This window comes from Glandiceps talaboti, chromosome 2 (assembly GCF_964340395.1).
Source record: "Glandiceps talaboti chromosome 2, keGlaTala1.1, whole genome shotgun sequence".
In the NCBI taxonomy this organism is placed as follows: Eukaryota; Metazoa; Hemichordata; class Enteropneusta; family Spengelidae; genus Glandiceps; species Glandiceps talaboti.
Window position 1 is genome coordinate 33662338 of NC_135550.1, and position 144179 is coordinate 33806516.

The following is a 144179-nucleotide window of genomic DNA, read 5'->3' on the forward strand; positions in this document are numbered from 1 at the left end:
AACCTTGGCACTCCAGTGCTTTGACGAAGGTTAGCAGTGCAAAGCTTCAGCACGCTGAATGGTTAATAAAGCTTTGACCCCAACCTTCGTATGACCTTGACCAAGCTTCAACAAAGGTCATGCACAATCGCATGTGATATAGTGGTCTGAGGTACGGTACACAAATTGTATGTTAAGGGGTAAACCATTTGATTTCGGGGGGGGGGGGGGGCCTGGGACAGAAGCATTTTTAGAAAAAACAAAAAAATTGTCGTTGGCAAAAGCAGAAAGACAAATTTGCTGATCAATTTAAGACGAAAAAATTGTTTATGGAGTACGAGCTAAAAAATTTGTTGTGCTGCAAGTGCAACACCAAACTACAAATGTGAACTTTCCAGGTACAAGTGTTTCTGGCATCAGCGCCTGTGGCAGCAGCACCTTAACTTGTTAAAGTTTCTTTTTCGAAGGTTTATACTAACATAACTGTTGGCAAATGCTGAAACAAACCAAGTCAACCATCAAACCAAAGTATTAAGAATACTATATAGTGTCACGTTATGGAAACTGCATGAACATGATAAGATAAGTGATAAGACAACCGAAGAGGTTATATCAGGTAATACTAGTAACCTCATAATATCAAGGCTGTAATATTTTATAATATATCACCTGGGAATTCATTTTCATGTAAGAGATTTCATGTCGGGAACATTAGACTGAATTTTGTACTAGAACTGTGATTTTTTGAGAATTTAAATTTAATGTTAAAATAGCATCGGCTTACTATATTTGAATGCATTGGCGTAGTCAACTCATTAGTTGTAATTTCGGGGTCTTTCAGTCAATGGCATTTATTCATTTGCAAACAAGAGAACTGACATAGTGTCTACTGTCGCCGTGACAGGATATTTTAGCCTACTCACTCACCTTTTTAGTGGCTCATTTAACAATAAAGTAAACATATTTCATCTCAAATAAAATATACTAGTATTTATAGAATACCCATGCAAAACTTCAAAAAGGGCAGGCGTATCATGACATGCAGAGCCACAATATTTTTGTTCCATAATATGCTAATTGATTTGATTTGACATCATTTGCTCTGAGCACATGGAAGCACACTCCGAGTCATTGCATGTAAATAGCACTGTGTACCACTCAAAAGCTGATGTTCATATAAGTTACTTGCTAAATTTCGATGATAATGACGTAAAAGAAGGTTTATTAACCTGATTTTATTATTGGCAATAAAGTTGTAAAAGAATCATGAAGTTTCATGAGTCTCAGGGTTTTATTTAATGACTTAGTATCAGCAACTCATCTAAAAAAACTTGTATGTATGTATGGTTTCCCTTGCTATGGCGCAGCCACGTCATATGTACAACAAGCCTACGTAATGTTCATTAGAAGAATTTTGTAATGAATCATGTTATCAGAAGTATACAGTTTAGGAAACTAATAAATCAAATATTGCGATGTGTTCATGATATTCTATAATCTCATAACTAGGCAAAGCCCATAAGCTCGCACAGGGTAGATTCATTTGTGACCAGCTGCCTGGGCCAGGGTTCATACACTTAGAGTAAAAAAAAATTGAAGGGCTTTTGAGGGGTTTTTCGTCAGTTTTCAAGGGGTACTCGTATTGATTATGGTCATTTTCCAAGAGTGTTGACCATCAAAATTTATTTTATTGAATGACATCTAATTCTCTGACATGGACGAGAAGTAATTAACAACGGCTCTCACAATATGTCACAAAACATTTTAAAGAAAGTCAACACTCTATGCAGTTGTTGGTTTTAAAAAACAACAGCATCATTGCCATTAGATTAATATTGTTCATTTTCAATCAGCCAAACCATAGACCCTCCACCAATGTTGGTTTATGGCCAAATGGAAATGTCATCAGCCACAAACTTTAAACATTGAAAATATCAATTTGTTTGTCTATATATTTCTCTTAAGCTCTGCTTCATTGTCTTATTATTTTAGTACTATGAGTCAATACTGTGATACTAGACTTTACCTCCATCAAAATCTTTTAGTATCATGTTCACTCACTAGTGCATTTTTTTAGGTGCTAAAGTATGAATTTACATTGTAGGTCTCAGAAAGCTTATCCCTAGTAGGGATAAGCTTTCTGAGACCTACAATGTAAATTCATAACAGGGATTCTTAGACAAGTGAACAAATGTATGCAAATATACCTACATGTAGCAACATGACCATGCCCATAGCAATAGTGAAATGATTATGTATAATGCAAAGATAACAACAGGGTTGGATAGGCAACAGGAGAGTCATTCAGCAAATGAACCTCTATACCTAGCATGGATCAGCATGTGGGTAAACATTTTAAAAACTACAGTTGTGCTACAATGTCATTGGCGCTATTCTTTCTTTTAAGAACATGTCACCATTCACATGGAAGTAACTTGAAAGTATTTGAATATCAGTGTCTTCTGCAAAACTTATATTTTCCCCTTCTTTTACATTATAGAATTGCAATTGGATATATTCTTTGAAGTAAATAGTTAATGAACTTGTCTTGAGAAATTGTTAATGGCTTCACAGTTGCCAAGTATATCCCCACTTTCCCTGAAGTCAACGTCACCACCAGGTTCCTACAATGCATCCAGGGATGGATATGACATAGATGACTTTGTGAACCCACCAGCTGAAAGCTGTATCTGTCCTTATTGTCAGAAGGTACTGAGGTCACCACATACAATAGAATGTGGACACCGGTTCTGCCATGGGTGTCTTGATAAAATTAAGTAAGTATATATAACAGATTGAGAATCACAATATTAATTAACTCATTGTGATATACCTAGTACTTTCTTTGTTATCATTCTTGGATTTAATTAAACCAGCATGCCACCTCATTAGATGATAGACCCATTTCCCCCTATGGTCTATGATTAGATGGTAATCTGTCTAGTCAGGAAGTATTCTAATAAAAGTGTTCTATTTTTTCCCCTTTAGTGCATCTGATAAAGCAATCTGTCCTGTCGATGGTTGCAAAGAACCAATAGATAAAGATGAAATTGTTAAAGACCATGCTGCTAGAAGAGAAATTGAATCACTGTTAGTGTATTGTAATTCAAGAACGAATGGATGTAAAGTTACAGTCAAACTCAAGGATCTTAAGAAACATCAAAATGAATGTGACTATACATTAATTGATTGCATCCATAAAAAGAGAGGATGTGACACACTAATTGAAAGAAGACATTTGGTGGCACACTTAAGCACAGAATGTCTATATGCAGAGGTACAGTGCAAATACTGTGGAACATCAATGCCAAAAGAAGAGTTAAATGTAAGTTGTGATCATTTCATAGAACTCTGTGATGAACTCCCCATGTTGCATTTGATCTCCCATAATTCTTTTATTTATTTCTTGTTTTCACATGTATGGAAGAAAGAAACTGGCAGCATTTGGTTGGTCAATCACGTCACCTTTTGGAATGTGAATGAGCTAACGACCCAATATTTGCATATATTGCAACTTTATGTGAAATAGAAAACCAAGTATTCTGCAATGAGTCTATGAAAATTGTCTTGTGACGAAAGTGCCAGGGTGAATTATCAAAATCAAGTCAATGCCTGCCTATCACAAACACATTGTAGTATTTCCATATTGCCAATTTCTTTTGAATCATGTTTACAAGTAATATTGAAGAAAAATGAACAACAGTGGAGTCATGATGGGTGAATGGTTAGCGTGACCGGTTTAGAATCTACAGGTTGCAGGTTCGAGCCCTGTTGCTGCCTGCCTTCTGAGTGGCTAAAGTCCTTAGGCAAGATTTGAACCACGACTGTGCTTCAGTCAACCCAGCTGTATAATTGGGGACCTGGTAAGATGTAGGTTGCAATGTGAAGGCTTTAATCCTATGCGCTTAAAATGGCTGCAATGGATTGTATGCTCCCCGGGGAGTTGAGGAAGACTATAGGGCCGTTGTGCCGTTCTGATCTGAGCCAGGGGTAATAATTGTAAAGCGCTTTGAGCACAGTGTGGGAAAGCGCTATATAAGAACCCAACATTATTATTATTAATACACAAGCATTAGTTTTGGAGCTCATGTCACTTTTAATGAAGGCAGCCATATTTGTAGTTCAAAATCAATATTTACTGCATAACTCAAAAACTGTAATACACAGACACTCCATTTGACCCCAATAAACAATCACTGTAAACAACTTCGATCATGAGACACTATTCATAGACCACCAAAATTAAGCTATTGCTTACATATTGCAGATACTTTTGTAGCAATTATGTGTGGCTAATGTCTTTTAGATCATGTCTATAGATAATGCAGAACTTTTGGTACTCGTATAACATTTTACTGAATGGCAGCCTTATTTGTAGTGAACAATCATGATTTTTAGCACAACTGAACTGAGGTTCAGTAGTGCTATAGGGATCGCCCGGCGTCTGTCTGTCTGTCTGTCTGTCTGTCTGTCTGTCTGTCTGTCGGTGTGCTTGTGTGTGTGTGTGTGTGTGTGTGTGTGTGTGTGTGTGTGTGTGTGTGTGTGTGTGTGTGTGTGTGTGTGTGTGTGTGTGTGTGTGTAAACAACTTAAAGTCAAAAACCGATGAACCAATTTCCATGATATTTGGTGGGTCCATTACCTTGGGTGTCTAGTTGGGAAATTGTTCAAATGAAAATGATTGCATCAGAGATGTGCATTTTGCATTGAAATATGTCATTTGTTGTACTCCAAGATGCTTTCTGTGAGCCTGGAAATGAAAGTTTCATGTTTTATTGATGCAATGAAATCATTAAATCTTTTATGGTGTACTTCACATGTCATTGTCAATGGCGTAAAGATTAACATCTGTTTGAGGTTGCTTGGAAACCTGTTTTAGCGCAGCTGAATTAAATCTTAGACACTATGATTAAAACAGGTTCATTTAAATGCACAGTCCTTAGGCATTCCAAAAAACAGTTTGTACAAAGAATGAGAAGTCACACATTTTATGGGGAAAGTGTCATATCAAGACCTCTATGACCATACTGTGTTTGGCAGGTTAAATTTCCTGCATGATACATTGGTGGGTGTATTACCTTGGGTGTCTAGTTGGGAAATTGTTCAAATCAAAATGATCTTACCACCAGTGTGTGATTCAAAAAAATGTATGTGAATTGCCTAGCAACAAGACCACGTCCATAGAAACAGCCAATGTATATTGCGATGATAACAGGAATTGATAGACAAATGAATAAACATTCAAAAAATATATGCAAATATGCCTAGCAACACGCCCACACCCATAGCACCAGCCCAAGTGATCACATATATTGCAAAGGTAACAACACGGATTTATAAACAAATGAATAAACATTCAAAAACTGTATGCAAATGTGCCTAGCAACAAAACCTTGACCATAGCAACATTCAAATAATCACGTATATTGCAAAGATAACAATAGGGATTCATAGACAGGCAAATGAACATTGAGAAAATGTATGCAAATATGTCTAGCAACATGACCACACCCATACCAACAGACAAATGATTATATGTATTACAAGGATAACAGCAGTGTTGCTAACTCAAGTGGATATTCATTCAGCAAATGACCACCTATACCTAGCATGACTGACCATGTGGCTAAACATTTTTAAAACTGTAGAGTACAGTTGTGCTACAACGCCATTGGCGCTATTTTTAACTCATATTGCCAGGTTTAAACTTTCTTTGTAGACATTGACCTTTGACCTAGACCTGGAACTTCAGGTTCAGGTACTGAAATTCAGCAATTTCTTTCATTATCACAGACACTTTGTAGTATTTATTTGATGCTACAATTACTTTAAATCATGTCTCCATTCAGTCACATTAAAGGGGTGGGGGGGGGGGTCTATGTCTTCTATGAAGACTTGTTCTTATTACCTTAGCAACAGGATTAAGGTGCAGTGAACTACATGCTTTCAGTATACAGAAGAGTTGTGTGATAGTAGATGTAGCTCAACAAGAGCAGTGTTGATGGCTTCTGTTGGTTTTTATCAGAGAACCAGGTACCTTCTCAACAACCAAAACCAGTTCAAAGGCACTGAAACCTTTTGTTGGAGAAGCTGAAATTGTTATGTCTATTTAGGGCTCTTTGTTGATATTTTGCCAGAACAAAGTTTATTAGAACAATCACAAATATTATTGTCTGTATGTCAAATCTGCAGTTTCATTGGACATTTTCCAAATTTAGTTTTTGCAAATATTTAAATGTTTATATAAAACAATATTTATCAAGCTTCACTGGCTGCCTGTCAAGGCAAGAGTTGATTTTAAAGTAATTTTACTAGTTTTTAAGGCTTTGAATGGTAACGGACCCTTGTATATCCAGGATTCGTTCACACGTACCAACAATTCTCGTTACAATTTACGTAACGACTGTAGTCAAAATCTTGTACCTCGATCATATAATACACTAAATGACAAAGTGCTTATCGTTTGTGGCCCAAAGCTATGGAACTCAATTCCTGGAGAACTAAAGCTGATCACTGATATTGAACTTTTTAAAGGTGAACTTAAAACATATCTGTTTAAACAATATTATAAACTGTATTGATGTATTACCACGTGTCTTTTACTAAGTAGTCATTTTAGCCTTTTCGTAATTATTGTAAACAATTTGTTGTTTTTAGCTTTATTATATTGTTTTACCATGCTTTTAAATCTATTTTATGTACAGCGCATTTGAATATTAATAAATAGAAAAAAAATAAACTTTAAACTTTAAACTTTAAACAGTGTTTAATTTAAAAAAATCATACATAGAAATAATGTTATTTTATTGTATTTTATCTTTTATATCCCACAGCAACACATAAAGACCTGTGATATGGCTCCAGTGTCGTGTCCCAATGAATGTGGTAATGACAATATGAAAAGAGGAGAGGTAAGGCTGCTAGGTAAAGTAATAGTAAAAGGGTGTTTACAAGTATTTAATTAAAATAAAAGGTGCTGTGAATATGATATTAGTTTTGTCAATTGAAGGCATACAATTACAAAAAGTAATGTTACTATATATCAGCATGAGATATTTTTTTAAGCACAACTCAACTAAGGTTCAGTAGTGCTATAGGCAAGGTCAAATGTGTGTGTGTATGTGTGTGTGTGTGTGTGTGGGTGGGTGCGTGTGCGTGTGCGTGCGTGTGTGCGTGCGTGCGAGTGTGCGTGTGTGTGAGAACCACTCAAAGTTAAAAACTCCCAGACCAATTGTCCTCATATTTGATGGGGACTTTACTTAGGGTGTGTAGATGAAATTTGGTTCATATGAAAGTGATCAGATCAGTGAAATATGTGTGTGAGGATGTTATTTTGAGGTCTATTTTAGAGGGGATTTACTTATCGTGATGACATTAGAAACCAGTACACTCAGTTACCAATTTTGCCAGATAGACAGGGAATTCAGTCGTTAGTTAACAAGACATGCAGTCACTTTGAAAACAGTTTTAATGGAGTCGCCACATGAGTCAAGTTACAAGTGCAATTCTTCTGTCTTGAGAGAAACCATTTCATGTAGAGGTTGTACACAATTGAGTGATCAGTATGTTTATTTATTTTCAAAATTCATTTTCATAATTTTCATTTTCCAGTATCAAATGAATAACAAAATCCACCTTCAATTTGGCATTTATATTTTTTTAATCAAAACCCATACACCATGAAGCAGCCACCCTCCAAAATTATTTTTATTTGATAAAAAGATGTTTATGCAATCATTGATATGCATATTACTTGTGAGTTTTGATAAAAAAATAAAACTTCAAAACTATGTGGTAGATCTACATACTAAAAGGAATACCTTCTTTACAAAACAACAGCATGGATTTCAATGTCAGTTGTGCACAACTGTGTATGCTCTGTGTCTAAGGAAGGTGTATGGATATATCTTCATAACTAAGCACTTGCATTTAGTTTGCGCAACTTATTCGTCAGTTATTCGCCCCAGAAATTCCATACAGTATTGATTTGTGTTTGTTGTTAGTGAAATATTTTTTTTTGTGGGTCATTTTACATTTTGAATAATATTTTTGATGTTATGTAACCTTAGACAATGGAGGATTCTATGATGTAACTTTCAAGTATGTTATATTTATATTACAATAATTGTACAGTACCATTCACTTTCAAATGAATAGGATGTTGTCTTAAAAGGAGACATCAAACTTCTGCAAGTACATGGAAGTTTTTTCAGATGCATATGCCAGGATTGATACACAGATCTAGGCTTGATTCAGATTTTTGAACATGTTCATAAACTTAATAAACTAATATCTGTAGCATAAATATAAGCAATTACTATTCTAATTACTTTTATTATATCAATATAAAATTAAATTGAATTGCACTAATACTTTATACATATACATGTAATAATACCCGGCTTTATCAGTGTAGAACATTTCTACTAAATATTTGAGTGAACTTGGCATATTAAATGTGAAATTTGTTTTTCTTGTACCTTCTCAGCTTGAACATCATCTACAAAAATGTCCCTTACAACAGGATGTTTGTAGTTTCAGTGAATATGGATGTGAATTTAGGGTAAGTTGAGGAGGCTGACATAAGATGCAAAAATGGCAAAAAGAATTCTTGATTTGGTATTTTTGAATAATTGTTTATTATATCTACCCCATTTTTTGGCTTGTTCAACAGAAATTTGGAAGCAATTTCATAGAAAGTTGCCGCCTTAATTTCAATTTTCAAAATATCTTAAATAAACATATGTAAAAAGTTGACAGATATAGAAGGAAAGTTCTTAGGACAGCTTTGATGTGTCTTTTAATTTAAAGTATGTATGTATGTACCAGGATAATGTGGTTTAATGAATCATAATGTCCAACTGAGTAATTCTTCAATAATCAAACAATTGCAAATTGAAAGCAGTAGGTTTTCCCGATTACATAGTGGTGGTTAGATGATAGAAAGTTTTGGATCTTGTTTACCATCTCTTTCCCAACAAACTGCCATCGTCTCTAAAGTAAAGTAAAGGTATGAGGTACTTGTACTTCCAATGTATTGTCTTTCTTTTCTGCTGGACATCAGCATACTTTATGTCAGTGTGCCACAGTAGCTGTAACTTTGCAGTTGTTTTATCATTTTTCTTTCATATGACAACTTTTTCATTCCTCTATGTGTTATGTAATCTCATGCCCAATGATCAAGTTCCACTCAGAAAATCTCTGCTTTTAATGTTATTGTATCACAAAATAAATTATCAAGTTTTTACGTAGACTTTAAATTTTAAAACAGAAATCGCACATATTTGAGTCTGAGATGGAGTGTCGGGAAGTATTCATCGGTGTCATTGTTTTGTTTCGTGCAATAGCATTTACCTTCCTATGCTGATAGGTGGCTCACTTCTCATAGCATAAATAGGCTAAAGTATTCATCGGTGTCATTCCGTTGTTTCTAACAATAGCATTTACCTTCCTATGCTGATAGGTGGCGCACTTCTCATAGCATAAATAGGCTAAATTTAAGCCTATACATCGATACCTTTCTTCATGCTGTGTCGACAACAGCACTAACACTGTTGTTGAGCATACTTCAGTATGTCAGACACTAAAAAGTCAAAGATGAAGTCTAGCAAGTCAGTCTTCTGCAACTGTAACTCGGCTGGGAGACCAGTGCAAGTCTTCTAACAGTTCTGGTATTGTCGATTTCCAAATGAGTAATACAGCCAACAGAATCTCAGTTAGCAGCATGCTGGACAATTATACAACTGACAGTCAATTGGCTCAGTTCTTCTCGCAAACACAGTTGGTCTCGCAGCTATGAGGTGTGCCGAATACTGTCATTCAGCCCACACCTGTATTTGCAGTGTGCCCTCTCAGCCAATTTGACGCACACAATTTCATTGCCTAGGATTTATTCCAAACATTTGAAAATCCCAGCTTGTACCAACACAAGTTCTAACTCACTTGGGCAGAACTTACAACACAACTTTCATGACAGTATAGCTGCCACAAGAAGAACTTCAGACCATTGTAAACTTTGGAAGCCAACTGCTAAGCAGGGGAAATGTATTTCTAAGACAACTTGCAAGAATGTTAGGTTTGATTTCCTAAAGATCAATGTCAATTGCAGCCAGCGACTACAGACACCTACAGAGACAGTTAATTCACAACCTAGTGCATCATGGGAAGGTCAGGTCAGTCTATCTCAAACTGCCAAAACAGACCTCATATGGTGGATTCAACAGGCACCAGGGTACAACGGCAGGCCTCTACACTCTCCACAACCAGACTTGATTATTCAGTCAGATACCTCTCTACAGGATGGGGAGCAGTGAGTGGCCAGGAAACTGCACAAGGTAGGTGGTCAATAAAAGAAAAAGCCCTGCATTTCAATGTACTAGAACTGAAAGCAGCATTCTTAGCCATCCAATCGTTTGTTTAAGATCACAGAGGCTTGGTAATCAAGCTCCAGCTAGACTATACGTCCGGGGTAGCATATCATCTGAACATCTCCCTCTCAGTGGAACACTTACCAGGAATTGCCAACCTGTTAGCAGACCATCAGTCCAGAAGTTTTCTAGACAACCATGATTATCAGCTAAACCCTGTAATTTTCAGACAAATATTCCACAAGTGTTACTGGCCAGAAATCGACCTGTTTGCCAGTCGTAATTCAACTCAACTGTGCCTCAGTACATTTCTTGGAAAATGGCTCCACAAGAAACAGCAATCAATGTTTTCTCCATAGCTTGGGAAATGAAAAGCTGTTCATGTTCCTTTTTCATCTCAAGAAGGAAGTCACGGACAAGACAAGGACACTGTTAATTACTCCAGTGTGGAAAAACATCACCCTGGTACCCATTTCTTCTCCAACTTTCATGCCAGAATCCAGTATTGCTTCCAACTCGGTGCAATCTGTTGATAGAACTGCACACATGGGCAAGCCACCCAAGTTCGATCTAAACCCTCTAGCCATGTGGCAGCTGTCAGGACATTGTACAGAGAGCAGGGACTTTCGCAACAGGCTACATACATTCTCATTAGAGTGTGTCCCAGATCATCCAAGTTGTATGACTGCAAGTGGGATAGATTTGTTAGCTGGTGTCTACGATGGAATTCAGATCCACTTTCATGCCATGTAGAGGAATTTATAAATTTCATACAGAACTGTTCACAGTACACAAGCTGGCATACAGTACAGTTAATGGTTACAGGTCTGCCATTTTGTCGGTGCATCTAAAGGTTAGTAATGAATCACTCTTTAGTGTCAAGCCTCTTTAAGGGCTTTTTCAGGGTGCGTCCACCATTGCCACATTATCCTACTACATGGAACGTTACTGTTGTTTTCAAGTTTTTGCATCCCTGTTCTTGCCTGAACATGATAAAGTAATGAATTTACACTAAAGACTGCAATGCTAGTCACATAGACTTCCTCAGATAGAGACAAACTCTGAGTTATTTCATTAAGTTTTGCAGTCTCACGAGAGATGAGTGTATTATACCAAATTTAACGAAGACATCTTCAGTTGCCAAGCCTTCATGAGTAGTGAAATGCCCTAGATTTGAAGTAAAAACTTTGGATGTGAAATATTATGTTGATAACCTAAATGAATTATATAAAAAAATGGCGTAACAAAGTTACAAACTTAATCAGACAACTGAAACGCAACTTTTACAATAGTATGTTAGAAAAAACTATTATAAATCTTGACTTCTGGAAATATTTTAAACACCTTGTTCCTCAAACTAAAACTTATCACCAATGGTGGATGTAAAATATTTTAATCACCTTTTTCCTCAAACTAAAACTCCCAACCCAACTTTTATCACAATGGTGGTTATGAAATACCTGATAACAAAGAAATTGCCAATGCTTTCAACAATTTCTTTGTAAATGTCACTTCTGAGATTATCAAACTGAATAGTAATATATTCAGCAATTCTGGTAAACTAATACCACCTTTAAATGAATTGGGTGTATGTATATGTATGCTGATGATACAGCAGCACAGGTAATAAGTCCTGACACACAACTTATTGAGACCAATTTGAATAATGTCATGAATTCTATTGTGAATTGGTGTGATGTCAACAAAATGTGTATAAATTCCCAAAAGACCAAAGTTATGCTCATTTGATCTTCACAGAGAAAGTTAAGACAAGGTAAAGGCATTAAAATTATGTGTGGACATGACCAACTGAAATGCATGTCACAAGATACACTATTGGGCATAACCATTGATGACCTCCTTAATTGGGAAAAACAGATTAGCTCTTTGACTAGGAAGGTATCTTTTAAGCTTTTAAGCTTTTTTCAAACGGATAAAACCATTTTTAACGATGAAAAGTAGATTGACTTTTTATAATAGTTTTATCTTACCACATTTCGATTATTGTTCAACCGTATGGGGCAATTGCTCTACTGTTCTTTTAAATCGGATAGAAAGACCGCAAAAATATAGTGCAAGAACTCTGACAGACTCTGCTTATAATACACCGAGTGCACCTCTTTTAAATCATTTGAAGTGGCTTACTTTTAGCCAAAAAGTTGCTTATAATCAGTCAGTTTTAATGTATAAAGTATTAAATAATTTAGCGCCAGACTATCTAAATATATTCAAACCTGTTGAGAGTGTACATAGTTATCGTACGAGATCAACATCTAGGAATGATTTGTACATACCTAAACATTCTCCACAGATTTTTAAGAAAAGTTTTGTTTTTAATGGAGTTAAAATCTGGAATAGTCTCCTGAAGGACCTTAGAACATCAACTAGTTTGAATTCTTTTAAAATGAAATGTAAATCTCACTTTTTAAATCAAATGTAATTTTTTTTCTGTTGTGCTACACTCGTGTGTCAGTCATTATTATTAATATTATTATTTTATTTTACCCACTTAGTAATTTGTCATCATTTATTTTTTTGTATATGTTAATGTAAATAATGTAAATTTCCCTTACTCGACATTGTGTTAGAAGAGCCTTTGGCTCAACAAATTATCGAGTTTAAATAAAGTCAAACAAACAAACAAACAAAACAAACATAGTTTATATTGAGAGAACTATAAAAGTTAAGAGACTCTGTTGTTGCATCTGGAGGTAAGCTACAAGAAGTGGTGAGTTATTGTGTTATTGAAACTCTGTAGTTATATGTGTATTTATAGTTTATTATAAGTTCCAGAGAGCTCAACCCTTCTTGGTATACATTGTAATTGTAACCATAAGTTGGTTTATACTGCTCACATTGCACTCCTTAGATGGTGCTTCTAGCATATATTAACTTTTCATAGTTAATACCAAAATTGGCATTAATATGCATATTGAAAGCAGAGCTTACTTGTGTATCGCTGGAACCTCTCCTTGCTTCTCAGAAAGGTATTGATGTTTAGGCCTATATTTAGCCTATTTATGCTATGAGAAGTGAGCCACCTACATTGTATCAGCATAGGAAGGTAAATGCTATTGAAAGAAACAATGAAATGACACCCTTCGAATACTTTTAGTTTTTCATCCCAAAGGTAGGCAAAATTAAAGATTTTTGGTATTACTTTATCCTTTTTGTTGACATTTATGATACAGACTGAAAAAGAAACTCTAGATAGATGAATTGTATTGTAGTAACTTTGGTTGTCACTCAAAAATGGCTTTTAATTACAGCTACTATGTCTTCTGTGTCTCGACAGATATAATTACCCTTTATTGTGTTTGCATGAAAATGACAGTGTAGACTTTAATTCTGTTTACAGGGTACTTGCTTTAAGGTCCAGGATCATATGTCACATTCAGCTGGGGAACATTTGATTATGGTGAAAAATAGCCATTCTAAACTGGAATTCAAGTATGCCCAACTGGAAAGACGTTATACAGAAATGGAGAATCAGAAGGGTATAGTTGAAAATAGATTCAAACAGCAATCAGAAGAACTTGATCAAACCAAACAGAAAGTTGCATATCTGGAAGAGAAAGTAACAAAGTTGGAGACTCAAAGTAACAAATTAGATGAAAAAGTCAGAGACTCTCATGTAAGTACCTTTTTCCCCCCAAATTAATGATTAAGATTTGCATTTTTCATCATTTTGCCTTTTGCCAAATACAGCAGAGAGTATAGTTTTTTCTCCAAAGTTGAGAAATGTTTACTGTGTAAAGATGGTTTGAATGACTGAACATAACTACAGTTTATGCATTGAAAAGACATAGATGCTTTGCTTACATAGAACATCTGAACTTGTATATTGATATGATTTGTAAGGTAAAGCTAATACAGTAAGACACCAGTAGAAGAAAAGAAGGTAGCAAATATAAGACTGAGGTACATAATTCACATGTTGGTATTGCATTTACCTATTTCTCTGTCTTTACTTCTCTAGAAAATTGTGGCTGTGCAGAATGATAAAATGATGAGAATGGAGCATGATATGACTAAGACAGCAAGGAAAGATGATATTGAGGAATGTAAGAAGCTACACTTGGCTGTGCAGGAAACTTGTCGCAGAGTAGAACAGAGAGTTGAAAGATTGGAATATGAGCAACCAGCTGAAAGATCATCGAGTGGTGGTGCTCATACAGCTGATATTGGTAAGATTTACTGTGATTTTATGGCTCATAGTGGCTACCCATGCTTTCTCAATATAAACCCCAAAGTCAAAATATAGTTGTATTCAAATTGCATAAACTGAATTGTGAAAGTTTGTAATCAGCATTTGTAATGACTTTATGAACAAATATTTTCCTATACTATTAACATTGCAATTTAGTTTTTTTTAACCAACTTTTTTAGTTCAATCTAAAAGCTCTTCCTTACAATTATGCAATCTACTAAGCAAGCAGTAGATCATTGAGTACATTAATAGGAAAGTGATTTATACACCAGTTTTTTTTTTTACTTCTTTGAGAAAACCAAATATGGATATTTCTTTGTCGGCAATTGCATGCTTTTATTCTTTGTGTATCACTATTTCAGAGGAGATCAGAAAAACACTGTCTCAGATTGGTACTCAATTAGGCATGCATGATGTAAGACTGGCAGAGCAAGATCTACGTTTCCAGGTTCTTGAAACAGCTTGCTATGATGGTGTGTTGATTTGGAAGATCAAAGACTTTGCCAGACGTAAACATGAAGCTGTGATTGGAAAGACTCTGTCTCTGTACAGTCAGCCATTCTATACCAGCAAATATGGATATAAGATGTGTGCCAGAGTCTATCTGAATGGTGATGGCATGGGTAAAGGAACCCACATGTCACTCTTCTTTGTAGTCATGAGGGGTGACTATGATCAACTGTTGACATGGCCTTATAGACAGAAGGTAAGTAGAGAGCAAATGATCACAGCACTGAAGATACTCTATCAGATAAAGATATATGTGTCTGAACATTTTTAGTCCAGAACGGGCACTGCCTGGAGGGGATTTATGCGTTGGGTTCCATCTGTGCATCCGTCCATGTGTCTGCGCATGCATTGACCCTCATATGGCATGCAAAAACTGATTGCAACCAAACGTGGCGTAAAGGTAACATACTATGTGAGACATATACATGTCACTTTATATTTTTGGTCGAATCAAATATGGCCGGATGGCAGCCATATTTGTTGTTTCCACAATATGCGTGATAACTTTGGGTGTATAATACATAGCGGCGATTCCCATTCAAGTGCCTACACCCATATTTTGAAATATGAGCTTTCTTTTAAGACCGTAACCTTTGACTTTGAAAGACTTCTTCAAGGTTAAATGGCCAAATTTGAGTTATATTGATAGCTTTTTGAATCAAACATTTCAAGTGATGATGATGTATTAATCCTGTCATGGTTTATACTATATGAGGCATATACACGTCACTTAATTTCTTGACCTTCACCTGATATTGAAAAATGGTGGCTATGTTTGTGATAAACAAATTCATTTTGTCTGTTACCTCCAAAAGTTTGATGCATATGGACACTCTTCAAGTGCCTACCCCTCACATTATCAACGATGACCTGTCATTGACTTTTGATCTTGATAAACATTTTCAAGGTGAAATGACCAAAATTTTTCCTCCTATGTAACTAAAGAAGTTGAATAAACAAAGACTCCATTTAAATGTTTATACCCCCAAAGGTCAGCTTTCTTTTCATATCTTGACATTTGCCTTTGATCTCCATATTCAAGGTCAAATAGCAAATTGGTCAATAAATTATGAAGCCTTGTATCTAGAGACACCATTCATATTTGCACAATAACTGTGACTTTGTCTTGAAATGAAGGCCTGTTATATTTGAACATTGATAGTAAATAGAAGGTACATTTATGGACCTCATGAAAGAAAATTGCTACTTGTTTAGATTTGAGAAGTTCAATAAATGTGGCCTTTTGATGAAATATCAAGCACCAATAACATATACATACTTTCTTTTTTATTCAGGTAACGCTTGTCCTCATGGATCAAGACACGGGGCGCCGTAATTTGTCTGATACCTTCAGACCAGACCCAACCAGCAGCAGCTTCAAAAGACCAACCTCTGACATGAACATTGCATCTGGTTGTCCACTGTTTGTGTCACAGTCTGTACTGGAAACACCAACATATGTAAAAAATGATACACTTTTCATAAAAGTAATTGTGGATACTTCAGACCTCTATGGACCATGAAGGGGGTGGAGTGTTTTCATGCAAGACATTCCACCCCCAAGCAAATCTGATATTGTGTAGTTGTGAAACCAAATCCCCAAGCTAAGCTATATTGCAATCAGCAATGCTGTAAACTGGAATATCAGTCACCCTGCATGTTCCATGTTCACAGTTCAACCCACTGATGAGACCACATTATAGCAATACATTATTATATTACTATCTCATACTTATAATGTTCAACTATTCCTACAAAAGAAAAGAAATGAAAATCAAGATGTATGCTATGTTAGCAAAAGTTGTTACCGAAACATCAATGTTAGGTTTATTTATGCTATACACTCACTGTTGCAGTTTTCGGACAAGGTAATGTTATTCAACGATTACTATTGTATAAATGTTACAAAAATGTAACACTCGTTACTGTTGTTCAGACATTTTCCTTGGGGTCTCTTTCAACAGGGTTTAAAGTCAGAAGTAGTTTTGTGTATGATGTAGTCCCCGAATTTATAACCCTACCTCGAGGACATGAATGCCCATGCCGATTTACATATTTGTCTTGTAAATTATGATTTTCGCCACACCTTTTGATTTAAATACAGGGCAACAACATTGATGTTATGATATTTTAATCATCTTTACTCTAAATTTAATTTATTTGTAAAGAAATTATCATGAACACTGTCCTACTTCCTAATTCAGTCCAGGGGTTTGATCACAGTTCATGGCACAACTTGGCAGTCTGTGTCTTGGACGTACCAGCATGGGCACTAGCCAATATCTGAGACACTTCTTTACACCTGATACCTTCCATGTTTCGTCTAAAAACACCCCAGATTTCATGAAAAATGTCATCTTGTTTGAACTGAGCACTGGGAGAAAACTATTAATGAGATTAAGTATTACCTGATATTTCATATGAATGTGTGAGGGCATAATAATATGATAGTGCTCGAGCAAATGGCGACCATTGCGAGACGAGTTAATTTCTGTCCAAAAGCAGAGTCTGTCCGAAAACTGCGATAGTGAGTGTACACCCCTTGGTTTCCAAGTGTTGATCACAAAATTCTGACCAAAATTTTAGGTTGCTGGCTACAGGAAAAGTTTGCTATATATTGATATTCAGTGTAATGAGAAAGTGGCTGTATATTTTGTAGGAATGTTAACCATTATGTGTGCAGTTCTAGCCATATATAACAAGTGTTTACTATTTAAAATACACACATTTCCCCAAAGTTTATCAATTATTTATAGTCGCAAACTCTTTTGAAATAGTCATACATGTGAGATTTGTGATCAACACTTTTGCTTCCAATATCGAGATTTGCTGAGGGTTGTACTGGTAGTTACTGAACTTTGGAACTGCCTCCCTTTGGTAAAATGTCTATTATACTGTGTGAAGTATTGAATGTCACCATGTGTATCTGTCAGTCATGGATTGTTTGCAGTGTGACCAGTGCATATCTTGAGGACAAGCTGAATGGCATAGAGATTTGGTCATTTGTGAATCTTGTTTTCTCTAATCTATTAAATGATAGTATGCTTTCAAAGACTTAATACTACAAACATTGAATCAAGTAATTACCATTTGTGATTATAGATAAATATAGTAAACAGTTTCTGAAAGTGACAGAGACATTTTTCGCACAACTGAACTGATAAGGTTCAGTAGTGCTATAGGCATACAAAGTGTTTGTCTGTCTGTCTGTCTGTCTGTCTGTCTGTCTGTCTGTCTGTCTGTCTGTCTGTCTGTCTGTCTGTCTGTCTGTGTAAACAACTTAAAGTAAAAAAACACTGAACCGATTACCATGATATTTGGTGGGTATAGTACCCTAGGCGTCTAGTTGGGAAATTGTTCAAATCAAAATGATCACATCACCAGTGTGTGATTTGGGCAAAAAAAATGTCATTTTTGGTCAAAAAACTTTAAACTCTCAAACCACTGGGCAGATCGGCCTGAAATTTGGTGGGTATTTTCTTGGCGATATAATAGTTTGAGAAATGTTCATGACACGATGATCCCATCAGTGATATGCAAATTAGGGCTAAAAATGTGTTTTTTGGTCAAAAGTCTATAATTCCAAAAGTACTTGGTTGATTTGGCTGAAATTTCACAGGGATGTTTGTTTGAAATTGTTCAAAGCAAAATAATCACATCACAGATGTATGATTTGGGTCAAAAAATATGTTTGTTCAAAAAACTTAAACTCAAAAACTACTGGGCAGATTGGCCTGAAATATGTTGGGAACATTCTAAGGGGTGTGTAGATTAAGATTTGTTCATGACATGATGATTCCATCAGTAATATGCAAATTAGGGCTAAAATGTGTCTTATTGGTAAAAAATCTTCAATTGCAAAACAATTGAGCAGACTTGGCTGAAATTTAATGGGGATGCATTTTTAGGCAGGGTGTATAAATGAAGAAATATTAAATTAAGCATATAATGATCTCATCAATGATATGCAAATTTGGTGTAAAAATGTGAATTTTTGTCAAAAACATGTATCTCAAAAAGAACTTGGGCCTAATAAAAAAAAGTGTGGTTCCAATTATGCTCAATTTTAGAATAGGTGGGGTAGGTAGATATTTTATTTTATTATATTTATTTTTTCATGTGTGAGTGTCTAGTTCAGGTTTTCCATTGTTTTCCAAATGGTCTCTGTGTTGTTATTTATTTCTTACTATCAGATATACAGCCATTACAGATTGGAAGAACAGTTTTATATTGTTTTTTTAAGTTGATGTCAGTTTCCGCATCCACTATTTCTTGTGGCACTTCACACAATTTTTGCAATTTTATTATTTTGTTCTTGAATATGTAAAAAAAAGTTTAGGGTTGGCAGTGATAAACTATTTTATGTCTACGTCTTGGTCAATGAGACAAATTTAGTGAGATGTTTCTAGAAGTGTTATTCGGCACACTTTGACACAATTGGCCCTAGCAACCATGACCACACCCGGAGCAATAACCAAATGCCATATATTTTGCCAAAAATATATGAAATTTTCATGCTTTTACTGCCACTGACAGTGACAGTTGAGTGGAGTTCAAGGGTTAGGTTGATTCTCTTTTGTCATTTGCTGTCTCTTGTCTGTAATTCATAGTCCATAATTTTTTTTAATTTTTTTTTTTATCTTCTCTGAAACTGGCCGTTTGATTGATTTTATATTTGGTGTTCCTGTCCCTTGGGAAGTCTATTCAGATTTGTTCATGCCAAGTTGATATGAGTCATGTCCTATTTTACTGAATTTTTAAAAATATTTCTGGTCAATGATATTCTCAGCTTGATATCTTTAATTCTGTTTTTTGCTGATTTTTAGGTAATTTGTGATCGGGTAAATCAATTCTATGGTAAAGGGCAATTATAGTAGTGAACAATTTATACCACCAATAGAATGATTTAATTTCTTTTGAAGCTAAAAGCTAATGATGATGGAAGATATATGTTTTGTAAGGAGATTTTTGACTGGGTTTATAAGTTATGTTTACCTGGAAACCACAAACACTTCACCACTATGGTGGTTATTGTTAATTGTAGCATAGTTGAACTGTTTCTAGACAATGTTCAAAAATACAACATCATTGATTCACCGTGTCCATCTCCAGTGTACTGCAGAGCTATTTCGACTGCAATGTTAATTGTTTAGTTTGAAATGTTCAAGTTTTTGTATTTTTGACTATTCATGATGAGTACTAGAATATATAATTTTTATGTGACAGGTATTAATACAAAGTCCTATTTTGTTAGAGTTGAATCGTCTTGAAGCTGTCATTGTTCCATATAAATGAATATGTTCTGCAAGTAAAACACCAACCAACCAACCAACCACACTTTTTAAAGTCAAAGGTAATGGGTAATATGCAATATTCATTTACATCAACCTGGCAAAGAAATTAAAAAATACCAGTCGTTTAAACATCAAAATAGAAAAAAGAAACTTACACTTGAATATTCAAAGAGATGCAAAGCTTAGACAAAAGCACTTCTTTCAAACTGTGTTGCTATGCCAGATGAAGATATGCTGGCTCCGTATTGTTGAATTTGTTGAGTCATACAGATTGTAAGAGTGAAAATAACAAGAGAGAAATAGGTAGGAATGGGCTGCCATGGGGTATGGACTAGAGTCTGTGAGCACATGTTATAAATGAAGTCATGTCTCATTTACTAGAGTACATACCCCTGTCTTATTTGCCCTGGTATTGCAGGTGAAACATAGAAAAACTGCTTGCTGTGCTGTTACCTTTAGAATGGTTTGTGTCTACATGTCTGCCTTGGCTAGTTCATCTTTATTCCCAAATTCTTATTATCATAATGCTCAGTAGAATCAGTTTCTTACAATTCCACATTTCTGAAATTTTATCATGGAAGGAAAGTACCCACTCCAATTATTTCCAACTTATCTTTTTTAACTATGACTACTTTTGATTATTAGCACAACTGAATACTGAAATTCAGTAGTGCTATAGGCATGGTGCAGTGTCTGTGCGTGCATGTGTGCATGCGTGTGTGTGCATGTGTCTGTGTTTGTGTGTGTGCATGCATGCACGCACCCGCATGCGTGTGTGTGTGTGTCGACGACTTAAACCTCAGACCACTATAGTGGTCTGAGCTTAAACTTAAAAAAAATGCCAGTCCAATTGTCTTGGTATCTGATGGGGACATTGCTTGTGGTGTCTAGTTGGAAAATTGTTCAAATCAAAAAGTATTGCAGCACAATGTGTGATTTGCATATCAAAAATATAAATTTGGGTAAAAAAAACTCATCGGTCTAAACTGTGGTGGGAATATTCTAAGAGGTGTTTAGATTAGGAATTGTTGATAACATTATGGTCCCATCAGTTATATGCAAATTAGGGCTAAAAATGTGTCATTTTGGTCAGAAATTCCAAAACTACTTGGGCTGATATTTATGGAACATTCTTAGTGGTGTTTAGATTAAGAATTGATCATGACATGATGATCACACCAGTGATATGCAAATTAGATCAAAATCTCAAGTTTGGTCAAAAACTTATGTCTTGAAAACTACTTAGTTGAAACTTGGTGGAATGTTTCTAGAGGTGTTATTAAGCAGTTATTGTTCAAAAACATTTTGACACAACTGGCCCTAGAAACCATGACTGCACCCTTAGCAGCAGGGAAATGATGCATATTACAATAGATAAGCAAGTGAGTAAAGATTCAAAAATTGTATGGAAATATGCCTAGCAACAAGATCACAACCATAGCAATATCCAAATGATGGTTTATATTGTAAAGATGATAAGTGGAAAGGGTAAGCAAGTGAATAAAGATTCCACAAATGTATGCAAATATACCTAGCAACAAGACCAAGCCCATAGCAAGAGCCAAATACAATTGTGCTACAAAGCCATTGGTGCTAATTTCTTTAGATACATAGATAGTTTAAATATTCCTTACAAACACTGAATTCTTGAAATATGCTGTGTTTATGCTACCAAATACACAATTTTCAAAGTAATTCTACAGAATTTACTCCTTTGATGTACATCAAAGGTATCAATGTCTTTGTGCCCATATCTTATCTATTCCCAATGAAGACACAAAATCTCGTCTTAAAGTATCTATCAAAATCTTGTATATATATGTATCTGTGTTTATGTATCATTGTACTCTCGCTTCTATGCTATTTCTAGATTTACTCTTGCATTTCTTGTGCATGCCAAAGCTATGCACCCAAATAAACAAGTGTAAACTTCTTTTCTCGGTCTTCTTGTTTCATAAAGTTTCTGTAGTGCAGAACTTTATCACAAGACTTAAAAAAACAAACATTAAAACCAGCACAGCCTTAATAGTGACCAGTTTAAGTGATTCAACCAGCACAGCCTTAGTGACCAGTTTAAGTGATTCAACTCAATAAAAATCAACAAAAACATAAACAGAATTTGAAACCACAAAAAAAAGAAGAAAAAAAGAGGCAAATTGCAAGATTGACTTCAAATTCTACCTTTTAATGAAGTACATAAAATACCTCAGCATGTATTATAATTTTTTGTATATTACTTTAGTTTGAAGATCAGTAACCATGATAAATCTATTTCTAAAGACTAAAATGTAAGAACTTATACTGTTTAATAATATTAGTTTACTAGAGATGGTATACTCTGGTAACTATTCTAAATAACTGTTGAGAACAATTTGTGTTGAGGAACATAAAAACCATTAGGCAAAAATAAAAGTAAGGTTTGTTTCTGATAACATGACTTGAGGAAATAGGGTAGGTAGGTCAGAGTTTTATTTTATATAAAAAACAATTTTTTGTTGAGAAATTACTTAGACCCCAAAGCAAGATACTTGTTGGTCGCAATACTTGTGATAAGCAAATTAGGTCTAGAATGTGTCTTTTTGGTCAAAAATCTTTAATTCCAAAACTATAGAGCAGATTGGGCTGAAATTTAATGGCAATGCATCTGGGGATGTGTAGGTGAAGGTGTATTCACAATGTGATGATCCCATTAGCAATATGCAAATCAAGTAAAAAATCTCAAATTTTGGTGAAAAACATCTTGAAACTGCGTGATGAATGGGGTTGAAACTGGGGATGTTTGTAGAGGTATTTTGCTGCTACGGTTGAAAATGATCACACACAATTGGCCCTAGCAACCATGACCATGCCCTTAGCAACAGTGAAATGATGTATGTTACAAAGATAACAGGGATGGGTAGGTAAGTGAATAAAGATTTTAAAAAATGTATGCAAATATCCCTAGCAACAGGACCACACCCATGGTGACAGCTAAATGATGGTTGATAGTGCAAATATGACAAGTGGAAAGGTAGGGGGCAAGTTATTAAGATTCCAAAAATGTATGCAATATGTTCCAACATAATTGGCCATAGCAATTATGACCATGCCCTTAGCAACAGTGAAATGATGTATATTAGAAAGATAACAGGGATGGGTAGGTAAGTGAATAAAGATTTAAAAAATGTTGGCAAATATCCATAGCAACAGACATACAGTTGTGGTATGCCATTGGCGCTATTTTTTTTATTTGGCCTTACTTTGTCTTCTTTCAAATACATATACTCTATAAAATAAACCCTCAAATTAAAGATTAAAAAGTAAAGAATATATATATATATATAAAGCCCCCACCCCACCAAAAAATTTAAAACTTTGACCGTTTTGTCAAAAAAAAAAAAAAATGATAAGAATCACAAAACTTTAAAAAAAAAAAAGAAAAAAAGAAGTGATCTTTGTTTCGATTGCATTAAAAATGTATCCCAACCCCAAAAAAAACTATAAAAAGAAAAAAATCAAAAAAAAATCAAAAAAAAAAGAAATGTAAAAAAAGAAAGAAAAGAATTTGGATAGTATTGTTAGAGTTGTTAGAAAAATCAATACGATGACATGTAAGTAATTTTGTGCAATTTTAAAAGATTATTTGTAGTGTAGTCAAATGATATGTGCACAAACATTTGTGGTGTAGTCAAATGATATGTACACAAACATAAAGCCTAGAATGATTAAATGAATGTTTTTCTCCACATGAATTTGTTGTTTATAGTTTGCATTGTTGTAAAGGAAAACACGTACAGTTTATACAAATCAAGAGAAATCTTGTAAAATGGTGCTAAAATAGGAAAAGGCCAGTAAAGTGTTATTCATAGAATGCTATCTTTATTTCTACAAGCAGTAAGCCCAGATATTTGCTCATTATTACACTGTAGGGCTGTATTTATTGCTGTGTTTCTGTAGTGAGTTGGCCAAACCATAAAACCACTCTAGATTTTCCTTAGCAGTGATGGAAATGAAGGAAGAGATTAGTATCGTAGTTGTTTTTATAGTTGTGTTTTTATCTGACAAATTGGAATCATTTACACTGGTTTATAATTAGTATGTGGAAATTTATGATAGAAGTGTGATATTGATTAACAATGGTAAATATAGAATGTGAAGTGAATTACAAATGACGTTAATATTTGGTATACTGACACTTTTAGTGCACGCAACTGTCAGTGAGCATACATTTTGTCTATACACAAATCTGGTGAAATTCATTGCATTAATTAATTAAATAGATGATGGAATTTCTTTTTTTCTTTTGTCTTGCAGCAAATAAAAGGTTTACCATAGTAACAATTCTTGATTTATGTATTTATTTGCATGATGTAGACGTTATATGTGGAGCAGACACAAAAGCATATTTTTTTCATGAATATGCACAAATTGAGTTAAATTTTCTAGAAAAATAGTAAGATATTAACAAATCAATCAAAAAATCAATCATGGTCAATTATGTAAAATTCATGTCATCCTAATTTCAACTCCTCATACTCTTCCATAATCACAGTTTGCTGATCTTTTGCAACATAATTTACTTGTGCATGTGTGAAAATACTGAGCGCACTGATAGTAGACCTTCATTCAAAATATGTAACGAAGTAAGGAGATGAGACTCATCTTCAAAATGGGTATGACAAGCTTTATCAGCCAATAATACTTTCCCTGGTTTTATTTTGGTTGACTGCATTGTCTAACTGCGAAAAATCACATTCCATAGAGTGACTGGATAATAAACATTATTGTGTATTTGTTCATCTCACTTTGCATCTGATCAAATAGTTTACTATCATGTCTGCTAAACCTAAGATTCAAATGATAAATTGTTTGATGTCCACAATAATCAATTATATCATATCATTTCACATGTTGCACTACAATTTTTAATGCAATAATGTTTGTCATTTTGAGTTCATGTGTGGTCATTCCACATAATGAATTCAGTAATGTATTCAGGTGTAAGTTTTCTTGTAGATTTATAAGTAAGAAATACGATTTTGAGCTGAATTGTAGATGTTACTGAAGTGTGAGATATACTATATCCCCATCAATATTCAAATAATTTCCCTGGGCTCCCCTGGTGACTTCCTATAAACCCTACCTAGTCCCTTCCCTAATGAACAGTTGCCACAGGGCGACTTCCAGCTGTAAATAATTCACTCGTAATTGACTAAATACAGACATTTTGTCAATTCTTCTCCTCTTATCTAAATCAAAACACCCCTAATGTTATACTAGTAATATATACCTGTTACACCAACAGTTTGGTTTATCTCATCTTCTGGGAGATTATCACACCGAATAAACACTCAACCATACACAGATTAGTATAGAAGAGAGCTCTCTTATTCTGACTTGTTAAGTACACATATAGTAACAACATGAAAGAAACATGGAGAGTAGTGGTTGAACTACAAGGCAAAAAGAAAAGCAAGGAATGGTCGATACCTAGCAAATTGAAAAGTGATATTGTAATGGAATTACTGTTGTTCACACTGAGATTTCAGATATTGTTGAAGATTTTAATAATTTCTTTGTTCATATTGGTGAAAACCTTGCAAAGAATACTTACTTGCCTACGGTAATTAAAGTATTTATTGATTACACGTAACAAAACCCTGGGGATTTGTTAAAGGTACAAATAAAATAAAATTGGGAAAAAAAAAAAAAAAAAAAAAAATCATAATAATAACACTTATAGGCTTTTCAAAAGTAACATTACATATCATAATAAAGACTACAAAACAAAACAAAACAACAACAATAACTATTCAACGAGTTGAAACATAATATTAATGAAAAAATAATAATGAAGGGTAATTAGACATTTCAAATTATATATTATGAGTATTTTGTAGGTGGTGCTCCCTTTTTATATTACTAAGTTTGATATATTTTCCAAGTGCGATAATTAGAGTTTTGTTGCTCATTATTTCTTTAAATTGTTGTTCTTCTGTCAAGTTTCTGTAATTATTAATATGTTTAGCAGCTTCACTAAAGAGGTCATGCCTGAGTAAATTATACAGGGGACACTGTAATATAAAGTGTTTTTCATCTTTTACAAGGGTTGAGTTGCATATTTTACATAATCTGCTTTTAGCTGGTATTTTGTGATGACGACCCTTTTCAATTTCAAGTTTGTGGTCACTTAGTCTGAATTTACAGATTATTGATCGCAATTCTGGGTTATTTAATTTTTCTAGATATGGTTCAAGCTTAAAATCTAATTTAATGAGTTTGTATGTTCTGAGTTTGCAGTTATTATTTCCATTTTCCTCTCTGTTATTTAAGCTGTTTTTCCACTGTGAGATGAAGCTTGCTTGTTGCTGATGTTCAATGTTGATTATTTGCTGTGTTTTTATTTTTTTACTGATTTCATTGACTTGTAATTGATTTATGTCACTATTAGGTAGGTACAAAGTTGTGGATTTGTACCAGGTTGTCTTTTTTTCTTTGTTGAAACTGAAAGCTTCTCGTAATATGTTGTTTTTTGTATTCATTACATGGACGAGATATTTTATCGCTTGTTTTTTCACAAATATATCTAATGGAAATCTTCCAAGTTCCCCATAAATCCCCATTTTAGTGGTTTTCTTTGATACTCCTAGTATAAACCGACAGAAGTTAACATTTACAGTTTCAATTGGTGAATCTTTGCAGCACTCATCACTCCATATGTCACACCCATATACAACTATTGGTCTTATTAGTTTATCAAATATATCTAGCATTAATAATGTAAATTCTGCTTTCCATAATGTAATTTGATGTTATGCTAACAAGCTAACAGTCTATTCTGGTCAAACAAAGATGTTAGTCATTGGTAGCACATGTAGATGCAAATCTCTCTCTGTCTCAATTCAAAGATATGAATACACATGTACTTATACACAGTAGGACACTACTTCTTTCGTTGGAGTTTGCCTGGATAATAATGTTTTATGGAAATATCACATTTAATACAGAAATAAAGAACAAAGTTAACCCTGAGGTTTATTTTACAGGTTTCTTTATTCTTTTGATGCTGTTACTATACGCTTGTTCTTCCTCATTTGTCACATGGTCTTGAAGTTTGGTGCTAAAATTTGGAATACATTCCCTTCATATTTAAGAGATACCTGTTGTCGGAGTAAGTTTAAAACAGACTTCAAGCAGTACCTCCTAAACCAATAATAGATTTCACCTTTTTATTAATATTTTTTTTACTCTTTATCATAACACATTATAAGTTTTGTATCATGGTCATTTTTAATAATCATTATTTGTTTGCTGTAAATTTGTATGTATTGTCTAATTTTCTTCATTGAATTAGGTCAGTCTCGAGTAGTTGTTTTGTCAACTATTTTTGACTTCATTTCCATGTCTGCTCATAGATATATTGTTGTTCACTCATTTCTTTTATAGTTTCAGTTGTATAATTTTTTATCTAGTGGAAAGAAAGCATTTTTATACATGTACAGCTGGAAGAGAGAAAACTAGCCAGGGAAAGAAGAAAGAAAGTTTTATATTACCACAAAAATCAATTGATCAATATCACACAAAAAATGAATTTTATTTCACCACAAATATTAATCAATCGATCGATCGATCGATCGACCGATCGACCGACCAATCAATCAATCAATCAATCAATCAATCAATCAATCAATCAATCAATCAATCAATCAATCAATCAATCAATCAATCAATCAATCAATCAATCAATCAATCAATCAATCAATCAATCAATCAATCAATCAATCAATCAATCAATCAATCAATCACATGCTCGCTGCCCCCTGTTGTAGAATGCTACCATTATGCTGAAGAGAATGACGTACATGTCACGTGCTAAAATCAAAACGGGGATTTCCCGTAGGTCACGTCACAGAACATGGGCCAATCATTTGAATGGACTAAAGTCACATGGTTCAAAGGGGGATCCCATGATACAATCCGTAGTAGTGAGTATGTTCTGATGACATATTGCATCATTCGATACGCTATGTGGATTAAATGTTAGAATCATATATCGGACACATTATTTTTCAATTGTTCAAGTCGGTACATTGTACTTCGTACCATGTAAGTTGTAACGGTACTTATCTCGGATTCAACCCAAGACCAGGTACAGTATTAACAGGAAATGTGTGACAGTGTGTATATACTTGCACAGCTGCACAGCTGGTCGAAAAATCGTCAGCGGCAAGACGGCAAATGTATTCAACACCCTATGTTGCTATATTGAGACATGACGAGTTTGTATTGAGACCATCTCCGTTTTGTCTTTTAATATATAGGTCTTTACATGTAATATATACGATATTATCTACTGGCGTTTCTAGTTACAGTCATTTTAGCCTGGAATCATGTACGGATTGGGATCCGTTTTGAATGTTTCTTTCCAATCACCAAACCTTCAAACAGAACTAGTGATCTGTTACACACAAGTAACGAGGATTCAATGTATTAAGCACGAGAAAGGCTAGTAATTGTGCGTTAGCAAGTTTGATGTGCGACCCCCCCCCCCACACACACACACAAATTACCATATTTGCAAGGGTTACCATACAGAAACGCAACTGCACGGATTTGTCCAAACAGTAAAAGAACATTTCAAATAGAGTAAATCAACTGTGTTTTAATTCCATGATGAGAGGGCGCTAATTAACTTCATTGTAATTTACAGGAAAAATGAGGCAAGGATGAAGACCATAATTGGGTGATCTTGGGTGTACATTTAAAGACTGAAATTAACATCATGGAAGGTGAATATAACATCAAATTTAAGGAACCATTGCAGGACAATTTTAGATGTCTTGCTTGTAATCTAGCTCTAAGAGAACCAAGACAGACGTTGTGTGGACACAGATTTTGTAAAGAGTGCCTTGACTCTAAGATTGGGTAAGTTTGATGATTGTGTATTTATAAAAAAAGTCTAGTACAGAAATTATTTGTTGGCATGTGTTTATCACAGGAAATACAGATAATGAGGTTGAGATTTTGAATTCTTCCAGAAATAATATATTAGAATGAATATGTCACTATAGTATAATTAACCACCATCTCATCAGTTTAGAGAGAGAATAGCAATGTGAGAATTAAGTTATGGACAAGAAGGATATATACCAACATTCTGTTTTTTTGTCAACAGAAATTATAACATTTCTTGAAAGATTTCACACGGCAAAGGTTCTTCATACCTAGCTGTAGTCTAGTTCATAGACAACACGTTACGATTACACTAAATTAGTACTTGGAGACAGCTAGCGCCACACACCAATTTATGTGTTTGAATGAAAGTATTTTAATTCAGCAATTGAGAAAAATGGTAACATATCATTTTCATTTCCACAGGTCAAGCAATGAGTTCAGATGTCCATATGAGCAATGCCAGCATAAACTGACAATTGACAAGATATATAAAGATTCATATGCCAAGAGAGAGATAGGTCAATTGAAAGTGATATGTAAATGCACTTGGGAAGGTACTTGGAGTTCCTATCATGACAGCCACTCCAAGGAGATATGTGAGCTCACCATCATCAAATGCAGTAATAAAAATTGTGAGAAAAATTTCCAAAGATGTGATCTCCATAACCACTTGGAAAATGAATGTCTTGGTAGACTGGTAACTTGCTGCCATTGTCAACAACAGTGTGCTTTCATCCAAAAACAGGTAAATGTATTAACAATTGACTTGCTGTCATACAGAGAAGTACATTAATCATTTTGTACATTTTGTTTAAAAAGTGAAACAGGCTTCAAACCACTTTGTGTCTTTGTATGTGATTGACAATTGGTTTATTTTGGGTGGTGATATGATAGAATGATAATAGAAGTGTTGATCACATGACCAATGCCAACAAGTTTTGTAATTGCTATTCAAACTGCCTTTAGAATTGATGTCATCTGGATTCCAACACCGTGTATCGAATCATCTCTAAGATAGCTTCAGATTCAAACCCAATGGATTGCCACTAGACTAGAATTGATGTATTATTATCCTTTTGTCCATTACGTAGTATGTAATGTGACTGTCATCATTGCAGTGTAACAGCTGATATGTAGGGACGATTGCACTATGTCACACAAACTCAATAAGTGAATTTCGTTCATTTAGGACGTGGATGTGGTTGTTATGTTCAGGTTGAAACCTTGGGTTGATTTATGTAGGCAAACTATTCCAATCCACATGGATTCCAGGCTAATTCTGAAGGTTACAAGTCCAATAGAGTGGCCATGTTTTAACTAAAGTTATAACAAGTTTCAATAAACAATGTACCACAACTCAGTCATGGCTCACATTTGTATTAGTCTGCAGACTTTTACCTCTTTATATGGTTTCAAACAAACCTTCAAGCACATCTACTAGTCCAGGAATTGTATAACTGTAATTGTAATTTTAATCGTGTTACGTTATATATTTTGAGTCATATGAGTACCTTTGCTGTGAATTTCTGTATATTAATATGTGAGGAGACAGGCCAAGACTAGCTGGAAGCTATTCCCTCTTCCCATTTACCCACTGTGATAGTTTATATTTATTTGAGTAAATAAACTGATTAATTATTATGACATAAAACTAACATTGATTTCATAGGAATAATATATATTTAATGTCCTATAGTAACAAGATATTTTAACATTGTCACAGAGATACCTGATAGTTTAAGTTTTGACATTGTCACAAAGACACTGTTTATAAATATTCATTAATTTATTTTAACACCTTTGTATCAGAGCCATCTAGCCCCCCCTGAAGTATTTGCTAAGGTAGTGATACTGGCTCTTCCTTTTATTGCTTAAAACCAGCAGGTCACCTCTCTATTGCCTGTGCTTTATTTTCTGAATACTATCAGCTCATTTTAGTTACATTGTGACCACTGTGTACATACATGCATTTGATTGGCATGAGATACATAGGCAGAGTAGCCTTACACATTTCTCCAGTGAAGTTTCCCAGTGAAGTTTACCTGCATACTCCTCAGAATTTCTCATTCTGATGATGTGTGTTGGAACTATTAAATCAAAAGCGTTTTGTCCTTTAATATGGTGGGCATTCCGTACAGCCAGTTAAATGTTCTCTGCCCCCTTACAAGAGGCATTTAGTTTATAGTTTCTAATAAAATAATGGATTAAATTTAATGCATCGACTGTTTGTGCCTAAGTTAGTGATAATTTTAACTAACTTATGAAGCACATGTTAATATTGGTGAATATTGGCTTATTCTACAGGAACATGAGAGTGAAGTATGCCAGAAAGTGCCAGTAAACTGTCCATATACTTGTAGTGAGGTCAAATTTCCTAAAGAGCAGGTTAGTTTTGTTGCTTTTCTGTCTGTATGATTGTTATAATAACCTTGACCTATGATTCTCTAGATTCAAATATCCAATATAACATTTCAAAGGTCTAGAAGTCAAACCTGCTTTACGTAATCATAACAGTAATTTTACCAACTGATTGAGATGCTGTCCCCACACTACAGTGGATACCAACATATTTCGTCTGTTAAATTTTCCACATCTTTCATGCCCCAACATCTAAGGACTCTTGGTCATGACAATTAAGACAGAAACTTGTGGGTGCGTTTACCAATTCAAATGGTATTCTGAAAATCAGAACATTAGGCATCTGGGGTTAAGAAAGCAGTTTTTTTCATTTGCTTCCCCAGTTAAAGGGATTTGTCAATAATCCTTAGTAATTAAGGTCAATTTTGGTAAAGTAACAACTTTTAACTATAGTCATCAAATACTGTGACTTGATCTGTTTAACTTTCTAAAGTCAACACAAAAGCTTACACTCTCATCCTTTTTTCTCACCAATACTACAGGGATGCATAGTTTGATTCTGATGGTTTGACCAATTTCATATCTAGCAGCTTTACCTTCACTTTCTATAACTTCTTGCATTGCAAATGGCAGTGGATATGGTTTAGATCTGATTGGGTCTGACTGTATCTGACTTTAGACTTTGCCAATTTCTCCTGTGCTAGCTCACATATATTCTCAAGTCTTTCTCTTACATCCAATATATGCTGATAGGTACTTTTGACCTGTGGATTGGTATGTTCATTAGTCCACAGTTCTCTCAATGTAGCCATGGGTCCACTAACTACATGCCCATATAGAAATTCAATTTGCATGGTGAAAACCTAGACCTTGCTTTTGGAGCCTCCCTGTAATATGCAAACAGTAATGCATCCAGATATCTATCCCAGTTTGATTGGCTTCTCCTTACACATATATTATATGAGCATACAATTGAAGCATTCACTAGACCATCGTATGCAGGGTTTTATGGAGTAGTTGTTTATTGTTTTAATAGACAATAACCTATCCACCTCCTGCCTCAAGTCAGAGATAGAGTGCCTAGATCAGACAAGATTTTTGAGGTATCCCTAGCCTGCTATAAATAGACACAAGAGCTTCTGCAACTACTTCAATTTGAATTTGTTTCAGAGCAATTACTGTTTCTGGGTAATGTGTTGCATAGTCTACTTCTTCTACAACTACTTCAATTTGAATTTGTTTCAGAGCAATTACTGTTTCTGGGTAATATGTTGCATAGTCTACAAGGCAGGGTTAAGTTAAACCCTAAACTTAAGATGTAACAAAAATCTGTAACTGGATCTAAGGGAGCAATCAAATCTACAGCTATTCTCTGAAACAGTGTATCGAATAATGGCATAATTACTACCTTAGGGTATTTACTTGCTTTCCCTTTTGGACCTGTTTTTTTGACAAATATGACAAGACCGACAATATGTACTGGTACCTCGTGACATCACCATCAATTTTACATGTAGGTCAATAGAATTCGGTAAGAACCATCTTATCATGTGTTTTCTTTGACCTCAAGTGACCTCCCATTATCCACTCGTGAGTCAAACTTAACACATTCTGACCAAACTTCATTGGTGCAATTAGTTGAGTGAACACCTGGCCATGGTCAATTCTTGGAGAATGAAATTCTCTATAAATCAGACCTCTCTTAATGACAAACTAAGCCACATAACACCGACCAGTGTGGACCTCCTTACCACTAGCAAAACTGAGATCTCCTGTATCAGTTTCAAAGTAACATCATTCTGCTGTTCCACCTGCAACCCTTGTGCAGTCACCGGTTCAGTCCCCATCCCAATAACAGGAACAACTAATTTCCGAACTGGCCTCTTCTCTGCAGTCTTCTGCGCTCTAGTCTGAACAGCTTAGCCATAAGTACAAGATGTAAAATGTTCTGAAGTTGTGGCGGTCAAATCCTTCTACAGAATTCCATTGAAAATTTTTGTATGCATGCCTATAAGTTTATTTATACACAATTTAAGTAAATATTCTGACTTTTCTTTATATATTAATGTTACAAGAAACTACCATCATTGAAAATAATATATTATGACATTCAGAATGTGTTCAACGTTTTGACTTAATTGTGTGCTTTGTGTGAACTTGTAATGTAGGTATTTTCATTTCTTGATTCCTTCAGCTCCAGCAACATCTACAAGACTGTCTACTGGCACCAACTCAGTGTGCCTTCAGAGAACTTGGCTGTACCTTTCAGGTGAAGATATATTGAACACATATTACCTGGCCATGAGGGCTATAGCACCCGTTTCTTACACCCGAGGGACTGTGAGTTACCAGAATCACATGCTATTTCCCTCGGCCTTTGGCCTCGGGAAATAGCATGTGATTCTGGTAACTCACAGTCATGAGGGGGTAATGAACGGGTGCTATAGCCTGAATATAGGCCAGGCAATATGTGTTTTATAATATACCTCATGCTGTGAACTCGCGGTGGCAGACGACATCGTCAGAAGCTGCCATTTTGACCTGCTGTGAACGCGCAGTGGTCATGTGACCATGTAAAAGTTGATGGAACTATTTCCCTAGGGAAATAGTCATTCTATTTTCCTATCACGTGAGGGTGATTCTAGCAAATCATGGCACAGCATTATCACTAGGTATATTATAAATCAGTCTATAAGGAAAAAAAGAATGCTTTTTTTATTATATGTTATATGATGGAAATTATCTGATATCTTGACAGTGTATCAAAGTGAGGAGACATAGTTTCAGTTTACTGTAGATGTGTAAAGTGACATTGTGGGTGTGTATATATATATATATATATATATATATATATATATATATATATATATATATATATATATATATATATATATATATATATATATATATATATATATATATATATATATATATATATATATATATATATATATATATATATATATATATATATATATAACTCGATGAGTATCAATCTGCTAAGACAGTGCTCTATACCGCAGTGGCAGAGCGTAATTGTTTATTATGCTCTGCCACTGCGGTATAGAGCACTGTCTTAGCAGATTGATACTCATCGAGCTACATACGCTCCTCCTCCAAGTCGAGCACTCTACTCAACCAGCTACCAGACCCAGAATGGAACAGCCACAATTTCATTACAAAACTATATATATATATAAATCAGACTATAAGGAAAAAAAGAATGCTTCTTTTATTATATGTTATATGATTGAAATTATCTGATATCTTGACAGTGTATCAAAGTGAGGAGACATAGTTTCAGTTTACTGTAGATGTGTAAAGTGACATTGTGGGTGTATATATATATATAAGTCATTTAAGTGTTTTCCTTTTGAAGTATGGTTTGTATTTTAAGGTGATAAGATTGTAAAACAAATGAAAGGATAGGAAGTCCATGCAAATAAGTTTTACTTTTGCCTTCTGGAAAGAAATGCATGACAAATTCATAGATAATGTGTTGGATATAATCTGACAAGATCAATTTTTTATTTACAATATAGGGTACAAGAAAAGAAGTCAGCCATCACATGTGTGATACTGCAGTCATGCAGCAACACCAGCTATATCAACTGACATATACTTTAGAACTTGATCTGAAATGTACCACAAACAAGAGAGAAATAACGGAGTTACAAAATGAACAGCCAATCCTTGAAAGCAAATTTGGCTGTGTAGTAGAGGATTTTGGAGAGTTAAGGAAACAAATACATGAATTAAAGAAGCACATACTAGATCTGCAGGTATGTTGATAAATGAAATCTTCACTGTTCTGTCACATTTCAAACTTGCCTATTATGTTAACTTTCATCTATGACTTAAATTTTATGACAAATTATATCTGTAGATATAGCTACTAGTTAGACATTCAAGTTCACAAGATTGAAAAGGCATGTACTTCTTGGACAGCTGATTAGCATATGTACACAGATAAATGGCTTTGTGTACAGAATTCACTTGGTAATTACCAAGATACTTATATTTACATTGAAATCCTGGTTTTGCTGTAATCATGATGAGTCAAGATACAAGTGTAAATCTGTTGTCTGGAAGAAACCATTTCATGTAGAGTTTGTTCAAATGGAGTATATATTTAGCATATATATTACCTACTTTGCCGACATATTTTGATAAGTTCTGATGACAATTTCAGCATCAAATAAATAACAACATCCAGTACAATTCAGCATATATATTTGTTCAATGTGAATGTAAAGTAAATTTAGTACTTATAAATGCATGTAACATCAGACAGCCACTTGTTTAAAATGATTTAGTACTGGAAGAAGCTTATCAGATGTTTATAAAAACATTGCATGGCAGGATGTGAGTGCTGTCAGAAGTAGTGGCAAGTGGCAAAACTGCCAAAATAAAGGATTGTGTTGTTGATTACCAACTGAATTCTCTGTGTTAGCAGCAGTTTGTCTGTTTACATTAATTATGTTAATCAGCTGTCCAAGAAATTCAAAATGCGATATATACCATCATTTGGCTGTTGCTGTGGGCATGTTCTTGTTGCTAGGCAGTATTCATGCATGTTATCATTTTTGAGTGTCTGTCAACTTGCCTATCCATCTTCAGTTGTTTTCTATACGAGCCACCATTGGCTGTTGCTATGAGTGTGTAGGTCTCATTGCTATGCATGTATATGATGATTTTCTTGAATGTATCAACTTGTCTATCCATCCCTGTTTTTAACACCACTGAACTGATAAGGCATGGCAAAGTGTTTGTCTGTCTGTTTGTCTGTCCATCACTGATATGCAAATTAGGTATAAAAATGTGTCTTTTTGGTCAAAAGTCTTTAATTCCAAAACTGCTAAGCAGATTGGGCTGAAATTCAGTGGAAACATTCCTAGGGGTTGTTAGATTGAGAATTGTTTTTGACCCAATATCATCAGTGATATGCAAATTAGGGCTAAAAATGTGTCCTTTTGGTCAAAAATCTATAATTCCAAAATTATTGAGCAGATTGGGTTGAAATTTGATGGGAACATTTTTAGTGGTGTTTAGATTGAGAATTGTTAATAACATGATGATTCCATTAGTGATATGCAAATGAGGTCTAAAATATGTCATTTCGGTTGAAAATATACAATTCCAAAACTGCTGAGCAGATTGGACAGGAACTTAATGGGGATGGATGCATCTTGGGATGTGTAGGTGAAGCTGTATTATCAATGTGATAATCCCATCAGCGATATGCAAATTGGGTATAAAAAAATCTCAATTTTGGTCAAAAACTTATATCTTGAAACTGCGTGGTGAATGGGGTTGAAACTTGGTGAGGATGTTTCTGGAGGTGTTATTCTGCAGTTATTGTTGAAAACATTTTGACACCATTGGTCCTAGCAACCAGGACCACACCCTTAGCAACAGCGAAATGATGATGTGTGTATTACAAAGATAACAACAGGGATGGGTAGGTAAGTGAATAAATATTTTAAAAATGTATGCAAATATGCCCAGCAACAATTTTTATATTTGTAATAAACACTATCATTTGACTGTTGCTATTGGTGTGGTCTCGTTCCTTGGCATACTTGCATAAATTTTTTGAATATTTTTTCATTTGCCAACTCAACAATATAGTTATTTTTGCAAAACATACTGGCATTTCATTGTTGCTAGTTGTATCAACATGTTTTGAAAAATATCTACTGAATATTAACACCTACAGAAGCATACCCATCAAACTTCAGCTCCATTCACTGGGCACTTTTTGAGATATAAGTTTTTGGCCAAATTTTAGATTTTAAAGCCTTATTTGCACAATGTCATCAATGATGGGATCATCATGCTGTGAATATTTCTTCAACTACACAACTCCAGGTGCATCCCCATTAAATTTCAGTGCAATCTACGTGGTAGTTGTGGAGTTAAAGAATTTTGACATAAAAATCACATTTTCATACCTAATTTACATATCAGTGATGGGATCACAATGTCAAGAACAATCCTTCATCTACACATACCAAAGAACATCCATACCAAAATTTTAGACCAAGCTGGCCAGTAGTTTTGGAGTAACATTTACATTTTCAGGACAACTGAACTTGTTAGGTTCAGTAGTGCTACAGGCATGGCAAAGTGGCTGTTTGTCTGCCTGTGTCAAAAAACGCTGGACTGATTGCCATGATATTTGGTGGGTACATTACCTTAGGTGTCTAGGTCTAAAACATCTCAACTTTGGTCAAAAACTGATATTTTGAAACTGCATGGTGAATGGGGTTTAAACTTGGTGAGAATGTTTCAGGCGGTGGAATGTTGCTGCAGTTACTGTTATTGTTGAAAACATTATGACACAATTGGCCCTAGCAACCATAACTGTGTCCTTAGCAACAGTGAAGAGTTTATTTCAAGATGAAAAGTTGGAAGGGCTTGCAAGATAATAATGATTCCAAAAATGTGTGCAAATATGCCTAGCAATAAGACCACACCCATAGCAACAGCTAACTACAGTTGTGCTACTACACCATTGGTGCAATTACCAGAAATGATATTTTTTTACCAAAAAGGTACATCTCTGGTGCGTTCATTTTCATTTGAACAATCTTCCATATATACACCCTAATTAAATGTTCTTACATAATACTAAGGCAATCCGTCTGACTGTTTTTGACTTTAATTCGTTAAAATACATACATACATACATACATACATACACAAACACATACATACATACATACATACACAAACACAAACACATTACCATGTCTATAACACTACTGAACAAGTTCAGTTGTGCCAAAAAATTGCACCTTTCGACCCACATAAACGTGCTGCAATCATTTTCATTTGAAGTATTTCCTGACAAGACATCCTATAAGTAATATTCATCCCACCAAACATAAATGCAATTGTTCCATCCCTGAGTTTTTGACTTTAAGTTGTTTACACACAGAGAGAGAGAGAGAGAGAGAGAGAGAGAGAGAGAGAGAGAGAGAGAGAGAGAGAGAGAGAGAGAGAGAGAGAGAGAGAGAGAGAGAGAGAGAGAGAGAGAGAGAGAGAGAGAGAGAGAGAGAGAGAGAGAGAGAGAGAGAGAGAGAGAGAGAGAGAGAGAGAGAGAGAGAGAGAGAGAGAGAGAGAGAGAGGGGGGGGAGAGGGAGAGAGGGAGGGAGGGAGGGAGGGAGGGAGGGGGGAGGGAGGGAGGGAGGGAGAGAGAGAGAGAGAGAGAGAGAGAGAGAGAGAGAGAGAGAGAGAGAGAGAGAGAGACGCACACACACACACACACACACACACACACACACACACACACACACACACACACACAGAGAGGAGGATAGCTGCCTTGCCATGCCTATGGTACTTAAATGACCCTCAGTTTAGTTGTGCTAAAAATTGTCATTGTGGTTGATGATGCTGTTTCTTTAATATGCTACAGCATGGTGTGTACATGCCCTTAAATGACAAACTTTTCAGTCCGAGTGTCTAGAAGCAGTTTGTCATATATTTAGTTTTAATGATTGTTGACTAAAGTTTTTGCATTCTTTGCTCTTGACATTGCTGTGTATTATTACTGGTATTTCTTCAGAATGCTGGTGCACAGAAAGATGAGAAAATAAAACACCTTGAAGAGAAAGTAGATGAATTCAAAGAATTTGCAGCTAAACACAAGAAGTTTGAGAAGGAAGTGATGGAGATGAGAAAAGAAATACAATGGCTTGAAGAACAGAATTTGAAGCTGGAGGAAGAAATCAAAACATCTTGTCGTCCACCACCTGCTCAGTTACGTATGCAGATGATGAAAGATGGCATTGATTACTTAGAAACAAAAGAAGTTGAAAAGAAAAGAAGTAACGGTTGTACCAGTATATCTTGTAGTGAGGAAGAAAGCATCAAGCCAGGTGAGATAATAAATGTAACAAGTGTATGTGAATGGCACTGGAATTAATCTCTTCCTGAGGTTGCTTGGAAACATTCTCTACCTAACTTTGATACTGAACTATAGGTTATGTAATTGGCCCTAGCAACCATGACCACACCCTTAGCAACAGCCAAATAATAGGTTTTTTAGCACAACTGAACTGATAAGGTTCAGTAGTGCTATATAGGCATTGAGTGGTGTCTGTCCATTTGTCTGTCTGTGTGTGCATGTGTATGGGTGTGGACGATTTAAACTCAAAAACTGCCAGACCGATTGCCTTGGTATTTGGTGGGGACATTACTTTTGGTGTCTAGTTGGGAAATTGTTCAAAGCAAATTGATCGCATAACAGGCGTTAATTGATTTGGGTCAACAAATGTCATTTTGATCAAAAAATTGTTCTGAAATTTGGTGGTCACGTTCTTATGTGTGTGCAGATTAAGATTTGTTCATGACATGATGATGCCATCTGTAATATACAAATTAGGGCTAAAAATGTGTTTTTTTGGTCAAAATACAAATTGTATGTAACATAATACACAAAAAGTGTATTGCTAAATCAGTTCATTCAATGCTTATTATGTCATTTCTTGTTATAGTTATCCTAAAGTCAAATGCACATGGTAAACTGGTCAGTAAAAGGCTATTTTCTGTGCTACAAGAGATGAAAGATGGTACTGCCATAGCCAGAATGCCTGCAAATCAGTATGCTCAGTTTACCACACATACACCACTGAAAAATCTCAGCACTGAAGAATTAGTTAAGCAAATACATGACTTGTGTGGCGAGAGTGCTGAACATCTGGTACACCTGATTGGTCAGAAAGCAACCAATGAGAATTTGATGAAGCTGGCTCACTTGTTGATTCTGAGAGCCAATGAAGAGGCACTGGTAAGAGACTGTGAGTTGGATGGCACCTGTGAGGGCGCTGTAGGAGATCTCACTTACAATGATACTATTTTGGACAATGTAGAACTGGAAGGTGAAGATGTGGTAGGTATTGCTTTCTAGTACATCAATCACAATGTAACACTTTTCAGGGATTTATAGCCACAAGCATGATGAGCAACTGTGGTGCTTTCAAAATGCTAAATGTGTTTTGTTCATCATTTTTGCCAACTCTAACACTACAACCTCTAGGTCAGTATTTCTGCCACCTTGATGACAATTTTCAATGTACAAAATTTCTTTTTATCTATTAGGAATTACATGTTTTCAAAGACTTTCATAGTTTTGACACAATGGGTATATTTCAATGCAACATATCTGTGATTTCTCCAACCATTGCAGAGACAAAGGCTTAGATGGTTAGAGAAGCGAGTGTCAGATGTTGAAAAGATGAGTACAGAAAGTCTTGCAGGTAACTCCTATTCTGCTGGAGGGGGTGATCAGCAGAGTTCACCAAACTCTCACAATCACACCACTGAAATTACATACTCTACAATAGTCAAGCATAACCTGGATACATCCCTGATACAGAGTACCAGTACTATGCCAAATCTATCGCCAGTACCAAGACAAAGCCAACCAAAAGTGAAGAAACAGATGTCCAGGACCAAGACACATTCTGGGTCATGTTATAGGTGCAAGCAGATTGGTCACTTCATTGCTGACTGCCCTTACAAGAAGAAATAGTCAATTTTCTGGGAGATGTCATATTCCCTGTTGTTAATAGCTATCACTCAAACTAATTGTTCAATGTAGATCTGACATCAGACTGTTGCTATAGTGAGTGTGGTCTCAAAGACTTGCTGGGTTGACTAGTAGAGATCACAGTCAATTTTTTTCAACCTGCAGTTGGATGTTGAATTGGTAAATATGACACTGTGGTGAGCAAGCTTTCAGCTTACTTTGACATCAACTATCCTATTTTTGCAACACATTGATGGAACTGTGATGTAAGATAAAAACATGATGATGACGTAATTACACTCACAGTAGGGCAATGTTTCTGATAGCAAATTTTTCTAAAGTGATGCCGCATTCAAACTTTCAGTGTTTACATTACCTTGATAATAGAGTGATTATATCTGCACAACCAAGGCACCGCTATCACCTACTAGTGCAATTTACAACATTGATCTTACAATAGTTTTAGTTTGTGTCTATCATAGTAAACCTAAAGTTGGCTTTCTGCAGTATTATTGATTGTGTAACAAAATACTAGGATACGTATAAAGCTTGGTGAAAATAACTGTTGAGTAGCCTAAGAAATTAAGGTAAAAATAATAAAATGAATTTTTATCATGGTTTACATCATATGTTGCACTTGTGAATATTAGTTTAGGTGAAAAGGGGAGGGGGTTCTACCTAAACAAACAAAGTTCATTTATTGAGTGTGTGTGACATTGCGTGATCATCACTAAATATTCATGGGATCAGCATAATCCCAGATTGTCTCAGTTTAAAGTACGATGTGTACATGATTTGATCTTAACTTAATTATTAATAACATAATTTGATTCAAATTTAAAAACTCCCCAAATTTTAACTGATATCCATGTGAAAATCAGTGTTTTCATTTGATGTTCCATGGTACATTATAGAGAGTAACCTTATCCAATGTCCATTACATTGACTGTCCACTATACTGGAATTGCAATGTCTATAACATGAGTGTAAATATGAGTTCCTTTGTTATGAAATCTGTACTTAAAAAAATTGATTATCACAATGCTAGGCAAACCACACACACACACACACACACACACACACACACAGTCACATTATACATACATGTAAGAACATATAAGGGAGAAACATAATAATATAATATAATGTTATTTCTTGTGTTTCATGTTGGTATTGTTCAGTGATAGCATTTGCTGATCATGCACTGCTTGTCAATAAGTGGGTAAAATATACTTTTAAGTCCCTAAGGTAATTTACTGGGGTTTCCCACCAAATTGTGGCTATGTACAAAGTATGGGAATCTATATGTAAGTTTTCAACAGCTTTCCCCCTCTGTTCCCTGAATAGGCAACTTGCAAACCCGCCATGTTGAATGTTGCATCATGGGAAATGTGATAATAAATACTAATCAATTAGCATTGTAAACAATAATGTTACACTGTTTGTAACCACAAATAATCAATTCATAGTCGCCCTGACCATTGTGGGAGCCTGGGAGTTTTATTTTATCGATAGCTCCAGATTAGGTATTACGATAACCACAGATAATCCCATAGTCCTTTGCATCTGAGCATGCTCAGTCTGGATTGCAAGTTCCCTATTACCTCATCTTCACAAGAATAAACACAGTGCAGTGATGCACTGAACTACTGAATTACTGGCTTGTATCATTGATGACTTGATGGTAGTAGATGTAACTAAGAGTAAAACTACCATGCTTGTAGATTTAATTTAGTGTAAACTAGCATTACATGAACATATTAGTGTTTTTGCTAGCAGTCATTGAGTAGTACAAAACCCATACACACTTTCATAAAACATCGACTTCCATGTAGATGTAGCTGGGTCAGTCATTCTTTATTCAATGCGCAGAATTCAAAAGACAGGATTTTAGGCTGTATCTGCATCATATCTCTATGCATACAGTTCTGTACATCTTAATACCAAACACAAGGAACATGAAACTGAATACCAAGTTGACTGCTTGAATGAACTGCTTGAATGTATGTAATTTATGGCATTTTAAAATATCCAACAAAGCAAACATTTCAACTTGAGTTAAATGATGCAGCATAGATGCCTACATGACTGTAGATGTGCAATTTTATATCTCTAAACACCTTAAATACAAAGTAGTACTTGGCTAATGATATGTCCTTCCAATAGTGGTCTTCGATAAAGAAAATAATTGTCAAATAAGTACAATGGGCAAATGAATGAATTAAATGGAGGCTAATTGCAACAAAATATCAGTTTGTCTATTCCTTTATGGTTTGCTTGATCTCAAACTTGCTGTGGATAGAGTTGTAAACTTTCACACTGGTCATGAGAACGAAAATCAAGATACATACTTTAACACAATTATTAGACTTTAATAGTTGTACAATATTATTACTTAGAAACACGACTTTCACAATAATCTTGTCCAACTGTCTGTGACCTTACCATACTGCTCAAATAATATAAATATATGAATTTGTAAAATGAACAATTTTTTTGGTATTGTGAAATGTGCATTAAGTCAATGATCTGATACGGAGAGCATACAATTTGAGGAGTTTTACATGGGATTGGGAACAAATATACAGTTATGATTGTGGTATTTCATTCATTTTATGAAATGATTATTGGAAAAGACATGTTGATGTACTGGTAATAGTGTAAATTTGATCAAAATAGAAAAGTAATTAATGTCCTTGATGTGTATTACAAAGATATACCATCCCATCTATACTATAAAATACCAATTAAAGCAATGATGGTGACATTGAATGGGGTTATGCAAATGATGGTGAAAATTCTTGAGGTTATGTGATGTTTGAGGGCAAAGCTACAGTGATAAAAATGGTTGGTACTGATAACTCAAAACTGGTGATGTAGAGAAATATACAGAAATGAAGTCTTTCAGTCATTTTAGAATGTTCTCAATACATTTCTTGTAAGTAGCTGTAGCTCTAACATGGTATATTTGTACATAATAAATTCTTTTGACAAATAAATTATGCTCCTCCCTTTTAACGAGTACAGTTTGTATTATTACATGTCCAACAATTTGCTGGCACAGCCTCCCACTGTTGTAAACCAGGGACTTGTCATTGTCTACTACCCCTAGCTATTAGTGGCTCTTTGGCACAGTCTCTCACTCATGTAGCCCAGGGACTTGTCATTGTCTACTATACCACTAGCTATCAGTGGCTCCTTGGCACAGTCTCTCACTCATGTAGCCCAGGGACTTGTCATTGTCTACTACCTGTAGCTAGCAGTGGCTCCTTGGCACAGTCTCTCACTCATGTAGCCCAGGGACTTAATTGTCATTGTCTACTACACCACTAGCTATCAGTGGCTCCTTGGCATAGTCTCTCACTCATGTAGCCCAGGGACTTAATTAAATTGTCATTGTCTACTATACCACTAGCTATCAGTGGCTCCTTGGCACAGTCTCTCACTCATGTAGCCCAGGGACTTAATTAAATTGTCATTGTCTACTATACCACTAGCTATCAGTGGCTCCTTGGCACAGTCTCTCACTCATGTAGCCCAGGGACTTGTCATTGCCTACTATACCACTAGCTATCAGTGGGTCCTTGGCACAGTTTCTCACTCATGTAACCCAGGGACTTGTCATTGTCTACTACCTGTAGCTATCAGTGGCTCCTTAATTGGCACAGTCTCTCACTCATGTAGCCCAGGGACTTGTCATTGTCTACTACCTCTAGCTATTAGTGGCTCCTTGGTGGCACAGTTTCTCACTCATGTAGCCCAGGGACTTGTCATTGTCGGTTACCGGTCAAAACGGCCCCAACGTCAAAACGGCCCCGCCTTTAAAAGGTCAAAAGGGCCCCGCCTTTAATGGGAGATTGACAAGTACCGATTGTTTGGTTCCTGTAACAATCACGAGAAGAACTGTGTGTACAGCTACGCGTAGAACCGTACGTAGTACTTGTATCCAAGGGGCACTCGACCTGAAGTTGGGTACACATGTACGTACCGCAGTCGGTTTGAAACACAGGCGCAAACTCTACAACTGTCTCAAAATTAGGGGGTCAAAAGTCTACATTTTATGCTCATTAAAGGCGGGGTAATTGGGGTCGTTTTGACCATTAAAGGCGGGGCCGTTTTGACGTTGGGGCCGTTTTGACTGGATACCGTCATTGTCTACTATACCACTAGCTATCAGTGGGTCCTTGGCACAGTCTCTCACTCATGTAGCCCAGGAACTTGTCATTGTCTACTACCTCTAGCTATCAGTAGCTCCTTGGCACAGTCTCTCACTCATGTAGCCCAGGGACTTGTCATGGTCTACTACCTCTAGCTATCAGTGGCTCCTTGGTGGCACAGTCTGTCACTCATGTATCCCAGGGACTTGTCATTGTCTACTACCGCTAGCTATCAGTGGGTCCTTGGCACAGTCTCTCACTCATGTAGCCCAGGAACTTGTCATGGTTAAGAGACAGTGCATGGTCAAACTGTTCCATAAGTTAAGAGACAGTGGTCAAACTATTCCATATGTTAAGAGACAGAGGTCAAACTGTTCCATAAGTTAAGAGACAGAGGTCAAACTGTTCCATAAGTTAAGAGAGTGGTCAAACTGTTCCATAAGTTAAGAGACAACTATAAATACAGGGGTTTCTCAGAATCTCTATTCTTGGTGGTTGCAAGTGATTCAATGATCCTTCCAACTGTATGAACAATATGTCTCTTATTTCATCAACAAGTAATTTTGGAGAAGAGATGGTAATGGAAGTTGACTGATGAATTCTTCAGCTCTGATAAGTTTTTCTGGTCCAAGCATGTGTCGTACCTTGATACGACACAGTTGTTGTAGAGATCTGGGACAACCTGTAAGAGTAAAGACTTAATGAGTACTATTACTACTATAAACTACTGTGTACAGACCTAACTATATCTATTTTCCCCATCAGTAACAATAACATCAACAAGATAAATAAGTTGTTAGCAACAACAACTTTCTCAGCTGAAAATTATAGGTCTCCAAAAACTCATGACCACTTGGTCTAGCATCTAGCACAGTATTACATAAACTAGAATACTGTGAAACAGTAGTTTATGTGCCTGTCATGTTTATTGTTTTGCTTATACTGAGTTTTCTTACAGATCTCACAAAATATTGACTTTTGCTTGAGGCATGAACTGTAAAGTTTACACTGATATTTCAAAACCAGTGAGCGAAATGGAGTGCATAATTATCCAAATTGTAAGTTTTTTGACCAAAATGACATTTTTTGACCAAAATCATACACCCGTCATGCAATCATTTTGCTTTGAACAATTTCCCAACTAGACACCACAGGCAACATCCCCACCAAACATCCAAACAATTGGCCCAGCGGTTTTGAGTTTAAGTCATCCACACACACACACACACACACACACACACACACACACACACACACACACACACACACACACACACACACACACACACACACACAGACAGACACCACACCATGCCTATAGCACAACCAAACCTCAGTTCAGTTGGGCTAAAATCTAGGTCACCTTATATTTCACTAATTTCTGTGCTCTGGGCAAAAATTGACAGGGCTGTCCACCTGATGACGATTCTATAATGTCCAAAGATATGGATCATGGGCAATAACACTTTGCAGCAAACCGTAGCTGGTATGCCAACATTATTTTGAGTACAACTGTAAATACACTAATTTTACATCCTACCAAAATATGAGAGAGTGCATTCCTATAACCCTTCTGGGTGCCATCCTTTTGGTTTATTACTCATTTCATAGATAATCAATATTCAATATTCAATACAATTTTCAAGTTCAGTGAAGCTACACATATTCTACCTGGAAATGAAGACTCATTATACTTACTTGCACAACTACGTACTGTATTCCACATAGATTCCTCCTTGGCTGCAGCCTGATATACATGTGTGCACAGTGATACATTTCCAATATAGTTCAAAGCAAAGGCCATCAAATTAAACACATCTTTTGTTTTGTAATCAAATGTTGAGATACGCATCATGGAAATTAAACATTCAGTCCTCTTATCCCTACTACACTTCTGGAAAATCTTACTTTCAAAGCCAAGGCCAGAGCTAATGAGTAATTTTGTTTTATCATCGATCTGATATCCTATCAAAGATCTAGGAATAATACAATCATTTCTTACTGGGATGGAATCATACTGTATGCAGCATGGCCTGGCACCATGTGAAAGAAGAAGTTGAAGAATGGATAATTCTATTTCCTGGTCACATGCCACACATATCACACACTGACCAGGTTGATTGATTTCTGCACCATTTTCCAATAAAAACTGAATCATGTCTACATTATTGCATGCAACTGCACACTGTAGTGAAGTGAACTCCGATACATTTGACAATGTACAGGTGTAATATGGTTTACTGATTTCCAATCCATTCTGAATCAGGAATTTGGCACAGTCATTGCAACCTCGATATATGGCCATATTTATAGGGCTTTCATAACTGTCATTTAGCTTCATTTTGTTGGCATGCTGCATAAGGATTTCCAAACATCTGTTAAAGGAAAGTGATTCATTAGATTATTATCAGACATAGAGTTTGTATTGCCCCCAATAATTCACAGAAGTCAATAGATTTCAGTTATCTATTTGAAACTACGATAACAACTGCAAACACATACTTTTATATGGTTTTTGTGATGATTATTTAATTGTAAAACATACACCAATAGCAAGGATCAGATTTAAAGGAAATGTCCAGCCAGCCAATATTATAACTATATTAATTACTTACATTCTTCAACTGTTCTTATAAAAATAGCACAATGGCATTGTAGCACTGCAGTATAGTTTACATGCTTTTTGAAAAAAAATATTCATCCACACGGTAATCCAGCTTTGTTATCTATGCAATATACACCATCATTTTATATTGTAAAAATTGCTATGAACAGTATCTTAGCTGCTAACAGACTATAAGTCAATTAAAATAAAATGTTTTTCCACTTCCCTATAGCCATCTCTGTTGTTATCTTTGCAATATACACCATCATTTCATTGTTGCTATGGGTGTGGTCTTGTTGCTTGACATATTTGCATACATATGTTGAATGTTTATTCACTTGCCTATCCAATGTTATTTTTTCAAACTATATTCGCATTTGGCAGTTACTAAGGGCATGATGATGGTTGCTAGGGCCAGTTGTGTCAATGTCTTGAATAAAATCTGCACTTCTAAAAACATCCCCATGAAAGTTTATCGGCGATCCACCAATTAATTTATTTTTGAGATATATTTTTTTACCAAACTTTTCATGTTTAGACCTAATTTGCACATCAATGATGGGCGCATCATGTCATTAATAATTCAACATCAAATATTCCTATAAACATCCCAACCAAATTTCAGCCCAATCTGCAGTATACATTTGGAATTATAGATTTGTGACCAGAAAGTCACATTATATACCTAATTTGCATATCACTGATGGAATCAGCATGCCATGAACAATTCTTCATCATTACATCCGATAACATTCCCACCAAATTCAGATCAATCTGTCTACTAGTGTTACAATTTAAGTTTTTTAAAACCAAAAGTTGCAAAACTGACATTCTTTTACCCAAATCACCCAAATACCAATTTGAAGCAATTAGTCGAAGTTTTTGTTTAAGTCACGATGTTTACATACACAGACAGACAGACAGATGGACATTTCACTATGCCTCAGCACTACTGAATCTCAGTTCAGTAGTAAAAATTAACACAAACATGCATAGCAACCATGACCTAGCCTGGAATCCATGCAGATGGGGATTTTAATTTTAGTTTAGGGGAAACTAAAATTTAAAATCCCCATCCGCATGGATTCCAGGCTAACCCATGACTATGCCTTTAGCAACAAACTTCAGAACCAGTTTGTTAAGATACTGATAGAGATATGCAGCAGTCAACCCTCTAAGTCTTTGTTTCTAGCAGGATTATCTAGATGAAAAATTGAGATGTTCAACTAATTAAACCCTTCAAATATGACGTCCCCTGATCAATTAAAGCCATGTATTCAGCTAGCTGTGCAACAACTCCATTGGCACCATATTTAATGATTACCTGTAATTGCCTTTTGCTGCAGCTACATGGACTGGGAGGTAATTATCCTCAGTTCTCTTGTTTACGCTGGCCTTATAGTCAATAAGCAGTTGTAAACTTTCTATGTGATTTTCTTGACTGGCAATGAAGACTGCTGTACCACCATCTTCAGCAGGTTTATTTGGGTTAGCACCTTAAATAAAAGTAAATATGAAATTAGATTCTACTGTTTAATAGACATCACTGTCACTCATAAATGCTACAAATGGTCTGCAATATGCAAGAAATACTTTGATTTTGATAAGATCAGGGTCAAAGGTCATTTCTTTACAAGAAAGCTTGCATGTGATTATATGGGGTCAGACACTTCAATGGACTCTACCCTGGACTCTACGTATTGAAGTTTTTGAGGTATGCAGCAATTGATTTGGTACTCAAAATATTGCCGTCATTCAGTAAAAATATCGCCAATGATACAATTTACCATACAGCATTGATTGAAAAGGGGAATTCATGCTAGGTAAATTTATTGAAAGACACTAAATTCATTACACACTTGATAAAGATGACAGGAAGTAACTTTGTCATTGTATATTAAGTATTACTGCAAATAAAACAAACCTGCTTCTAGAAGTCTACGGAGACATTCTGGTCGGCCATATTTAGCTGCAGTAAATACTGGTGTCATTTCATAATCTTCCTCTAGATTAAAATCAGCTCCATGTTCCAGGAGAAAAGACAACATATCTGGTAAATCTTGATGGACTGCTTCATGGAGAACACTCCATCCATTAACATACTGACACTTGATATTGGCATTACTTTCCAGTAATAGTTTAACACAATCCAGGTGATTACCACGTACAGCTTTGAAAAAACACAGGAAAAAAGGAATTGAAAAACCTGATCTTTGAATATTTACACTTATTTTGTAAGTTCCTTTGAGGGTGACCCTCTATATGTCTTTGGTTCTCATTATAATACCTTGTCAAATGATCGTAAAAAAGATATGATAAACCATTTGATGGAGTATGATTTGTTTTATTGCAGTGCCTGATTTGGCCAAAACATGCACATTCAAAAATAGTGCCAATGATGTTGTAGCACAACTGTACAGTTTTTTGTTTATGTTTATCCAGTTGCCTATCAGGTCCTGTTGTTACCTTACCATAACTGCCATCATTTGGCTGTTGCTATGGGCATGGTCTTGTTACTTGGCATATTTGCATTCACCTTTTGTATGTTTATTCACTTACCCACCCATTCCTATTGTTCTCTTGTAATATGCATCATTTCACTGTTGCTAAGGGCATGGTCACGGTTGCTAGGGCCAGTTCTGTCAATATATTTTCAACAATAACTGCAGAATATCACTTCCAGAAACATCCCCACCAAGTTTCAGTCCCATTCCCTGTGTAGTGTTTGTGATATAAATTTTTGAGCAAAGTTGAGACTTTTAGACCTAATTTGCATATCACCAATGGAATCATTATGTTAGGAATTCACCTTCATCTATACATCCCCAGATGCATCCCCAGCTCAATCTGCTCAGTAATTTGGGAATTATAGACTTTTGACCAAAAACACACATTCTTACATCTCTAAATTGCATATCACTTATGGGATCATCATGTTATGAAGAATTCTTTACTGCTAAGTTTTGAGTTTAAGATTTTATACCAATAATCCCATTTTTTACCAAGATCACACATCAGTGGTAAGATCATTTTGATTTGAACAATTTCGCAACTAGACACCCAGGGTAATATACCAAATAGCATGGCAATCAGTCCAGCGGTTTGTGACTTAAGTTGTTTACACACACACACACACTCAGACACGGACACACATCCTCACAAACAGACAGACACTTTGCCATGCCTATAGCACTACTGAACATAAGAAGTTCAGTTGTGCTAAAAATGAAAAAAAAATAATGGCAAGTAATAACAAGGGGCATCCATTATGCGATATTTTAGTAAAATCCGCATTGACAAAACATGTGTTGCCTAATGTAATTTAGCCTTCTGCTCTTCATTCACATGTCTACCTACCCATGAGTAGTGGTGTACCAAGTTCATTGTCCGGTAGATTGGGGTCTGCATCTCCATGGAGCAATTCTGTAACACATTGTGAGTGTCCCTGCATTGCTGCAAAGTACAGTGCAGTTTGGCCCTCATAACATCGTCTATCCACCTCTGGAGGGAAAGTCAATACACAGTAAAGTATGGATTATATGTAGTATGTGCATAATGGTGATATCATAGCTCATTAGCTGACCATAACAAGAATGTGAGGACAATGATAGCTTCTTGTTGATGTCCCATTCTTGTCTTGACAAACTGAGCGATTATACAACATTTCTACGAATTACAATTAGTACCCTTTTCCTGTGATCATTCTGATGAAATTTAATTTGAATTTTTATATTAAGTTCCCAACTTACAAATACAACAAAATACCACCACTGGCACTGTGGCACAACTGTAGTTAGCTGTTGCTATGTTCATGGTTTTGTTGCTAGACATATTTGCATACGTTTTTGGAATCTTTATTAATTTGCCTACCCTTTTCACTTTTCATCTTTGCAATATAAACCATCATTTAGTCATTGCTATGGGCGTGGTCCTGTTGCTAAGCATATTTGTATGCATTTTTTGAATAATCATTGACTTACCTGCCCATCCCTGTTGTTATCTTTGTAATAACCATCCTTATTTCATTGTCGCTAAAGGTGTGGTCATGGTTGTTAGGACCAATTGTGTCAAAATGTTTTCAACAATAACTCAGTGCAGAATAATAACCCCTGATTTACCTGATTTACCATGCAGTTTCAAGATATGTTTTTTTACCAAAATTATGGGCCTAGCACGGAGTATTGTATGAAGCAAAATAAAAATATTTGTGTTTCTGATAGTGATAGCTGACCCTAACCTGAAAAAATATATGGGTAGTGTGTCCCATGGCATTGTTTTATTGAGCCTGATGCATTCAAAGTATATTTGTCAGTTTTCTGACTGCCAAGGTTACAGTTTGTGTTTGTGTATTAGGGAATACATGTAGTCTGTGGAGAAGAATGAAGTTCTCTATATCATAGTGACTTACCTGTGTCTTCATGCAATATTAATACTTTGAGACATTCTGACTTCCCTGCATAAGCAGCTTCATGGAGAGGTGTCCATCCCCTATTATCAGCTACATCTACACTTTTCTTAGCTTTAATTAGTCTTTTCAGTGTCTTTACCTCACCAAGTTTTGCTGCTTTGGAAACACTGGAAATAGTGTCTTCATATATTTCAGTAAAATCCATCCTCCTGAAAAAAACAACTATTTTGTAAGAAACAGAAAGATAAAACCTTACACATTACTGTGCCTTTGATTTGAAAGCCTTCATAGTAGTAGTAAAATAATGGCGTTACTACGTATTTATTTATTCACAAAATACCGTCATCACTCTTTGCAAAAACACCGATGACAGTATTTTTTGAATAATGTAAAACCAAATAAGGCTGGGGTCAGAATTACAGGGGGGGGGGGGGGCTGAGGAGAAATATTTTGGTCCAATTTTTTTTTATATTAGAACTGACTTTTCTAAAGGTTTGTAACAAGACTTAAAACATCTCATTGCAAACTATTTATTCTATTTAATTTAAGTTTTTGTTAAAAAACTCTAAATTTCTGTAAAAAGTGTTTAAATGTCAAACCAAAATATGAAAGTCTATTGACATCTTATACTCTGATTACAGAAACATTATTAGTAACCTTACATGAGAGAGAGAGAGAGAGAGAGAGAGAGAGAGAGAGAGAGAGAGAGAGAGGAGAGAGAGAGAGAGAGAGAGAGAGAGAGAGAGAGAGAGAGAGAGAGAGAGAGAGAGAGAGAGAGAGAGAGAGAAGAGAGAGAGAGAGAGAGAGAGAGAGAGAGAGAGAGAGAGGAGAGAGAGAGAGAGGGGGAGAGGGAGGGAGGGAGGGGGGGAGGGGAGGGAGGGAGGGAGGGAGGGAGAGAGAGAGAGAGAGAGAGAGAGAGAGAGAGAGAGAGAGAGAGAGAGAGAGAGAGAGAGAGAGAGAGAGAGAGAGAGAGAGAGAGAGAGAGAGAGAGAGAGAGAGAGAGAGAGAGAGAGAGAGAGAGAGAGAGATACATTCGCATGGGTGCAACCCATCTCATCACTGAATAAAGGTTTATTGTGGCAATTTTTAATTTACTCAGTAAATGATCCACTGCTCCTGAGGTTTAATTTGGTTCACATCATGCGCAAAATAGTTTGTGCCTCTATTTGTTCATACCATCAGAAATGTTATGCCCCCTTTGATTCTGAACCACCAATTTCTTCCTAGGTCACACCCCACCATAAATTCTGACTGCAGTCTAACACCATTTATATTTGTATTTGTCCCCAATCTGATTAAAAATCCGATGTAGATGTCGGTTAATTGTTCATTGCTATTTTACCTTCGTTATTTTGCCTGAATTGACCTTCTTGGTACATGTTTACAAATAGCAATGAACGATTAGCCGACATCTACATCGGATTTTAATCAGATTGTATTGTGACCATTCTCGTGTGGTCTGAGGACCATTGCAGCTCACAGTCACTTGTGAACTAATATTCCATTCCATGATGGTGCTATTCTAGTCTAGGATGATCATAATACAAAATAATGACGTTATTATATAGGTATTTACGATATCAAAAAAATACCGTTACCGGTGACTGTTGTGCAATAGACACAAGTGGAACAGACACAAGTCTATTCCGCAACAAGAATAGTTCACACGTGACAGTGCCAAGAATAGTTCACAAGTGACAGTGCCTCCGCACCAGGCTCCGCATAAGTGGAGGACAAAGACATGACATGCATGGAGGATTTTGTGCTCAATGCAACTTTGACTACTTCCTCAAGAATTAGACAAAGGTGTTTGTTTTTTCTCGTACTCACTCACAACTATCAACGGACAAGACTTCTTGAAAGTCTCAGACGAGGATTCGTACGGTCGTTTCAGGTCTGGTGGGGGTCAAAGGTCAATGCCCTGTAGAGCATTATGGGAAATCCACCATCTTTTGCGTTGTGATCACGTTGTGTGTGTGTGTACTAAGAGAATGAGCAAACTCATATCTTATTGCCGTTTACCATACTAAATTGGAAAAAAAACTCATTCAGAAACCACCTTTTCCTTGTTGTGACTTAGGTAAGTACTAATGTCCTCCAAACAGGTCTTCCTAGGCATGCTTGCGCAGTATCATGTAACGTTATCATCATCAGATGACAACAATTTGCGTGAAGACTTGAGTCTGCAGAGACAGATGTTTGTGTCAAGATATAATTGTTTTGCCCATTTCGTACATAAGTGTGTGCAGTAGTGAAATGCAACTTTTGCATCGAGTCTTAATAATTATATGTAACGTTGAAGGTGTGTACTATTTTCGTGGTTAGACAGTCCAGCCAGTAAGTAGAAATGTTGTACAAGGATGATTTACCGCTTACAACCTTTGTCTGACCACAGTCCCTGTGGTCTGATCATGTCAGAAGCCCACCAAACATGACATTGACAAAGTGAAATTTCAATTATTTGAAGTAAATTCTGTAGTTAATTTATAAATGCTGTTGCTGAATCGCACAAGTCTTATAAAAGAGAGCCTGGAATCCAGTAGTTCGCGCAATGCAGATGTGCCATATGTAGGAACAATATTTTTAGTTTATTAGAGATAATTTTCCAACAGTGTTATCATTTACTGATAAAACGTTTGTGTCTGTTATTTTAATTTGTTTTCCTTTTCAGGTCAGAGTTAATACAACTATCCTTCCACAATCTGAATTTTTGCCCTAGCTATAGCCATGGGGTCTTCTAAAAAGCATAAGGAAAAAGACCGTGATAGAGAAGAAAAGAGACACAAACACAAAGACAAGGATCGGGATAGGGACGAAAGGAAACATAGACATAAGGATAAAGACCGGGATAAGGATAGAGACAGGTCAAGGTCTAGATCCAGGGAAAGGGATAAGGATAGGAAGAGAGGTGAAGAAAAAAGGAGAAAAAGGCGAAGAAGTGATAGTGAAGAAGAGTCCCCCATAAAGATAAAACATGAAAAGCTGGATGATCTTACGGGTAAGTGTATTAGCTCCCAACAGGCTCTGCATCAATACAGACCTCTGTCATCAGTGCCAATACACTGCAAGTGAGCTAGACCATCAGGCAATGTGATTTGTATGCTCGCATACAAAATGTATACCTTTAGAGGGTGCCATCTTAAACCCTCATATCTTCTTATACGACTACATGCAATGCATTGAGTGCTTTAGCAGATGTTGTAAGTTCACCATCCTTGGTCACAACTAGCTATTTCTGGAAATCAAAATTTTGCCATTTTCAGTACTTTTTGACTTTTTTCCTGCAGCATTTCTATCGTATACCACAGTACATGTAACATTAATAAAATGCCATTATTATATAGGTGTTTTTTTATTCTCTTGAATTCATAAACTCTTGAAATGATGACAGCAGAAAAGCCACTCCATGTGGCAGTCAGCTGGAATTAAAACAAAGTATGTTTGCATATTTTTTATTTGTACATTTATTGTCATTTTTAGACTAATTTTTCTGGAAATTCAAAATTTGGGGAATTTTTGTCACATTTTAAAGCTGTCTGTATCTATATTTTGCAAAATTCACGAACGAACAGTTTACATTTGATTCCATGTTGTGTTACATTGTTTTTGGTCTGGCTGTGTGTCATTATATGATTACTCTTGTTGTGGTCACAAAACTTGTGATAGTAAATCATGATCAGATGTAATGACTGCTCAGTACTGGGGGCCAAAAAAAGAAAAGAATTGTTTCTGGTCAGGACAGTCTGTCTAAAATGGTGTGATGATGCGATTTTTATTTTATTTTATTTTTAAAATTTTTTTTTAGATTCTCAATAAACCTGTCTCTCAGTCTACTATTTATTTATTTATTTATTTATTTATTTAGTACTTTAGAGCAAGTGCAGGGTTCTCCACGATTTTGATCAATAAAGGGGTGGCTTACTATTAGAGAGTGAAAAAATGTTTTCAACATCGAAAAGGCCTACAATCAAGGAAACTAGAATGCACAGAAATTTGTTCAGATCAACAATTTCCAAACCTTTAATATAATTCACAATGTAAAAATTTCGGGATGGAGATTTACAGTTACACAGCTTTGACGACGTTGGCAAGCACACCACTCTTGCTACACAGTTGATACATGCACCTATAGGCTAGCTATCAGTTAGTTTTGAGTTGTTATTTCGCCTTGTAAACTTGCTTGTCATTCATAAAAATAATCTATAAACAATTCATTTTCTTTTATTTTTATACAATTTGATATCCTTTTTATTTATACTAATGGAAAAAGATTTTTCATCAAAATTTTCCCAAAATATATATATTTTTGTGACGAATTTGGGCTATGAATTACAGAATACGATCAGTGCGCATGTGGAGTGACAAACATGGCTGCCATATTGTGCTACGACAGTTGCGATTCACATCCAAACTTTATCATTTAGGACAGTAATTCTAACATGGAACCGTACCGGGGTAGTTGTTCTTTAAGAATAAGTATATATTTGAAGTTTTCATTCGTATTCATCGACACAATAGCAAAAATGGTCATAACGTCATATGTGTACTATTATGTGTTCGGAAGGCTTGGAAAATCTCGGTTGATTTACCCAGCCACGGAAACTAATGATGTACCGTCTTGCTGTACTTGTACTACGGTATTATTTGGGTATCGTTTAGGGTGTAAACTTTGACTACCATCATTATTATCGAGGTGATACACATTTAAGTGTGTATGTGGGGCAGATGTCATTTGCTTGTTAGTCCCCGCCAGACAAAGTCCGGGACGGACAATATGGCCGCCTAGCAGCCATTTTGTTTGCAAATTTTCCCTGTCTAAAGCCATAACTCAGACATGCTTGAACAGATCTCATTCAAAGTTGGTATTAGGACAGTGTTCTATGACATACATGTGCATATTCATTGTTGTTGTGATAGATCCAATATGCCGCCTAGCAGCCATTTTGTTTGTGAATTTTCCATGTCCAAAGCCATAACTCAGACATGCTTGAACATATCTCATTCAAAGTTGGTATTAGGACAGTGTTTTGTGACATACATGTGCATATCCATTTTCATCATGATACGATCCAATATGGCTGCCTGGCAGCCATTTTGTTTGTGAATTTTCCATGTCCAAAGCCATAACTCAGACATGCTTGAACATATCTCATTCAAAGTTGGTATTAGGACAGTGTTTTGTGACATACATGTGCATATCCATTTTCATCATGATACGATCCAATATGGCTGCCTGGCAGCCATTTTGTTTGAGAATTTTCCATGTCCAAAGCCATAACTCAAACATGCTTGAACAGATCTCATTCAAAGTTGGTATTGGGACAGTGTTCTATGACATACATGTGCATATTCATTGTTGTTGTGATACGATCCAATATGGCCGCCTAGCAGCCATTTTGTTTGCGAATTTTCCATGTCCAACGCCATAACTCAGACATGCTTGAACAGATCTCATTCAAAGTTGGTATTAGGACAGTGTTCTATGACATACATGTGCATATTCATTGTTGTTGTGATAGATCCAATATGCCGCCTGGCAGCCATTTTGTTTGCGATTTTTCTATGTCCAAAGCCATAACTCAGACATGCTTGAACAGATCTCATTCAAAGTTGGTCTTAGGACAGTGTTCTATGACATACATGTGCATATCCGTTTTCGTCGTGATACAATCCCCCATACCCGACCCATCCTTTATTGTTGTAGGCATGTTCCATGTCCAACAAGCAGACACAACATATCTAAGTCTGTTTGATTTAGGTTCACAGGTGTTGTTGCGTGATCAGAGTAGTGATAATTCCTTAAAAAACAATCATAGCGGGGACTATGTCATTCTCAATGACTTGTTCAAGATTGTGTTGTCTTCACTGAAGTAGGTAGGGTTACTTTTGTGTTTCCCCACAGATCTGCAGTCTGCATGTCCTAGGCAAACACAAAAAAAAAGACTGACCAGAAACAATTCTTTTCTTTTTTTTTTGGCCCTGTATGTCGCATGTGTGATAGTGTTTACCATGTGAACACTACTATTGTAATCTTTCAATGCTATTATAACATCTCAAAAGTCGAACAACACACCAAAACATTTGTGAGATGCAACATTACTGTAGTGTAACAATGCAATGCAGCCCATGTAGTTATAAATATTGAGTGATGATGTTCGAGCCAAACTCAGCCAATGCATGTCACTTCAACATTACCAACCAAGAAATATTGTGTTCTCAATGTTGTTAGCCCTTAGTGTGAGTCACCAATGCATACATTGTGCTCATTGACTCGTTCTCTTGTTACATGAAAATAGTATGCGTTTTGATATTGCAGTATACAGTATTGGAATGTTTGATAATCAAGTAATACTCCGTTTATCATTCCAGAAACTGGCAAGACTGATGCTAGTTTTGGAGGTGCTGCTTCTGGTGGTGGTGAGGGTATGTCATTGAGTATTGAAGAAACAAAGTAAGTATTTGAATGAATATATTGTAATAGTGTATCTCCCCATCCCATCCACACAGATAGTCCTCTCTTCATATACTGGGGGGGGGGGGGGGGGGTTATGAATATAGAAGTGAGTGTGATAGTCATTTGCAGAGTTGTAATCTACACAGTTTACAATAAATAGTTCAGTTGCCAAATATAGTGACTGTCTGTTTGGCATGTTTTACTGCTCTAGTACTAGTATGGTCGTCCACTGATGACAAAAACTTTTAGTAGTACAGTTTTGACATATTTAGTATTTTGAAAAAACCCCACTATATCACTTGCTTATACCTCTGCCACAACTAGTTGATTACCAGTGGTTGAGTTCTTTCCTACCTCATAAAGGCTTGATGAAATATGATCAGCTAATTTGTTGTCCATTATTGCTATTGTGTGGCTGAGGAGTATAAAGTCTCACTGCTATGTATTTTGTACACTGCAGTCACAATTTGGCTTGCCATAATGTGTTTGCTAGCTGCAGAATGATTTCAATCAAGAAATACACCACATGATCTTTTTCTTGCCACATCACATTCCATTAAGGGGGGCCGTGTCATTTTAAAACTGATTCTCAAGAAACAATTCCTTCATTTTAGTTTAACCATCCCTCAAAAGGGAATCTTTTAATGCGAAATTGGAAGATGAAGGACCTGTCCTATGTAGCTACTTCATGTACCATGACATTGATAAACACAACAAACTCACTTACAATTCAATTTGTAAAACATTTTACTGTCTCTGCAAAGCATAGTTTCAATGAGAAATTGTATTTACGAGTTCTCATGCTTTTATTAGGCATGGGGAAATGTGTGTGTGTGTGTGTGTGTGTGTGTGTGTGTGTGTGTGTGTGTGTGTCTGTGTGTGTGTGTGTGTGTGTGTGTGTGTGTATGTGTGTAAACGACTTAAACTCAAAAACTGCTGGGCCGATTGCCTTGGTATTTGGTAGGGACATTACTTAGTGCGTGTAGATGGGAAATTGTTCAAATGAAAATGGTCGTGTCAGAGATGTGTGTTTTGGGTAAAAAAATGTGATTTTTGGTCAAAAAATTAAATTAAACTCAAAACTACTTGGCAGATTGGCCTGAAATTTGATGGGAATGTTCTTGGGGGTGTTTAGTTTAAGAATTGTTCATGACACGATTCCATCCGTGATATACAAATGAGGGCTAAAAATGTGTCTTTTTGGTCAAAAGTCTATAATTCCAAAATGACTGAGCAGATGCGGCTGAGATGTGGTTGGAACGTTCTAAGGGGTGTTTAGATTAAGATGTATTCTTGATATGATGATCTCATCAGTGATATGCAAATTAGGGCTAAAAATGTGTCTTTTTCATCAAAAGTCTATAATTCCAAAATGATTGAGCAGATGCGGCTGAGATGTGGTGGGAACGTTCTAATGAGTGTTTAGAATAAGATGTATTTGTGATATGATGATCTCATCAGTGATATGCAAATTAGGGCTAAAAATGTGTCTTTTTGGTCAAAAATCTAATTCAAAACTACTGAGCAGATTGGGATGAAAATTTAATGGGGTGCCTATAGGGATTTGTACATGAAGAGGTAGTCACAAATGTGATCATCATCAGCAATATGCAAATTAGGTCTAAAAATCTCAATTTTGGTCAGAAACTTGAAAACTACATGGTGAATAGGGCTGAAAGTTGGTAGGGATGTCTGTGGATGCGTTATCTGCATTTTTTCTTAGCACAACTAAACTGATAAGGTTCTGTACAGTAGTGCGATAGGCATGATGCGGTGTATGTCCGTCTGTCTTTGTGTGTGTCACTGTGTGTCTTTGTGTGTGTGTGTGTGTGTGTGTGTGTGTGTGTGTGTGTGTGTGTGTGTGTGTGTGTGTGTGTGTGTGTGTGTGTGTGTGTGTGTGTGTGTGTGTGTGTGTGTGTGTGTGTGTGTGTGTGTGTGTGTGTGTGTGTGTGTGTGTGGACGACTTAAACTCAAAAACTGCCAGACTGATTGCCTTGGTGTTTGGTGGGGGACATTAGTTTTTGGTGTCTAGTTGGGAAACTGTTCAAAGCAAAATGAGTAGATTTTATTTGTACATTTCTGTAATTTATACACATTGATTTGGATGGCTCAGGAAAACGTGCACTGCACTGCACCTTGATGGTGATGAACACATTGACGGCAGCCTAACATGTTTCAACTACAATGTATCATGTGAAAAAATGTACAAAAGCTGTTTGAAATAACTAAAATCGCTGATTAACTATTTTAGACGATCAAACTTGTGATTTTCATGTTAATAGAAGGATTTAATTAACATCAGTTGATTGATCAACTTGTTGTGAATGCGAAAATAAAAATTCGCAATAAAACACAGTGTTTTCGAGACTTGAGAGTTCACGTTAAATGTGTGACATTACATCAGTAATTTCTGGATTTTCATTCATATACATATGTAGGTTTCATGTTATATCCCAATGATGCTTAGCTTAAAACCTTTGCAATGGTGGATTTTGACCATCCTTTCCACATAGTCTACTAAAATCAGTTAGTGTGCAGGTCCTATAAAGTGAGGCCTTCACAATTGATGATCTGCTCATCATGCAGCCCTTCGTCAACTTTTGTTGACACGAATCACATGCATGTGATTGTGTAGTATAGTGCTGTGTTGTTTATTTTTGTGTATGGTGAATCTCATCAATGTGTCTAAACAGTGAACCAGTCTAGACTTTGGCATCAGGTGATCATCAAAACTGTGTCTAATGTTATAAAACTGAGAAATTGCAGGCACAAGTGATTTTAGTAATGAGGTAATGTCTACAATTATTGTAACGCCTTGCTCAGCATTGCTCTGGCTGTGGGCTTATCATTGATGTTACAAGAAAACAGTCAACGTGTGGGTTTGTCAAAGTACCATCATTTAATATTTATAGTTGTAATGACCTTATCACATTGTAAGACATTATCTTGATTTAAGAAACTTCTGTTAGATGTTGATGAATAATAAAACCATGTTTTTGTAGCATTGAAGTGGTTGTTTTTGTCATTCATTTATTTTGACACACAAAATCATAATGAAATGAACTCTTACACCCTCTGTCTATAAACGAAGGAATTACGTTTGTCATGCATCAGTTTTAAAATGGCATGGTCCGTAACATGGAATCTAATATAGGGTCTACAATTTCAGCTAAAAACCCAAAATAAGAAAGTAATTATCTGTCCCATGGCATCCTACCTGAAATTTTGGGAATTAAAAAAAATTGGCAACATAACAGTTTCCACAGTGCCATTTCGTCATTATGCAGAGAAATCATTGTTTACAGCAGTGAACAAAGTGCATAATGACAAGCAAAATTGTGATTGTAGTGAGCAACATATATCGTGGCGAGACTTTGAACTCCTTAGCCTGATTACTTGAATCATTCACAGTGTTTTGGGAGGTAACTAAGAATTTCTAAAACAACAAAGAAAGTATGAAATATTAAATTTATATATTCTCACGTTTATTGATTTGTATATGATCTACCAGACATTAGATTAATAAACTATTCAAAAAATATTGGTTTAGAAATCTCATTGCAATAAAAAGAATCATGATTTGCAATCATAATTTTTATTGACAGTGAAAGTAAACCACTTTTTTTTTTTTTTACAGTAAACTAAGAATAAAATTAGGTTTGAAACCATTGGAAGTGACAGATGCTGACAAAACAGAAGGTGAAGCTGAAGAAAAGCCTTATGACAAGAGAGATGATGTCCACAAACCAGCTGTCAATCTTGCTGAACAAAGGAAGAAAGAGGAGATTAGACGAAAAATGGAACTTATTAGAGAAAAACGGAAAATTAATCAAAAGCTTAAGTGAGTGCCAAGTACAATATTTCAGCAAGGTGTGGGAATTTATCAATTTTACACCCACTCTCTTTAAAGCTCATTTGCATGTTGACTGAAAGGTTTGTTATCATTTGTATATTGCACCCTTAGAGCTGAATCTTTACACTAGTTTGAATGCTGATTGTACAATAATATGATGAATTTGTAGATTAGGAACTTGTTGCAATGTATGCATTTTACAAACCTACCCCTTTGTCACATTGGCTACTGACTTCCACACCTTAATACATCTGTTTATACTCGATGAACTTTCTCAGTCTCTAAAAATATGGGGTGGGGGTGGGGGATGTTCCTGAACACAGCAGATTGAAATATATCATTGCAGTGACAAAACAAGTTTTTATTAATATGTACTGGTAGTACCAGTATTTATCTGATGAAACATACAGAACTATTTACTTTCATAAATTTACATGTACATACCTTACAAGACTTGGTTTTCATTATATTGATAATGAGTACAAATCACAATTCAAATAAAACACCAATGGTGTTGTAGCACAACTGTAAAATTTATGATATTCAATTTCCATAAAACTCACACTGTATGTGATCACGCGATGTTGTGAGCAAGGATAAATCATATAATTTGTGTGCAGGTATGCGTAAATGTTTTCGGTACTTCACTGCAATGCAAAGGCCACTAGTATGTGTGCACTCCAGTGCAAGTAATTGCTGTATATATATGATAATAAGTATTATTCTTATCACAGGGTATTACTTCACTACCACAGTAGCAAGGAATGCCACGTCACAGTGTTCATTCCCTTTAACAACATCAAGAATGAATTACTTCATTAAAATCTTTTCAATGCCCCATTGATTACAGTAAAGTCAAAAGTTTAACAGAAGTTGATGCTGATGATGAATTAGACAATGCTTTTGCATGGGTGCAGAAAAGTAGAAAAATCCAAAAAGAGAAGGAAATTGCAGCCAAGAGGGTAAGTTAGCATAAATTTTACAGGATAGCTAGAATGGTTTGTCGTACTCGATGAAATAGACTATTTGAGATAAAGTTGAGATCCTTACACAATATTCAAAATGTGCTCTATACTGTGACCAAGACAAATACAACCCAGCCTCCAATGAAAATGTTTGTGTAGATGTTGCTGTATTACATGTATTGGTTACATAGACTGTCTCCACATTTACTACAATAAGAATACACATTGTTGAAGTTACAGTACATCTCAAAGGGATAATGTTGACTATAAACATTGGGGTGCTCCCAATTACTAATTAGTAGGCATCTGGTTCCTGTACTCATGACTGAATGAATTTAAATTTTAGAAAACTTGTACATTGTGTCATTTCGAGATCATACATACAGCAGTGTCCTGGGACAGTGTAAATGGATTGAAGATACTGTGAACTATGAACTACTGTCATGATTGTGAAAGAAATGGTATTTAGTAGCAGTCAAGCTACACTTCAATTGCGGAGATGTGTCACATCTCCACTATTGAACATGAACGTGGGAAGGAAAGCTAGCACATTGTACTGCTATTTACAGACAACAGCAAATAGTTGTTGTGGTTACCCTGGTGTGTATAGCTGATACTATCTCTTTGATTTTTACTGCAACTTCAATAATGTCTGTGACTTATTGTAGTAAATGTGGAGACAAGCTATGCAACCAATACATGTAATCTAGCACAACATCTGTATGAATATTTTCATTGGAGGTTGGGTTGTAAGAAGTGTAATGTAATTCAGACCTTTGCAAGCTTGTTTGACAAATGCATGGTTTCAGTCAATAAAATAATGTTCTCAAAACAAAACTGAATAGTGAGATACTTTGACATGTCAGTTATTCATGAAGTGGAACAGAATATAAATGATTAAATTGTGTAAAGGTTAATTAAGTAAGTTTGTACAAACCTAGTGTGCATAATTATTGAGATTTCCTCATATTTTTTTCTTAGATAGTTTATTTTAGAAGGATGACTTAATATGATGGGATGATAATATTCAGTGTACATGTAATTTCAAATCATGCCACAATTGTCGCTTAGAAGTGTCAGGCACTATATAAATTCTTTGATTGATTGATAGAAGTAAGGTATTTTAGAGTACTCATATGAAGACTTATTCTTTATCATGTTTTTATTGTGATATGATGTCATGATAGGGAAACAGTTTGTATGTGAAATGTCTCCACGTGTTTCTAGAGACTAGCAGAAAGAAGGTGTTGAATAACAGTTTTCTTTCATCCATTTGCCTCAGGCTAAAATGCTGGCAGAAATGGATGAAGAGTTTGGTATTGGTGATTTAGTGGCTGATGAATTCGGCACAGCTGAGAAACGGAGACAACAGGTAAAGTGAAATAGAATATCAATTTATACTGCTTTATAGATTAACCCTTTAGGCGCTAACTACGAGAAAACACGTATTGACATATCCCTTCCGGTTTGCTAACTATGTGAAAATTCGTATTCAAAATGGTTTTGGATAGACATGCACATGTTTTGATGATGATTTTGTGTGTTACATCTTAAATAAATGATATTGAATGTGTTCATTGTCATTCATAGTTGTGTGAAACGTGCTTACGTCATAGAATGGAAATTTCTGTGAGTGGGAATGGGTCAAAATTCATGTTGAACATTCTGTTGATGCAAATTTTGCGGAGTTCAAACTGTGTCTTATGGTTCACGTCAGTTCAGTAACATGGGCCCCAACATATTAAAAAATTCAGACCATAACATTGATTTTTATAACAAAAAACTTGACAAAAAATGCATAAGAATACATCCTGATAGAATAATGGATTTGGCTATCTGTAAATTTTACCGAAGACATTGGCGATCAGAGTGACATGGCATTTGGAAATTTCAGTTAACCGTAGTTGTTTATGTTTAGTTTACTGGACATACAGCTATGCTTCATCCAGGCCGAAATGTTTCGTATCAGCGAACGATTCAACTTTATGTTTAATTTTCATTTCCCAAAATTAAAGAATGAGGTCAAATTTTTGGAGTTGACAAATGTTTTCCTAACGGTTGTTTAGAGGCTTGCATTGGACGTGTTGAAAACCCAGCACTGACAGCATGATGTACCAAGTCTACAACCTATAAAGATGAACATAATCAATCAACACATTTTGTTTTAAAATAATTTCAACAATACAAAACTTGATATTAATAATGATCAGTTGACTACACTGCCCCATTCAGTATCCAAACCCACAACTTAGAATCATATTTACCATAAGTGTTGCAATTTGTCTTTGAGATAATTGTCAAAAGGTTCAACAATGAAATATCCAATTGCATTATTTCACAAAACACTTTTAATGAAGTAACTACATTTTTTGTATAGGTGATATACGATGAACTTCAGGTTTAAGTTTTGATAATTCCATTTTCATGTATCCACTACAAACACAAATCAGCAACAAAACTCACAAATTAATGCAAGATTGGTAAAATCATGAAGAGAACCTTGACTTGTTCTGTTGTCATTAACTTAGGTCATTATGACAATTTACGTAGCATGAACATTACGTGGCCCTACATGACGGTACTTACATAGATGTCCATGGCACCAGTGATTTCACTGACGCCAAGAAAAATCAAAACTCGACTTCCACAAAAACAAATAGCAAACAAATAGTTAACTCTTCATTCTCATTTTACAAAATATATCACTGAATAGTAATATTGGATTCGGTAGGGAAAAAACAAGAAATTCTAATCATGATCATTGATGAAACATTTTCTGAGGAAATACAACAAACTTCCGGTTGAGACATACAAGGTATTTTTGCAACAAATACAGCACTCCGATAGTTTTACGCTGCTTAAGGCCTTAAAAACAAAAAACGGTGGCTCAAATATGCAAATGCTAGCCAAATTGACACAAATTTTGGAGACATTCTTTTGGTATTTTCTTGCTCTAATATTAAGACACCGAGATCTGTTAATTTCATGCCTGTCTGTTGTACTGGTGAAGACATGGTGCTTAAATTCATAATTTATGCCAAAATCATTGTTTTTAGTGATTTTCCTAAAATCATTGATGATTTGTGTTGTATGACATCAAAACCCCCATTTGTGTTGTATGCTATATCAGCATGCTTTTCATGACATGTGCCCTTTCTTATGTTTGAAGTATGTGCCAAATTGTATTGAATTTGAAGTGTGCATTAATTTGTAGCCTAATTACTGAAAATCATTAATTATGCAAATTATCATTATTCAAAAGCTACAAGCTATATTATCAAATTTTATATGACACATGCACTTTGTTATCTATGCATGTTCCAAATTATATTGAATTTGAAGCGTGCATTCTTAAGATGTAACCTAATTGCCAACAACCATTAATTATGTAAATAGCTCATAATTATTCATGGTATCTATCTATCTATCTATCTATCTATCTAATAAATTTATATAGCACCAAATATCCAAAGAAAACAATGTTCAGTGGCGCTTACAGTTAGAAAGCAGAGGAAAAAGCTCTCTGAAATATGTGAGTTTTCAAGCGTCTTTTGAAAATGTTTACATTGGGAGAGATTTTAATGTCCAGGGGTAGAGAGTTCCAAAGTTCAGGAGCTGCTGAAGAGAAGGAGCGTCGACCATAGGAAACCAGATTCCATTTGGGTGTATACAGAAGGCATTTATCCGATGAACGAAGAGTGCGTAATGAAGAACGAGGTGTAATTAAGTTCTTGAGATATTGTGGAGAGATTCCATTTAGGGCTTTATAAGTGATGAGCAGAAGTTTGAAAACAATATGATGAGATACTGGAAGCCAATGAAGTTGTTTTAGAATAGGGGTTATGTGTTCGAATTTCCTGTGCACCAAATTTCTTTTGAATGGAGCCAGTCATTTTTGAGAAAACGATGACATAGGCAGACACACAGAGTTTTCATCCCTAATATATTTTTAACCAAATAATGGAAGGTAAAAATAATGAACATTCAATTTCTTGGTCAACACTCCATGCGTTTCATATGCATTACTATAGGCGCACAAGAGAATGTATGTAAGTTGACACTCTTGTTCTATTTTGACCCTCTAACATGAAGGGAAAGGTTATTGCAGGTACTGAGGATTCATTGCTCATTTGTATCATATAATATAACTTGCTACGGTGTATTCTACAATTCATTGCTCATTTGTTTTATATCTTAACTTGCTACAATGCATCTATCTGCATATTGACAGGCATACACAGCAACCAATCTTAGAGGACTAACAGTACAACACTCTAAAGAAGCATTTCAAGAAGGAAGAAATGTCATCCTCACTCTCAAAGATAAAGGTTAGTTGGAGTAATGGTGAAACAAGTCACAATAGATATATTGTTAAAAGATGTGTGAAAAGATGCACTGTACATGTACTGGAGTCACTTTGTTTATGGTGCCTTACAGTTTGGGTGATTAAATGTAAATTTAAAGTGAAACACTACATTCTTTTAGGCCTCATGACCTTCCCCACTAAATACAATACCATTGGCACTATTTTTGATTGATTTGCATTGTTTTTCTCCCAGATGTATTGGAAGAAGAAGATGATGATGTATTGATCAATGTCAACATAATAGATCATGAAAAGGCAGCTAAGAATGTTGAATTGAAGAAAAAGAAACCTGTCTACAATCCTTATGAAGAACAGGAATTTGATGAATTTGGTATTGTAAGTAGTCCATTGTGAATGGATAAATCTCTTAATTATTAACTACTCATTTTCAGTTTCAGTGTTTCTCGTTCCTTGGGTTGGTCGAAATCATCCATATTGCATTCTAGCATAGTAAATTGTACTTCTGCCGAGTTTTAGGAATTCCAACAGTCACTCCGAAGAACTCCAACTTAGTGTTTTGTTACAAATATTTATCCCATGCATATAATTTGTTTGTCATATGTGAAAAGTCATTACTGGCAACTTTATAGCTCCACTGTCAGTGACAGCTGAGCAGAGCTTAAGTGTTAGGTTGATTCTCAATGGTCCCTTCATCAACTTTTCTACCTTCATCTTCTCCTCTAAAACTGCATGGTCAACTGACCTGAAATTTGGTGTGTAGGTGTCATGAGCAAATATAAATTGTTCAAGACAAGTTGATTGGGTCATTTTTATTCAAAATAGGTCTAAAAATAGAATTTTTGGTAAAAATGCTTAAAAAATGTTCTTCTCCAAAACTATTGGTCAATTGACCTGTTTATAGATGTCACTTGATGAGGAGATATAAGTTTGTTCTAGTATTTCGTTTATGAGAGAAGAGAGGAAATCAATTTTGGTACAGAATGTACATTTGAAGAAGTGGAAAGTTACTATCAGCATGCGTTCTATAATTGTAAAGTCCAGGTGTGTTGAATGCTGTACGTGCAAAGTGTAGCCCTGGCCTTGACAGGTTAGACGGAAAATCAAACGTATTTTCGTTCTCTGACATCATATCTTCCCTCTCAAATCCAGAAAACCAGAAAATTCCAGCCAGTCTTTCCAGCATTGTACTCCATGTAGTAACCCAAAGTTCCCACACAGCATGGGATAGATGACAATAAAGCAGCATGCTAACCTGTAGCAAAGTTTGTTGTCATCTCTCCTCCTCGTATAGGATGTATAGGTTTCCATTGACACTTAGGCATAAAAAAAAATTGTGTGGTTCCGATAACATTCAATTTTAGAATGGGTTGGGTATGTGGATTATTTATTTTATATAAAAAAAAAGTTGTTTTCATATGTGAGTGTCTAGTTCAGGTAGTTATGTTTTTACTGTTGTTTTCCATATGGTCTCTGTGTTATTGGCTTCTCATCAGATGTACAGCCATTACAGATTGGCAGGACAGTCTTTTTCAGTTAATGTCAGTTTCTGCATCCACTATTTCTTTCGAGACTTCACAATTTTTGCAATTTTCGTATTTTTTTCTCAAATATGTAAAAAAAAGATGAGAGTCGGCATGAAAAAACTAGGTGGGGTCGGGTAACCGGAACCAAACAAGTTTTTAGTTATTTGGCCTTACCTCCAACTTTTGGGGTGTGAAAAACTGCTGACAACAGCCCTATTAACTTGCACACTGACACCCAAGGATGCAGATATAAACACTTACATAACCAATAGTACTACTCAAAGTGACTTAAAGTATAAGAAGAAAACCTGAGGAACATTTGTTTCAAGCTCCATGCTGTACGATGTCACATGTTCAGGCTGTCTTTTTCTCAGAGAGAAGATGCTATTGTCTTTATAATTTCTATTTTATTTGTGATTGTGTTTCAAAGGTTACTGTATTATTTATTATTTTTGTCGAATGATGGGTGGTGGCCCTATCCTTATGAAACAAAATAAAATAAAATAAATAAAATAAAATTATAAGTTTATTCAAGACAAATTGACTGGGTCATTGTTATGTAAATTAAGTCTAAAATAGAATTTTGGGTAAAAATGCTTGAGAAATCTTCTTCTCCAAAACTTCTTGGGATGAGAAGATATAAGTGTGTTGAAGACAAATTGACTAGGTCATTAATATGCAAATTAGGTCTATACATATAATTTTTGGTAAAAATGCTTGAAAATCTCCAAATCTACTGGGCCAATTGAGTTGAAAATCCTTGTGTAGATGTCTTGGGATGAGCAGATACAAGTTTGTACAAGACAAATTGATTGGGTTATTAATACTCAAAATTAGTGGTAAAAATAGAATTTTTGTAAAATTGTACAATATTTTACCAACTTTCTGTGTGAAATGTGTTCTATAGTGTGTGTGAGTCACCATATGAAATCACTAACCACTTTATTACTTTGCTAAAACAAAACTGCATAGTGGAAGAGCTGAACAGCAGAACCACTTCTACAAAAAAAACCCAAAACTCCAAACAAACAGTGGAGCTATTCTGATCAATAGGTCGCTTGTTTCCCTTACAGATCAAACCCAAGAAACTTTTGTCTAAATATGATGAAGAGATTGAAGGAGAAGAAAAGAAAAGTTTCACGCTTGGAGGAGGTGGAGGAGTCAGTTTAGAACAAGATAGAGAATTACAGAGGATGAGATTAGAGATGCAACAAAATGCAGTAAGTACATGTACACAGTTTTAGCACAACTGAACTGATAAGGTTCAGTAGTGCTATTGGCATAGCAAAGTGTCTGTCTGTCTGTCTGTCTGTCTGTCTGTCTGTGTGGATGTGTGTGTGTAAACACCTTAATTTAAAAGTCAAAAACCGCTGGACCAATTGCCATGATATTTGGTGGGTATATTACTTTGGGTGTGTTGTTGAAAAATCGTTCAAATCAAAATGATCTTACCACTGGTGTGTGATTTGGGTAAAAAAAATGTGATTTGTGGTAAAAAAAATCTTAAACTCAAAAACTACTGGGTAGATTGTTTTGAAATTTGGTGGGAATGTTCGTAGGGGTGTATAGATTAAGATTTGTTCATAACATGATGATTCTATCAGTAATATGTAAATCAGGGCTAAAAATGTGTCTTTTTGGTCAAAAATCTGTCAAAATCACTTTGCTGAAATTTAATGGGGATGCATCTGGCAGTGTATAGATGAAGTAATATTAAGCATATAATGATTTCATCTGTGATATTCAAATTAGGTGTAAAAATGTGAATTTTGGTCAAAAAGTACTTCGTTAGTGAGACTGAAATTTGGTGACATCTGTCAAGAAGTGTCATTCTGCAGATTTTGTTCAAAATATTTTGACACAATTGGCCCTAGCAAGAATGACCATGCCCTTAGCAACAACCAAATACCAGTATATTTTGCTAAAATAAATAACAACATCATGTGGTAAACATTAAAAAATGTAGGCAACTATCCCTAGCAACCATGACAACGCCAATAGCAACAGCTAAATGATTGCATATATTGCAAAGATAACAGGAATTGATAGGTGAAGAAACATTCAAAAAATGTATGTATACAACTTAAAGTCAAAAACCGCTGAACCGATTGCCATGATATTTGGTGGGTCCATTACCTTAGGTGTCTAGTTGGGTAATTATTCAAATCAAAATGATCGTACCACCAGTTTGTGCTTTGGGTAAAAAAAATGTGATTTTTGGTCAAAAAACTTAAACTCAAAAAACTACTGGGCAGTTTTCAGTACAGTACTATAAGTGATTTCTTTTCTTTCATCTACAGTTCCATAGTTTAGATGTCCCTGCACTGTCACTAGCCAAAGAATACTACACTCAGGAAGAAATGACTAAATTTAAAAAGCCTAAAAAGAGGAGAAAAGTTCGGAAAATAAAACCTGAGGACATAGTACCAGATGTTGATGTGACAACAAGACAGGACCATGGATCAAGGTAGGGGACCTGGAGTGAATTGAATTTCTTTCACAACATACAAAAAGATAAGTGTGCAAAAGGATCAGATCCAGTGAGGGTAACATAATAATCAAGTCCATGATCATAACAAAATGAATGTCCACAAGGAAAATACTAATGTACGACTATATAAGACATATGATAATAATACTTTGCAGGATGGAAGTCCTTGCATGTATTTTAGTGAAGTGTTTGTTTTATATTTGCAATCATACTGATACATTTCATACATTTTATTTCAGATATTTGAATCTTTTGATGTGTCATGAACAATATCGTGTTGGATGTGAACATTGTCAAAAAATCCCAAGTCTGGATGATATTCATCTAGTATTGTGTTGAAAAAGACAATCAAAATTGTAGTCACATAATTCCTTTAATGAACCAGTGTTTTTATTATTGTTGTGAAAATTATCAAACAGATCAATACGAGGAAGAGGAATGAATGAGAGACAATCACAACACTCCAATACTGATGGGGATCAGCTGGCACAGGAACCTGCAGACATGGATGTTGATTTACCCAATATAGATGAATCAGAGATTCTTGGACCTCCTGAAGAAGAGACTAACATCGTAATAGAAGATGATGCACAGCTAGAATTACACATAGCTTTAGAAAAAAGTAGACGAGTGAAACAGAAAAAATCATTAGCTAAAGGTGCAGAAAAGGTAACATAACTGTCTTTGAATATTATACATTATTTTAAGTAGTATTGGTATTACCATATTTTTAATCCCACAAAGGAGGACTCTTACAATTGGCTGCATCCATGCATCCATCTAGAATACATAATTTATCAGACATGCATATCCGATTTATTTCAAACCTGACACAAAGGTGACATGTATGTCATATGGGACATATTATGTATTTCACTTTGTTTTGTGATATATGCAAATTTGACCAAGTGGTGGCCATATTTGTTAAAATCAATATTTACAGCATAACTCAAAAACTGTAGATACTACTAGAAGTCATGGCTGAAAGACAGAAACTTGCATTCATGACCGTTGAAGACATTTAGAGTCGTGGGTGATATCGTGAAGTTTTACACAATGGGAAAAATGGGATATGGGATGTCCAGTGCACGTGGCATGAAATCTCTTCGATTAGGTGATCAGATTTTTCAGCAAAGTGGAAGGAAGTCATCTTAAGATTTAGGGGCCGTGTCATTTTTTAAACTGACACACAACAAACGTAATTTTTTCGTTTAGGGGGAGGGGGTAAGAGTTCATTTTGTTTTGCATTCATCAAAATCGCAATAAGGATTTTTAATTCTTACTAAAAAGGAATCAAAAGAGGCAATGCTATTTTTCTTGAAAAAATGACAGTCAGAAACTTTGCCGACATACACAGAGAGAGATGCACGTTGTTCTGAAATAACCGTATGGCCAAGTAACCCACCTGGCCAGGGAGCATCACCATAAATGAATGACAAAAACAACCACTTGAATGCTGCGAAAACATGGTTTTATTATTCACCAACATCAAAACAGAAGTTCCTGAATTCAAGAGACTTTTTTTCCATTTGTTGGGTCATCTCAACTATAAAGGATGGTACGTGACGAATGCACATGTCAACCAATTTCTTGCGACTAGGATGATAAGCATACAGCCCAAGCAAGGCATTACACTTATTGTAGACATTAGCCCATTTACTTGTACCTGCAACTCTCAGTTTTTAAAACGTCCAACATAGCTTTACGTTTTAGGATTACCTAATTCCAAATTCTAGACTGGTTAGCTATTTAGACATGAGAAGATTCATCTTACACAAATGTACACAACACTGCACGCCACTACGTAGGTAATGACATGTGATCTTGTCAATGAAAGTTAACGAAGTGGGTACGTGATCAGATCGTTCAATCGTAGTATAGTGGCAACTTTTAAAGGACCTTCATAATAATTGATTTGAATAGACTATGTGGAGAGGACGTTGCCAAAATTCACCTACGCAAAGGTTCTAAGTTAGGCCATGTTGGGGTATACCATGAAACTAATACAAATGTAAATCCAGAAATTACAGATGAGGTGTCACATGTTTGACTTGACCTCTAAACTTGGACTAAATTGTTGTAGATAGTGTGGTATTGTGAACGTTTATTACGGCACTAGCAGCAAGTTGATCATTCAACTGATGTTGATTCAATCCTTTCATTAACGTGAAAATCAAAAGTTCGATCACCTGAAATAATCAGCAATAGTTTAGTAATTTCAAACAGATTTGTAGATGTTTTCACATGATAGTTGAAACATGCATGTGAAAGCCGCGGCTGCCATCAACGTGTTCATCTCTGTCGTGGTGTGACAGTCAAAATAAACGTGTATAAATTACAGAAACAAGTGAATAATTGTTGTGTTTATCGTTGGCATGGTATATAATATAAACATACATGTAGGACAGGTCGTTCATTTTTCCATTTCACATTATGACATTACATTTTGAGGGGGGAGGTTTTTAAAAAAAAAAAAACTAAAACGAAGAAATTACGTTTCTAGTGTGTCAGTTTTAAAATGAAAAGGCCCCTTACAATTAAAAATGTTAACTCAAGAAGTTAAATGAACAAAGACTCCATTTAAATGCCTATACTCAAAGGTCAACTTTCTTTTTATATCTTGACCTTTGACTTTGACCTCCATATTCAAGATCATATATCAAATTGGTCAATAAATTATGAAATTTTGTATCTCAAGACACCGTTCAGATTTGCACAGTAACTTTGCCATAAAACACACAAGTTGAGGACTACATGTATTTCTTCAAATGAAGGCTTATTCAAAGGCTATTGCAGTAATGATAGGTTGTTTACCTTTCAGGTTGCCAAAGAAGTAACTCCAGTGACAGAAATGGATACAGACAGTAAAGACGAGGGACTGTCTATTGTACTTAATGCAACATCAGAATTCTGTAGAACATTGGGGGAAATTCCAACTTATGGTAAGTGTTACATGACATAATCAGTGCATATCAATAGCATTATTATCTCTCAAAGGTCACTGCTATTAAATTAGGGTCCACCTGTCTGTCCGTTCATGCATGTGTTCAGCCAACTGATTTCAACCAAACCAGGTACAAAGGTTACTCGCTACAATGTTGTGGTTTTTAATTTTTTTTTTTAATTTTAGCTTTTTTAGTACAACTGAACTGATAAGGTTCAGTAGTGCTATAGGCATGGCAAAGTGTGTTTGTGTGTGTGTGTGTGTGTGTGCGTGCGTGCGTGTGTGCGTACGTGTGTACGTGCATGCATGTTTTACGTAAAGAAAATTGAAATGATAACATGAGAAAGTTATAGTTTGAGAAATATGAACCAACACCATCCAAACATCATTTCCCACAATTTGCCATTGTAAGCCAATATTGTTGGGTGTGGAACAACTTCACTGTAGTGTGTTATCATCTTTAACAAATATTTAGTGACTGATTAAACATTATGAGTGCTGGCATTTTGTCAATCATTACAAATTTGATAGAAAGATCTTTTGATGGATGATAAATTTGTTCATAGTGGGTTACAGAGTAGTCAGTGTTTTTGACAGAATCAAAACTAACTTCACAAACTGCATGTATCGAGTCATTCTATGCATGGAAGTATTGCCCCCACTCATAGTACTTCTGAATTAAGGCTGCAATGTATTACGTACAAATACTGCCACATGATCTCAAGTTGGGTTCAAATGTCATTGATTTTCCCTACAATTTTCCTTGTGTTTTTGAAAATGTCGTTTAAGGCTGTTTCATGATTGATGAACTTGTTCTATTTCCAAAACCCATGGTGTCATCTCTGAAAACAGTCAATCTAAAAAGCTAATATGAGTTCACATGAGTGATGTATTTATGTATGGTGAAAACTGATCGAGCCAAGTTTGGTCTCCATAGAGGTAAATGTAGTCGCAATAATGTCTGTCTACAATAGTTGATGTTTTGACTATTGTCTGATAGTGCCAACAGATGTTTTATGAAAACCTTTGATACTTTTCAAGAGTCATTTTCTCAAATGTATAAAGCAGCCATTTTGAGATTGCATGCCGACATGGGTGATTCATCATGTAATCAAAGACACAACAACAAACTAATCAACAGCAAGTATGTTTGTTTGTAGCAAACTGTGGAAGGAAATCATGATTTGATAGGAAATGTAGTGATCTGTAACATGTATCAATTAAACTGGGAACATATCAAAATATTTTGCTCATATTGTAATGGCTGATTTGCAGTACATTGGACTTGTTGTGGGCACTCGCACTAACAGTCAATTCAGTAGCAATCATTTACACATACTGTTCGCACATGTGAGTTTATATTGTAGGCAAATTGTACTGTCTTCTTGGGTAATGGAGTGTGTACAAACATACTCTAATATTTCTGTGAAAATTTATTTGAAAATGCATAAACTGTGCAAGATTTGACTCAAATGGAAACATTGGTAAAGTTTATATACAAAGAAAAGATAGTTTCACGACTTTATCTATAACCAGGTACTGCTGGAAACAGAGAGCAAACAGAGGAAGAAATGTTGGATTTTGAAAAAGATGAAGATGAACGAAATTTAGAAGATGAAGATGATATTGACAGACAGGGATGGAGTGCTGTGGATCTAGATGCAGAAAGAAGAGCAAAAATGAAGGTATTACGACTTTTTCATTTTCAAAGATCAAGCTTATTAATTGGAGAAATGTATAGTGTTATCCTTGTTAACAATTTTTCCTTGTGTTGGTTTATAAATGGTATTAATAATTAATGAATTGGATGTTTTGAGTTTGGTATACTAGTTTCCAGTTAGTAAACTTATATCTGCCAATTTTTACTATTATCTATGATATGACAAAATCATGTTTCTTTTATTTTTGCCACTAAGTTGACTTTGTCTTGGCCAAAGTGCTGAATTAGATTCTGCATTCTTTTTATTCTCCTTATTCATGACATTTTATAGATCACTTTAGTTTTAGAGGAAATTGCATGGTCAACACTAATACAATTATAGTTGGAGGGAAAAAGGTACATAAAGTTACCAAAAAGGACATTCAACAATTTTTTTTTAATCTTGTGATTTATCAAAGCTAGTATAGCTAAATATGTGACAGACAGTTGTATTTCAGTATCTGTATCATGCATAGTACCGATAGTGTATAAGTTAGACTATTAATTAACATGGGAGAATAACACTGATATGATTTTTTTAATGTATGTGAGAAAAATAATAATAAAATCCTGAAAATTGTGAAGTCTTCCAAGAAATAGTGGGTGCGGAAACTGACATCAACTTAAAAAGACAATATAAAACTATTCTTCCAATCTGTAATGACTGTACCTCTCAGTGATAGGAAGAAATAAACAACACAGAGACCATTTGGAAAACAATGGAAAACCTGAACTAGACACTCACACATGAAAAAAATATATAATGAAATAAAATACAAAATCTACCTACCTCACCTATTTTAAAATTGAATGCAATCGGAACCACACAATTTTTTTTTACACCTTAGTATTAAACATCAGCATAGAAATAATGAACTGTCAAGGGGACATTTTATGGAACATATATGTGCATCACTTGTTTGGTGACATATGCCAATTTCTCTGAATGGCAGCCATATTTGTACTAACAACTCTGTTCATGTGTCTATTCCATACTATCAGGTGTAAGCTTTTTTTATAAGACCTTGACTTTGACATTGACGTTGAGTGTCAATGCTCAAATCAACTTCATTCTTGCATATTTCAGACACTTTGTGGTATTTACGTGTAACCATTTTATAAGATCTTTGGCACATATATAAAGAACTATAGAACAATGTATGCACATGCATTCTGAATGGCAGCCATTTGGTGTAAAATTCAACAATTTGTGTAATGACATTTTGGAAACATAACACAGACTTCATTCAGGTGTTACTCTATAGTATAACTTGTTGTATTTTTCTGTTGATATGATCTTTCTGGTAGTATCTATGTATTTGACCCTGACCATTACTGTCTGAGTCAAACTTTAAAACAACAAATCAATTTCATCTATTAGTCACACACAAGTAAAGTACTTTAGGGATGTGTCTTCTATGAAGACTTGTTTCCTTAAGGGAAATTGAATTTCTTCAAAGTTTAATAACAAGAAAATGTTACTCCTCTTGTACAGATCATTTATTGAAGGCAATTTAAGTTTAAGCTAAATATTCATTCATACTGAAAGCATGATAACCATTTGGGACAATAAAGATATTATATTGTATTGTCTTGTATCGTACACTTATTACCAATTGTGTAGTAGTGTTACTCATTAATGTCACAGGCTCAAATATTATGTACATCATGACTCTGATTATGGTAATATCTTGATACTGGTTTGGTTTGTTCAAGTTGTCTTCATGACTCTGATTATGGTAATATCTTGATACTGGTTTGGTTTGTTCAAGTTGTCTTCATGACTCTGATTATGGTAATATCTTGATACTGGTTTGGTTTGTTCAAGTTGTCTTCATGACCTCTGACCCTTAAACTATTCTTTCAGGAAGAGGAGGCACCTATATTAGAAGATGAACCTCAAATCTCTTCTGGTATTGCTGGTGCTCTGCTTGTTGCTGGTAAGAAGGGTTACCTAGACAATGACCCTAATGCTAAGGTCACTGCACCAAAGAGGAGTTATCTAGAAGCCAGAAATTACACCATTGAAGATAAAAACCATCAGTAAGTTGTGAAAAGGGAGAGAGGATAGTGTCATAGCAGTCACCATAATAAGTGAAACACCAAATCGGCAGTATTGCATGCACCATTGTGTGAAAAACACCAATCTTAAACTCTAAGTTGCTAGGTAGTTCGCTGATCAAATAACATTGGTCCACATAGCCAAAACAAGTGAGACACTGTGTTAATAACACTTATTCTTCACCAGTATGCACAAGAAGTTTACATGCTAGTGAAGAATTATTCATACTGTTTACTATAAGCAAATAACTCATGACCAAACATTTATTAAAGTTTGTTTTTATTAATTTATTATTTTATTTGTTTGGTATGTTGTATGAGTAGAATGTTTCATCGGCAGATTGATAATAAGTGAATGATCTTGGAATTTGGATAGTGCGTCATGTAATGATCTTGGAATCTGGATAATGCATGATGTATGTGTGTACACTAACAATATATCTCATAATGAGTGAAGGATCTTGGAATCTGGATAGTGTGTCATGTATGTGTGTACCCTCTAGCAATATATCTCAATATTTACTCGATCAAGTATGTAACATACTGATAATAGGGCATTCCACTCTTGGCACTACAGGACAAATGATATATGATCAGCAAATTGCTTAGCTAACTAGAGTTTAAGATTGGTATTTTCCACAAAATATTGCATGCAATACTGCTGTTTTGGTGTTTTACTTCTTTTGGCAACGGCTGTAAATTAACAAGGCCAGAATAACTATCAGACAGACAACTGTCTATGTTGTTATTTGTTAAAAGTTGGACCTGTAAAATAAATTGTAGATTATGGTCAGTGTTAAAAAGTTTTTCTTTCACTTGATTGGATGTTCCTCTTAATTTTTACCACATAAAAGTAATCATCATATAATGGATCACAAAAAATACCACCATATGATATATTTCATAATTGCTAAGGGCCAATGATTCAATTCAAAAAAGGCCTTCAGAAATTAAAAGATTATTCTCTTGTATTGAAAAACCTTTTCTACTGCTCTACCAACTGTTTCTCACTTGTAAAATTTTACTCCTAATCCAAAATGGGTCTGTAATGAGTGTTTTAATCTGTGTAACGTCCTCTTCTTCAGGTAATACTTTAAATATTGTTGGAATCTTTCTTCTCTTTGATCTGTAAGGATGAGACTTTACAGTCCTGAGTGTCATGTCAGACATCAATGAAGAGACTGTTACGGATCTCCTGAACAGATCTTTCCTACCTCAATGATTATACACTGAAGGCAACATAGAGGTTTTTGTTGTACTTGTGCTTCTTTATGTGCCACTCATTATCAGTTCTGTCTTGGTTGACAATCCACATCAGAATCACTATTATATAGTTACAGCTAAGCACTAGGTTGCCCATAGCATAGATGTGATACCATTGTAACCAGGGAGGAGGACAAGGTACTTGACAAGGTAGCATCAGTATGCGACTACCCAAAGTGGTCATTAAAACAATGCCCTCAATACCCACATCTGCAAACATAAGACAACTTCAAGTGGCCTTGTAAGAGATACATAGTCATGCTAGCATGTATGCAGGGCATCTCCAAGAAATCGTTTCGGCTCTACATGAAGTATTACATCTCAGTGACATTCAGACCACATACCACTCTACAATGCACATTAGTCTCACTCAAGGATAAGACAATACCTGAACATTGCTGCAGGGTGATATATAAGGTATTTTGTAAGGACTGTGACCAAATGTATATTGGCAAATCAAGACGATAATTAAAAACAAGGATTGAGGAACATCACAAATCTGTGAGGGACTATTAAAACTGTAGCATCAACTTTAGTTAAACACTATTGTGGCTACAATCATAACATCAACTGGGACGCTTTCCATTATTGATACGTCCCAACATGACTTCCTGAAATCCCCAGATCAACAGAGACAAAGACTTCAAACTACCTGACAATAACATCTACAATCAACTGATCATACTGTCACTGAAGTGCCTAGTTGTAACTATGGAATTTGTCGTTCTGGTGAGGATTGTCGACCAAGACAGATTGAAAGCTCAATGCTGAAAAAAACTTCAGACTGTTTGTGTTATAACCTGTGTGAAAGTCACAATATGAAAAATGGTTTTCTTTTACTTGGATCATTAACAGCACTGACTTCATATAAATGTATCTGTCTTCACTGTTATATTTCATCAGAGACTACAAATAGAATATGTAAACATAGCAAAGGGTGTTTTAATCTAGTACAAGTAAAAGATTCACAAAATACCATGTTGTCTTATGGTCTTTGTACAACATGTTTTTGTTTCAGTGAAGTGGAAGATAAGTACAGTCGATATGACAAATACAGAGGACCAGTTGTTGACTTTAAAGAGAAAGAGGGGTACAAACCTGAAGTCAAGGTGGATTACCATGATGAAACTGGAAGATCACTTAATCAAAAAGAGGTACAGTAATCAGTTGATATAGATCTAGGGTCAGGTCAGGTCAAGTTAGGTCGGGTCATAGTACAAACAGAATGTCAAGATTGATTACTGGTTTGATGAAAGTGAAAGATTGCATAATCATGTTAAAGAAGGTACGGAGTACTATACATTTATGTAGGCTCAGGTCATTTATGGTCAATTGGGTAGAAAAGTCAGATCATATTATAGACCAGCCATCAATGATTTCTACCTTCAATAAAATGGAAGACATCTTTGTATCAGTACATGGGAAGTGATGTCATCATATTGATTACCATAGCTCTGATAAATTTATAAGATTATCAGTAGGAGACATTTCTTGATCAAATTTGATATGGCATAAAGTTGTTAACACGGTAGGCATATGTGTGTCACTGTCTCTGTTGTGTGTGTCTTTGTCTCTTTTTTAGTCCCCAACAGCGAAGCCTGAGGGGGCTACTACACTGGGACCCATGCATTCGTCTGTCCGTGTCCACCTCTATCTCTCAAATACTTTCAGTAAACATCAAAGACCATCCTGTGCATATGCATGTCACTTCATTTTCTTGCAATAACATCCAAAGTGGTGGCCATTTTTGTAAAAATTCACATTTTGCCAAGTAACATAGAGATAGAGACTTTATTAGTGTCTACACCCATGTTACCAATGACAAGTGTTCTTATGACACCTTGACCTTTGACCTTGACCTTTAAGGTAATCTTGTCATAAAATTAACATTTTGTCTAGTAACATGGAAAGCTTTGTAGATAGAGACTTTATTAGTGTCTACACCCATGTTACCAATGACAAGTGTTCTTATGACACTTTGACCTTGACCTTTAAGGTAATCTTGTCATAAAATTAACATTTTGTTTAGTAATATGGAAAGCTTTGTAGATAGAGACTTTATTTTAGTGTCTACACCCATGTTATCAATGACAAGCTTTCAAATGACACTTGACCTTTGTTGACTGTCATCCTTGACCCCTATCTTCAATGTCATGGTCATTATGTTGTTAAAATACAAAAACAAATGTATATAGGTGATATAAACAGACCGTTTTGCATCTAACCTTGTTAAATATCAGTCATATAGTAGTCACATTGTACATCACTTCATTCTATTACCTTCATGGTAATGTCTGTGCAGTGGCCAAACATTCATTTCAATCTCTCAATAGCTAGAGACCTCATGTGAGTATCTACACTCATGTTTCCCAATCAACAGCTTTCTAATGAGACCCTGACCTTTAACCATGACATGTAAGTTTAAAGTTTTAATGTAGGATATTCAAAGTGTGTATGCACACCTACATTCACTTGCTGATTTCAAACAAATCTGGTACTATGTTAGAGACTGAGGTCAGCATTTATCACTTTTCTATGTGGTATTAACACTAATGGCTAAATCGTGGCTGTTTGTATTGCAAAATTCATGTTTTTTCCATTTATTCTGGAGATCAAAAAACTCAAAATGTTCAATGTGCTCATGTATAGCTCTTTAGTGCTTGGGTTTTGTAAACCAAACCTTATCGAATATTATATTATAGCATTACCAATTCCAGTGAATTTTGTGACGTCATCGCTGTACATTATTGCTGATAATGTACTCCATTATTGGGCATCGCGGCCCTGGAACGAGCATAACAATACAAGCTTATTTGTTCTGTTTCTTCGTACGACTAGGTATTTTTTCGAAATGTATGTTGTTACTTATGATTGTCATTTCCACTGTTTAAAAATACAACGCATTCATGAAACAAGTTTGTCTTCACAGCAGTTCATTGAAGTGTATATGTGTGTGTACGTGTACGTACGTGTGTCGCTATGATTAGTATTCAGCTTCCGGGCCGAACATGGCAGACGATGTTCAGCGCTGCGTATATTATACGTTGTTTTGCGTTTCTCGGTCTACAAATTCACTGGAATTGGCAAAACTATAAAATAATAACAATAATGTATGCCCTCCCAGTCCATAATGGACTCAAGCAAACTTTGCACTCCATAATGGGCTCGGCTGTCGCCTCGCCCATTATGTCGTTCAAAGTTTGCTTTGGGAGGGCGTACATTATTGTTTAAATATATTCCAATAATGCACATAGCTATAGGGATCTTTATGGTAAAGTCCAAATTTGGTCATAAAGATTTTAAAGATAAAGATTTTAAAGTGTGCATTGGTAGTTTAAATGTTTTCAATGAAGACATGTTTCCTATTAAATTGGGTTCCATCTGTGTGTGCGTGCATGAACAACTGAGATACCAGTTATAACAACATTGAAATGATGGTGTATATTGCATAGGTAACAACAGGGCTGACATGTGGATAAACATTTTAAAAAACCTACAAGCTATGCAGATGTGCTCAATGACATTGACGCTATTTTGATATGAGTGTTATCAAAATTTTGTATTATATTGCAGGCTTTCAGAGTTCTATCTCATCGTTTCCATGGCAAAGGATCAGGCAAGATGAAGACAGAAAAAAGAAACAAGAAACTTCAAGAAGAAATGGTAAGTAGACCAGTACCGTGCACTTTCATGTGTTTAAGGTAAACATTGCATTGTTGATGTTTTAAAATTCAGTTGATAAGACTGGCATTAAAATATCATTACATATACATCACCCTTGTCGTCTTTCAATCAGACTGATGTGAAAATGTACAATCATTACTTATAGATCAAGTCACTAATCAGTAACTACATGTAGTTCTGCATTCTAGTGTTTATATGGTTCATTAGTTTTCTTGTAGAAAAATGTGGTAGCAGAGATATATTGTTGATGGAAAGGTTGTTATAACACTATATAAAATTATATGGGTAGTATCTTGTAAGTGTAGTAGCACTAATAAATAAACTAAGATATGTATAAGTGACTGTACATACAAGTCAGTGGCTACAAATCTGTTACTAGTCTCACAGTTTGCTATTACATAACAAAAAACTTCAAATAACTATACCTTTGGATGAGATTAACTTTACAATTTGTACCATTGTAGATGATGAGGCAGATGAGTTCTACAGATACTCCTTTAAACACAGTAGCCAGACTACAGGAAAAACAAAAACAATTACAGACACCATTTTTGGTTCTGAGTGGAGGAGGAAAAACTCTGGAAGAGTAAGTATTAGTATATTCTATCATTATTAGTTTACAGTAACATTATCAGAACACTCATGTTTTTTACTTCTTGAGTTTATACACATACGTGTATCTACAAATGTGGAAACTATTTTCATGAATGTGATTGATACTGGTCCAGTCAAAAGAAGGTTTGACCTTGAACTAATTGAAATAGAAATTGTTTTTAGTGTATCTTGCTCAGAATTTTATGCTGAACAAGATGTCAAAAATCTAGGAAAATGGACAGTGTTCTCCCTAGCATAGAGAAGCATGTCGGTACCGCCATGCTTGGAACTTGGCCCACCATGCTTGAGCTTGCCAACAATGCTCGTCTTTTGTGAGTTTTTACCGACAAACAGCAACATCTGTCATGGTTGTCAAAGGCAAATAATTTACATAGTAGTCAATCACAGCATAACAAGCAGTTGTTGATACCTAACAATTAGATAATTATTGTTTACAACAAAATTAGCATTTCACGTGTTTGCAGTTCTTTAATACAATATACTGAGGGAGGTGGGGGGGGGGCACCATAATATGGCAAATGGTACCATTTGCTTTCTGAAATTCTGGCTACTTCACAAATTTGTCTAAATGAAATGAAATGTGATTTAAATAATATTGGGAAATATACATACTAGTAGTTTTAAATAAAGAGGAATCTTGACTCATATCATTTATTATGTGAATAAGTGTGGTAAACAAGTGAGAGTTTGAATGTTGGAGATAAGCAAAATATATCTAAATTATTATGCTACAATATGCAAATTGATATGCAAATTAACCGCCATGCTTGGCTTCAATCCTGGAGAGAACACTGATGTAATTGGTGGAACGTGGCTAAAATAAGTTTTTGATAATTAGCTAATGACATAGTCATGAATTACTTCAATTCGTTGGTTCAGAACTTCACGCAAGAGATAATGCATTTAAAAGTGGAGACACTCATGCCATGAAAGCGGCAAGGTACGCCGTCAGGAGAGCCATCAGAGAGGCGAAGCACCGATATCAAACCAAACTTGAGGAGGATATTCAATGAATTTTATGCACGTTTCGATCAACCCCTGGGCACAATACATGTGATCAGTAGCAATAGTCTACCTGAACAATTTGAGGTATCACATGAGGACACTCATCACATTCTATCCAAGCTGAAGTTGAAGAAGGTGCCAGGCCCTGATGGGATTAGTCCCTGTCTTTTGCAATCATGCAGGGATGAACTGTGTGAAATTATTTGTGCCATATTCAGTTAGTCCTTGAAGATCTGTCATGTTCCAAATATACTTAAGAAAGCAATCATCATTCCTGTGCCAAAGCATTCACCAGTTACTTGTTTGAACGACTACCGGCCAGTTGTGTTAACATCGATAGTAGCCTCAAGGTTGTAATTTGTCGTCGATGTTATACTCAATATTTACCCATGATAGTGTTACTGTGTCTGATAATAATTTTATCATCAAATTTGCTGGTGTCACCACCGTGGGCGGGTTAATCAAAAGCGATGAAACATCATATCGTAATGAAGTGGACTCTATCATAACATGGTGCTCTGAAAACAATCTAGAACTGAATGTCAAAAAGACCAAAGAGATTATTGTGGACTTTCAAAGGAATCCATCTGATATTGTTATTCATCAACAACTCAGAGGTTAAAATAGTGCAGTATTTTAAGTTTCTCAGTGTTTACATCTCAGCTGATCTGAAATGGAAAATGAATACTGATCATACATACATACATACATACATACATACATACACACATACACACATACATACATACATACATACATACATACATACACTATGTACATACATACATACATACATACATACATACATACATACATACATACATACATACATACATACACTATGTACATACATACATACATACATACATACATACATACATACATACATACATACATACATACAGTCAAACAATCAATCAGTGGAGGCATTTTGATTCTTTTTCATGACATTGTAATATTTCTTTTTTCCCCTTAGGCATACAATGATCAAAAAGTGAGTTTAAAGCCAAGATCACATGCCAGTCACAAATTGACTCCGTTAATGAGGAATCCAATTGGGGATAACTGGAGATAAGCTGTGGGATGAACTTCACATCTGTCAATCTTGTTATGATTTCCCCATTATTGAGTATGTAACAGCTAACTGAAATGGGAATATCTGAAAAGGTTGTAGATCTCTACATGACTACTATATGCTTTATCCTAAGGAAGTGTGACAATTGTAATATACTTCTGTGTGTATTTCAAATTATGACAGGGTTTTTACAAAAGAAATGAAGAGCAGATATGAAGGAGGATTGTTTCCAATCATACAAGAACTGTTTTATATAAGTGATAATGGAGTATACATAATGTATTTGTGTGATGAACATTTTTTGTTTCCTTAAAAAGAATGTGTGTGTACTTTCATTTTTTATGATACACTTGAGATCACTTTCTATGTACTAGAACTAAGGAAATGCATTATTTGTTTTGAATAATGTATATTAAACAAGTCAACTTTGAAAAAAAAAATTAAATCCATGTGGTGTCAGATATTTGATTTGTTAAAATTTTATAAGAATTAAACAGTTTTCACTTGAGCGAAAAAGGGCACCTTGGTGTATGAATTCCCTGTGGTATTATAATCCCTGTCCGTAGGCTCATAGTGTCCCTTGCTTTTATTGACAGGAAATATAGTAATACTAGCATAACTGTATGTCATGGTAGCATGTGGTACACTTGGAATGAGCCCTTTTAAAGAGAGTTTAGTGCATATTCAAACTATCCCAAACGACATGTTTTAGCCCCCAATGGGCACCACCTGGAGGGCATTTTACATTGAGTTCCATCTGTGTGTCTGTCTGTGTGTGTGTGTGTGTGCGTGCGCGTGTGTGCATTTGTGTGTGTGTGTGCGTGCGCGTGTGTGCGTGTGCGTGTGCGCGCGCCTGTGCATCCATCCATCCATGTGTGTTTCCAGTCTCGGCTATTAATCTTTGATGGAGTACTTTACACCTATGTTTTAATGGCTCTTGGATTACTTGAAAATGTTGTTTGTGGCACAACTGAACTATATCAGCTTCATTCATTCTATAGACCTGATAAAGTGTCGTGTCAGTCACTGACTGTCTATCAACATATCTGTGGGTGACTTAACAGCTGGAACCCAGTGGCAAGATTTAATATGCAAGTAAGTGGTGGTGGTGGTGGTGGTGGTGGTGGTGGTGGTGGTGGGGGGGGGGGGGGGCTAGTGTTCTAAAAATAGCCTGGGTTGACAAATCTTGTTAAGCCAATAGGAATGGTGTTCATCAACCCAAAATACAGTACAAAATCTGGTGTAAAGTTAAATTGTTAAAAAAGCAGAAAAATGTAAGGAAGACCCCAACTTTAGAAGCCTTCAGTAATTACAAGCGGGAGGGCCGGGGCCTCAGGCCCTGGCTGTTGCATAAAATATTACCTTACCCGACTCCATTGGGTCTTCCCTCAATTTTCTTTCTCTAAAACATGACCCTCACCCATTAAATATTAAAAAAAACATGGTTCCATACTGTCAGAAATGGAAAATGACTCTAATCCCAGAATCAATGATTTAGAGGACTTAATCCAACCACTGCCACCTGTGACCATGTTGAAATTTTAAAGGTGTTGGTTATTTCCCAACTGTGAATTTTTGTAAAGTTGGCACTGAGTTAATTAATCAATACCTGTGTTTGGATCTCAATGGCTGAGCTGAAAGCCATGAACTCCCAAACACTAGATGGGTGCATATTGTTGGGACCAAGGTCAACATCTCCACAACATTATCCCTAATATCTTATCTAGCTGTTCCCTTTTACTACCTTGAGACCCACTTTTCTCCTCACATAACAACTGAAAAATAATTACCTGCATGTTGGTTGTCAGCAGCGATTGATTGATATGGTCTGATATATCAAAGTACCTAACTCTAACCCTAATCCTCACTGATGTGTCTTCGATTGAATTCCAAAATCACAAAAAATAATACAATATTACTTGATATAATGTGTTGAAGTGTTTGGAGCCAAATCAAAGTAATTTGGTCATTTCATATTTATGAAAAGACCGGAAAGTTTGAATTGCAAAGGCTCCCAAGATATCCTGAAGGGTTTTCAAAGAGCTTTCAGAACCATCTAAAAATGAAAACGTATCATCTGTTACAGTATTGTCCAAGTATGTAATCCATACCCCTTAGCCTGAAACCCTTTATGTTCAGGTTAGTTCTAATTTCATGTGATCCATACCCCTTGGCCTGACACCCTTTATGTTCTGGTTAGTTCTAATTTCATGTGATCCATACCCCTTAGCCTGACACCCTTTATGTTCTGGTTAGTTCTAATTTCATGTGATCCATACCCCTTAGCCTGACACCCTTTATGTTCTGGTTAGTTCTAATTTCATGTGCAAGGATTTCAACACAAGTAATAAATAAATCGTTATTCAAATAACTCATAAAAGGTAAAAGTTTTAACAACAAAGTTCATAGGACAGGTGCGTATTATTATGGTTGATATATGTACCAAATTATACGAAATTGGAAGCTTGGTTTTTTAAGATACAGCCTAGTTACCTAAAATCGTTAATTATGCAATTTTTCTTTAAAATTGTAAGCTATATCAAGAAAATTTATGCGTAATATCTGCTTTGTTATGGTTAACATTATGTACTAAATGATATTGAAATTCAAGTATGCATTCTTAAGATGTATTCTAATTACTGAAAATCAATAATCATGCAAATTAGTCATTAACACTGTAAGGTACATCAACAAACTTTATAGGACATATGTGGTTAACTTATGTACTGAATTGTAATGAAATTGAAGTATGTATTCTTAAGATGTAGCCTAATTACCGAAAATCATTAATTATGCAAATTATTCATAAGATACAGTTGGGTTGTCGGTGGCTGAGTGGTTAAACCACTTACCTCTTACCACTGCGGTCGGGGTTTGAACCCCATTCAGGGTTCGATTAAATTTACCACTCTGTATTAAAGTAAGAAGAGTGTCGTTCAGTTTGACTCTACCGAACAACGCAGGTTTTCCCCGGGTACTCCGGTTTCCTCCTACATTAACATTGAACCCATGAGGGATAGCCGTCACTGGACTTCTTGGGAGACAAGTGTTTATATGCTTAAAGAACTATCCAGTATAAATAAAGATTATTATTATTATTATTATTATTATTATTATTATTATACATCAACAAACTTTATAGGAGATAACGTTTTCTAATGGTTAACGTATGTACTAAATCATATAGAAATTGAAGTATACATTTTTAAGATATAGCTTAATTATCGAAAAGAATTAATTATGCAAATTATTTAGTAACACTGTAAGTAAAGGTACATCAACAAATTTTATAGGACAAATGTGTTTTCTAATGGTTAACGTATGTACTAAATTATATTGAAATTGAAGTATGCAGTCTTAAGATATTGAAACGCTATTGATCGGCTTACTGTGCAGTTTATCGATATTTAATGTTCAAACGGGGAAGTACTAACTCGCACTGCTGTTCCAATCATCAGTCTATTCCATTCAAGACTATAACGTTGAATTATCCGACCAACTAGTTTCTTCTCAAACCATCTCTTCTACGAGGTACCGTGCCGACTTGGATTGTGTTGAGTAGAACTCACAACGAAACATACGTATCTGGTTCAACGAACGCCAAGCTAACCACTTGGTTGATTTTATTACATGACCAATCTCCGTCTCCGCCTCTTCCTCCTGAAATGGGCTAAAACCCAACTTAAATACATTTCCAAGTTTACACAAAATCTCTATTCTTAGAGTATGACGTATTCTTAAGTCTATGATGAAAGACATCATCCGAGATCTAATATCCAATCACCTTCCCTAGATTAGTAATACAAGTTCATATCTCAAAGACCATAAAACTTGTTGACAGTTCAATCGTACCTGGTACAAACAATTCAGAAACACCCATGTAGAGATGTCAAAGACCTATGTTGTTACGCAAGGGAATGTCACTGTATGTACAAAGTTTAAATGCTTTTGACTTCAATTTAGAGTTCATAATGAAAATTTACCAAAATGTCCTGAATGGCTATATTTTAGATCTGTGACTGGTAACAATATTGCTTAATTAGTTTATTTCATTGATATGCAAATTTCTCTAATTAACATGAGCAAATCTTGCTAAAAAAACAAAGGTCAGGTCTCGCCACTACCCCAAACATTGTATGTACCAAATTTCAGTATAATTGAGTCAGCCGTTTTTAAGAAAATGATCAGACAGACAGACAGACAGCCAGACACACACACACAGATGGACGTACAGACATACATCCCTCTTTTAATACCTCTCGTACCCTTACGGGAGGTAAAAATGAAACTATTCTCCCAATCTGTAATGGCTGTACATCTGATAGGAAGAAATAAACAACACAGAGACCGTGAAATTGGAAAACAATGGGAAACCTGAACTAGACAATCACACATGAAAAAAAATAAAATAAAATAAAAAATCTACATACCCCACCTATTTTAAAATTGTCTAATGAATGTAATCGGAACCACACATTTTTTTACGCCTAACCTCTCCTTTATGGGAGGTAAAGTGACATTTAGTCATCCAGCAACTAAGAAACTTCACATATCATAATTTAAGTGATGGTGACCATGGTAATAACTAGGATGGATTGGTGTATGGATGAAACCAGGCAAACTATCAAAAACATTACAGTTGTGCTGTGGTATTGGCGCTATTTTTAATGAATTTTCTTTGCAGCTCAACTGAGGGCGCTGTTTGTCTAACACTTGTCTACAGTACAACGGAACATTTCAAAAGTACAAATGTGCCAAAGTTGTCAAAATACTCATGAAAATCTTCTTCAACTGAAGTTCAGTTATCTAATGTTTAAATATGGCGATGATGAAGATCACATGTAAAGTTATGGCGATGCTATTTTATATTCACATTACTGAAATAGCGCACACTTACGGATGGAGGTAAGAGTTACTAAGACGTATCGTTGTCACTTCTGTCGTTAATATTTTTCAAGTAGAGAGGGGTTCTTTCTTACAGCTGTAATTCTAGGTGTTGCGATACGACTCGGGGTCTGGTTGTGTTTTTGCCACTGAATCTGTTTTTATTATGGTGTGTAAGGAAGAGGGTACGTACATTCACACGGTCAAAAAGTTCACTCTGCACTGTTGCAACTTGCACGAGATATGCTACATGCTACACGTAGCTCAGTAGCTGCAAATATTGTACCGTTCGTTTTTTCGTTCCGATGTTTAACTGTGGTTAAACGACGGAATTAAAATGCCTCAAAAATCTATTTTAAAAAACACAACTCAAAATCAAAACGAACGCTACAATCATTGCAGCTAGGTATTCTCTGATCATGACATTGACATGTCCCATGATCATGCCTGTACAACATTAACAACGCAACGCAAACTACATAAGGGGCAAATATAAAGTATCGACGACAACTCGTATAGCGCGAAAGTAAATAGAACAATGGTATAACTGTGTAACCCGTGAGATTTCCTCATCCTAAATTTTAGTAGGTGGAAGAAAACACTAGAATATCAATGAATATTGTCTCCCTTTTCCGACAGGATTTTGGTACCAGGTGTTAATTTAGGAGCTAATTTTGGCATCGGAAAACCGGCAAGTATTCTCAATGTTAATGTTTAATGGAAGCCATGATGAATGATGAACACGAACTTTATAACTTTAGACACTACATTGCATTGTATCGATCTGAGGTCTGTGGGACAATAATTCCACACTCTTGCCAGTCCTGTATTTCAATTTTATACAAGTGAATACTACCACTAAAATCAAATCAGACAATGAACACTTCGGACTTTAGATGCATTGCTGTGCATCAAATTACATATATGGGTCTCTATGTGTCTAATATGTATGAATGTGTGAAGTCATTGTAGAAGGTACAAGAACAACATTTTCTAGTCGATGCTCACATTGAAATTATTGTATTTAATAGGGCAGAATATTGACAGGCCCAATTTCAACCATTGTTATCCTGTCTATATTGTTGATCTGTTACTACTTACACTCAGTTGAAGGAGACAATATGTCATTGTCACAGATCACCAACATAGACAGGCTATCCCATTGATAAAATTTGTACGAAAAGTGCATCTGTATATGTTACTGTGTGTTAAGTGTTCTAGTCTAGTCTCAAAGTCTAGTCAGTATAGGATATAGTTTTATATTTGTCTGATCTACTACCGGGGTAGGTACAATTAGAATACCAAGGAAATGCTGAGCGTGTACAATGGGAAGTGACTGATGGATGTCATGTTTACAATAGCAGGTAATTGTTTTTAAAAAAAATTCTTATCACCAAATAACTTATTTGGGAATGACTTCATTTTGATCCCTCACCTTTTGCTCGTTGTGGTAACTGCCAAAATATCCCCATATATTGGGAAAGACTTCATTTTGGTCCCTCACCTTTTGCTCCTTGTGATAACTGCCAAAATATCCCCATATATAATGCTAACGATGACCATACATTGATACAACCTAGTTAATCCTAAACTTAAAAGTGTATATTTTATCTTTAGTTTTGTTTTACATATATTTCCTTTTTGAAGACCCAATGATTATTCTGTGTTTCAAATGTGAGGGGAGACTATGGTTCAATTTGTCTCGCCACAATACAATTGTAAACATGTTTTAAGTCTGTATGTAACAGTATCATTGCAAAATGCTGATGAAAGCACTGTTCCTTATATCATGCAAAAAGATATTTTATTGAATGATGACTGCATTTAGCATGAGATGGCAATCTAATAAAATGTGACATATTGAGTAATAGTTTGTAAATGAAGGTCAGGTAATTGTTACTGTATTGTCATATAGAATAATTTAATGAAAACGTTCTTAACAGCTCACCAGTTACTGAAGTACTATGCACTACAGCCTGGCATCATACCATCACACTCAAGGAGACAATATTGGTAAGTATAAAATGACTATAAGTTACAATACATGCAGTTATTCATTTCACACGTACATCTTGTGGTCCCATAGCATGAAAACTTGGCCAGTAAGTAGGGGTGTGCACACAAAGCTTTACTTCCAAGAAATTTACATGATTTTAATAACTGAAGTGAACCCTTACATCAGGCAAGCCAAATTAAATGTGGAGGTTGTAATTTTTTAGAACATAGTGATTTAATGCAATGCATTGTTTTTGTCTACAGACAAAACAACTTCATCCGTAAATGCGTATTGGGCAACCACATTGCTTCTGTGAAGGTTGCTTCTAAAGTACTTTGAAATTGAAAGGCCATTTTTTAGCACAACTGAACTGAGGTTCAGTAGTGCTATAGGGATTGCCCGGCGTCTGTCTGTCAGTCAGTCTGTGTGAGTGAGTGAGTGAGTGAGTGAGTGAGTGAGTGAGTGTGTGTGTGTGTGTGTGTGTGTGTGTGTGTGTGTGTGTGTGTGTGTGTGTGTGTGTGTGTGTGTGTGTGTGTGTGTGTGTGTGTAAACAACTTAAAGTCAAAAACTGCAGAACCGATTGCCATGATACTTGGTGGGTCCATTACCTTGGGTGTCTAGTTGGGAAATTATTCAAATGAAAATGATCGCATCAGAAATGTGCATTTTACGTATGGAAATGTGATTTGTTGTATTACAAAATGCTTTGATTCCAGCCTGGAAATGAAAGATTCTTGTTTTATTGATGCAATGAAATAATTAAATCTTTTATGGGCTACTTCACATGCAAGTGTCAATGGCGTAAAGATTAACATCTCTTTAAGGTTGCTTGGCAACCTAGGCCTGTTTTTAGCACAGCTGAATTAAATCTTAGACACTATGATTATAACAGGTTCATATAAATGCACAATCTTTAGCATTCCAAAAAACAGTTTGCACAAAAAATAAGAAGCCACACATTTTATGGGGAAAGAAATATTGAGTCATATCAAGTCCTCCATGATCATACTGTGTTTGGCAGGTTAAATTTCCTGCATGTACCGATTGCCATGATATTTGATGGGTGTATTACCTTGGGTGTCTAGTTGGGAAATTGTTCAAATCAAAATGATCTTACTACAGGTGTGTGATTTGGGTCGAAAAATGTTATTTTTGGTCAAAACACTTAACTCAAAAACTATTGGGCAGATCGGTCTGAAATTTGGTGGGAACATTCTTAGGAGTATATAAGCATTCAAAAAATGTTTGCAAATTTGCCTAGCAACAAGACCACGCCCATATCAACAGCCAAGTCATCACATATATTACAAAGATAACAACAGGAATTGATAGACAAATGAATAAGCATTCCAAAAATGTATGTAATTTGCCTAGCAACAAAACCACACCCATAGCAACAGTCAATTGGTGGTGTATTTTACAAAGAATAACCATGGGGATGAATAGACAATTGTATAAACATTCAAAAAATGTATGTAATTTGCCTAGCAACAAGACCATGCCCATAGCAACAACCAAATGGTCTCGTATATTGCAAAAAATAACAATAGGAATTGATTCACAAATGAATAACTATTCAAAAAATGTATACAAATATGTCTAGCAACATCACCACACCCATAGCAACAGCCAAATGATCACATATTTTGCAAAGATAACACAAATGAATAAACATTAAAAAATGTATGCAAATGTGCCTAGCAACAAGACCACGCCCATATCAACAGCCAAGTGATCACGTATATTGCAAAGATAACAGGGATAAATAGACAAATGAATAAATATTCAATAATGTATGGACAATCATTCAGCAAATGAACTTCTATACCCAGCATAGATCAGCATGTGGGAAAACATTTTTAAAAACTGTACAGTTGTGCTACAATGCCATTGGCACAATTTTTAGAACTTCTGTTGTGTGTGTAGTCAACATGTGTATTTATCTAAAGACTTCATTTTAAAAATTTAATAATATTAGATAGTTGTAAGTTCCCAGTTGTGACTAATCATTTTCTATGGATGGTTTCCCAACTGAAGAATGATCATGAGTTCAAATTGCTGTGTTTTTTTTCTATTTGGAAAAAATAACACAGAAGTCATAGCTTCAGGTATTAGATTGGCTTTGTCTTAGTGTTTGTTGCTTGTTGTCTTTTTGCTTTGTGTGTAGAGTGGAGAAGTTTTAGAATCTTCACAGGATGTCTGGGTGGAAAGATATACATTGTGTTACAGATGGTATTTAATGTCCATAGATGATGTCCAAAACAGGTTAGTAAAGTGGTTTAAAGTGACCTGTACATATGGTGACATTTCAGATGGTATTCGGTATACATGACTATAGCAAAACATATATGATTAAAAATCGATAAATTGAGAAACTCAAAAAGTGTAGATTGTATGCAAATCCCAATGTATTATGAATCCAAAGTTGACTATCCTAGACATTTCTTAAGTAAAACCAAAGTTAAATATTTTACTAGATAGATATCAATTGCTAATGGAGGCAACAAGTATAGACACAAAGACGACCTTGAAGAAACATGTTGATGATAAAATCACAGACAAGAAAGAAACTTGTCTGTGATAAAATCACAATAACATAGAGATAATCAATAATAGATTACTGTACCAATTGGCAGTACTCATAATATTTAGCAAGTATGATTTATAATCATTCCAAGGTAAGTGATCACAAATCATGTCACATTGTGCTTTACAATATTCACACTTTCACAAATTGCACAATCTATATTTTGACAATGTTTTTTCAAACAGTTATTTCTGTAGTGAAATTTGTCAGATATTAATCATTTTCTGTCATATGACTTTCATCATTCCAATTTATGTACAGTAGCATGACTGGAGTATCATTTAGACTCTGGGTTGTTGAGCCATCTGAAGCAAGCAGGGAAGAAGAAAATTTCACAGCAATACTGCCATCACAGGTATAGTTGTGAAATCCTTTGTTCTACTTTAGATGTGGGGTGTGTAGATTGCTCAAGACATGATTGATCCCATCAGCGGTATGCAAAGTAGGTCTGTACTTGTATCTCAAAAACTAAATTGTGAATGGGGCTGCTATTTTGTGGGGAAGTTTCTGGAGGTGTTATTTTGCAGATATTTTTCAAAACCTATTGACACAACTGGCCCTAGCAACCATGACCACACCCTTAGCAATAGTCAAATGATGACATATTACAAAAATAACGGATTATTGGTAAGTGGATAAACATTCAAAAAGTGTATGTAGATATGTAAATATACCTAGCAACAAAAACTATAGCAACAGCCAAATGATTAAATATATTGGAAAGGTAAGGGATAAACCATTTGATTTCGGGGGTGGGGGGGGGGGGTGGTAACCCAACAACAATTTATTTTTCAACCACCTTTCATTTTGTTTCAGCATTTGCCAACAGTTAGTATAAACCTTTCACAAGAAACTTTAAAAGTTTACGTGCCACTATAGGCGGTGGTGCCAGAAATACATTTATCTGGGAATTTGACATTTGTAGCTAGTTTCTGCACTTGCAGCATTTTTTTTTTTTTAGCTCATACCTGGAAACAATTTTTTTTTTCTTTCTTGAGTTGGTCATCAAATTTTCCTGCTTTTGGCTGGCAACAAATGTTTTCTCGTGAAAATCTTCCAGTTCCCCCTCCCCAAATCAAATGGTATACCCCTAACAACAGGGATTAATAGACAAGTGGATAGCGATTCAAAAAACAGACATGTATATACACCTAGCAACAAGACTACACCCATAACAACAGCCATATGACAGTGTATATTGCAAACATAGAATAGCATTGATTAGGCAAGTGGATAAACATTCAAAAAGTGAATGCACATATGCCTAACAACAAGGCTATGCCCATAGCAACAGTGAAATGGTGAGGCTTTTTGCAAAAATAACAACATGGATGATTAGGCAAGTGGATAACATAATTGAGCCAGCAATGCAGATACTGCCCATTCAGTAAAATTGTGGTGTATGTAACATTTAAAAAACAAGAACACATAAACTCTACAGTTTTGCTACAATGCCATTGACACTGTTTTTATATTAATACATGGGGTAACAATGCAGTAATATATAACCTTCCTTAAAGCTAAGAGCTTTTGCTCAGAATCTTTAGATACAGATGGTTGAATTTGTTGGGAAAAAATTGCTACAAAATAAACTTGGTGTTTTTATTCCCTGATGTCGAGGGCAAGTTCCACTAAAATATTACAGTGGGCTCCACCTGCCCATTTGTCAGTCTGTCTGTACATCTGTCTGTCTGCAATATGTCATTTCTCTGACATACAATATCTGAATTCATTTAAATCTGGCACGAAGGTGACATACCATAATTATGGGACATATACATATACACATCCTTTTTTCTACAGCATTTGTAAATTAGACTAAATGGTGGGCACATTTATGGTTAAAAATCAATATATACTGCATCCCTCAATAGACGTAAAACAGATGCCATGCAAGTGTCTACCCCTTATTATGAGGTGCACGCTTTCTATTAAGACATTGACCATGACTGTGACTTTGACTGTCGTCAGTTATCAAAATAAAGCAATTTCTTGCACTTCACAGACACACTATAGTACTTATTTGTTACCAACTCCATTTTTCATATTTACAGGTATTGTTGTAGATAGACATTGTAGAAAGACAAAGTCAAGAATTTGTGTATGTATTTCTATAAAGGCAATACAGAGCAAAGAAATGTATATGTATGCATTACTTTTGGTGCTGATATCACTGTTTACAGAGTGATGGCCATTTTGTCAAGAACAATAATGATTTACCACATAATTAAAAATCCCATTAATACATAGAGATTCCATTCAAGTGTCAACCACCTTGTCATCAGGTGTAAGCTTTCTTTTAAGACCCTGACCTCTGACCTAGACTTTGACTTACAGTGTCAATCATCTAAATCAATTAAGCCATTTCTTGCTTATATCACAAAGATGTATTACACATAGTATTTATTTGTTGATACTTTCTTTTCAATCACTGCCACCATTCAGTCACATAGGAATATATTTATTTATTTATTTATTTATTTATTTCTGAGGATGACCTATGGGATGAATCCCATTTACAGGCTCCAACAATAAAATTGTACAAGACAAACACCACAACATGCACAAACTTAAAGTGTACTTGAAATGGAAGACGAACAAAAAATAAATACCTAAAATAAAAACAACTTATATCACATTACAATATAAACACTTAAACACATCAACTGAAATGTTAAAATACATTAATCTAAAATAATCTGATTCAGTAAAGTCTTAAATCATGGCATAGTGCTAAAAATATCAATCAAAGAAGTACTCTGTACAGTTCTATTAAAACACCTCATGCTCCTAATTAAAGGCAAGTATTTACTAATATTTATGTGATGGAATACAATGGGGGGGGGGGGGGGGGCTTTATGAAGACTTTAATCCTGTTTGTTTTCAAAGTATAGAATTCTATGGAATTAACAGCCGAGTATAAAGTCAAACAACAAAATCCTGAAATAAGTCTAGTTCCAGCTGTGGCAGGCCAGAAATTTGAAGTGACAGCAAAATCATACAACCAGGAATTCAGGTATGGTTTACGTTTTCATGCATTCTTAGACATCTAAGATCTGGGATATTGTTTGTTTGTGAATGTACTAGCTACCAATCATTAAACACATCAATGTTGAGTATTTGGCTTCAGATTTTAAATACCTCTTCAATAATGTTTAAATAATAGTACCAAGGTCTTCTTTCTTTGATTTTCAATTTTCTCCATTGACTTAGAAGATGCCTGTTGTAACATCTTCATTTGAATGAACAATTTTATTTAATTATAATTTATGCACAACTTTAACACTCAAGCCTGGAAATAACACATCAACATTTTGAGGCTGTTAATGTGTTTTGTAGTAGCACTGATCCCAGTGAATTAATGTATGAAACTTGTATGAAACAATGTAAATGTCATTGGCGCTTAAATGAAAACTATCTATTTTAGATATAATGATATTTCAATTATGATATAGTACATGTAAACATTTTCAGATATTTGAAAATCCAAAGATATTCATCAGCTTGACTTCATGATATATATAAAGGTTATTTTATCACAAGCAGGAAATCTTACCAATATCCACTTGACGCCATTAATATCCGGTGGAAACATTCAGTCCACTGGAGAAGTCAGTTGAGTCTAGACGAAATAATTGGACATAGTAACATTTCCTGGTTGTGATAAAATAACCTTTATATTTGAAAATTGTTATGTTGGCTACATATGTGTATGCTAATAATAGGATTTCTTCTTCAGATATTGGAATATTACAGCTGATCTTCACTATGCAGATTTCCATCAGCTGCAGGTCAAAGTTCAAGGCTCTCTTCATCTTTCCAAAGGACTCTGCTTCATAAGGTATAAACTTGATCAGTAGACCGTAAGATATACCGTTTTAGGGTGTCCCCAAGCATTGGCCTTCCTCTTTCATAAAGTTTAACACGAAACAATTGTAAAAACTTGTGTAAGAAGTATATAGGGCAGAACAACACAACATGTCATAAAGTCTATTTGATAAAGTGATATAGGAATATTTTTATTTTGTATTATTTCACTTCATCACATTTATGACAGTGTTTCTTTTTTCTTACCCTAGTCAATAAGTTCATATGTAAATATTATTTGATAGCAGGTGTGGTTTTTTTTATCAATCTGCCTCTGTTAGCATTTGTATTATTGTATTGTATAAATGTATTTATTTTTGGATGACTGAAAGCTGTTAATTTATGTTATTACACATGTCCAGGCTTTGGAAACCTTATATGATATTGTACAGTAAAGAACTTCAATGAAAGTAAAACCTTGAAAACAGAATGTCATGTAGATACTTATTATGAAAGTGATTAATCATATGCAATTGTTGCATATATAATGACCACAAAAAAACTACTATAATTCTACTATGAATTGACCAGTATGTGTGACTTTGTTTCAGGATTTTCAATGTTTTGATTTAAAAAACCCAAAACAGAATCGATAGCTGACACTTTGATATGAATGATCCTGTACATTAATTGTTTCAACAACACAAAAATACTGTTGATCAAAGTATGTAATGTCGTTAACATTTCATCATCTTTGTATGACCCTGTAAAGCAACATAGAATGCAAAATTCAGCTGTTTTATTAAACTATTATGGGTATGTTTTGTCAATGTTTTTTGTTCATGTGTGGTAAATTGCTATAAAATTGTTGTTCTCCTTGAAAGCATATGTGATAATACTCATATACGGTACTCAATGAAGCCATACATTTTGTGTTGTACAGTATATATACAATTTATAGCTCAGTATCTACATTATGAGATTATAGATATGGATATTTTAAAATTTACTGCCAACACATACGTTTTTTTAGTGGTTGGTTATCATCAATTGCTCCATACTTTACTCAGGGAACTGATGGACTATAGGAATAGATTTGACATATTAAACAAAAATTTAATAAGTAAGATCCAGACACTGTAGAAAATATTAAAATACTGTTGATCAAAGTGTACAGTTAAGAATCGAAATTTACTGATGTAGTTTTTAATAGTATTCATTTACTTCAAATGATAATTGAAGTGGCACAAGCTGAAGGTTCAATACTCAAGTGAAAATGTTTCTAGCAACTTTGATTAAACTATTCTTGTATAAATGATGTTAATGTTGATGCATGCCTTCTATGACATTACAATTAGTGCTGTGGCATGGGTAGAACTGTTGATTGTATAGTAGGAAGTTCCTTTGCATACATATAATGTATATGATGTCATTGAATCGTTTATACCTTATATTGTAATACCAGGGATGAGTTTAGTTATTTGCAAGTGATATTTAAGTACAGTGCACCCTTAAATGATAGTCAAATTTAGGTTAGGTGGGTCAAAAATGATAGAAGATGAAATTTCTTGTGAGTCGCCACATAGTAAGAGATAGGGGAACATCAAATTTTGGTGCATCACTAGAAATTGTGTGCGTCAGTGGCATGTCAAATTGGCTAAGATTGAGGGCACACTGGTTAACTATACATCTGAATACTATGAATACCTTTTAATATGCAGAAAAAAATTACATCCGCAAACATATAAACTTGAGCTTGTGCCCCTTTAATGGTTTAATTAGGGTATATGCAAACCATATTATTTGGTGCAAACCATATTATTTGGTACATGTATTGATGGTAACAATGCACATGAGTTTGATATAGTTTGCTGGTATAGTTTTTAATTGTAATCAGTTATTCATAACACAAAGTCCATGTGTCCTATAAAGCTTGTTTAAGTAGCTATTTTATTGAGACACATACATCCAAATAAGTTATGAAAAAACAAGTTGTTTAAAGGAAATAAAACAATACTAAAAGCACAAATACAAGACACAAATAACTAAGGCAAAAATAACTTCATGTCAAATAAATCTAGGATAAGCAAAAAACACTTTGGGCAGAGAGCACAACTGATCTGATCGATGGCTAGATTGGCGAGTATGAATTGTGGTGCGAGTAGAGGCGAGTTGGGGCCTGTTGGAGGCTGAGTGATACCAGTTGGAGGTGAATGAGGTTGAAAGGGGTGGTGGTGGGAATGTGGAGAAGTGTACTACAGCTGTGATGGTAGTGAATTCTTGTGAAAGCATGAGGTGATAGGAAATAAAAGTGTGACTGGTGAGGTCTGTAAACAGTGGTTATGTAATTGCCAGGTGTGTACCTTCCTGTGTTGTCAAACACTTATTTAACAAGTTAAATATTGTAATAGCATATATGATAGCTGTAGCTCAGAATTTTGTATTCCAAAATTATTGTGCATAGGAGCAAATTCTAAATGCTTTGCCCGTTATGGAAGGCATTAAATCTACACATGTTTGAGATATGATGTATTTAGTGTAGTAGATAAAAGTCAACAATGTGTTGTTTGAGATATTCGTACTCATCAGTAAACCTAAGTTTGCAGAGTCAGACATTGTCTCACCTCACCATGTTGTTTGTACCAAGAGAGATATTCATCATTAGACCCAAGTTTGCAATGTCAGTGAGTCAGATATTGTCTCACCATGTTGTTTGTACACTTTGTGAACAGATCAAGAGATACACTCATCAGTAAACCTAAGTTTGCAACTGTCAATGAGTCTGACATTGTCTCACCTCACGATGTTGTTTGTACCAAGAGAGATATTCATCATTCAACCTAAGTTTGTAGTGTCAGTGAGTCAGATATTGTCTCACCATGTTGTTTGTACACTTTGTCAACAGAGCGACAGATATACTCATCAGCAGACGTAAATTTGAATTCAGCAAGTTAGACATTGTTAGCTGGACAGGACTAAAAGGATGGAGCAGTACACCAGTTGTTGTGCAGGTATACATGGTTTATTTGCAGACCTTCATATATCCTTGCTATACCATGGTTCATATTCCCATAGTCAAAGAAATATTTGTTTTATAAGTACCCAGTGGTACTTAGCTCGCTACATGTTGTTGTCAATGTTGATATCATGTCTACATATGACATAGCATACAGCATTTACTTTTATTATGAAATTATGTTAGCAAACACATGATTGACCGAATTTCTCCAATTATTTGTGTCTTGACTAATCAGAATGTCTTAGACATTCAGACCCATTTTACGCATTCAGCGCATGCTCTTTTCCCACCATGATATAGTAATTGTTGTAAAGTTTACTGTTCTAAGTGTATGAAACTTTTAACGTGTTTGAGACAGTTCCACGTTGTATTTATAAAGTATGTGGCGATATTTAGAAGGCAGCAATGAGCTTCCGAAGAAGAAGACGAATTTAAACAGACACTGTTTTTTAAAGGCTGGTATTAAAGCCGGTAAATGTTAGCGGGTTTCCCGATCAATTTACTTGCATGAGACCATATGTTGCAACAAGTATCAAAAAAGGGCTGAATATATCTAAAGTAGAAAAGTTTTTTAGTAGATACATCTAAGTATTTAGCAATGTGACGAAGAGCTGCAAGATTAGAAGATACTTTTGCATGCAAATGTTGACAATGTGAAGTCCATGAGAGTGTAGAGTCAATGATAAGTCAGAGTGATTTTTCAACTTCGCTGAAAGAAAGAGACTTGTTGTTATAGATAACAGAAAAGGAAGTGGGCAAAGAAAGGTTCTTTTTAGGGTGAATTACCATAGCTTTGGATTTATTTGTATTAATGATCATATGGTTTTGATTACACCAGGTGTGAACTTTAGACAGATCATCGTTAATAGTTTGATTTACTATGGAAATATCAGGGGAGGAATATAGAAGAGTAGAGTCATCAGCATAGGTATTATTATGGCAGTGTTCAACTTCTAAATGGAGGTCATTAATATAAAGGAGGAAAAGAAGAGGACCAAGGATAGAACCTTGAGGGACGCCAGACTTAATAGATAACATGGAAGAATTGCTATTTTTAAAGGAAACAAACTGTTTTCTGTCCTTAAGATATGAAGTGAACCAATTTATAGCCGAAGAATCAAAGTTGTAGAGTTTAAGTTTCTCAATAAGCAATGAATGGTTAATAAGATCAAAGGCCTTAGAGAGATCAAGAAAAATGATACCACTCCAGTTATTGTTATTTATTGCAGTATAGCACTGATTAACGAAATAAGTGAGAGCAGTCTGACAAGAATGACCCGGACGAAAGCCCGATTGAAACGAATAAAGAAGATTAAACTTGTTGAGATAAAGATACAGACTTTGGTGAACGTGGGATTCTAAAAGTTTGGATAAACAAGGTAGAATAGAAATGGGTCGAAAATTGGAGCATTTATCAGTAGAATTACTTTTATGAAAAGGAAGCACCTTAGCAATTTTCCAAGCAGATGGAAAGTGATTATTGATTATGCAGAGGTTAACAATTCTAAAAATGTGTGTAGCAATATAAGGAGCTGTAGATTTCAAAATCTTAGCGCTTATAAAATCATACCCGGTTGACTTAGAAGTATCCAAATCTAGAAGGAATTTCAAAACCTTCATTTGCGACGAGATAAGTGGAATTCGGAAGCTGTAATGAATGTCTTTAGAGTCAACAAAATTATTTAACTTAGTGGGATCAAAAGTCTCATGCATAATATCTTTGTTGAGAGCATCTGCAATGTCGGTGAAATGTCTGTTGAAAGCTTCGGCAATATCCATAGAAGATGTCAGTTCAGTGCCATCAACATATAGCTTTGAGGGTTTAGACGGAGAAGACTTGGGATGAAGATCATGAATGGCTTTCCAAATATTGATGTTATGGGATTTGTTGGCAATAAGCTTAGAGTAATAATTTTTCCTGAGGGATGATGTAAGCATGTTTACGTAGTTCCTTTGTTTCTTGTATTCAACGGTATTATTTGAAGCTTTCAACTTGTCTCTAAGGTTGCGTGCATTATGAAGTTCAACGGTATGCCTGGAAGGTAGATTTGCATAACGAACTCGCTTGGATTTGAGTGGAGCATGCTTGTTGAAGATACTGGAGAAAGTTGAAATCCAACTATTTACAGTACAGTTACCATATCACGCTCCCACGTCAAAAAAACTTGCATTGTAAGACATGTTTAGCCATAGTTGTCTTCATCATGGTCAGATTTCTTACACAAACAGTCAAGTCAGAGACGATACTCAATACACCACTGTATGGTATACGGGTAGGGCTTTATTGGGGGGGGCCTTCAGTATATATTCGAAGGAAGACGAAACCGCTCCGTGTCACTTTTGTGGATGGAAATTTAGAAGAGGTCCTTTGTGCACATGAAAGAAAATATAATGGCTGTTTTCTTGTAGGGGACTTTAATATAGATGTTACCAGAAATTCAAATTCTGACGCACACAATTTATTAGACACTCTGGCATGTTACCATTTTGAACAATTAATTAACACACCAACACGGATAACGAGTACTTGCCGTTCTACTATTGATCACTTATATACAAACGTGTCAAATGGCCAAATCGATTCGGGTACAATTGTAACTGATATCTCAGACCATTTTCCTATATTTGCATGTTTTCATTCAATTCAGACACAACAGGCTGCAGATCATGCATATTTTAGGGACTTTTCTACATTCCATGCGCAGGCATTCAAATCCGATCTGAAAGCTGAAACATGGGCCCAGGTGTTAACTTGTGACGATGTCCAGGTAGCGCTACAAAATTTCACCTCAAAGTTTCTTGACACCTGTGAAATCCATGCCCCTTTAAAACGCAGAAAGAAAGGCAAAAAAAGACAAAAGGATAAGGCATGGATGACTCTCGGAATTAAAAAGTCAATTAGGACAAAACATAAACTTTACAAGAAGTTGATCATAAGTAATTTTAATGAAGACTTGCATAAACATTACAGAAAGTACAGGAACATCGTCACAAGTATTCTTAGGAAGGCTAAACAAGAATATTATTCAACACGTTTGTCTTCGAATAGAGGCAATATGAAAGAGACTTGGGGTGTCATCAATGAACTTATTGGTAAAACAAAACACAAACAATTTATCACGCCAAAGCAAATATTTCACAACCATAATGGTACTGAGGAAGTTCATACGCAACTAAAGGACATTGTACAAGATTTTAACACATTCTTTGTTCAAGTAGGTGAGCATCTGGCGAACAAAATACCTCAAAATGACCATATCTCATTTCACGATTTTCTTGGAGAAAAATCTCCCCAATCTTTTTTCCTTAAGCCTGTCACACAATATGATGTTGAAAGAATTATTAGAGATATCGATGTCCATAAAGCCACGGGACATGACAATATCTCTTCTAAACTGATTCGTGAGGCCAAAGATAACATATCCATTCCACTTGCCCACATCATTAATTTATCGTTTTGTTCGGGAAAATTCCCAGATCACCTCAAAGTCGCTCGAATCTTGCCTCTTTTCAAAAAAGGTAATAAAGACGATTTGGGTAACTACAGACCGATCTCAATTCTTTCAGTTATTAGCAAAATTTTTGAGAAAAGTGTTAATAACCAATTGATGAATTACTTAGATAAATTTGACATATTATATGAACATCAGTATGGCTTCAGACATAAATATAGCTGTAAAGTTTCGCTTGTAAATTTGATACAAAGCCTGTTAAATGAACTTGATAAAGGGCATTTGACAATTGGTATCTTTGTTGATTTTTCAAAAGCATTCGACACAGTTAATCATGCAATCTTAATTTCAAAACTTGATCATTATGGAATCCGTGGTCTACCTTTACAGTGGTTTAAAAGTTACTTGCAGTGCAGAAGTCAGTATGTTAGCATAAACAACATAGACTCCTATAAATTAAATGTTTCTTGTGGTGTACCACAAGGATCAGTTTTGGGCCCTATTTTATTTTTACTGTATATAAACGACATCTCATCCTCATCACCATTTTTTAATTTCAGGCTTTACGCTGACGACTCAAATTTATTCCATTCTTTCAAACCCATACATAATAACGTATCACTTAGTCAAGCTGAACACGAATTTGTAAATGTGAATAAATGGTGTAACGCTAACAAACTGACCATTAATGCTAGCAAAACCGAATATATGGTGATTAAGAGTAAACAAAGTAAACATTCAGTCACTGGTTCAATTACCCTAGATGATACGCTTTTAAAGGAGGTTGATTGTACATCTTTCATTGGAATTCGTCTTGACAACAATTTGTCTTGGCGGCAGCATATTTTACACACAAAGGAGAAATTATGTAAATTAACTGGTATTTTCTATAAGCTAAGATACATGGTTCCACGTTTTACTCTTGTCATGCTCTATAACACTTTCATACTGCCACATATTAGTTATGGACTAGAAACTTGGGGAAGTGCGTATAAAACGCATTTAAAGGACATTTTACTTGTACAAAAAAAGATCGTTCAGATTATAAATGGTAGTAAGTATAATGCACATACTATTGCCCTGTTCAAAAAATTTGATATACTTGACATATATAAACAATATGAGTTTCAAGTAGGTATTTTTGTGCATGATGCACTAAACAATAATCTTCCACCTATCTTCCATAACTACTTTTCTTTTATTGCACATGATCGTAATACTCGGTGTAAATTAAGAGGAGATCTTCATGTTCCAAAATATACTAGCCGACTTGGCCAGTCTTCAATTCAATTTGTCGGTCCCATGCTATGGAACAAAATACCCAACGATATCAGAAATATCCCCAACAGGGCTAGGTTTAAATCAAAATATAAGCACTGGATTCTAAGTACATATTAAGGTTATTAGTTATTTGTGTTTTCATTATGCTCCAATTTACATGTACATTTCGTTTTTCTGTTTTCTTATTAATGCAAACAATTGTTGTTAGTTGTTTTCTGACTATGTAATCAGTGTTAATTTGAGCAACTACAGTCACAACATTTTTTATGATATGCAATTCGATGCTTTTGAAATTGAGTGGCTAGACTCGATTAGTTTTCCGAAAACTATTTTTTAGTCTCTCAGTCTCACCCACAACTTGAAATCATTTTCCTTTTGGATGTTATCATTTATTTCTTTTCTGTATGTTTATTTCTTGTGGGGTATAAATTTCAATTCAATTCAATTCAAATAAAGTGAATACACAGTTTTCAAGAGGGATAGTTATGCGACAAAACTTTCTGCCGTGATGAATTTGTGGGTCTACGTTCGCTAAGAGTTGGAAAGCTACATCAGCTGTTGCCACATGATGAATCTGACTTTGGATATGTGATTCAGAATTTAGTGAATCGTACAGAGAGGAAGGAGAGGACTGTGATCTCTTAGAGAGTGCAGATAATGTATATTTAATGATTCATTCACACAATCTATGGGTATGTATTTCTATGGTGTAATGAATACATTCAGTCTCAGACCATTATAGTCTATAGGAACAGATTATGCAAGAATGAATATATATTCATAGTCTCTGGGTTCATAGTTACAAATGAAAATCATAGTGGAAAATAATAGTGGATAGTGAACAATTCATTGTACTCTCTTTTACTTTAGTATATCTAAAGATATGTTGTATCATATTAAAGTTCAAAATCATTTAATCTGTAAATGGAGGGTATATAAATATAGGTTGTGAACGTGAACTACATTGTATGGACCAGCAGTTTTCCTTAAGGACCAGCAGTATTTGCTACATGTCGGTCCTTATGACCAGTAGTCATTTTCCCTTAAGTTCACACACTGCAAGTGTGGTGTACTCAAGGTTTTAGAACGATTGCTTGCTGTGTTCTTTGTGGCAGCACTTTCATAAGTATAGCAAGTGAAACCAGATTTAAACTGAATGGCTTCCGTAAGGCTATAGTCTTGCAATTTCATTATTATTCAAGAAATTTAGCTCTTATAAGTATCTGTGATTTTTCAAGTCCCAATGAAAGTTAGTTGTCAAAAATGTTGTTCAAATGCCCGCCTCCTATTCTCAGCACAGGAGAGCTTGCCATCCTCGACCTCACTCGGCTTTCGTGATCCCCTACATACCTGGGATATGCACACCCGTTTCCATGGCAAATAATAAACGAAATTCAAACCCACATAACATTGCTATAATTACGCATCAGAAAGTTTACATACTTCATGGTTAGCATCATAACAGATTAACAACTTGAATACAGTGAAATTATACCAAAACGGTAATATTGCTCTACTTCGTCACTGGGTAAAGTGTATACATTCTTGTTATGACAGACAGACATACCATCTGCTCCAAATCCTATAAGTTTTTGCTTCCAACTTTCATCAACTTTGTCACATATAATTTTTGTCGCACTAACATCGGCATGTGCGTGTTGAACTTCCTTCTGTCCCACTAAATTCACCACAAGTTTACAAGTCTACTCGTAGCATGTAAACTATTTGATACTCCTGCATAGCTCTATCAGTGTCACCGTCAATCAAAATAAAAATATATTTAGCTTCGTTTCTGATATCATTAGCTAAATCATTCGTGATTTGTCCAGCAATTGTTCCGATCATATTTGTGAGTGTTATCATAGGTTGGATTTAATCACTACGGGAAAATTGTCAAGATTTTGTTGAGTGGCGTGCCCTCACTATACACTAATTATATAGAGGTCAATGTATAGGTCACCAGTATTGATACATTGTTGCAAACCCGCACAATGGACTGCTGAATAGAAATATTCATTATTATGTAGGCAGTGTTGAAGGCCAACAATTTTCTTCGTAGGCTTGGTCTATTTACCATATTTTGACCACATACATTTCAGCATAATTATAGATTATTACACTTGATAAATATGTGAGAGTGTATATATTTCGAGATACTGAGTTAGATAAACAATTACAAGCCTTGCAACAAACAGAGGTAGTTTGTTATCGGGAGAAATCAGAAAAGAAAACGGTAAAAAGGAGATGATTCGAGGTCAATATAATACTTCCTAAACTTCTAATCGAAAATCTAAAAAGATACGATTTACAATTTCTCTTTATTCATCTGTGCATTAGTGTGTGAAATTTCAAAATGATATGTCCATATTTGACGAAATTGAAACGATGATAAATGTTTCATCCGTTTGGGAACTCAATGCCTATTGTAAACCTATTGAAAAATGCTATTTTGTTATCACTGTAGGAGTTTTTAAGGCAAAAAAAAAAGTGTGCATCACTTACATACCCCGCTTCGATCTTTTTTTTTCTTGTGTTTGTCCAGCCAATGCAGACTGCAGATCCAAGGGGAAACACAAAATAACTCTCCCTACATTAATTGCTACTTCAGGGAAGACAACTGCACAACTAATCATGAACAATTAAAAAAAAATTTGTGTCGTCACACCAGTTTAGACAACGTTTCCTGACCAGAAACAACAACTTTCTTTTGTGTCACCTTCAGGACTAATTACCGAAAATATGCCAATAACTTATCAAAACTAAAAGCTACATCGATACTATTTTCAGGACAGATGCGCTTTGGTATTGCGAATGTATGAACTGAATTACATTGAATTCAACGCTTGCATTCTTGAGAAGTTGAGATATAGCCTAATTACCGAAAACCATTAATTAATTAATTAATAAATTGCACATTGATATTCATGGGATGTTTACCAAAACCTAATCATTTCTTGCCATTACCCTACAGAACACATGTGCCAAATTCCATTTGAATTGAGCAAGATGCTTGACAGACTTTTCACCCCTTAACGTTTTTCCTTCCTTACGGAAAGATAATAAATACCACTAGTATGTGCATGCACCGGTGTAAGTAATCTCTGGTACATATTGTATAATGTACATTATCATATTTAACAATATAGAAACTGAACAGTTGTTTGTGGATCATTATATTATTTGTGGATTGATGTGACCTGATATCCAATATTGATGTCTGAATTTTCTCCATCACTTTCTAGGATGCCTGTTCACGAAATGTAGCTGCATTGATGACCAGGTTGGTTATGACAAACTAGAACAAATTATGTGGCAGTTACTGTAAATCTTCATTCATAGTGTTTTACATGTATAGCTTCAATTTTTTTTTTTACATTGAATGTATCTTTAGAAACCTTTCCAAAGTTTTGTTAAGTAGTACCAATATAAAATTTATGCAAATATGCTTTATAGAGCAAAAGACCATGCCCATAGCACCAGTGAAATGATGGTGAATATTGCAAAGATAACAACAGGGGTGGGTAGGCAAGTGGCTAAACGTTCACAACCAGCAACAGGGATGGGCACGAATCAGCGTAAGGCAGGATAATGTCCTTCCAATCTAATCCTCTGAAAATTACAATTATCAATCATTGTCAAAACTGTATAGTTGTGCTGCAGTGCCATTGATGTTCTTGTTCGTTATAACATCTCTTATGTCAGTTTCCAGTTACAAAAAGTGCTGAAATATGAAAACTTTATTGAATGATATATATTTTATTTTGATCTAGTAATGTACATTTAACATTTTTACTCTTTATTTTTCTTCTGGCAGGGATAAGGTTCTTATAACTCAAGACAACTTTATCACAACACAGGAATTATTGATACAGAGTTCACTCATATCTGTACGTATATTTTCATGGTATTGCTGATATTTTGGAGAGCTACAGCTAAAAGACGTGACAGTTGAACTTGAAATTAACTTGTCATGAAATGTTTCTTTATTTAATGTGTTACACGCACATCTAAATATGGTTGTTTAGTATTCTAAATGTATGGCTAGTTAGTTATTTTGAAGAAATGGCTAAAAATCAAAGGTTATTCGTTCTTTCTAACTAAATATTATTCATTGCAAGTATTTTTATATAAAATTAAAAGTTAAAGGATTGATTTCAAAAAGACATGTATAAAATTTTGTATTCTTTAAGCCCATTTAAGATAGAGAAGGAGAGTGTACAATTTATTTCTACATAATTTTAATCTTATGTCTCCCCTATTGATATTTACTTCCGTTCATTTCTTTTAGGAATCAAGCAGCAAAGTGAAAAGCATGGCATTTTCTACCAAGCATGTGTTTCTTTTGATTAACTCTAATCTTTATGTGAGAGATACCATGCAAACACAATTTGTCAAAGTAGATGGTAAGTGACTGGTATTGTGAATATCAAGGCTATACATCTCTCCATATACATTGCATTTCAAGTAGGGAAATAAGATTACAAGAGAGAAGTGCTTATGAAGTAGTGTGAGAGTTCTGCAATTGACTTCTGTATGAAAGTTTTAAACTTCAAGGAAGATATTTGTTACTTATTTTTTACTCAGGATTTATCCTCGAATAATGTGTGCGCAAATTGAATTCAATGAAAGTATTCTCATAATGAATATGTCTTGTGATAATAGTTATATTTTTGTGTTGTAGGGTTACCCACAACAGGCTTGATAGGGTTGGTAGGAAGGCAAGCCTATCTCACTCTGTGCACTGACAGTCAGGTGAATGGGATAGTATGTTTGAGTAATAATAATAATAATATTCATTTCTTTTATAGTTTATCTTTTACATAATCAAAGAAAATCTCAATGCGCTTCACACAAACACTATATAAAAAAATCAAATATAAAAAAAACATTACATTTGTAAAAATCACTAATACATTCATTTAAAATTAGACATTTGATTAAAATTGACAAATTGTGTAACCCAATAAATAAAACTTAAAGTCTAAAAATAAAACTTAAAGTCTAAAAATTTGAAGTTACAAAAAACTGCAATATTTTATGAAACAAACAAACTTTCACTGTGCCCCACTGGAAAAGTATGCTTTCCGAAATAGGTGCGTTTTTAGGTTTGTTTTAAAAGTAGACAGAGAAGGTGCATTGCGAAGAGTATAGTATTGGATGTGTTGTATTAGAGTGTTGTATAGTGTTCTCTAATACACATACATGTGCTAGGATCAGTGTTTGCTACCATTTATGAATAATGATTTATATTAGGTTAGATTAACCTGACAAAAAGATACACTAGTAAACAAACAGATAGATAGGGAAGGATAGATAAAGTGGTAGGGTTAATGGTAGGTGGGGAAGGATAGATAAAGTGGTAGTGTTAATAGTAGATAGGGAATGATAGATAAAGTAGTGGTAGGGTTAATGGTAGATAGGGAATGATAGATAAAGTAGTGGTAGGGTTAATGGTAGATAGGGAAGGATGGATAAAGTGGTAGTGTTATGGTAGATAGGGAAGGATAGATAAAGTGGTAGTGTTAATGGTAGATAGGGAAGGATAGATAAAGTGGTAGGGTTAATAGTAGATAGGGAATGATAGATAAAGTAGTGGTAGGGTTAATGGTAGATAGGGAAGGATATATAAAGTGGTAGTGTTATGGTAGATAGGGAAGGATGGATAAAGTGGTAGCGTTAATGGTAGATAGGGAATGATAGCTAAAGAGGTTGGGTTAATGGTAGATAGGGAAGGATAGATAAAGTGGTAGCGCTAATGGTAGGGAAGGATAGATAAAGTGGTAGTGTTAATGGTAGATAGGGAAGGATAGATAAAGTGGTAGGGTTAATGGTAGATAGGGAAGGATAGATAAAGTGGTAGGGTTAATGGTAGATAGGGAAGGATAAATAAAGTGGTAGTGTTAATGTTAGATAGGGAAGGATAGATAAAGTGGTAGGGTTAATATTAGATAGGGAAGGATAGATAAAGTGGTAGGGTTAATGGTAGATAGGGAAGGATAAAGTGGTAGGGTTAATGGTAGATAGGGAAGGATAGATAAAGTGGTAGGGTTAATATTAGATAGGGAAGGATAGATAAAGTGGTAGGGTTAATGGTAGATAGGGAAGGATAGATAAAGTGGTAGCGTTAATGTTAGATAGGGAAGGATAAAGTGGTAGGGTTAATGGTAGATAGGGAAGGATAGATAAAGTGGTAGTGTTATGGTAGATAGGGAAGGATAGATAAAGTGGTAGCGTTAATGTTAGATAGGGAAGGATAGATAAAGTGGTAGGGTTAATGGTAGATAGGGAAGGATAGATAAAGTGGTAGTGTTAATGGTAGATAGGGAAGTATAGATAAAGTGGTAGTGTTAATGGTATAATAGGGAAGGATAGATAAAGTGGTAGCGTTAATGGTAGATAGGGAAGGATAGATAAAGTGGTAGCGTTAATGTTAGATAGGGAAGGATAGATAAAGTGGTAGGGTTAATGGTAGATAGGGAAGGATAGATAAAGTGGTAGTGTTAATGGTAGATAGGGAAGTATAGATAAAGTGGTAGTGTTAATGGTATAATAGGGAAGGATAGATAAAGTGGTAGCGTTAATGGTAGATAGGGAAGGATAGATAAAGTGGTAGGGTTAATGGTAGATAGGGAAGGATAGATAAAGTGGTAGGGTTAATGGTAGATAGGGAAGGATAGATAAAGTGGTAGTGTTAATGGTAGATAGGGAAGTATAGATAAAGTGGTAGTGTTAATGGTAGATAGGGAAGGATGCCATGGATAAAGTGGTAGGGTTAATGGTAGATAGGGAAGGATAGATAAAGTGATAGGGTTAATGGTAGGTGGGGAAGGATGGATAAAGTGGTAGGGTTAATGGTAGATATTGATATGGTTTCTTGACAGAGGTTATATAATATAGATATATAGATAGATTGATAGATTTTGATGTGTTGAAAAGTATAAAATAATCGAGAAAATGCTCCAGTATAAACTGGAGAAGACAAAGTAATATTTATGATGATTCATCTGTATTTATCTTGTATGCATGCAAAGTTTATAATATTCTGACTGAAAGTTATACATTTGTCTGCCTATACCTGAATAGGAAATGCCAGCAGTAATTGTTTGGACCATTAATACAGTGTATAGCATACATGTAGGTCAATCAGTTTATGATATTGACATTACTGATTATATTGTACCACAAGACATCATCACATCTGTTGCTGGATTCTCCCCAAGTGCTGATATTGAAGTAAGTTGATAGCAATTTCCAAGCTCAGTTTGTTGGTATGTATTGAAGCTATTTTACTCATTTGAAAATACTTTGTATACATAAAAACCCTATCAGACTTTTTTGTATTATATTAATATAAGTGAATGTCTTTGACAAAATTTTAAAATATAATAATAATAATAATAATAATAATAATAATAACTTTATTTGTCATGTCGATCATGAAATTTTCGTTGCATTGACAGAAAATAGACAAACTACATATCCACACAGTTTACATTAATTAAATACATAATCCATGAAAAGTAAAGTTAGGATTACAATACATATAAATACATACATACAGACAGTAGCGGTTACATGTTATTTATGAGATGAATAGATCTTGGAACAAAGCTATACTTAAATCTGTTTGTACGTGCACGTGGTACTCTGAGGCGACGACCACTTGGTAGATATTCATATTCTGTATGTAGTGGATGTGTTGAATCTTTGATAATTTTTGTAGCAGTCTTAAACGATTTGAGTTTATACAATGTAGAGTTATCAGATAGTTCGTAGAATTCATTACTAACTAATTTTCTGCATATGTTCCTAGGACGGTTTAGATCGTGTTTAAGATAGGTATCCAGCATATCATAGAATGCAATGTTCGCATAACTGAGGACTGTATAAATAGTTGAATTGTAGAACAAAGAAATGTCATTCGAGCTAACATTTAATTTCCTCATGGACCTTGCAAAATACAACCTTTTATTTGCTTTTTTGAGCTGATTGTCCACATGTTGAGCAAAGGACAATTTATCATCAACCATACAGCCAAGATATCTACAGATTGTACCATCATCATCAGCTTGTGTCTTAAAGTCTTCACTGTTAGTGACTTTTCAGTATATGAAAGGTTTAATTGTTAGTTGGAAATATTCTTTTAATTAGTCAAGTTCAAAACTGTTTGCAAAAGATAGACTTGGTCTAGGAATAATTCATTGATCATAATTACATTTGTAGGCCAGTATTGGGGATGTTGTTTATATGACTCTGCCATCAGAAATTGGAGTATCAGTTAAAGTGAATACTGGAAACCAGTCTGTATATGTCTTTAGCAGTATTGACACCAAGTCTAGAGTCTGGTCTTATTTTCCATACTCTATTTCTAATCTAGACTCTGCAAATGGCACCACATCAGGTGAGTTATGGATTTAACTGCAGTGCACATCAGTCACTGCAGTGTTTACATTCAAATACCATAAAATTTGCTATCTTTATTCCAGAATCATTTTTACATCTAAAATTTGAAATATTAGTGAAGATTTACTTCTCAGCACAACTGAACTGAGGTTCAGGAGTGACTAGGCATGGCAAATTGTTTTTGTGTTGATGTGTGTTTGTGAACGACTTGAATTCAAAACCAAAAGACTGATTGCCTTAATTGGTATTTGATATTTACTTTTGGTGTCTAGTTTGGAATTATCACTCACAGCATAGATGTGCAAATTAAAAACTACTTACACACCAGATTGGCCTGAAATAATGATAATGAATATTAACAATAATAATATTGGTTGTTATATAGCTCTTTCCTATACTGAGCTCAAAGAGCTTCACAAATATTACCCCTGGCACAGGTCTATAGCAACACAATCGCCCTTAAAGGTGATTCAAAATGCTCACATTCACTATTGCTATTTTGCTAGATGACATGTTTGTGAAATGTATACTGGTTTTAAAACTTTAAAAAAGCGTCTGCAAACACCTTAAAATGACCTTTTTTCAGTCAGTTCCCTTCGGATTTACTTCAAGAGTTTTCGGGTATTTCCGGTCACCACAGGATTTTATGACATCATAGAGAGACATGGTTAGCACGTAGCCTATGACGAGTGTATAGTCAACAGGTGAATAAAACTCAACAGCATTGTGAAAAAATACATTGCTAGTGGTTGTAATAGACATCAGTAAACAAAAACTACAGTCTACATGTCTTATTAACCAACATTTACTGATATTTACTCACACTTCCTGACTAATTGTCAGTGTCTGTGGGTATAAATGCTAAAATATTATGTCCCCATATTATGGCAAAATAAATCAAAATGGATAGACTAGATATACATAAACACTTGTAATGTCGCGTGTTTCACATTCAGTGACTTTTATTTATCTGATTTTCAGTAGTGCTATAGGCATGATAGGGATCGCCCGGCGTCTGTCTGTCTGTGTGTGTGTGTGTGTGTGTGTGTGTGTGTGTGTGGATGTGTGTGTGTGTGTAAACAACTTAAAGTCAAAAACCGCTGAACCGATTGCCACGATATTTGGTGGGTCCATTACTTTGGGTGTCTAGTTGAGAAATTGTTCAAATCAAAATGATCGCATCACAGGTGTGTGATTTGGGTCAAAAAATGTGATTTTTGGTCAAAAAACTTAAACTCAGAAACTACTGGGCAGATTGGTGCGAAATTTGGTGGGAACATTCTTAAGGTGGTGTAAAGTAAGATTTGTTCATGACGGGATGATTCCATCAGTGATATGCAAATTAGGGCTAAAAATGTGTCTTTTTGGTTAAAAATCTATAATTCTAAAACTACTGAGCAGATTGGGCTGAAATTTAATGGGAATGTATCTAGGGATGTATGGACGAAGAAATATTAAGCTTACCATGATTCCATGAGTGATATGCAAATTAGGTGTAAAAATGTTCATTTTTGGTCAAAAACTTATATCTCAAAAAGTACTTGGTCAATTAGTCTGAAACTTGGTGAGATGTTTCTGAAACTGTTATTCTGCAGATTTTCTTAAAAACATTTTGACAAAATTGGCCCTAGCGACCATGACCACGCCCTTAGCAACAACCAAATGGCAGTATATTTTGGTCAAATAACAACATCATCTGGTAAGCAAGTGAGTAAACATTCAAAAAATGTATGCAAATACCCTAGCAACCATGACCACGCCCATAGCAACAGCCAAACGGTGGTGTATTTCACAAAGATAACAACAGGGTTTAATAGATAATTGAATAAACATCCAAAAAATGTATGTAAATTTGCATAGCAACAAGACCACGCCCATAACAACAGCCAAATAATCACGTATATTGCAAAGATAACAACAGGAATAGAAAGACAGATGAATTAACATTCAAAAAATGTATGCAAATACCCTAGTAACCATGACCACGCCCATAGCAACAGCCAAACGGTGGTGTATTTCACAAAGATAACAACAGGGTTTAATAGACAATTGAATAAACATTCAAAAAATGTATGTAAATTTTCCTAGCAACAAGACCACGCCCATAGCAACAGCCAAATGATCACGTATATTGCAAAGACAATATCAGGAATTCATACACAAGTGAACAAAAACATACACAAATGTATGCAAATATATCTAACAACATGACCACGCCCATAGCAACAGCCAAATGATAGCATTTATCGTAAAGATAGCAACATGGTTGGATAGGCAACTGGATAGTTATTCAGCAAATAAACACCTATTGTTAGCATAGACTAGCATATGGATAAACATTTTTAAAAACTACAGTTGTGCTACAACGCCATTGGCGGTATTTTTATTATTTGCCGATAAGAAGCATCACAATACCATCGACATGCATGATGTGCGTTGACGGCACATTTGAGCCTACTATACTCGTACTCGCTGATGTCGCCTTTTGAACGGCACATTTAATAACAAAGTAAACATATTTTATCTCGAATAGATATACTAGCTATTAGAATACCCATATTATCAGCAATAAAAATTGTAAAGAATTACAAAATTTCGTGAGTTTCGTGTTGTCATTTATATGACTTTAGCAACTGGTCTTGAAGAAAACTTGTATGGTTTCCCTTGTTGCGATATCACTTCATACAACAAGCCTATTTAATATTCATTAGAAGAATTTTGTAACGAATCATGGTATTCGAAGTATACTGTTTAGGAAACCAACAAATCAAATATCGCGATGTGTTCATGATATATGATTGGACAATATTGACGTCGGCAATCAAGGTCGTGACCCCAGCACATGGTTATCAGAGAAAGTCTGCAACTAGATATTAGACACGTTCGCTTCGGTCCAATTCCTCAGTGTTTGGTTTGACGTTAGAGACATTATTTCTGTACGACTTTTGCAATATATCTAGATAATAAATATGGATTATTTCAACACATGTGGATAAATTCAACCCGAATGTGCTCTCCGAGTCCATACGTACATATATACACCCCCACTTCAGCTTTGATCGGCGGAACTCCCGGAACTATCCTACGTATATATACTGCTGTGACTGCGGTGACTGCCCGTGAAACAAAACTTGACAACACTACCCACCTACCGATAATCAAATATATAATAATCACATGTACACCGTGATAAAAACACGCAATAATTCGAGTCCCCAACACGTTGATGAGCCCTACTTCTGTTCAGTCCGACTGCGAGTTTCTGAGGTTTTACATGGGTCTCAGACTTGGACTAGAGTATCGTGCCCTAGGCCCTAGACAGCCCTGGCAGAAAATGATATATGTAAACTTGTGTTCACAAGCATTGTGACAATACTAGACCACAACGAAAACTGTGAAACATTTACAGGTCACTCTCATTTTATATATGGACAACAAAATTAGGTCGGCCACAGTTCCATTTACATGCAATGACTCGGAGCATGATTCCATATGCTTGGAGCAAATCGAATCAATAAGTGTATTATGGGACCAACAAATATATTATGGTACTGCTTGTCCTGATACATCTTCTTGAAGTTTCCAATGGGTATTCTTATACCTAGTATATTTATTGGAGATGAAATAAAAGGCGACGTGAGTACGAGTATAGTAGGCTAAAATATGCCGTCCTCGGATGCCGCTGACCCCGGCCCTCAACGCATCACGACGGCATTGTAATGCTTCTTCTAAGCAAATGATAAAAAATCAGATAAATAAAAGTCATTGAATGTGAAACACCCGACATTACAAGTGTTTATGTATATCTAGTCTAGCCGTTTTGATTTATTTTGCCATAATATGGAGACATAATATTTTAGCATTTATACCCACAGACACTGACAATTAGTCACGAAGTGTGAGTAAATATCGGTAAATGTTGGTTAATAAGACATGTAGACTGTAGTTTTTGTTTACTGATGTCTATTACGACCACCAGCAATGTATTTTTTCACAATGCTGTTGAGTTTTATTCACATGTTGACTATACGCTCGTCATAGGCTACGTGCTAACCATGTCTCTCTATGACGTCATAAAATCCCTTGGTCTAGGTGTGACCGGAAATACCCGAAAACTCTCGAAGTAAATCCGAAGGGAACTGACTGAAAAAGGTCATTTTAAGGTGTTTGCAGACGCTTTTTTAAAGTTTTAAAACCAGAATATGTTTCACTAACATGTCGTCTAGCAAAATAGCAATAGTGATTGTGAGCATTTTGAATCACCTTTAAATACTTCCTCAACTTCCTGGGGAGCATATATTGCAGCTTTTGTAAGCACATATGATTAAGGCATTCCCATTGTAACCTTTATCCTAGCAAGTCCCCGGTTATACAGCTTGGTTGACTAGGGCACAATCATTGTTCAAGTCTTGCCCAAAGACTTTAGCCATTCGGAAACACAGTGACAGACCTTGAACCTGCAACCTGCATGTTCCAAGCTGGTCACCATTTGACCATCATGACTCCACATAAAATTTGGTGATGTGGGGATTAAGAATTGTTTGTGACACGATGATCACATTATTGATATTTAATTAAAAAATGTGTCATTTTGGTTATAAAATCTATAATAACAAAACTAAGCAGATTGGCCTGAAATTGGTTTGGATGTTTCTAATTATTCGTAGACGACAAACTTCATGACATGATGATTATCTCATAAACAGTGATATGCAGATTAGGTCTAAAATTGGTATTTTGGTCAGAAACTTATACCATGGAAACTACCTGTTGGATGGTGGCTGAAATTTGATGGAGTGTTTACAACAGTGTTAATATATTTTGCTACGTTGTTCAAGACATACAGGCATTTACATAATTTTCACACATGACTGGATTGGCATTGGCTAGCCTATGAGACAATGTGCGACCACTAATATAAGGTCTAACACTAAACAATAGACGGCTAATAATTTTCATTTTGTATTTCTTGGCAATAATGTGTAATATAAGTGATGTAAAATCATAATGTAACTCTACAACCCAAAGTTCACAAAAATGCCTTTGTTTCCTGGTGGTATTCCCTTTTAACATCAAATGTCCTCTTGCAGTAAAATTAGTTGGATACTTTCAAATAGTTCGTAGAAGTTGTCATGAGAGAAAAAAGAAGTTATTTAGTTTTTTAAGCCATTCAGAATTGTCTAAGAATTTTTGCAGATACACATGAGAAAATAATTGACTAATAATTGATCTCTGATAATAGATTGATATCAGATTGCCATTATCACCTTTCTTTTACATGATGTCCTTGGAAATAACACATTCTTTTATATTCTAAGTACCGTACTTTGTGGTTCAGTTAAATCATAAAACTAGCCATTAATCAACTTTTTTTCCATTCAGGACTATTTAGAATACTGTTTCTTCCTGGAGTTTATACAAGTTTCTGGTTTTGGAGTACAAAGCATATTTACTACAGTATGCATAATGGTAAGGCGTAAAAAACAATTGTGTAGTTCCGATTACATTCAATTAAATAGGTGGGGTAGGTATCGGGAGATTTTTTATTTTATTTTATTTTATTTTTTTTTCATGTGTGAGTGTCTAGTTCAGGTTTTCCATTGTTTTCCAAATGGTCTCTGTGCTGTTTATTTCTTCCTATCACTGAGATGTACAGCCATTACAGATTGGAAGAATAGTTTTATATTGTCTTTTTAAGTTGATGTCAGTTTCCATACCCACCATTTCTTGCGAGACTTCACGATTTTCGCGATTTTATTATTATTTTTCTTGAATACATAAAAAGTTTAGGGTTGGTGTGAAAAACTAGGTGGAGTTGAGTAACCAGAACAAAAAAACTTTTTTTATTTGGTACTTTATAATATAATTACCAGATTTAAACTGAATGCCTCCTGTAAGGTCGAAACCATAGATCTTTGGGCCTATACACATTGTTGGAATGTAAAATTCTGAAATATAGTTATTATACATGATGTACCACTTAATTGGAAAATTAATTACAGAATCACAGAATGGATACGAACTCCCATGCCTTGAATGACTCAAAATGTTCAAAGAAAGTGCATGTTCATGTAAAATTTTGACATGCATAGCCTGGATTCAACCAAATCTTGCACAACTGTCGGATTCAGAAGTCCAATTATACACTTCACACATGACTGCATGGTGGCCATATTTGTCACATAAAAATTCACAATATGAAGTAGGAAGTTGAAATGTTGGGGAGTATGTTTTCAACAAAGACTTGTTCCACAGTGCAGCATATTACTGCCATAGACCTTTTTAAGCTCCAATATCAGCAGCAGCTGAGTGGAGCTAAATTTAAGGGTTAGGTTGGTAACATTTCTCAGACATGCAACATGTGAACCTACAAAGTTGACATGTCATATGCCGGGACATATGTAATTTGACTGAATAGTTGCGTTATTTTGTAGTTGACAATAAGTGCATAACTCAAAAACTACTACATGTAGAGATTCCATTCAAGTATCTATATCTTGGGTCATTTATCAAAATCTAGCCATTTTCTGCATATCAGAGACACAACAGAGACAACAGAGTTTCTACGAAGACTTGTTCTATTTTCATCTTCTGAAACCAGCTGTCAGGTTGCTTTCAATATTTGGTGTGCATGTTCTGGGGTTATTTTTGGTCAAAATATATATTTTTGACTTCTCTGAAACTGATAGTTGGATTGTTATGATATTTTGCATGCTTGGGGCTTTGAGGGAGTCTATTCAGATTTGTTCATGCCAATAAGTATTATGGGCCATTTTCTATTTTTAGCAATTTTTTTATGTCTGAAACTGGTGGTTGGATTGCTTTGATAGTCACACTGATTGTGCCCTGGGGGGGGGGGGAGTCTATTCAGATTTGCTTATTTCAAGTTGATACGTGTAATTTTCTATTTTTGGCAGATTTTGGGGGTAATTTTCTTCGGCTGGAAAAACTCAATTCCACCATGATGAATGACAACTATACTGTCGTGAAACATTTCAGAATAGAATAGACAGAAGAAATTTATTTTGAAGTCATAAGCTAATGGTGATTGGAGATGTGTTTAGTAGAGAAATTTTTGACTGGGTTTATAGTGATGTTTGGCCTGAGAAGAACAAACGTTTTACTACTATGGTGGTATATTGTTAATTGTAGCATAGTTGAATTGTTTCTAGACAATGTTCATCAATACAACATCATTTATTCACCTTGTCCATCTCCCTTTATGTACCATTTACCATAATATGTAATAAAAAAACCCCAAAAACTGTATAGCTATTAAAACCCTACAGTGCAAGGAACATGTTATCTTTAAAATATTCCCAAATAGTGCATGTAATGCACAATGAAACAACAGAGAAATAGAAAGTTCACATGTTCAAATTGAGTATTTCTTCTTATGTATGAACTAGGTGCCTTTGTTGATGTTTTGGTCAAAGGTGATGGATCCACTTCTCCATCACTGGAAGACACTGATGAAATAATACAGCAAGTTAGTCTGTCTACGAATGGAATAATTATAGTTCTTACATCCCAAAATAATATGTACTATGGACTGACAACTCTAGACAGTGTACTAAAGGTAATAAACAGAAAACAATATGTTCACCATTTCATTTAGTTATCGAAACATGGAGAACAAATAAAATGTGATGTCATTGCACAATCACACACACAATCACACACACACAATGTTTAAGCACATGTCATTGATGAGGTCAAAAATGTTTGCCAGTGTAAGTGGACTTCACATTCAAAATGATCCACTTTCAATAGTCTTTTCAAATTGTTACGTTTTCATGTGCATGTTTGTGTGCAAACACAAAATAAATAGCATTTGTAAACACCTTCTTGTCACAGTAAAGCGGGTCTTAATTTTATATACTGAAATTGAAATGCCAGATGTCAATCTTGTGTGTAATGAATTATTAATATATTGTACATTCCATGAGTGTATATCTTTTCCTTTTAATATTTTATCTCTTTCTTTTGATTCAGCTTCCATTAAGGGACCTTTCTTCATCCAAGATGGCAATCTTTGTAGATCATCTGGGAACATTGTATTATATTACAACAGAAAGGTGATATAAAACTACAGTACCTCCTTTTTCAGAGGACTGAATCTCAATGTGACATCCACCCAATGTTTTGTTGAAGGATAACCTAAGCAGGATTCATAAGATTTGTGTGATGGCATGCTTATCTCATCAAATTTCACTGTTAACAGGTGTCAGTGGTATATATAAGTGTTGAATGTAAAGAGACAATTGGATTCTAAACATGGTGGAATTTTTACTGGAATTTTATCTCGGCAAAAAGACCTGAACAAAAACAAACAAAATATTGCTATTTGATATTTACAGTGTTTGATACTTACACAAAATTGTTGCTTAAGGTTGCTATATAGTATGAATTCTACCCTCATTTTCTTATCTATTCTTGAATTGTGTTGTGCAGACATAGCCAGTAGTTAATTATCCTACATGGCCTATTTTTTGATACGATGTCAAGGGGGTTTTCATTCATACATTTTATGAAATTTCGATATCATACCTTATTTCCCTGGGCAATTTATATGTGTCTTTCTTTCTCATTTCAATCCCACAGTGATTTATTTCTAATTATTGAAATAAGATATTTGCAAAATTTACACCAAAATTCATAGCAAACAAATTATTTGCTTCAAATAAAAAAATATCTGTGCTCATTTTCTTGTTCACATTGACATATATTATTCTTTATATTATTAACTGATTATAAATATTAAATACACTTTGAAAACAAAGAATATGGTAATATATAGGTAACTTTTCATTGCACAGATACTAGTACATGGTGTTCTGTTATATGAAATGAATATATAAGTATACCGGGTAATATAATTTTTCCTAATTTAAATGGTGTGGCATGCAACTATACTTTGAGAATTTTTCTAAGTGTTAGTATTCTGAATTTCAGGTGTGATCAGGAGAGGGTATTGTTATAACCTTGACATGTTAAAATAATACCAGATAACACTTTGGTTTTAGTCCTTGCCTATCAAAAAGTTCTAGGGGCTCAAGGGGAACCCCTCCTGTACCTACCCTCACACTGCTCCCTTTTATTTTGATTCAAATTTAATGTAGCATTATTACTACCTTGACATGTTAAAATAGCACCAGAAAGCATTCTTTTAGTCCTTCCATTTCAAAAATCTCCAGGGACGGGAAGGGGAAACCCCCTGTACCCACCCCCACTTGCCTCCCCAATAAACTTTGATTCAACTTTAATATACCTCCTAATTTACAATTATTGTACTCAGCTACTTTGGGAATAAGTTCCACTCATTGTTTCCTTTTCCCTTTGAAATAAGCTACATCCGTCATGTTATGAGGAAATTCAATTTCAAAATAAAAAGTTTTGTTTGTTTGTTTGTTTGTTTGTTTTGTATGTATGTATGTATGTATGTATGTATATATGTATGTATGTATGTATGTATGTATGTATGTATGTATGTATGTATGTATGTTTGTTTGTATGTATGTATGTATGTATGTATGTATGTATGTATGTATGTATGTATGTATGTATGTGTGTGTGTGTATGTGTGTGTATGTATGTATGTGTGTGTGTGTGTGTGTCTCAACCTCACTAATGTTTGTAGAACACCTTAACAAATGGTGTGTGTGTGTGGGGGGTGGGTTACGAAAAAATTTCGTGTCAAGAGGTGGGGTGGGGGTCACTGAAATTTTTGGGATTTTCAAAGCAATTCCTCTGATGACTCCCCCCTCCCCACTCCAGTCATAACTAATGTGACGGCTCCCTAAATCTACTCATAGGGTTCAAAAAATATTTTGAAAGTGAATCCCAAATTTTCACTGACATATCAGCATTATCACCTGACAGTTTGATTTTTATTAACGCTCCTGATGTCAGTCAAAATTTACATTTCCAAAATATTTTTTCTGTGTTCATAAAAATGCTAATTATTACATTTATATTCATATTTTTTATTTACAGTGATGGCAACTTTGTAAGAACAAGATATCTCCTTTCAGAAGAGAAGCTACTTGCAAGGCTGACTCATATGACTTTCCTTGGATGTCCAGTATGTACATTGTATAATTTTACCTGTTGCATATCTTGCATGTGCAAGCTGTTTATCTTTCAACAATTGCACAATTCAAAGAAATGTATATTATGAAACATATACATATATTATTATTGTAAGAATTTAAAGTCAGTTCATAGAAGTCTTAAGATATTGGCTGTAATTGTGTGCAATTCATTATGAATTGAGGCATTTTGATTCAGCAAAGTACTAAATTAAAGAACTTGATATTGATAAATCAAAATTATGTTTTGTAAATTGAGATATTGCTAGCTTGATTACTGAATATTTAATGATCGAGAATGGCATGAGTATGTATAATTGTTCTAATTTCTCCATGACTATGATATTTAGTATTAGTGTGAGACATTGCACTGTGTTGTCTAAGCCAATTTTACTACTAGTACTACACAGTAATTTCTTTTGACCCACTAATGTTTGCAGTGTTCCCTAGTCCCACTCGTGGGACAAGCCAGTTTTGATCACGTTGACCCATAATCAAAACTGTTGTCTTTCTTAGAGGATGAAAAGATGTGTATATATCCTCTATAGAATAGAATCTTTCTTCATTTTTTTTGCAATAAGTATTTGGTGCTAAAACAAACCAGTAAATGTATGAACAACAGTAATAATAGTTAAACAAGGTTTATATGAAAGTTTAAACTTTAGGTAATATATATTATGATAATTGATGAGAAAAAGATATGTCCCACTAGTTTACTATTTCCAAAATTCTTCAATTATTTTCAGTACAATTTCTTCAAGTGTAGTGATTCACCTTTACTGTATGATATTGACATTGGTGAGAGTGCACAGCTATGGGCTCAACTATTTGTAGGATATTCATCAACTTCTGGCACTGTATCTTCAACTATACAGGTGAATGTTACATACAGTCACATACTATCTAGAATTGTATTAATATGTTAGTATATTGAGATCTTATTGGTCTAGACTTAAAACTTAAAAATTATCCTAGTTATGAAGAGTGAATGTATTTGATTTGTTCTCATAGATAAACAACTGACAGCTTAAATTATTACTTGATTAAATATCCACTAATTATACATTACTAAGTAACCCCTGTAGAACTCCTGACATAGTGAGATGGTAGTCTTCAATACAAAATAATACGTCATCTTTTGCATATATAACCTTTGGCGTTGTGTCTATAGTGATTTCATTGCATTCTGATGGAATTGAACATTGCACAAGGATTTTTTTACTCAATTGAAATATAGACCCACTAGAGACTTCAGGCAGTGTCCTCTCATTGACAGTGGACAGCTATTGAGGGCAGCCTTCCAATTTCTCTTAAATTCATATACTAGTAAGATTATCTAAACCAAATTTCATTATAATTGAGCCAGCCATTTTTAAGAAAATCATGACACAAACTGCCGTTTGGTTGTTGCTAAGGGCGTGGTCATGGTTTCTAGGGCCAATTTTGTCAAACTGTTTTGAAGAAAATCTGCAGAATAACTCTTTCAGAAACATCTCATCAAGTTTCAGACTCATTGACCAAGTACTTTTTGAGATATAAGTTTTTGACCAAAAATGAACATTTTTACACCTAATTTGCATATCACTCATGGAATCATTGTATGCTTAATATTCCTTCGTCCATACATCCCTAGATGCATTCCCATTAAATTTCAGCATTCCCATTAAATTTCAGCCAAATCTGCTCAGTGGTTTTGGAATGATAGATTTTTGACCAAAAAGACACATTTTAGCCCTAATTTGCATATCACTGATGGGACCATCATATCATGAACAATTCTTAGTAAAAACACCCTGAAAATTGTTTCACCCAAATTTCAGCCCAATCTGCCCAGTAGTTTTTGAGTTTAAGTTTTTTGACCAAAAATCACATTTTTTTTACCCAAATCCCAAACCTGTGACAAGATCATTTTGATTTGAACAATTTCCCAACTAGACACCTAAGGTAATGGACCCACCAAATATCATGGCAATCGGTTCAGCGATTTTTGACTTTAAGTTGTTTACACACACACACACGCACGCATGCACGCACGCATGCACACACACACACACGTGCGAGCGAGCGTGCGCGCACACACACACACACACACACACACACACACACACACACACATCCACACAGACAGACAGACGCCGGGCGATCCCTATAGCACTACTGAACCTCAGTTCAGTTGTCAACAACCTTGTGCACATTGTTATGGTTGGTATATGTACCAAATTCTATGAAATTTGAAACATGCATTCTTAAGGTAAAGCAGAATTACCGAACATCATTAATTATGCAAATTATAAATTAAAACTGCGATCAACAACAAACTTTAAAGGACATATGCGCTTAGTTGTAGTTACCTTATGTACAAAATTATGTTGAAATTGAAGAATGGATTTTTAAGATATAGCCTAATTACCGAAATTCGTTAATTATGCAACTTATTCATAAAAGCTTTGAGCTAAATAAACAAACCTTACAGGACATATGCGCCTTGTTATGGTTAATATATGCACCAAATAATATTGAATTCGAAGTATGCATTCCAAAGATATAGCCTAATTACTCAAAACCATTAATTATGCAAATAACTAATTAATTTCCTTGGATGTTTACTTAAATCTAATCAGCTCTTGCCATTAGCACATGAAAGATGTGTTACAGTAGCAAATTTCATTATAATTGAGCCAGCCAATTTTAAGAAAATGATGACACAGACAGACAGACAGACACACACACACAGACATACAGACACAGACAGACATATCCATTTTTACCACCCGTAAGGGTACGGGAGTTATTAAAAGGGGTCTGTCTGTGTGTGTGCCTGTCTGTCTGTCTGTCTGTCTGTCTGTCTGTCTGTCTGTCTGTAGTGTGTGTCCGTCTGTCCGTGTGTATGTCTGTGTCATCATTTTCTAAAAATTGGCTGTCTCAATTGTAATGAAATTTGGAATATATAATCTTTAGGGTAATAGCTAGACCTGATTAGGTTTTGAGCCAGATCGGTTAATGTTTAATTAGAGAAATTTGCATATTAATGAAATCAAATAATTAAGCAATATCTTAAGACTGCTTACTTCAATTTCAATAAAAATTAGTATATTCATCAAACATAAGAAAATACATTTGTCCTATAAAATTTGTTGATGTACTTTAAAGTGTTAAGACAATATGAATTAATATAATTACGCTATATTAATTTGAGTAAACTCGGAAGGCTGCCCTCAGTGGCCGGTTGCTGTCAATGGTTTTATGATATGGCGTCTAGTCTGCCCAAATTAGTGGTTCGAGCAGACCAAATCTGAAACGTTTGGTGAGTATACAAATACTATATATTTTTTTAGATCTTCCCTTTGGCTCTAGTGTCTACATTTCAATTGAGTTATACCTTTACGAAGTCCAATTCCGTGAGAGAATGCAATTAAGACATATGCGTATGCATGAACCATGCATATAAGTGTAATATGGCAAGATGGCGTCTATGACGCGATTATGTCGATTGTATATATTGTAGGTAGCATTTGCTGTGATTTTGAGGCTTCTTCTGTGTTTGGACATTGAATTCGGCGTGAACCAAATCCTACAATTCCTGCAATGTAAACGCAAATAGAAGCGATTCACATCTGAATTGCAGAGTTGAGTGGGTTTTCAGCTAAATTACGCCTTACTTGGCATAAACTTCACGGGCAAAACATAGTCTGTAAGGTACGTGAGCCGTCATGGGGCCCTCACACATCGGCCAACCCCTAACAGGAGAGGAGGCCGGTGAAGGCGAAACGTCACGATGTATCTTACAGTCTAGGGCGAAGTGATAATTACAAATTGACCACATCGGTGGCCCATGTCACAATTTCATTCTCACTCAGACTGAAAACTTTTTTTTTCACCGTCGTTATGGGATCAAACGCATTACGTGAACTTACAGTTCACTACATGCTTTTCGAAGCTTCATTTAGGGTTTACATGGTTCACACGTAGACATTCAAGAATAAATGATTATCATGCATGGTGTGTACTGAGTTAATAGTTCTCCTCAGTGAGGACACAAAATTTGTTTATACCATAGTTTTTTTTTAGTTTAATTTGCATAACTGGTGGTTTCCCTTACAGGAGGCATTCAGTTTAAAGTGTACATGCAAAGGTACATACTTTTTTTCGTAATTATATTTATTTTGCCATAAAAATAAAGGAACAATATAATTCTAACACGAGAAATTGCGCGAAAAATGAGGCACTCTCGGCTCTGCCACAGAGCACCTTCAGGTAAGTACCTCTCATTTGCATATGGATAGGACAGGATTTGGAACTTTATGACGTCAATGCAGGAACACAAACACATTCATCAGTGTATCTTTACATGTAAATCCATTATGGTCAAACTAGAAGGTCAACTTCAAAACGCCAGAACCCGACGTTGAATATTGGTCAGATTCCTCAAGCGTAGAGCAATACACTCCAGCATTAACATCTGATGGTGTGATTTAGCCAAATTCATTCGAACCGACCGCTAGCAGTAACGATAGTTCCTCTGGTAGTGAATGAGTGAGGAAGGTGTGGTCCGAACCACAGAGACTGAATGACACTGCTTTATAAGTTTTTTTTCTGATGTAAATTTCACAGACAAATGTCGTCATGGCTAGTACACATTATATGTAATAGTATACCTGTGTATAAATATCCACCATGCAAGTTTAGTGCTTGTTTTCTGACTATGCCTTGCTGTCTTATACCGCGTATGTCCTAGTGAAGCCGTGTTGTTTACACAAAGTGAAGTCTGTTATCAGCGTCCTTTGTTGACATAACTATTCAATGGGTGGAAAACAGCTCCTGCAGACAATGTAATCGAAACGAAATTATCTAATATTTCCATACCCATCAAATATACAGAGATCGAATGAGAATGGCTTCAAGAGTTCCCCATAATATTCTCTCAAGTTGTTCAAATGTAGCATGTGTCGTAACAGTACATTCGATCTATGACCATTCAAAATCTTCGCGAAAGTAGACCCACAAATTCGTTAGAGCAGAACGTTTTGTTGGATAACCATCCCTCTTGAAAGCTATGTGTACATGTACTTTATTTCATTTTTTACTGCGTTCATTACCATCCACACAGTGACATGAAGTGGTTTCATCTTCTTTCAAAGCACGGCCCATGTTCACTGAAGCCGGCCGTACTGTGGTGTATTGTGTATTGTCTCCGACCATATTTGTTTGAGTTAATTTTTATGAATAGACATGTCTTACGTTGTGGAAGTTATTTGACCTGGGAGTGTGAAGCTTAGTGCTGACTGTACTTTGCTGTGTCGAACTGGTTGTGGTGCCGAAGTTAATCGAAGCACAGGGGATTAAGGGGGCAAGTATTTTTGCGACTTTCTTGCCAATGTGCGCAATATTTAGAGGTATGAATGCAATTTCATTTATTTTTATGGCAAAATAAACATAATTACGAAAAAAATTATCAACCTTTGCATGTACACTTCAAATCTGGTAATACCTCCTGTAACCTTACTATGCAATTAATTGTGCTAACACTGCTAGTAGACCATTGTAATGTCATAGAAGGCATGTATCAACATTAACATTTACATTTTACACTGCAATAGTTTAATTTGGATTTTATATGTGTAAATATTCATCAGAGGAATGGTCCTTTAAAAAAAGTTAGTGGATTTGGGAATCATAAAACTTCTTTCCATCTCTTAATCTGTTTGATATTCATTCATAAAGTAATTAGATTAGATAGTTTATAACATTGAAGATAAGCTTATGACTCAGACAATGGGCTTGGAACTATATAAATAGTACAGGTCTGTATACTGATGTTTACAACTCTTTGATTTACTACTACTAAATAAGACTGGCTAATCTCCTCGGTTAATATTTGGACTAGATGATAAAAATGTGACCATGTAAGAGTATATGCAGCATCCTGAGCTGACAAATATACCATATTTGGAAATTACATAACTGCCCCAGTAAACATCAACTTTATGAGGGACTGTGCTATTGGTTAGAATTTTGTGATTGATTAACAAAAACATGGTGTTAATGACTGTGTGGGTGGTTGTGAATGAATTTTAAATTACATCTAAGGACTTCTAGAGCAACAACTTTGACTAGACTGAATGAAGGTATAAATCATAACGATACTGTATAGGAACTAGACTAGTGAGGTTCTGTTTTGAAGGAGTTCGCCAGTAATGTGTCTCAAGTGAAACAATTATAAACCCATCTTCTGCCACTTTAACTAAAAATTTTGAATTTGTTTTGTTACAGCTAACTTGTAGCAAGAATGACCTATTGAAGTATAATTTTTCTGAAACTTCATTAGGTATTGATGACACAAAAACCACTAACAAGGTAAATATGGGACCTAAGAGGCATATTAATTATGTATAAAACGTTACACACTAAGCAAAGTTATATGTACATCATGAAGTTATTTTGAAAACAGAACCCTTAAAAAAAAAGAAATCGTTACCAGAAATATGAATGTGAGAATGTATTTCATATTTTAAGAGTTCCAACTTTAATGTTACTAGTCCAAGTGCATCCTTTAGATAAATAAAGTATATACATCTTTCAGATAAAATCTTGTCAGCAATGTTGTATTTTGTCACTAATTTGCAAAACGAAACTTAAAAAACATAGCTTGTTTAAAACGTAGAATTATTCGTGCATATGATGACTGTCAATCCAGTGTTAACTGTGTTCTAAATTTTTGAATTTGTAAAAATGGAAACACATTTAATGTTCTAAGGACTTAAATTTACATATTCACTGGCACTCAGTCATAGTTTGATCAAATTATTTTTTTTCTTCAAAATATCTCCTGAGGAGCATTGTACAGATATTCTCCATTCAATGAATTGGTTAAAATTTGAAATCAATGCTTATGAGTAATGCTTATTCATGTATTTTTATAAGGCTAATTAGCATAACTTTGTGCCATTGATGCTAGGAGCTAGTATAGAAGTAAAATTCCAATATTTATACTTTACTACAAAATTTTATGTCCTGTAATCCAATATCTGGTTGAGAAAAATTCAATCCAGTCTTTATCATTGAACTTGCAATATTTAGAAAGACTGAACTCACTTGAAACCAGAGCTTTTGACTTTACTTGAATTTTGGCCTTCTCTTTTTGCAAATATGAATGAAAAATAATGGACTGCTCATAGATTGAAAGAAGAAAGAAATTGAAATGTAATTTGTCCATCCACAACATACGATTCCTAAGAGGTATAAAGAATGGCCTATAGGTCTCTTTTGGCATATTGTAAAAGTTATGGCTTGTGGGCTTTGATTTTTAGACTGTGACAATATATCAAAAGTCAACACTGTTCAATCCAGATGACGACTATGAAAAAGTATATTCCGACAGTACTGGAATCTTTACAGTGGAACTGAAGCCATCAGTAACTTCTTCAGGATGCCCTGGTCCACCTAAAAAGGTAAGTCTAGTGATTTAGTATCAAATGTATTATGTATGTTCTTACAGTTAATGTTTAACATGTTGCAAACTAACACATGCAGTGAACTCACATAAAATGCCCTCACCTTTAGGCAAAAAAAAAGAAAGAATTTTTTCTGGTCAGCATGTGCGTCACTTAAAAACCTGTGCGACAGTCTTTTGTGTGTGTGTGTGTGTTTGTCCAGCCCATGCAGTCTGCAGATATGTGGGGAAACGCAAAAATAGCCACTCATGAACAAGCAAATGAATCTGCCTCACATACACATTTCAATGTGTATTGCCTCGATAATAATGATGGTAGTCAAAGCAAAAACATTTTACACCCTATGCGATTCCCCAGTAATACTTTAGTACAAGTTAGTCTGGATGCCAAACTGTGGTTTCCCCTAACCACAGTCTGGTCAAAGTTCCTCAATTTGCACTATGCTCCCTCCCATAGCATTCATATAAACATGATTATGTTGTTGCGTCCCCACGTCATTTAGTGTAAACTACTGGCGATGGAGTCCTGGTTGGACATTGGACATCATCAAAACAGCTGTACCAAATTATATTTAATGAGTGGTGACGACAGCCTGTTATTACTAGTGGCATGGGCTGTTCGTGTTTTGCTCACTATGGGGTTGAGCCATATTAATTAACACCTGTCAGAGCCTTGACTATACTTTTAGTGAAGGTGTAAGTCATAACGATACTGTATAGGAACTTGACTAAGTACAAGTACAAGACGGTATGTCACTAGTTTCTGTGGCCGGGTACATCAACCCGAATTTTCATAGCCTTCCTGTTCTCGTAATAGTACCACCACCTAGGCACAATAGATAAGTAAGATTTTCATCTTTATAAATTGTTGTTTTTAGGTGGCATACTTCAGTGTTGGCTGTCACCATCTAGACACATTAGATTTGTAAGAATCTCATCTTTATAAATTTGTTTTTAGGTGGCATACTTCAAAGTTGGCTGTCCACCAACTAGACACATTAGAGTAAGGATACCAGATATAGACACAGAGAGTTGTGAATGGAATACAAATTTCACCATGCTAAGGTAAAGTTCTTATCATACATGTATTTGTGAATTCAAAGTAGCATGTTATCTCTTTAATATGAGTACTTAAAAAGTCCCATATTTATTGCGACTTTGGTGAAAAGTAAGGTTGAATATTTTGACATTGTTACAGTCTGTTGAAGAAAGGAGATGGTCCAGTAAGATCCAGAGAAAACCTTCATTTTTAGCACAACTGAACTGAGAGTTCAGTAGTGCTATAGGGATCGCCCGGCATCTGTCTGTCTGTCTGTGTGTGGATGTGTGTGTGTAAACAACTTAAAGTCAAAAACAGCTGAACCGAATGTCATGATATTCGGTGGATATCTAGTTTGGAAATTGTTCAAATGAAAATGATCGCATCAGAAATGTGCATTTTACGTTTCAAAATGTGATTTGTTGTATTACAAAATGCTTTGATTTCAGCCTGGAAATGAAAGATTCTTGTTTTATTGGTGCAATGAAATCATTAAATCTTTTATGGGCTACTTCACATGTCAGTGTCAGTGGCATAAAGATTAACATCTGTTTAAGGTTGCTTGGCAACCTAGGCCTGTTTTTAGCACTACTGAATTAAATCTTAGACACTATGATTAAAACAGGTTCATATAAATGCACAATCCTTAGGCATTCCAAAAAACAGTTTGTACAAAGAATAAGAAGTCACACATTTTATGGGGAAAGAAATATAGAGTCATATCAAGACCTCCATGATCATACTGTGTTTGGCAGGTTAAATTTCCTGCATGTACCGATTGCCATGATATTTGATGGGTGTATTACCTTGGGTGTCTAGTTGGGAAATTGTTCAAATCAAAATGATCTTACTACCGGTGTGTTTTTGGTCAAAAAACTTTAATACTCAAGAACTATTGCGCAGATCGGTCTGAAATTTGGTGGGAACATTCTTAGGGGTGTTTAAGCATTCAAAAAGTGTTTGCTAATGTGGTTTGCAACAAGACCACGCCCATAGCACTAGCCAAACGGTGAGGTATTTCACAAACATAACCACTGGGAATGCAGTGGGATTAAAAGACAATTGAATAAAAACATTCAAAAAATGTATGTGATTTGCCTAGCAACAGGACAACGCCCATAGCAACAACCAAATAATCACTTATATTGCAAAGATAACAACAGGAATTGATAGACAAATGAATAATCATTCAAAAAAAATGTATGCAAATAGCCTAGCAACATGGTCATGCCCATAGCAACAGCCAAATGATCACATATATTGCAGATAATACAGATTTAAAGACAAATGAATAAACATTAAAAAATGTACAGTGCAAATGTGCCTAGCAACACGACCACATCCATAGCAACAGCCAAGTGATCACACATATATTGCAAAGATAACAGGGGCAAATAGACAAATTAATAAACATTCAATAATGTATGGATAATCATTCAGCAAATGAACACCTACCCAGCATGGATCAGCATATGGGAAAACATTTTTAAAAACTGTACAGTTGTGCTACAATGCCATTGGTGCTATTTTTAATCATAGCAATGCATTAATTTGGTCATTGAAGTCTATCACAATAAGATTCTAAAGTAAAAGTTGAAAGTATGACTTAATACAAGTCACTTTTTCGGAAGTCTTAAATATATGTATTATTTCTTGTATTGCATAAACAATCAGTCAGAATTATAGTTGGTATTTCAATTCATTGGGCTAAAAGGAATTCCAATACAAACATGTTTGTGTAGCAGTATTCATAAGGTAACACTGAAGGCAAAGTGTGTAAAGTACCGTTATGGCAGATATCATAAGAGACAGCATACAGGATAGCACATGTTAACATATTATGATTGGTAAAGAGGTTTTCAGATTTATCAAGACATTCTTGCTGCAAAAGGATTATTACAGATGTAAACTGAATGGTTTCTATAATGGCCAACCTTTTAGACTTTTGTTCCTACAGTAATTGTTAGAATGCAAAAGTCTGAGCTATAGCTATCATACATTGTGTACCGGCCCTTTTCACTGATTTCACAAGGGAGTGTGAGAGAGGCTTACTGGCCTCTTGCCTGTCACCGTGTGTGAGTGACTAAGCAATCACTATCGATGATGTTGCAGTGCAGCTCAGACGCATGAGGTTGAGCAAAGCCCCAGGTCTGAGGGGTATCACCAGCTGTCTGCTCCGTGATTGTGTGGATGGGCTCAGCCTTGCATTACAGCCTCTGTTTCAGCAGTTCATTGATACAGGCATTATTCACATCCTGTGGAAAAACATCAACAGTTGTGCCTATCTCTACACTTCCATTGCCAATAGAGCTAAATCACTATAGACCTTCTTCCACACGTTCAGTCAAAACTTGATTCAAATCAGTTTGCTAATCAATGCAGGAAAGGTACAGATGATGCGAGTGATGAACCAGAAAGTGCTAGAACACATAGAAATAGCTGGAAACTATGCTAGGATCTTATTTATAGATTTTAGTTCAGCTTTTAATACCTTATAGCGTCACATTATGATACAGGAATTACGGAAGCTTGATATCTCCTCTGGAATCATTCACTGGGTTCATAATTTTCTCAGTGATAAACCCCAGTGTGCTAGGGTTGGTGAATCAAAATCTACAGTGCTCACCACTTATATTTGTGCACCTCAAGGCTGTGTTTAAGCTCTTTTCTTAAATTTATTATGTACACAAATGATTGTCAGAGTGGTGAACCTAGTAGTTTTAATACTTGTTAAATTTTCTGATGATACTGCCATACTTGCTCTCTTGAATGATGCAGACTCTGTGAATGTGTATAGAAATTCAGTCACACATTTTTCTGAGTGGTGTACTACTAATTTCTTGGAGCTAAATATGTCTAAAACTAAAGAGATGGCTATTGACTTTTGTTGAAATGCAGTGCCTGATTAATGGTGAGCCTGATGACCAGTTGGTGTCTTACAATTATCTTGGCTTGACCCTTGACAATAAACTGTCATTTACACATCATACTATGGCTGTCCAAAAGAAGTGCCAACAGCATGTAAATGTGCTTCGCTGGTTGTGTGTACAACCGACATTTGTAATAATTACTGAAATTTGTAATAATTTCTATGAATGACAAATGTAATAAAAATTGCCGATATTTGTAATAAATTTCAGAAAAAAAACGTGCTAAAATTGCCGAAATTTGTAATAAAAAATGGCATTAAGGAGGGTCCTTCCTTCCACACTAAAAAATGGGTTATCTAAATAAAGAAATCCAAGAATGCAAAATCATCACATCAAGCGAAAGTAGATTCAACAAGCATGAATGAATATACCAATTAATTGAATACTTAACAGAGTTATTAATATTTCAATCAATCCGCACATATGTATGTATGTATGTGTGTGTGTGTGTGTGTGTGTGTGTGCATGGGTGCGTGCATGCATGGCTGCGTGTGTGCATGCGCGTGCGTGCATGCATGCATGCATGTATGTATGTATGTATGTATGTATGTATGTATGTATGTATGTATGTATGCATGTATGAAATTACTGCAATACATTTATTGTTATCACCCTCCGTACGCCCTTCTGTCAGTCAGTCCATCCGCCAGTCAGTCAGTCAGTCAGTCAACCAACCAACCAACCAGTTATCTTTTGACAAAGTCAATTGAACAACACGTGTGTCAATGATTAAAATACACATTTCTCCATTCAAGTATGACGTGTTGATCAAGTGATTGATTTATGATACAAACTGATGGGTTGGTACATGAGGGGGTAAAAGAGTACTGCTGGGTAGATAATGTAGGTACTAGTAGGTAAGTAAGTTAAGTAGATAGGTAGATAAGTAGACTTATTATTGACTGACTGATTGATTGATTGATTGGTTGGTTGGTTGATTTATAGATTCATTGACTGACTAGTTGGTTGGTTGACTGGCTGGTTGATTGATTGATATATAGATATATAGATATATAGATAGATATATTGATTGATTGATTGATTGATTGATGAAGACTCAAAGGGCCAAGTGGCCTAAGAATGACATAATTGTTGTAAATCGATTCTAGGAAACCTGTAATGATGATATTTTATCTCCCTTCCAAGTTTAGGATGAGTAACTCCATTTCTCTGACTGCCAGAGAGGAACCTCGTTAACTTTTTTTTATTACAAATTTCAGCAGGTTTATTACACATTTTTTTCTGAAATTTATCACAAATATTTTATTACAATTGTTGTTCTCAGAATTTATTACAAATGTATTTAAATATCGGCAATTTATTACAAATGTCTGCAACTTTATTATAAATTTCGGTTTATTACAAATGTCGGCAATTATTATAAATGTCGGTTGTACAGTTGTACTCTTTCAATATAGATACTAAGCTGTTTCTCTTACTCTTATCATAGTACTATTGAACTTCTCTTAACTTATTGTAACATCTGTTACGTTCCTCTGCTCTCTCTCATCAATTGAAATAAACCTGTGAAAATTTCTTTCACTGCTGCTAAAATTGTGGGACTGCCTACTCTTGCTCTCTCTGACCTTACTAGTCGTGCAGTATTGTGCAAGGCACTTGATTGCTGCTGACAGTAAACATCCACCAAGTGCATATTTTGATATTCTCCCATCTGGTCAAAGATACCATTATCTTAAATGTACCAAATTTCAAGTGTTGTCCCATCAGCCCTCAGATTTTTAAATTGATGCAAAGTTGTATTTGTGTAGCTTTTTTTCAGGTTTTTTTTTGTATATTGTTTTTATTTATTCTGTACAGTTGTGAGCTGTAAACTATGTATCATTTAAGGACTAATAAATGAATAATAATAATTACCATCAATGTATGTACCAAACTATACAAAATTTGAGATTTGCATTACTAAGATATTGCTGAATTACTGAAAATCTATATTTATGAACACATGTAATTAATATTCACAAGGGGTTTATTGAAACCTAATCAGTTAATAGCGTAAACATATGTGTACCTAATTTTGTTTCAATTGAACAAGCTGTTTTTGATAAAACAATCACACACACACACACACACACACACACACACACACACAGACATCATTAAAAATTAATATAACCTCCCTATAGGGGGTAAAAATTAGCACTGAGAGTGAAAATGAGTTGCTAGGGCAAGAAGTGATAAAATGATACATGATATTCAAAAGTTTACCCAGGTACTTTAAGTTTAACTTGACATTATCATGGATTCAAAGTATCGAGATGTAGAATTATTGGATTTAATAGGTGCTTTTTTGTGTAATATGTGTCAGTAATGAAAGTGTATGCAATATATGGCATATTTGCAAATTAGTAGAAGTTTTTGTCTATGTGGTACACTATGTGATTTTATGATTTTCGAAATTCAACAATTTCAGCAAAGCTGTATCAAAAGAGTCAAGTCAACAGGTAAGTTTATTCCAGTATTGCATTCAAAGGATGTTCAACTGATTACCATGGCAATGAAATATAGCATGATCCTGCTCACATGGTGAAAGTTATGTTTCCATAAGATATAACACTGTATTCTCCCAAATATAATAGCACTCTCAACTGATCAGTCTATTCAAAGCAACCTTCCTACTGCACATGCTCAATACCATCCTTCTCCAAATGTCTTCGTTCAAGTGAAATACATATTTCTTCAAGCTCTTATAAATCTGAAAAATTATTGGAACTGCAATACCCTCCGATGTCAGAAAAGTTGGGAACCTTAAAGGTGTCTAGAAAAGTCATTGATGATAATATTTTTCAAGTTCCAGTGATGATGGTTCCTCTGATTCTGACACTTCAAGCTCAACAAGCTCAGATGATAGCAGTAGTGACACTAATATTAAGCATAGTAATGGCAACCATGTTGATTGCAAGCACTGGTCACATGTTGACAAGCATAAGTATGGATACAGATATTCCGTTCAGTCATTTTGTCAAAGGATGGTAATGAGCATGTGTAAGAAGTTTGTTTTGAATGGCTTGATTGGTTGAGGGTGCTATAATCATTTGGGAGAATACAGTACTATATCTTAATTTGGTTTTATTTCATGGAATTAAGATTCCATTTCACACACTTGGCATATTTATGAAATCACTAATCATGTTGCAGATTGATTACTTATACAGGTATATTTACTCATATGCATTGACTTAAAAGTTGAGTGCTTAAATTTGATAAATGTTTTGTGATTTCTGTCAGAGGTCATCAACCTGTGTTTGTGTTTTCAGGTTGTGGAATACAGTAAATCGAAGTATGGTTGTCCAGTATCTTCCCACTTTTTGGATAGCTTTGTACCAACATTAGACCTGTGAGTATTTTTGGATCATTATCTTGTCAATCTATTTTCCTCAGTCAAATTCTCCTTTTAATTTTTGTGCAGATGAGTTGATAAAGCGACACTTTAGACTAAGTAACGGGGTATGTGAATAATGCTAACATAGTAAATCTCAAAGATCTATTCACATATAGTGAGTTGATTGGGGATGGGGGATGCTTTGTTTAAATTTGTGAAAGAATTCCCATGAATACATTTTTTAAATATTGTTAGTCATAGAATGTCAGACTTACATGTTTAATAAAACCAGCATTGTTACTTTGTCCAAAAGCCTGTCATATTGTGATTCCTTTGCCATATGACCTTAATTTGTAGAATATCTTATATGTGCTGTTGTGTTCACTTTGTTGGGATTATTCATTGAACAGGAGAATGTGTGTTCAAACTTTTCAAAGACTTGGCTACTTAATTTGAACAGTTCATAATGTTGGAGATGCAGCCATCAAGAGTCAAGAAATAATTATTTTGGCCATTTAAAAGGAAATAAGTAATAAGATTGTTAAAAAGACTATATTCAGTAGTAAATACAGTAGTCAGTAGTCTATGCAATATCCAGTTTCCTCCAAACAGAGCATTTATATCTTGTTAGACACTTGAATGGACTCTCTTTGTTTTACAGTTTTTGAGATATTCAGTAAATATTGAATTTCAACTACAAATATGTTTTTATTATTACAAATCAGAACCATAACAAAACACTTGAGGAGGTGGAAACAAATATTTGCAAACAAAGAAATGACTAAAGACAAAACAAACAAAACATATTGTATTTAGATGGACCCATTATAGACTATGTTGCAAGTCAAAATAGAATTGAATTTGTGATCTGTTTTGTATTATTATGAAGTGAAGTAAAGAAAGTGTACTGTGTTAATTATAAATTTCAGTGAATTTGACAAAGCAGTGATTCTGAAGTATATAAAGATGAAAGTGCTGATTAGTAGCCCTCAAATCACACCAAAACCTGTGAACAATTAATGTCGCTGTTACAAGCACATCTAAAATATGTTATGCTATGTGTGCATTCGTAAATTCCCAATGTACAAAAGTTTGATAACAATATGAAATAAAGAACATGGCCAGAATCATTGATAACAAAATGTTCCTACACTATATTCATACTCTGACACTATATGTTGCTTGTATTATGGATGATACCCAAATTCCAAGCAATTCTTATAACTGATGCTGTCAATTATTAAACCTGACAAACAGTTAAATAGAAAAGAACAATTCACAACAGGAGCCACACAATTTATATGACCTAAGTTTATTTGCCAATAATGTCTTGAAATAACCATCCTCATTGTAACTCGATCATTCCAATGGATTCTTTATCAAGCCATCTTGTGTAGACATGCACAGGATTAATGTGAAATATAAATGAAATATATAAATATATTTGAAAAATTTGAATATATAATCATAAATGTAAACTCATTGCAATCATTATTGAAGATCATGTAATTTATGTGACACATGTGTTACAAATACCTGAATAATGTATAGTAAGACAGCTTAGGATATATAACATGTTTTGGTTTGTAAATAGTACATGTAATAGCCATTACAAGTTTCTATGCTCAAAATGTGTATCTGACTTGCTTCCCTTTATCATGAATCTGACTTGCTTCCCTATATCATGAATCTGTCATACTTCCCTTTATCATGAATCTGACTTGCTTCCCTTTATCATGAATCTGACTTGCTTCTCTTTATCATGAATCTGACTTCAATTGCTTCTCTTTATCATGCATGAATCTGACTTGCTTCCATTTATCATGAACTAACCTTTGCCCATTGAAAGGTAATAGATACAATTATTATGAACCATAGAATACATACTGTTAAAAAAACAAGTCATTGAGAATGACATAGTCCCCGCTATGATTGGGTTTTAAGGAATTATCACTACTGTGATCACGCAACAACACTTGTGAACCTAAATCAAACAGACTTAGATATGTTGTGTCTGCTTGTTGGACATGGAACATGCCTACAACAATAAAGGATTAGTCGGGTATGGGTGATCATATCACGATGAAAATGGATATGCACATGTATGTCATAGAACACTGTCCTTATACCAACTTTGAATGTGATTTGTTCAAGCATGTCTGAGTTATGGCTTTGGACATGGAAAATTCACAAACAAAATGGCTGCCAGGCAGCCATATTGGATCGTATCACAATGAAAATGGATATGCACATGTATATCATAGAACACTGTCCTAATACCAACTTTGAATGAGATCTGTTCAAGCATGTCTGAGTTATGGCTTTGGACATGAAAATTCACAAACAAAATGGCTGCTAGGTGGCCCTATTTGATCGTATCATGACAACAATGAATATGCACATATATGCCATACAACACTGTCCTAATACCAACTTTGAATGAGATCTGTTCAAGCATGTCTGAGTTATGGCTTTAGACAGGGAAAATTTGCAAACAAAATGGCTGCTAGGCGGCCATATTGGATCGTATCATGAAACAAATTGATGTGCATATGTACGCCATTGTATGTTACCCCTGTACCAAGTTTGAAAAAAATCGGTCCAGGCATCTCCAAGAAACGGCTGTGGATGGACGCACGGACGCACGGACAGAGTACGGAACCCAATCCATAAGTCCCCGTCCCGGACTTCGTCCGGCGGAGACTAACTAGTCTCAGTTAATTAGCTGAAATGAAAACAGCATGAACAGCATGTACATTGCTATCATGTGAACTATATTTTGTATAAGGAAAGTAGTTACGTAGCTTTATTTCAAAGATATTTATTTACATATACACAAAAAATTAAGTTAGATCAAAGTGACTTAATTTATCAAACGACAAAAGTCCCAATTATTTAGTATGTAAATTAAAGTTTATGATAAGAAACAATGTATTTTACTGTACCACCAGAGATATGTTGTTGTTGCTCCTTTAATAATTATTTGTTAAACAGAAAGAGGAACACACACACACACACACACACACACACACATGCGCATACACACATACCATATACATACAAGTTCAGTATTTAGAACTGTATATTTGATTCTGATTTTTATTAGGTCATGAGTCTTCAACTGTATCATGTAATCTCATATTATAGAAGCCAGGAAAGAATTTACCATCATGACATTTCATGAAATTAAATGGCCACCTTTGCTGATGAAGGAGAGTTGATGTGAACTATTTTGATTCTATTTAAACTAGAGCCTTATTCATAATGGTGTGTCAGATGTGATTTGTTACATTTCACCACTTTGACTTTTCTTTGGTGGGAAACAGCAAATGTTATCGTAAAATCCAAGTTCATATGTTTTGTTAAAAAAAAGAAATCTAAGAGTATCTATATCTGAGATGAAAATACAATTGACTCTAATTGGCTTTGTTTGGTTTAGCTATATTTTTATTTGCCTCATCTTGTCTCAAAAACAAAATGATTTGTTTCAACACAAATTATGATATGGTTTTTGCAAATGAAAAATCAGTACAATATAATTATCGATGCTGACATGTAAGATTTACGTAATTATTTGAGGCTT

At 35.1% G+C, this 144179-nt stretch overlaps 3 protein-coding genes across 5 annotated transcripts; all 3 read left to right on the top strand.

The window, feature by feature from the left end:
- Nucleotides 1-2505: 2505 nt before the first annotated feature.
- Nucleotides 2506-16924, top strand: LOC144453368 (TNF receptor-associated factor 3-like). Its single transcript, XM_078144645.1, has 8 exons — nt 2506-2756; nt 2968-3304; nt 6811-6888; nt 8466-8540; nt 13703-13978; nt 14324-14531; nt 14917-15260; nt 16360-16924. Exons 1-8 carry the CDS (start codon nt 2542-2544, stop codon nt 16585-16587), a joined length of 1761 nt encoding a protein of 586 aa, XP_078000771.1. The 5' UTR covers nt 2506-2541; the 3' UTR covers nt 16588-16924.
- Nucleotides 16925-28329: 11405 nt separating this feature from the next.
- On the top strand, nt 28330-42261 carry LOC144449148 (uncharacterized). 2 transcript variants are annotated; one of them, XM_078139628.1, is made up of 9 exons: nt 28330-28443; nt 29048-29262; nt 29716-30037; nt 31597-31677; nt 33845-33919; nt 35193-35432; nt 39224-39536; nt 40155-40549; nt 40847-42261. In XM_078139628.1, the coding sequence occupies exons 2-9, from the start codon at nt 29120-29122 to the stop codon at nt 41189-41191; spliced, it is 1914 nt and encodes a 637-aa protein (XP_077995754.1). In that variant the 5' UTR covers nt 28330-28443; nt 29048-29119; the 3' UTR covers nt 41192-42261. The 2 variants fall into 2 exon arrangements, with proteins under 2 accessions (XP_077995754.1, XP_077995744.1); XM_078139618.1 differs by having other exon boundaries at nt 28365-28486.
- Nucleotides 42262-54299: 12038 nt separating this feature from the next.
- Nucleotides 54300-86700, top strand: LOC144451190 (U4/U6.U5 tri-snRNP-associated protein 1-like). 2 transcript variants are annotated; one of them, XM_078141992.1, is made up of 18 exons: nt 54300-54438; nt 55030-55360; nt 58705-58809; nt 62450-62653; nt 63516-63627; nt 64913-65002; nt 67862-67958; nt 68190-68332; nt 70554-70700; nt 71781-71947; nt 72391-72640; nt 74793-74913; nt 76452-76600; nt 78482-78657; nt 80957-81092; nt 83512-83601; nt 84087-84208; nt 86219-86700. In XM_078141992.1, exons 2-18 carry the CDS (start codon nt 55086-55088, stop codon nt 86238-86240), a joined length of 2406 nt encoding a protein of 801 aa, XP_077998118.1. In that variant the 5' UTR covers nt 54300-54438; nt 55030-55085; the 3' UTR covers nt 86241-86700. The 2 variants fall into 2 exon arrangements, with proteins under 2 accessions (XP_077998118.1, XP_077998125.1); XM_078141999.1 differs by having other exon boundaries at nt 55030-55356; nt 58728-58809.
- The last annotated feature ends 57479 nt before the right edge of the window (nt 86701-144179 follow it).

What these genes read in the sequence shown, in the direction of transcription:
- LOC144449148 (XM_078139628.1), top strand. Translation starts at nt 29,120, where the DNA reads ATGGAAGGTGAATATAACATCAAATTTAAGGAACCATTGCAGGACAAT. An exon ending in GTGCTTTCATCCAAAAACAG is followed by an intron (nt 30,038 to 31,596) that starts GTAAATGTATTA and finishes CTTATTCTACAG; the next exon opens with GAACATGAGAGTGAAGTATG. An exon ending in AACTGGAAGGTGAAGATGTG is followed by an intron (nt 40,550 to 40,846) that starts GTAGGTATTGCT and finishes CAACCATTGCAG; the next exon opens with AGACAAAGGCTTAGATGGTT.
- LOC144451190 (XM_078141992.1), top strand. Translation starts at nt 55,086, where the DNA reads ATGGGGTCTTCTAAAAAGCATAAGGAAAAAGACCGTGATAGAGAAGAA. An exon ending in AAAATTAATCAAAAGCTTAA is followed by an intron (nt 62,654 to 63,515) that starts GTGAGTGCCAAG and finishes CATTGATTACAG; the next exon opens with TAAAGTCAAAAGTTTAACAG. An exon ending in TAGAGATGCAACAAAATGCA is followed by an intron (nt 70,701 to 71,780) that starts GTAAGTACATGT and finishes TTTCATCTACAG; the next exon opens with TTCCATAGTTTAGATGTCCC.
- LOC144453368 (XM_078144645.1), top strand. Translation starts at nt 2,542, where the DNA reads ATGGCTTCACAGTTGCCAAGTATATCCCCACTTTCCCTGAAGTCAACG. An exon ending in AATATGGATGTGAATTTAGG is followed by an intron (nt 8,541 to 13,702) that starts GTAAGTTGAGGA and finishes TTCTGTTTACAG; the next exon opens with GGTACTTGCTTTAAGGTCCA. An exon ending in TGCTCATACAGCTGATATTG is followed by an intron (nt 14,532 to 14,916) that starts GTAAGATTTACT and finishes TCACTATTTCAG; the next exon opens with AGGAGATCAGAAAAACACTG.